The sequence below is a fragment of the Schistocerca nitens genome, chromosome 3 (assembly GCF_023898315.1).
Source record: "Schistocerca nitens isolate TAMUIC-IGC-003100 chromosome 3, iqSchNite1.1, whole genome shotgun sequence".
Classification (NCBI taxonomy): domain Eukaryota; kingdom Metazoa; phylum Arthropoda; class Insecta; order Orthoptera; family Acrididae; genus Schistocerca; species Schistocerca nitens.
This window is the reverse complement of record NC_064616.1, coordinates 723,902,112-724,032,460: the sequence shown is the minus strand read 5'-3', so window position 1 is coordinate 724,032,460 and position 130,349 is coordinate 723,902,112. Positions and strand designations below refer to the sequence as shown.

General features: G+C 40.7%; 1 protein-coding gene across 1 annotated transcript; it reads right to left on the bottom strand.

Annotated features, from left to right (window-relative positions):
- Positions 1-34,975: 34,975 nt before the first annotated feature.
- On the bottom strand, positions 34,976-124,737 carry LOC126248691 (thioredoxin reductase 1, cytoplasmic-like). Its single transcript, XM_049949973.1, has 12 exons — positions 124,511-124,737; positions 118,449-118,512; positions 107,597-107,811; positions 98,434-98,626; positions 62,064-62,206; positions 54,055-54,288; positions 53,697-53,843; positions 53,184-53,314; positions 52,861-52,990; positions 49,153-49,383; positions 44,546-44,680; positions 34,976-35,609 (listed from the first exon to the last, which is right to left on the bottom strand). Exons 1-12 carry the CDS (start codon positions 124,646-124,648, stop codon positions 35,547-35,549), a joined length of 1,824 nt encoding a protein of 607 aa, XP_049805930.1. The 5' UTR covers positions 124,649-124,737; the 3' UTR covers positions 34,976-35,546.
- Positions 124,738-130,349: the final 5,612 nt, after the last annotated feature.

The following is a 130,349-nucleotide window of genomic DNA, read 5'->3' as shown; positions in this document are numbered from 1 at the left end:
CTCTATAATAGTGGTCAATGAAAATAATAAGTTATACCTGAAAAACAAATGTATGACAATAGTATGCACTATAAATAATTAATTATTGTTTGTTTAATTATTCTCTACTATACACTGCACGAGATATATATATTTATATATGTTTTACCACCGTAGGCCTATGTTATTAATTTACTGTTTAATTACAAACTCATATAATGTAACACGACAACTCCCATATCATTGTATATGATAAAATGAATGCTCAATAAATAACAAATCTGTGACATTCGTGCTGCCCTACTTTGTGTATGCATGAGTCACACGAGTGTTTCGTAAGAAATATCTTTTTAGACTTATAGTATTTCCCCAGCTTTATACTTGTAAACTGATGAGTCATCTGCTTCACCTATGACTGACATTAAGTGATCGTTCCATTTCACTCAGGAATTTGTATGAGTTTACCGATTCCAGTTGCGACTCGTTGATACTTTAATCACTGGATATTGCGGTTTTTTTTTTTTTTTTTCGTGGAGTGCACAGTTTTACACTGATGAACATTTAAAGCGAGTTATCGGTCTATGCACCCGTATGAAGTCTTATCAACATCCGACTGAATATTTGTGCAACTTTTTTCAAACAGTGTTTCATTACAGGTCACAAACTTTTTAAAGCCTAGTGCAGATCTGGGTCAGGTAACAGAGGATGTAGGTGCTTTATGCAAGGATTTCACAAAGGAGGATGCCGTGGTTATAGTGGGTGGTCCGGGAAATAGCATTGACAGAGACTCTGAATATTCCATAGAGAGTGACCTGGTGAAGATAGCATCAGCAACGAAGCATACGAGTGTGGGATTTGTGTCTGTGTTGAGACGCCATGATCGGCCTCATTTGCACTCTTCCGTAGGGAGGGTGAACTTGGAGTTGGAGTGGCTGCTTAGGACGGATATAGGGTCCCATATTGGTTTGATTCCTGTGGATGCTATCGATAGATGGGATTACACTAGGCATGGCCTTCACCTCAATAGGAAAGGGAAGGGAAAACTGTCTGGGTTGATTGCAGAAAACTTAAGGGAGGACACTGGCACAAGTGGTAAAATACCAGTGGTCACAGGTGTCAGAGGGATGCCTTTTTTAGGATAGGGAAGGGGGAAAGAAAACGAGTTTTAAGAGAGATTGGCAGACACACTCAGTTTGAGAAAACAGATGAACAGTAGTCAGATTTTATCATACAGCCTCCATTTAAACAGTGTTTAACAGAAAGTAATCAGAAACTGCCAGTTCATCTTCGCCAAAGCAGTTACAATCCCATTAGTATGCAGTATCAGTTATCTTTATTACACCAGAACATTCCGGGACTTAGAAATAAAGTTGATGAACTACTCATTTGTATCGATGAAATGAATTCATCTAACCAAATAGACATAATCAGCCTCTCTGAACATCAAGTGACCACTGATATAGATATGTTAGACATTTCAGGATTTAAGCTAGCTTCCTACTTCTGCAGAGTAGATATGGATGGAGGAAGAGTTGCCACATTTATCAAAAACTGCCATAAATTCAAGAACATTGACATTAATAAATTCTGTTTAGAGCAGCATCTAGAAGCATGTGCCACAGAGGTAGAGTTCCATGACAGATCCTATATAATAATAACTATTTACCGAGCACCTGCAGGAAATTATAAACTATTCATAAATCATCTAGAAGCTCTTTTTGGTTATTTAACAGGAAGAAACAAAGAACTTTTGATTGCTGGTGACTTTAATACAGATTTTCTAATGCAATCTTCCAGTAAACATTCACTGCAGTTAGTAATGTTGTCTTTCAATCTAGCTCACACTGTAAACTTTCCAACTAGGATCACTAAATCCTCAAGGACAGCCACTGATAACATTTTTATAGACAAATCAAATGAACAAAATCATATCATAAAACCTGTTATAAGTGGACTATCAGATCATGATATGCAGCTCCTTGTTTTAGATGTAAATTCTAAGCAGATTATCGAGACTGCTAAATCTGAGTACAGGAGAGTAGTCAATCAACCAAAAATTGAGTGTTTTAGAAAACTGCTCAAAGATATGAACTGGAAAGATGTTTATAGTGCTCATGACATGAATGAAAAATATAACACATTCATGAACAATGTCAGTACCATGTTTGAAAACTGTTTTCCTCTAAAAGTTACTCAAATTAAACAGAAGTCTATAATAAAACCATGGATTACACAAGGAATAAAGAATTCCTGTAAGACAAAAAGAAAAATGTATCTGTCGACCAAGAATAGCTCCAATGCTGATGATTTAGCTAAATACAAGGAATACTGTAAAACATTAAAAAAAGTAATTCAGACGTCTAAACAAATGCACTACGAGAAGAAGATGGCAATGTCAGTGAACAAAATAAAAACAATATGGGATATAGTGAAAGAGCAGACTGGTAGAACCAGAAAGGAACAGGAGCAAATAGCACTAAGGGTAGATGACACATTAGTAACTGATGGGCATAGTGTGGCAAATCTATTTAACAAGTACTTTATATCCGTTACTGATAGAATGGGACTTTCAGGATCAGTAAATAATGCCCTTGAATATCTGAAACTAGCCTTCACAAATAGCTTCAAGCACATGAATATATCACTCACTTCACCAAAAGAAATAACTTCCATATTAAAATCTTTAAAAACAAAGCATTCTAGTGGATCAAAATGGCTCTGAGCACTATGGGACTCAACATCTTAGGTGCATTCTAGTGGGTACAATGAAATATCAACAAAGTTAATTAAGGCATGTTCTTGTGAGTTTAGTACAATTCTAAGTTACTTGTGTAACCAGTCAATTATAACTGGGACATTTCCTGACTGGCTAAAATATGCAGATATTAAGCCTCTATTCAAGAAAGGGGATAAAGAGATACCATCAAACTACAGACCGATTTCACTTTTGCCAGCATTCTCAAAAATTTTAGAAAAAGTGATGTACAGGCAGCTGCTCAACCATCTGACCACAAATAACATATTATCAAGAACACAGTTTGGATTTCTGAAGGGTTCTGATATCGAGAAGGCTATTTACACCTACAGTGAAAATGTATTTAATTCATTAAATAACAAATTACAAGCAGCAGGTATTTTCTGTGATTTGTCAAAGGCATTTGATTGTGTGAACCACAACATCCTTTTAAGTAAATTAGAATTCTATGGTGTCATGGGCAGTGCTGCAAAATGGTTCAAGTCATAGCTCACTAACAGGAAACAAAGGGTGTCAGTGCAAGGGACTAGTGAATTAAGTGATCAGTCATCATCAGAATGGGACGAAATTACATGTGGTGTCCCACAGGGATCCATCTTAGGGCTATTGCTTTTTCTTGTGTACATTAATGATCTCTCATCAGTTACACTGCCAGAAGCAGAGTTCGTTTTGTTTGCAGATGACACAAGTATTGCAATAAATAGTATGTCAAGTGTAGTTCCAGAAAGATCTGCTAATGATATTTTCATGGATATTAATAAATGGTTTAAAGCCAACTCACTGACATAAAACTTCGAAAAGACTCAATATATGCAATTCAGAACCTGTAAGAAGTTTCCACCCAGCATATGCATAAAATATGAAGAAGAGCAGATAGAAGAGGTTGACAGTCTTAAATTCCTGGGATTACAACTTGATAATAAATTCAATTGGGAAGAGCACGCCACAGAACTGCAGAAAGTTCTTAACAAATCTGTATTTGCAATTCGAGTGTTAGCAGACATAGGCGACATAAAAATGAAAAAGCTTGCATACTTTGCCTACTTTCATTCCATAATGTCATATGGTATAATATTTTGGGGTAACTCTTCAAGTCAAACAAAAGTTTTCAGAGTCCAAAAGCGTGTAATACGTATTATTTGTGGAGTAAATTCACGGACGTCCTGTAGAAACCTCTTCAAAGAACTGGGTATACTAACTACTGCCTCTCAGTATATTTACTCATTAATGAAATTTGTCTTAAATAATATATCTCTTTTTCCAACAAACAGCTCAGTTCATACATACAATACCAGGAATAAAAATGATCTGCACAAGGACTTAAAAGCACTTACTTTAGTTCAAAATGGGGTCCACTACTCAGGAACACACATCTTCAATAATTTGCCAGTAAACATAAAAAATTTAGTTACAAATAAAGATCAGTTTAAAAGGAGCCTGAAAGACTTACTAGTGACCAACTCCTTCTACTCCATTGACGAATTCTTTAATAGAAACAAATGATGTATTGTATATATTCATACTATTAGTATTGTTATTTCAGCTTAAAAAAATAAATTGACATGTTCCACATCCACGAGGATATCCTCAGCACGGATCTATAGAACGAAAAACTAATCTAATCTAATCTAATCTACAGATAACCGCATCATCTGCAAAAAGTATGAGGTCACGAGTCATACTTCCCAGGGGAACCCGAGTCTCACTCAGGCATGCACTGGCTCATAGACATAGACGTCTTTTCTCCTGAACTATGTATCGTACGCTGATATAGCTTTGCAAGTACATTCAGTGGTATATGTGAACACTGTCTGCAAAATTTGGTGCGAATAGCATAATCAGTAAGGGAAAGATAAATAAAATCGTCATACTTGTTTGACTCTGCTCCATTTCGTAAATGTTAATATTGTCTACAAGGTCTTTAATACACGGCCATCACTGGCACAGAGGCAGAACCAGCTTTCATCAGAAAACGCAACAGACCTCCACCCTACCCTCTATTGAGTTCTGATGCTACTGAAGCAAATGGCGGAGGTTTGGGGTTAGCGGAATACACGCTAAAGGGCGTCTGGCTCGGAGCTGTCCTTGAAGTAACCGATTTGCAGCAGTTCGTTCTGTCACTGTGATGCCAACCGCTGCTCAGACTGCTGCTGCAGAAGCACTGCAATGCGCCAGAGCGACACGATGGTCGTCCCTCTTCGTAATATCACATGGCCGTCCGGAGCCAGCTCACGTTCCCGTGACCACCGCTGCCAGTAGTCATGTGGCTACATTCCTGCCAAGTCTTCCCGAAATATCACAAAAGGAACATCCAGCTTCATGTAGCCCTATTAAATGGCCTCGTTCAAGCTCAGTGAAATGCTGATAATGACTCAAAGTCATTCTTGACTAACATCAACTCACGATCTCCAATCTCAAAGGTAACTAATGCTCATGATCATTATAACGCATGTTTAAAGCAAACCTGTTTCGCTTCCTCTTAGTGGCCCTACTAGCGCTACTCTTATGGGACTGGCGCGAAATTGGAAGTGACATCATGAACAGCAAGGATCCTAATACATTTCTCCAGAGGTACACCTGAAGTTTGTTCTACATCTATTGACTACTCTCCATCCCGGTACCTCATACAATCGTACTTTTGATAATAAGTGTAGATGTCAGACAGAGTCATATGCGCAAGATAGACTGTGGTGAAATGCCTTTTTGAAATCGAGAACTCGTTGCTTCTCCTGGACTGCCTTGATCCATGTGATTCAGCATGACATGTGAGAAAAGTGCATGTTATATCTCACATGCTGGATGGCATGGATGCTGTCATTCTGTTCAAGATACCTCATTGAGTTTGAGCTTAGAATATATTCTAAATATTACAACAAATGGATGCCAAGGGCGCTGGATGGTAGTTTTGTGGTTCATTCATGCTACCCTACTTGTAGACTGATGTCGTCTGTCTTTCTTTCAACTACTGGGTACAGTTTTTGTTCGAGTAATCTAAAGTAGATTATGGTTGAAAGAGGGGCTGACTACAGCTGGAAATTCAGTATATAATAATAGAGAAATTCATCACGTCCTGGAGCTTTGTTCAATTTTAACGATTTCAGTTGTTTCTTCAACACCACTAACACCAAAATTGTCCATCATGTTAGAATTAAGTTATGTTAGTATCCTGGATTTTTCATTTTAAAGGAACATTTGTAAATGAAGTTCAGCATTTTTTCTTTGTAACCTCAATTTCAATTACTGTCTCATCCATGAATCACTGGACACTGGTACCATTAACAGCCATTATATATGACAGGAATATCTTTGGATTTTCTGAGAGATCCTTTGACGATATTCTGATACAGTAGTCGAAGGCTTCAGCCAATGCTTTCTTGACAGCCAAATGTGTTTCATGCAGCATGAAAACACACTTGACCTCTTAGCAACAAATAATCCTGAGTTAATAATGAGCATCAAAACGGATACAGGGATTAGTGAACACAGGGTTGTCGCAGCGAGATTGAATATTGTAACCCCCAAATCCTCCAAAGTGAACGAAAAATATACCTATTCAAAAAAAGCAGATAAAAATTCACTTGACGCCTTCCTGAGAGGCACTCCTTCCAAATTAATCTAGACCAGATGTGGCTTGAATTCAGAGAAATAGTATCGGCAGCAATTTAGAGAGTTATACCAAATAAATTACCAAACGACGGAGCTGACCCTCCTTGGTACACAAAACAGGTCAGAACACTGTTTCAGAAACAAGGAAAGAAACAGACGTCAAATCCATAAGATTAGCGATCTTTTACAGAAGCTTGAAATTTAGCGTGGACTTCAATGGGAGATGCTTATAACAGTTTCCACAACGAAACTTTGTCTCGAAACCTGGCAGAAAATCCAAAGAGATTCTGGTCGTATGGGAAGTATGTTAGCGGCAAGAAACAATCAATGCCTTCTCTGCACGATAGCAATGGAGATACTATCGAAGACAGTGGTGCCAAAGCAGAGTTACTAAACACAGCCTTACGAAGTGCCTTCACTACAGAATACGGAGTAAATATTTCAGAATTCGAACCAAGAACAGCTGCCAACATGAGTAACGTAGAACTAAATATCCTCGGAGTAGTGAAGCAACTTAAATCATTAAATAAAGCAACTTTTCTGGTCCAGACTGTATACCAGTTAGGTTCCTTTCAGAGTATGCTGATACATTAACTCCATACTTGACAATCATATACAACAGTTCGCTCGACGGAAGATCCGCACCCAAGGACTGGAAAGTTTCACAGGTCACACCAATATTCAAGAAAGGTAGTAGAAGTAATCCACATCATTACAGGCTCATACCATTAACGTCGATATGCAGCAGGATTCTGGAACATATATTGTGTTCGAACAGTATGAATTACCTCGAAGAAAACATCGTTCTTGTGAAACACAACTAACTCTTTATTCGCATGAAGTGTTGAGAGCTATTGACAAGGGATTTCAAATCGACTCCATATTTCTGGATTTCCGGAAGTTTTTTGACACTGTACCGCATAAGCGGCTTATAGTGAAATTGCGTGCTTATGGAATATCGTCTCAGTTATGTGACTAGATTTGTGACTTCCTGTCAGAGAGGTCACAGTTTGCAGTAACTGACAGGAAGTCACTGAGTAAAACAGAAGTGATTTCTGGCGTTAGCCAAGGTAGTGTTATGGGCAGTTTGCTGTTCCTTATCTATATAAACTATTTGGGACACAATCTGAGTAGCCGTCTTATGTTGTTTGCAGATTACGCTGTCATTTATCGACTAATAAAGTCATTAGAAGATCAAAATAAATTGCAAAACGAATTAGAAAAGATGTCTGTATGGTGCGAAAATTGGCAGTTGACCCTAAATAACGAAAAGTTAGAGGTCATCCACATGAGTGCTAAAAGGAATCCGTTAAACTTCGGTTACACGATAAATCAGTCAAACATAAAGGCCGTAAATTCAACTAAATACCTAGGAATTACAATTACGAACAACTTAAATTGGAAGGAACATATAGAAAATGCTGTGGAGAAGGCTAACCAAAGACTGCGTTTTATTGGCAGTTACTTCGAAAATGTAACAGATCTACTAAGGAGACTGCCTACACTACGCTTGACCGTCGTCTTTTAGAATACTGCTGCGCGGTGTGGGATCCTTGCCAGATAGGACTGATGGAGTACATCGAAAAAGTTCAAAGAAGGACTGCACGTTTTGTATTATCGCGTAATATGGGAGGGAGTGACACTGAAATTATACAGGATGTGGTCTGGACATTATTAAAAGAAAGGCGTTTTTCGTTCGACAGAATCTTCTCACGAAATTCCAATCACCAACTTTCTCCTCCGAATGCGAAAATATTTTGTTGACACCGACCTATATAGGGAGAAACGATCATCGCGATAAAATATGGGAAATCAGAATTTGTACGGAAAGATATAGGTGTTCGTTCTTTCCACGCGCTATACGAGATTGGAATAATAGGGAATTGTGAAGGTGGTTCCATTGATTTGCAGAATATCCGTGTAGATGTAGATCTCCTTATCTGTAGCCTCATGCTTTGTTTTACACCTATTATGTAGTAGTCTCTGCGTAGAAATTTATTTTTGCAGTGACTGTATACTATGGAGGGTCCTTTCCAGCATGAACTGTTCTACTAGGGATGCCTACACCTCTAGCCAGTGCATGGTAAGCTATTCTTCTAAACCTGAGCCACAGTTCTACATGCTCCTCTCCCAAAATAAACGTTTCAAGCTCCTTACTGAGATACAACACTACTTACACCTCTTCATCCAGTTTACTTAAGTTATACATCTTTCTATTTGTTTTAGTTACCCTTTGTACTTTGGTAATAATTGTTGCTACAGCTACCTCATTGTCATAGATGCCCTCAAAGCAGTCATGTCTATTTGTTGATATTAGTTCCAGTAACAAATTAAACCAGTAAACTGAATGGTTATAAGAAGAACACTATTTTCAGTTTTAACATATTTTCGTTGGGGTTCTCTTCGTATCATCACCCATTCTACGTCGACAGTGGATTAGTGCATCCTCCATACTTCTCCTTGAATTACAGCCTTCAGGTATATGCATTCACTATTTTTAAATCCGTAACTGTTATTACATGTAGCTGACTTTGGAAAACAAATACAAATGTGGTGTTTCAATTAGAAATAAGATTATAGATCAAATTGACTAGCATAAATTTTAGAAAATTGTATAGAAATTATTATGTTGTGAACTTATGCAGTTATGTAGCAAGAAGGCAGTACTAATCAGGAAGTACTACATTTCAGATTTCACCTTGATAAATTTTCTGTGATTATTCTAAACTCATTGGATGTTGCTGGAATGATTTCTTGGACAAAGTTTCTCCTGATTACTGCTCCCAAGCTTAGCTGAACTGAGAAAATGTATCATCTTAGAAATGTCATTTCCATTTGAATTTATAAAGAATAAAAATATATCAAAGACAAAATGCTTCAACATGAAAGGAAGCTGGAGGGGCGTGTAAAAACAGGAAAAGTTTAGTTAATAATCAAAAATCTAGATGGCAACAAACATATAAATCACTAAGAAAGGCTAAGGAATCGACGAATTTATACGAAATAGAAGATGGGGAAGTAAAGGGAAAGAATGGGTGGGAAACTCATGACTTCCAGCCACATGGGTATTGTGGTAATACAATGACTGAAGTTGAAACTTTGTGCTGGACTGGGACACAAATCCGGTTGCTCCAGTTCTCTAGAACGATTGCCTTAACTGTCCTGGCCATCTGGACACATTTTCTGTCTGACCAAAATCCTTAACATAATCACATGTTGCAACATATTGTCCCTCTTCTGTTAACCTCCTACTTGCAGGTTACTGTTTCCTGTAGAAGTTTAGACGATATTAGTGCATCCCCATGAAACAAAAGTCAAGGAAAGGTCACGCTCTTGCAGAAATGTATACATCTGAGTGATGTCTGACCCGTCAGACATGCCTGACAGAACATACACCACTTAGGTATATAAGGAATGGATGAAATTTTACGCATTGTTCCATATACAATTTAACTGTAAAAGCTCTCCCCAGAGTGTCTGCTCGGTTGTACAATGTGTCGTTATGCCCAAAGATTCCACTACAGTACCTGAAGAGGAGCCAAATGCATTGACTGACATGACAAGGACACCTAGGTGCTACTGTACCTCTTGGTAATACTGTAGTCTGTGTTCCAATATGAGCAGCAAGATGCCATCTTTGACAGAAGTATGGAACCAGCTGCAGTTAATCTATGTAATGCTGCATCCAGGACTGATTAAAGAAGACATCTGGCAGAATTCAAAGGCTACAAAAAGGTATCAATCTACATCATTTCACTTTCCTATGGAACCACCAAGACAATGGAATCAACAAATACAACTGCAGTTTACAAAGTGTTTGTAGGTCCACAACAACGACCACACTTGGTGTTTGCATGGTTTTTCTGGAAGACATGACCTAGTTAGAGCCCAGTTAGAGGCTAGTTAGAGGCTTCATCAACTTGTTGAATTTCTTTCCCAAAAGGCCTGCAATACATCATGGTCATACCAGTTTACCAGTGATGAGTTGCTTCCTCTACAGAAAGGGTATCTAATTCACAAACTGTGGGCTGCATTGGCCCTTAAAGATTATTTATGTGACCCATCGTGCCAGTATAATGGTATGTTAATATTGCATCACCTTACACACATGCATACAAACCCCAATTAGCAGTGAATATTATGACAAGCGACTACCACAAAAGCGACCCAAAGAATAAAAAATGACAGATGTTAGGTTTTTCTGGTGAGTCAACTGTTTGTGCTATTGTTGGGAATATAGCCAGATGCACTCATTATTGTAACACAATATGTCGACATCGTACCTCGCCAGATGGTATCTGTAGAAAGAGCACCTTTGCTACCATCTCCTTTATACTCTTATCGCCAACCACCCCTTCCTCTATTGCTGGCCACACACTGCGCTGGGCGGAGTGCTGAGGGGGACAACCCCACTGAAGGCCGCCTGTGAAATCTGGTCTCTTAGTTCTCCTATGGCCTGTGTCAGGTGCGGAAGTCACTCTCGGCCAATGCTGTGATTCTATTGGCTGAGTGGTGGGTTCCAAGCTTTGCTGAAAGTGAACTCCATGCCTCTGTTGATCAGCCCATCAGCGCTCGTATTTCAATTGCCTCCTTCAGAACTCAGTTCCAAAATGGCGAGGTCTGTCTTAGCGCTTCTGTTTCTTCATACTGCATGGAGTCCCATGCAGCCATGCAGTGTTCTGCAACCACAGAGTTTGATGGCTGCTCAAGTTTGGTGTGTCTCCTGTGTTCCTTGCATCTTTCTTTGATTGTCCATACAGTCCCCCTGACATAAGCCTTACTGCATTTACATGGAATATGGACGGTAATTGCTTGATTTATGGAGCCTCAAGTCATTTTTCACCATACATAATAGGACATGCATTTTCGGAGATGCATGGAAAACACATTTAATCCCATGTTGAGCCAGGGTTCTGCCGATTTTTTTTAATATTTTGCCACCGTACAGGCGATCGCCATTGTATTTTCCTCCTCATCATTATTTGTCTGCTGGGCTTGTACTTTCTGCCTGATAGCACGTTGGCTTTGTCTCTCGTTGCATCCATTCTTCTTGAAAACGTACGTAAGGTGGTTAAGTTCCCTTAGTAGGCTATCTTCATCCACTATTGTGCGGGCCCTGTGTACCAGTGTAAGTAGCACATCCTCAAACTGTGAAGGATGATGGTAGCTGGCAGATTGGAGATACAAATCAGGGTCGCTTTTCTGTACACACTTCGTCCTATAGTGCCATTTGTTCTCGATTGACTAAGACGTCCAAAAAGAGGAGTCAGCCATTCTCTTCTACCCCCATGGTGAATTTGATACTAGGCTGCAGAGAGTTCAAATGTTGGAGATACTCCTGAATGCTATCACTCCCATGTCGCCACACCACAAACGTGCCATCAACATATTTAAAAAGCATGTATGTGGCAGTGAAGCTGCTTCCAGAACATTCTCTTCTAATTCTTCTATAAACAAGTTTGCCACAATCGGTGACAGACGGTACGCCATGGCATCCCCATTCGTTTGTTCATAACAGTTGCAACTGAAGGGAAAGAATCTTGATGTGAGGACAAATTTGAAGAGATTAGACATCGTTGAGTTGATATTATGCTCCGTCACCTTGAGGGAATCAGTAAGTGGCACCCTGGTGAAGAGGGATACCACATCAAAACTCACTATAAGGTCCTGGTCACAGAGGCGTAGTTCTTGCACCTGTTGAATGACATGTTCAGAATTTCTGATGTGGTGCCGACATTTACCAATGGAGGGGGCTTTATACTGCCATTACATGTTTAGCCAGCCAGTACACAGGTGTGTCTGTGTTGCTTCAACAGGATGTAGGAGAACATCTCATTTGTAAACCTTTGGTATGTCATAGAGCATTGGTATGCAGCAGCTCGTAACCGAAGCTTCTTGATGATTTCCTTCGGCAGGACTGGCACAGAAGCTCCAGTAGTCTTCTTCACTCTGTTGGTTGTGTCTCCCTTCAATTTTCTGTATGCTGCATTCTTGAGAAAGTCATACATTTTCCGACTGTACTCTGAAAGTGGCAGTAGTACAGCGTCATTTCCTTTGTCCGCAGGTAGAATGACTATTTCGGGATCGTTCCACAGTTCTCGAATGGCAACTATTTCCACTTTCGTGACTATCGTCTTTGGTGGGACGACTATAGCACAGTCTAATATATACAGTCGCGACACGCACTGCTGTGAAAGTTGTTACCATTTGACAGTTCAAATGACACTAGCGCCCCTAGCGGCCAGAAAGCCAGCCTTCCTCTGTTGGCAGATGCGACGTATAAATAATGTTTGTTTTTAATTCGTTTTGTACGCAATTTACAAAACAGTATATTTTTGCATCACAAGTGTTAGGAGAACAATGGGAGACATAAATGAGCGTGAAATATAAGTAAACAGAGCACAAACTATTGAATGAAGTGACATAAGCTGCAACATTTTTTTAAAAGAAATAATTAAGAAGTAGCATACAATCGCACTTATTCCACTGAATGTAAGAGAATACACACTGTATATCCTACATATGAAGTATATAGATGCTCTTCCTTGTGTAAAAATGAAGCGACGTATCACATTCTTCATTACATTCTGTTTTGCAGGACGCCTGCTTCCAAAAATACAATTTCCATCTTATTCTTTGTGGTATCAGGTTTCCTCAATAAAAAGCATGCCTGTTTTAAAACTTTATTATATCCCATTGATACATTTACCGAAAATAAAATTAAATGAATGAGTCAGTCCTAACACTTTAGCAACCCAAATGAGCCAGCTTCCTCACTTACTTATTTCTTCTCTTGCTCCTACAGACTAAGTCTTGATTCCTGAATTTAATAAAATAAAAGAGCCTTACTTTCACAAACAGTCTTATCAACAGCAGCTTGGTTTCAGCACAGCACCCAGGTGGAAAATTGGGGATCTCCATCAACATGTTCACAAAGAAAGCACCACAATTACTTATGTCAGCATATTCATCAAAGGTAGAAGACATCTTAGTCTCACAATGAGTTAAAAATTCTTTGACATCTTCTGTACAAATAAATAGGCTTCCAAAGTTGCCTTCATAACTTTTAAAATGACAATAAACTTTGTCATTTGCGTCTAAGTCTTGACTGCCATCTACAAGCACTGTCCTACATTTATAACAGTCCTGTATTGTAAGCAGTTTCTTTAATACATAACCAAACACGTATTTCATGCTGTTTGCCTCTCCGAGGCCTGTGTGGACTTCCACATTTGGTAGTCTGATCACTGAACTCGTGTCACTGATGTCCAACAATGGTGATACAAGTAATTTGGGCGCTGCTTTCGTATCCACTATTGTCTGACCCCAGTTGATCCCCTTACAATTGGAGGTAGCTACACTGTGTGTGTTCATTAATTTGCTTAAAGCACAATTATTGAATGCAGCACAAAACTGTCATGGTGATGGGTTGCTACAAAAACCACCTTTATGCCTTATCACTGAGAAAACGTTTTCCAGTGGATCTTGATTAATTTTGTGTGTTAATAAATATAACTTGGTTCCGTCCAAAACATCATCAGCAAACATGTTCATAGCGTTTATGTTACCCAGAAGTCCTTTAACACACTTAATCCTAGAGGAAAAATCTTACCCATCAATATCTACAAATCTCCATGACTGTATCCATGGGTTCAGTGTCTTTAATATTTCCAAATGTCTTGAGGCACTTGTAATGCAGTTCCTTAAGGATACAGGCCCTTTATCACTATATGCATTAAATATGTCAAAAATATCGTTTACTTTTTGGCAAAAATCTGCAGTAGTAGTAGCAGATGATGATATGGTGCCACAAGTAACAAGTATCTCAAAGCCTGTTGCTACTGTATGACAACACACGAACTGCAGTGCTTACCTTCATTTTTGAAAATGCTGGCAGTTGGACAGCTCTTTTAGTGAGCTTGGGGGTCATCTTATACTTCCTTTCACAATCACTTGAGTACAACTGACAAATGTTCTTCCATGAAGCAGTGCCAATCCATCCTTCATCTGTTGTGTGGATAATGTTATACCTGAATAAATTATTACATATGCTTTTTATCAAGTGTGGGGTGTCACAAAAAAGTAGATCCTACTCCCTTCGTGTACTAAGCATGGCTTAACTGGTGTGATACCCAGTCTGTGCCTCCACTCCAGAAAATTCGAGCCTTGGTCAGTCACACATGTTTTTACAACCAAACCAATCTCTCTGAGTTTTTTGACAACTTCAAAAAATATGCACGTCAGATGGGTGGCTCCTACTGGTCCTTTGGAGAAATAATATACTAATGGCTGTTTAAAATTTGAGAATATGCCGTTAATCATTATAACTAATGCAGTATTGGCAACCACAGATGTACATATGAAACCCATGTCTTCAAATACAATAACACGATCCCTAGAGCTGTCATATTGCAAATTTTCCATTAGTGACATCTCATCCATAGACAAATTAACAATTATATCAGTTTCTGGTAACTGCTGCACTTTCTGCTTTAAAAGATGAAATATGTTATTATTTATCCCACAATTTAATTGTATATCTTCCACATACCTTTGCAAGGTACGTACTGATGGAAGGCTAAAACAGTGTGATAAAGAACTGTATGCATGAGTACTATAATACAACAAATTAAGTGCAAATAATTTAGTTTCATCTTTCCATCTCCCACCACGTTTTCCATTCAGTGGTATACTGATTTGGATTATCAATAAATAAAGAGCATATTTTTTCAAGTACATTGGAACCAATACTTTTTAAAATGAGCTTGTCCTTTTGTACTTGTGTCCTGTGACGTTGTGGTTGCAGTTTATTCTTACGATGGGCACTTTCCTTGTCACGTAGTTATTTTGTACAAAGTCTAATGATTTGCACGTTTTTACATTTCACACGATTTTCCAGTACGCGAATGATTACACGTAATCTAAGCATTTCATCTTCAAAAAATGTCTGTGTTGCAGATTCCGTTGTTGGTGATTTTTATGTGTCTCTCGTGTAGAGACACCCGTGGTAGCTGTTTCTTTTGTGTCAGGAGACAGTTTTATTGTTTTTGCAGTAACACTTTCACGTTTGTATGGCAACTTTCTCTTCATCGTCACTAGTTGTGGCTTATTTGGCACGTCAAATAGCGCAGGAACTGCATTCCATACCAATGTCTTCTTTTCCGCGATCATGAACTGGTTTGACTCGAAATGTAATGCACAAAACTTCACTTTATTGTGCAAATAAAGGACATCTTTTTGCAGCAGGTCCTGTCTTCTACTATTTATTAACCATTTCTTGCTCCTAAAAAAGAAAAACAAATTCAGTAATTCAATACAGTTTAGAAAAAAATCGTAAACAAAGAGCGCTCTAATGTGATGTTTCATACCTCTCAGGGTCCTTAGGAAACCTGAAGAAGGACAAATGTGGTGTCTTCTTCCTATTATTACTGCAACTGATTGCACTACATACGCTGCCTTTCGTAAAAACCATGTTAAAAATTAATATAAACGATACTGTTTACATTTACTGAATACCGTATTCAGCAGCGTAGCTTCTCCAACGCTTGGGGCGCTGTTGTCGCGGTGTAAAGCAAAAATCAGCGAGAGTGTCACGACTATATATATTAGACTGTGACTCTAGTGAGCGCGCGGAACGTTTTCCGACTTATCTCTTTCACATTGTCTCTAGGGAGTGTGGAAATTACTTGTTCTATACCATTGATGAAATCTGAAACATGTATACCAGTCGGTATTAGTGTGTAGTTGAGTCATTTTTTCAGAACTGATTTTGCCGCATCATCAATGTATTTCCCCATGAGGTTGATTATGTTTCATAATTGTTGCTCATCTTGCGGCTGTTGTTTTCTTGCTGCCAGATGTCAGACTTGGAGACTTGTTTGGTAGCAGTACTGCATCGAGATTCGTCCACATATCTCAAAGTGTGCTCCCTGCCGCCGTTGGATAAGCAGCTGCAGCAGCAAGTCGTATACTCCTAGCTCACGCATTTCTTACATAGTTTAATTCTTAATTTCTTTGCGTGTTTTTGGTACTTGCATTGTTTGATACATAAATTTCGGGCGTATTATAGTATTTGAGAGTTGTAGCATCGCGTTTTAGTACCTGAACAGTGTAAATTCGCGTAGTCGTTTGTCTACTGTTTTTGTTTTGAACGGCCAGTGTTGGTTGGTCACAGTCAGTGTGCTCCCTGCCGCTGTTGGATAAGCAGCTGCAGCAGCAAGTCGTATACTCCTAGCTCACTCATTTCTTACATAGTTTAATTCTTAATTTCTTTGCGTGTTTTTGGTACTTGCATTGTTTAATTCATAAATTTCGGGCGTATTATAGTATTTGAGAGTTGTAGCATCGCGTTTTAGTACCTGAATAGTGTAAAATCGCGTAGTCTCCTTCCGCTGTCGAGCAGTGTGTCAGCAGTGCGCAAGTAGCAGCATTACTGCATTTACTAGGCAATCTTGTATTTTAATAACCGTTTAAATTTTGTCGATTTGTTTGCGCTCTCTGTAGATTAGTTCAGACGTTCTTTGCAAAACAGTTTTTAGCATGGTTAGGGACTGCAACTGCTGTGTTCGGATGCAGGCTGAGTTGGCATCCCTTCGCTCCCAGCTTCAGGCAGTGTTGGCTTCGGTCACACAGCTTGAGGCTGTTGCCAATGGGCATCACTGTGGGGGTCTGGATGGGGGTTTGTCGGGGACGGCCAGCTCGTCCCACGCATCCCCCGGTCGGACTACGACTGTGGTTGCCCGGGATACTGCCCGCATTGAGGCTGATCCCTCACCTGTGGTAGAGTGGGAGGTCGTCTCAAGGTGTGGCAGGGGGCGAAAGACATTCCGGAGGGCTGAACGGAAGGCCTCTCCAGTTTGTCTGATGAACTGGTTTCAGGCTCTGTCTCAGGCTGATACTGATCTTCAGCCTGACATGGCTGATTGTCCTGTTCCAGAGGTTGCCCCTCAGTCTGCAAGAATCGGGCGGTCGCAGAGGGTGGGCTTACTGGTAGTTGGGAGCTCCAACGTCAGGCGTGTAATGGGGCCCCTTAGGGAAATGGCAGCAAGAGAGGGGAAGAAAACCAATGTGCACTCCGTGTGCATACCGGGGGGGAGTCATTCCAGATGTGGAAAGGGTCCTTCCGGATGCCATGAAGGGTACAGGGTGCACCCATCTGCAGGTGGTCGCTCATGTCGGCACCAATGATGTGTGTCGCTATGGATCGGAGGAAATCCTCTCTGGTTTCCGGTGGCTATCTGATTTGGTGAAGACTGCCAGTCTCGCTAGCGGGATGAAAGCAGAGCTCACCATCTGCAGCATCGTCGACAGGACTGACTGCAGACCTTTGGTACAGAGCCGAGTGGAGGGTCTGAATCAGAGGCTGAGACGGTTCTGCGACCATGTGGGCTGCAGATTCCTCGACTTGCGCCATAGGGTGGTGGGGTTTTGGGTTCCGCTGGATAGGTCAGGAGTCCACTACACGCAACAAGCGGCTACACGGGTAGCAGGGGTTGTGTGGCGTGAGCTGGGCGGTTTTTTAGGTTAGATGGCCTTGGGCAAGTACAGAAAGGGCAACAGCCTCAACGGGTGCGGGGCAAAGTCAGGACATGCGGGGACCAAGCAGCAATCGGTATTGTAATTCTCAACTGTCGAAGCTGCGTTGGTAAAGTACCGGAACTTCAAGCGCTGATAGAAAGCACCGAAGCTGAAATCGTTATAGGTACAGAAAGCTGGCTTAAGCCAGAGATAAATTCTGCCGAAATTTTTACAAAGGTACAGACTGTGTTTAGGAAGGATAGATTGCATGCAACCGGTGGTGGAGTGTTCGTCGCTGTTGGTAGTAGTTTATCCTGTAGTGAAGTAGAAGTGGATAGTTCCTGTGAATTATTATGGGTGGAGGTTACACTCAACAACCGAGCTAGGTTAATAATTGGCTCCTTTTACCGACCTCCCGACTCAGCAGCGTTAGTGGCAGAACAACTGAGAGAAAATTTGGAGTACATTTCACATAAATTTCCTCAGCATGTTATAGTCTTAGGTGGAGATTTCAATTTACCAGATATAGACTGGGACACTCAGATGTTTAGGACGGGTGGTAGGGACAGAGCATCGAGTGACATTATACTGAGTGCACTATCCGAAAATTACCTCGAGCAATTAAACAGAGAACCGACTCGTGGAGATAACATCTTGGACCTACTGATAACAGACCCAAACTTTTCGATTCTGTAAGTGCAGAACAGGGAATCAGTGATCATAAGGCCGTTGCAGCATCCCTGAATATGGAAGTTAATAGGAATATAAAAAAAGGGAGGAAGGTTTATCTGTTTAGCAAGAGTAATAGAAGGCAGATTTCAGACTACCTAACAGATCAAAACGAAAATTTCTGTTCCGACACTGACAATGTTGAGTGTTTATGGAAAAAGTTCAAGGCAATCGTAAAATGCGTTTTAGACAGGCACGTGCCGAGTAAAACTGTGAGGGACGGGAAAAACCCACCGTGGTACAACAACAAAGTTAGGAAACTACTGCGAAAGCAAAGAGAGCTTCACTCCAAGTTTAAACGCAGCCAAAACCTCTCAGACAAACAGAAGCTAAGCGATGTCAAAGTTAGCGTAAGGAGGGCTATGCGAGAAGCGTTCAGTGAATTCGAAAGTAAAATTCTATGTACCGACTTGACAGAAAATCCTAGGAAGTTCTGGTCTTACGTTAAATCAGTAAGTGGCTCGAAACAGCATATCCCGTCACTCTGGGATGATGATGGCATTGAAACAGAGGATGACACGCGTAAAGCTGAAATACTAAACACCTTTTTCCAAAGCTGTTTCACAGAGGAAGACCGCACTGCAGTTCCTTCTCTAAATCCTCGCACAAACGAAAAAATGGCTGGCATCGAAATAAGTGTCCAAGGAATAGAAAAGCAACTGGAATCACTCAACAGAGGAAAGTCCACTGGACCTGACGGGATACCAATTCGATTCTACACAGAGTACGCGAAAGAACTTGCCCCCCTTCTAACAGCCGTGTACCACAAGTCTCTAGAGGAACGGAGGGTTCCAAATGATTGGAAAAGAGCACAGGTAGTCCCAGTCTTCAAGAAGGGTCGTCGAGCAGATGCGCAAAACTATAGACCTATATCTCTGACGTCCATCTGTTGTAGAGTTTTAGAACATGTTTTTTGCTCGAGTATCATGTCGTTTTTGGAAACCCAGAATCTACTATGTAGGAATCAACATGGATTCCGAAAACAGCGATCGTGTGAGACCCAACTCGCGTTATTTGTTCATGAGACCCAGAAAATATTAGATACAGGCTCCCAGGTAGATGCTATTTTTCTTGACTTCCGGAAGGCGTTCGATACAGTTCCGCACTGTCGCCTGATAAACAAAGTAAGAGCCTACGGAATATCAGACCAGCTGTGTGGCTGGATTGAAGAGTTTTTAGCAAACAGAACACAGCATGTTGTTATCAATGGAGAGACTCTACAGACGTTAAAGTAATCTCTGGCGTGCCACAGGGGAGTGTTATGGGACCATTGCTTTTCACAATATATATAAATGACCTAGTAGATAGTGTCGGAAGTTCCATGCGGCTTTTCGCGGATGATGCTGTAGTATACAGAGAAGTTGCAGCATTAGAAAATTGTAGCGAAATGCAGGAAGATCTGCAGCGGATAGGCACTTGGTGCAGGGAGTGGCAACTGTCCCTTAACATAGACAAATGTAATGTATTGCGAATACATAGAAAGAAGGATCCTTTATTGTATGATTATATGATAGCGGAACAAACACTGGTAGCAGTTACTTCTGTAAAATATCTGGGAGTATGCGTGCGGAACGATTTGAAGTGGAATGATCATATAAAATTAATTGTTGGTAAGGCGGGTACCAGGTTGAGATTCCTTGGGAGAGTGCTTAGAAAATGTAGTCCATCAACAAAGGAGGTGGCTTACAAAACACTCGTTTGACCTATACTTGAGTATTGCTCATCAGTGTGGGATCCGTACCAGATCGGGTTGACGGAGGAGATAGAGAAGATCCAAAGAAGAGTGGCGCGTTTCATCACAGGGTTATTTGGTAACCGTGATAGCGTTACGGAGATGTTTTATAAACTCAAGTGGCAGACTCTGCAAGAGAGGCGCTCTGCATCGCGATGTAGCTTGCTCGCCAGGTTTCGAGAGGGTGCGTTTCTGGATGAGGTATCGAATATATTGCTTCCCCCTACTTATACCTCCCGAGGAGATCACGAATGTAAAATTAGAGAGATTCGAGCGCGCACGGAGGCTTTCAGACAGTCGTTCTTCCCGCGAACCATACGCGACTGGAACAGGAAAGGGAGGTAATGACAGTGGCACGTAAAGTGCCCTCCGGCACACACCGTTGGGGGGCTTGTGGAGTATAAATGTAGATGTAGATGTAGAAAGTGAGTAGACGCTCTCTCCTGTCACGAAGTTTATCCATCTTCTTTAGTCTCTGATGCATTTCCTCCCCATAGAAATGGCTCAAATGGCTCTGAGCACTATGGGACTCAACTTCTGAGGTAATTAGTCCCCTAGAACTTAGAACTAGTTAAACCTAACTAACCTAAGGACATCACACACATCCATGCCCGAGGCAGGATTCGAACCTGCGACCGTATAGCGGTCTCGCGGTTCCAGACTGCAGCGCCTAGAACCGCACGGCCACTTCGGCCGGCTCCTCCCCATAGAGGAATCTGATGTTTGATCTTAGGCTTTTCTCGTGAATCAACTGTTTGTACTGTTGTCGGGTGTCCAGCAGTGTGTAGTCGTTTTGGTAATGTGATATTACAGTGTGAGGGTGAGCTACATACACTGGTACACAGGGCCAGTACAATATCAGATGAAGAAAGCCTACCACCTTAAGCACGTTTTCAAGAAGAATGGATGCAACGAGAGACAAAGCTGACGTGCTTTCAGTCAGAAAGTACGAGTCCAGCAGACAGGTAACGACGAGGAGAACACAGTGGCGTATCTGCTGTACGCTGGCAAGTATCGAACAAAATTGGCAGAATCCTGGCTCGTCGTAACATTAAATGCATTTTCCGTCCATCTTCAAAAGTGTGTACCCTATTATGTACAGTGAAAGATGACTTGGGACTCCATAAATCAGGCGTTTATCGTCTGCATTCCATGTAAATGTGGTAAGGCTTGTATCAGTGAGACTGTATGAACAATCAAAGAAAGATGCAAGGAACACAGGAGACAAACCAGACTCGAGCAACCAACAAAATCTGCGGTTGCAGAAGACTGCATGGCTGCAGGGAACTCCATGAAGCATGAAGAATCGGAAATGATAAGACAGACCTCGTCATTTTGGAACTGTGTTCCAAAGGAGGCAATTGAAATATGAGTCGCTAATGGGCTGATCAACAGAGACACCGAGCTCACTCTCAGCAAATCTTTGGATCCAGCACTCAGCCAATTCAAATCACAGTGTCGGCTGAGAGGGACTTCAGCTCCCTGATGCAGGCCACAGGAGTACTGAGAGATCAGAGGTTCAGGCCTAGCTGCCGGAGGCGTCTCCCCCCCTTCCCCCTCCCCCCCATTCCACCCATCACGGCGTGTGGCTGGCAATAGTGGAAGGGGTGGCGGGCAATAAGAGTATAAAGGAGGTAGGATGTAGCAAAGACGCTCATTCTACAGGTACCACCTGAAAATAATGAATAGGTATGCTGCCAAAATATCGTTTTATGAATAACAACTGCACACGGCAGTAAACCCGACAACAGTTGATTCGCCTGGAAAGCCTAAGGTCACACACAGATGCATCAGAGACTTAAAAAGAAAGATAAACTTCGTGTCTACCCAGTTTCTCTCACCTTGCCGATGAGCTGTGGTGGTCACAGCATAATACCAACATTCACAAGGATTGCCCACTATATAAAAACCGCGACCACCCACAGGACCACAAGAAGAGCTAGTCTGGCATTTGTAAAGGAAAGGATCCGGTACACATGTTGCTTCCTGGGAGTGGGCTGACGCTGTTTCTTGGGCTCATTTGGACTGATCTCGACACAGTGCCACTACCAATCAAGTCTCCAAGTTTGAACATGTGGCACCAAGAGAACAACAGCTGCCAGCTGAACTACAATGACAAACAGTAATCAACATCATGCGGAAAGACATTGACCCTGCAGCAAAATCAGTTCTGGAAAAGGGACTTAACTTTGCACCAACACTGCTTGCTATACCTGTGGCAGATTTCATCAGTCGTATAGAACAAGTAATTTCCACCTTCCCTAGCGACAATGTGAAAGAGATATGTTGGGAAATGCTCCATGCAATCACTAGAACCATCCCACTGAAGACGAACATCACAAAAGTGGAAAGAGCTGTCATTCAAGAACTATAGAACGATACTGAAACAGTCAGTCTACCTGAGAACAGAGGAAATGCCACTGTACTACTACCACTGTCAGAGTACAACTGCAAAATGTATGACCTTCTCGAGGATTCGCTATACAGAAAATTGAAGGGAGATCCGACCAACAGAGTGAAGAAGAAGACTATTGAGCTCCTGTGTCAGTCCCTGCTGAAGGAAATTGTCAAGAAGCTTTGGCCACGAGCTGCTGCACCACGAAGGCTAGAGCCTAGAGCATACCAAAGGTTCACAAATGGGATGTTCGTCTATGTCCTACTGTGAACAACACAGGCACATGAATGTACCAACTGGCTAAACATCTAACAGCAGTATTAAGCCCCAACGTCAGTAAATGACAGCATCACATTAGGAACTCTGTACATTTCATTCAACAGGTGCAAGAACTATGCCTGCATGATCAGGACCTTATAGTGACTTTTGATGTGGTATCCCTCTTCACCATAGTGCCACTTGTTGATTCCCTCAATTTGATCAAGAAGAATTTCAACCCAACAATAACTGAGCTCTTTCCCTTTGTCCTCATATCAACATTATTTCTCTTCAGTGGGTGTCTATTAATGACAAATGGATGCCATCAACATGGGGTATCATCTGGTATCAGTTGTGGCAAATTTGTTTATGGAAGGCTTTGAAGAGAAATCTCTGGAAACAGCTTCACTGTCATGTACATGCTTTTTTCCGATATGTTGATGACGTATTTGTTATATGGCCACATAGGAGTGAAAGATTTGAGGAGTTCCTCAATATCTGAACTCCCTGCAGTCCAGTATCAAATTCACCAAGGAAGTGGAAGAGTATGGCGAACTCTCCTTTCGACGTCTTAGTAAAGAGGAGAATGAATGACACTATAGGACACAGTGTGTACAGGAAAGCCACCCATACTGATTAGTATCTCCACACTGCCATCTGCCACCATCCTTCACAGGTGAGGGTGTGCTATGTACACAGGTACAAAGGGCCCGTCCAATATCAGAGGAAGAAAGTTTACCAAGGAAGCTTAACCACCTTAAGCACATTTTCAAGAAGAATGGATAAGACAAGAGACAAATCCGACATGCTTTCAGGCAGACAGGAAACAAGGAGAAAAAGAAAAAGGTGTATCTGCCATACACTGGCAGCGTATCAAACAAAATCAGCAGAATCCTGGCTCGATGGTTAGGTACAGTGAAAGATTACTTGGGGCGCCATAAACCAGGTGTTTACTGTCCGTATTCCATGTAAATGTGGTAAGGCATATATCGGGAAGGCTGTATGAACAATTGAAGAAAGATGCACGAACACAGAAGATGCACTGAATTCGAGAAACCAACAAAATCTGCAGTTGCAGAACACTGCAAGGCTACAGGGGACTCCATAAAGATGCGTAAGTGCTAAGACAGACTTAGGTCGTTCTTGGACGGTGTTCTGAATGAAGCAATTGAGATATGAGTGGCTGACAGGCTGATCAAATGGACATTGCATTCATTCTCAACAAAGCTTGGGTCCCAGCACACAGCCAACTAAAATCACAGTGTCAGCAAGAGAGACTTTCTGCGCCCAACACAGGCAGGAGTACTAAGAGTGCAGAGTTCACACCCAGCTTCCGGTGGCGGCGTGGCCCCCACTTCTCCACCCGTTGGGGCGTGAGGTTGGCGATGGAGGAAGGGGTGAAGACCGATAAGACCATAAAGGAGGCAATATGTAGCAAAGATGCTCATTCTTCATATATCACCTGAAGATGATGCCGAGGTACTCTGTTGATATATTGGTATTGAAATGAATGCATCCACTGGGCACCTGACAACACTACAAATATAAAAGAAGATCCCACTCAGGTGTTCTGCAGACTCCTTGCTTCAGAACACACTGCAGTCAGACTGTGGAGCAACAGTGTTTGTTCTGGAAAACTGAAAAAAACCTGCTGTGGGTTCAGGCACAAACAATAGTTCAGTATTGACCAAAATCTTTGTCATTGTAGCTGTGTCAGTTTACTTCCTATGTCTGCTTGATACATATTGATACAAGTCAGTAGTCTTTGTGACTATGACATCATGATGTTTTCCATTGATGCCAGCAGCAGTGTTCAAACAGTTAAGCTATTGTAGCTGCTTGGTGAATGGGTAAACAATATTAATTAATAAGGCAATTAGTGATGAACCTATTCCTGACCCACTGGGGTTATATTAATTACTTGTGTTTTGTACTATATTTTTCTAATTAAATTTACATTGCTATTAAGACCAAATTTGAAGCTGTTTATATGGCCCATGGTAGCTTTTGAGTTTGACACCCTCACTTTACAAGCACTATGGAAGCCCATCGCTGATGAAGAAGACACAGCTGCCTTTCAACTAAGGTCTCCCGCACTAGGCCCAAATAGGCTAAAAGCATCTTGGCTGTGCTACCTACCCAAGGTTGTCCTTCTGAAGCCACTGAGTGTCTTCCTGATTCTTCACAAGCTCCCAAATAATCACACAAAAGTGGGAACCATGCTGGTCCTCATGACAGCAGATCTGGCACATCCCACAGGCTTTCACTCAGACATAGTCTACTTAGTCCGAGTCTACACCTGTTACTAGGTGTTTTTGGGATGCTCAATGTGACTCAGTGATTTGGACAAGCATCAGTGAGTTCTGATCTCCTAGGAGAGGATGCTGGAAAACAGCATCCTCCTTGATCTTGCAATTACCCATGTGAGACAGTTCTACCAGTCATTGGATCAACAAAATTACCTGACTTGATGGAAAACGAGGAACTAGGAATGGCCTTTTCTCTACTGGTTTTGAGAAGGAGCATCTTCTATTTCTTGTCCTCTTTATGATATCAATAAATGTGGTGATAGCTAGTCTCTCTTTTCACACAAGTGTATGTATCATCACAAGTTAGATATATGGCTGAAATACCTCTGCACTTAGGTTGTACCTTCAAGTATCTCGGCCTATAGTTCTCAAAATTGTGCATGTGACCATTCGAGCCTAGATGTAACTGAAGATCATTGTCCATATCTATCAAACCACAGCAGGAACTATGTACCTTCAAAGATTTATTTTCTCTTGTCTTTACAGCAGCTTTGATATGTTGTACTTCTGTATGGGTGCACTCGAGCTACTGGATACAGTGGAGTGGTCCCTAGTCTTTAATGTCTTTGACCTTCCTGTTGTACTTTGATGTACCAATATTCAAGGGGAGTGAGACTGGAGATTGGTGGTCCCTCTGCTCAGTGGCCTAGTCCAATATCCTGCAGCTAAGCTCATTCAAGTGTCTGATTTCCTTCAAAACAGTGAACGGTAGCGTCTATCAGAAGGTTATGACATACGTGGAACGGAGTAGCACTTGACAACAATTTCTCAATGTTCAGTAGCAGCTGCTGAGGCAACAGAGTGAGGCACAACGACAGCACAACTGTGGTGCAGAATGTGGCACAACGACAATACAGTTGTGCTCATGGGTAGTTGCTCACTTCATCTGGTTGAACATCAGGTCAACACAAGTAAGTAACTGATACTGGTGGAATATGACGGCATCAACCCTCTCCGAAAGAGAGCAAGGTTGTGCCATGAACTGAATATAGGCAGTAGAGTCTGAGATGGCTGTTGACAGTAGAGACTGTCAGTCACACTATCCAACACTGTATTCAGATCCACAGGATCAAGATAAAAGAGCATGTTGCAATAATCAACTATCAATTTCATGGCTGCTCTCTGCATCCATACATAATATAAGTATAAAAATATAGGTATGCTCCAAATCTCCTTCTAAACCATTGGACAATTTCAACCAAACTTGGTGCACATATCACTTAATGTCTAGGAAGAATCATTGTGGGGTTCAGAACCATCAACCTATTAAAGGGATGGGATAGAGAAAACAGTATAGCCTATGACACACTGATGCCCATACTTTAAGTCACCCATTATTGAGAATAAGAGTACTTACTGTTGCAACAAATTTTACACATAATTTCAAACCTTAATGAAATTTTTTCTCAATAACAAATCTCACACAATGATGAAAGTAAAAAAGTTTATTGCTTACTACATTTTCGCTGTTCATGCAATAAAACTCTCACATGAAGCATGACATTTTAATTTATTATTTCTGTACTTGTAATGATGATGTGGTCTCATACTGTGAGGAGAGTAGGGGACGATGTGGGAGACCCGCACCGCTGTACTAGGCAAGGTCCTAGTGGAGGTGGTTTGCCATTGCCTTCCTCCGACCATAATGGGAATGAATGATGAGGATGAAGACGACACAACAACACCCAGTCATCTAGAGGCAGAAAAAAGTCCCTGACCCCACCAGGAATCGAGCCCAGGACCCCGTGCGCGGGCAGCGCGAATGCAACCGCAAGACTATGAGCTGTGAACTCTGTACTTGTAAATGTATTCCCAACATATTTTGCAGACGGTATTCACGTATAGCACTGACTGTACCAGCAAAACTGTATCTTTGTATGACACATAGTTCCAGAGTTATAACATCATATACATGAAGCTAAATAACAATGACACTACAGGGTGAAATTTGCAGGAGATACAGGTGAAACATGCATACAAATATGTGGGAAACAAGTTAAATATATATGAAATATATTTGATATGTTCGTACATGGCAAAGATAAGGGTAAGAAGCTCATCCTAAGGCCCCTGGACTGATTCCAACCAAATTTGGTGCACATGTTTGTTACAGTCTAGAAAGACACACTGTGGGGGTAATTACCACCATCCTCCTACTGGGGTGGGCTGATAATGTGGAGAGTGAGGGGAGGTGGAGGAGATGGACAGACAGTGAGGTGGGAGGAGGACATGGATACAAGTACGGAAAACAAGGAGATGGGCAGAGAAAGGGAAGAGGACAAATGGGCACAAAAAGAGAAGAGGAGAAGATGGTCAGAGAAAGGGGAGAGGAGGAGATGGACAGCGAGAAGGGGGTGGAGGAGGTGGACAGAGAGAGGGGAGTGGAGGAGATGGACAAAGAGAGGGGGAGGGGAAGGAGATTGATAGGGGAGAAGGAGCATATGGACAGGGGTTCGAGGATATGGACAGAGAAAGGGGAAAAAAGAGGAGATGGAGTAATAGAAGAATGGAATAAATACATACACAGGTAATGCTGGGTACTGAGCTAGTGTATTTATAAAACAGTGGGAGCCCCATCTTCAGATATCAAAAGGGTTTCAAAAACTAGATATTGTGGTAGTCTAAGTCAAAATGGCTGATGCATCAACACACAGGTTACTGGTTCTCATGTGAATACATCACCTACTATTATGGAGTTCCCATTCAGTAAACCATAAGCCTGTGTACTCATATTAGCAACATAACCTATATTGATTACCTGGAGCAACATGATGTGGTAAGTGTATGAACACTTCTGAGGTCTTGGCTACTTCAGAGATCTGATATCAGGGATAATACTAATTATTTTATTACTAGATCTGTGTCATTTACCAGTTGTGACTAGACAGACCATGTGAGAATTTCATTCTTTATCATATTACATATAAAGAAGTCATTTATAACAATTTTTATCACATAACATAAAAGAAATTATTTATACCAAGAATATACAAAACACTAAAAACAATATTACTTTGTCCAGTCACTTCAGTCACTACTGCAGAATTCCCCAACAGTGTATAATGGGTGTTGTTTCAAATCCTGTGAAACTTTCCTTCTGAATATTCCTGGTGGCAGACATTGCACTCAAAAGGCAATTTGTTGAAAATTTTTAGGGCAGCTTTGGAAACTTTCTTGTGTTCCAGACAGTTGACAGCTTGGTACTTCTACATGTGTTTTGTTGTGGGTGTCATGTATTTATTGTCTCATGCTGAAAGACCCTTGACTTTCTTTCGCCCAGATGATGCATAAAAACACATACTGACTAAAAATGGCCATCATTCCTAAACCCCCATAACTGATGTGACTAAAATAGCACACAATAAATTGTTATAAGGAACTGGCCAGTTACTTTACACTTTAGTATCTTCAGAACAGAGGAGAGCTCTGAGTGCACATACATAGTGTGCTCATTCATTGACAGTCAGCTGCTAATCACGAAGCACAGCTCAGCAGTCTCACAGCCTCTATATTATCCTGGCACTCACTGTTGCCGAGGCCTCTAATCAGATGATGTGTTTTTCTTCGTTCACTGTTTCCCTCACATAGACTGTGGGTCTGCACAGATTTATTATTTTTTTTCTTTACTCAAATTCTTATGTCATTTACAAATTGCAACATCTTCTAAACATTTCACAATAATTAAGCCCATAGAAGCATGGTCTTTTCTGAATGTACTTCTGACTAAAAAGCAATGCTGGTAACTGGAGCCAGAGGTTTTCATTAACCATGCTTTTTGCGTTCTTGCGAAGATGTTTCCACTGCAACTTTCATCCCTGAACACATACTTCTTTACATATAACCAAGAACCGAAATACCAGTTTCCATAGAATTAGTTTTAAAATTTTTTTAATATAATTAAATATTTTCTTAAAAATTTTCGTCCTATAGTTCGTCTCCTTAGGGGTTGAATTTCTAAAAAACTCTTTATAACTGAGAAGTCAAATACCAATTTTCATAGATGTAGCTTTAACAATACTTTAGTAATTCTTCAATAATGATTTATTAAAAAAAAAATTCCAAAAATGCTGAGACATGTTTTTCTTTACTTCTGCCCAAGAAACCAAATGACAATTTTTGTAGGCCGAGATTCAAAATTACGTTAATGGCAACATATTTGCAAAAAAACCTTTCATCCCTTATTTCACTGCCTTAGGGGCAGAATTTCGAAAAATCCCCTTTTAAATGACACCTACAGTATTCAATCAATACCCTCTCCAAATATCAAATTTCCATTATTAGATGTTTGGGCTGGGCAACGATGAGTCAGTCAGGACATTGCCTTATACATATAGACACACACACACACCACTGTTCCAAAAAATTTCGGGAGAACTGTCAGATGTTTGTAACTTCCCGCCACAATATTTTGGTGGACAGTCTTCTGGCTAACTTCGGGTGATTCTGGCGAAAACGCACTGAGCTCTGGTATTTAAGGTCCCGCCAGCACATGAGTGGTGGATTCACTTGGTATTGTGCGTGTGCTACTTGAGTGCGTTCGATTCTGCTGCGTCGCACACCCTCCGTGGTCAAAACGCACCACGATATCAATTTGATTGTCTTCCTGCGGCTCCCTCATAGAACTACGCCGGCTATAGAGGACACGAAGTTTTTCAGTGACTGGATTCCATACTGAATTCAACTGGAAACCGCCATCTTGATTAATAAGAGACTGACTGTCAGACAGTTGTACTTCCACGGATTCATAATATAACTACAAAAGTTAGACATACGGGCCGTAATTTTTGTCTCACTGTAATTCATTACATGACCAGTGGAAATACAGTTTTCGGCAATGGCAGAATTACAAAGCTGAGGGAGGCAAGTATGCTGCTGATGTTCTACAATGAGATCCTGCACAGTATGCGTCGTTTGGCCTAAATAAGACCTGGTGCATTCACACTGAATCCTGTAAACACTAAAGAACTACGCCGGCTACAGAGGACAAGAAGTTTTTCAATGGCTGGATTCCATGCTGAAATCAATTGAAAACCACCGTCTCGATTAATAAGAGACTCACTGTCAGACAGTCATGTTTCCATGGATTCATAATATAACTACAAAAGTTAAACGTATGGGCCACACTTTTTGTGTCACTGTAATTCATTACATGGCCAGTGGAAATACAGAGTTCGTTAATGGCAGACTCACAAGGCTGAAGGAGGCAAGTATGCTGCTGATGTTCTATAATGTGATTCTGCACAATACGCATCATTTCCCCTAAATAAGATTTGCCGCATTCCAATGGAATCCTGTAAACACCTGCCTTGCACGGTTCTAGTCATCTTTGACATATCCAAACAATGACGAAATTTTTGCAGGAGGGTGTAAGATTGCTTTCAGTTTACATTTTCTTAGTATTTTGACTATTTGCACTGAAATATTGCCAATGTATGGTAAATAGGCATTCGTTATAAGGCCTCTTCTTCTTCTTTGCTTTGTCGTTTACAAATCTGAAGTGCTCTCTCCACTTGCTGGTACAAATACCCATTCTACAGAAATACAGTCTGCAGGTGCTCCAGTTCCATTTGCAAACTATCGGTGTCAGAGATGAAGTATGCTCGGTGAATCAAAGTCTTCAAAACACTCATTTTTTGCGCCTGATGGTGGCAACTAGAGGTTTGCAAATGGTTCAAATGGCTCTGAGCACTATGCGACTTAACTTCTGAGGTCATCAGTTGCCTAGAACTTAGAACTAAACCTAACTAACCTACGGGCATCACACACATCCATGCCCGAGGCAGGATTCGAACCTGCGACCGTAGCGGTCGCCCAGTTCCAGACTGTAGCGCCTAGAACCGCACGGCCACTCCGGTCGGCAGCGGTTTGCAGGTAAAGGTCTGAGTGAGTGTGTCATCACTGTTGTGTCACACTAAAGCATCTAAGAATGGCAGGCGACCCTCCTTCTCTGACTCCATAGTAAATTTTATGTTTTTATGTGTGGGGTTCAGATGTAGGAACTCTCGCAGGCGATCCAAACCATGAGGCCAAACTACGAAAGTGTCGTCAACATATCACCAAAATATTGTGGGTTTAAAAGTGGCTGAGGTGAGTGCTCATTCCTCAAACTCTTCCATAAAAAGATTGTCCACCAGATGAGACAAAGGACTCCCCATGGCGACACTGTCTGATTGCTCATAAAACTCATTGTTAAATAAAAAATATGTAGAGGAGAGGGTGTGCTCAAACAGTGCTGTAATGTCACCTCTAAACCTATTGCCAATGAGAATCAGTGAGTTCAAAAGAGGTGCATATGTAAAATGTGAAACCACATCAAAAATGACCAAGTCATTTCTTTGCAGCTGCAATAACTTAAGTCTGCTGATAAAATGATTAGAATTCTTTATGTAATGTGGACATTTTCCTACCATTGTTTGAGCAAAAACACCAAGTACTTTGCTAAGTCGTAGGTGGCTGCTCCAATACTTCTCATAATTGGACATAATGGCATGTTATCCTTGTGGATCTTAGGCAATTCATACAGCCTATGTGGAACTGAACTATTTGGTGTCAGTTTCTTATTTACCTCCTTTGGTAAGGAACTGTTAGTCAGAAGTTCTGCTGTTTTCTGTGCCACTAGGGCAGTAGGATCCTTATCGATTTTGTGACATGTTGAGTTGCTTAATAAAACATTGATCTTTTTAATATAGTCCTCCCATAGTATTAAAGCAACAGCATTACCTTTGTCCGATTTAAGTACCACTGTATCCGGGTCTGCTCGCAAGTTCCAGAGGGCTGCCCTCTCCATGGGCGAGATGTTGCTCTTCGGCAGTGTAGCTCTTGTCAACACACAAGTCTCCCGGCGCACTTCCTCAGCTTCATGTATAGCAAGATGGTGCACAGCTTCTTCGATGGAACTGACAAAGTCCACTACCGGTGGTGAAACGGCGTAGGAGCAAAATTGAGACCTCTTGATAATGCAGACATGGTTGTGTCATCTATAGGTTTCCCCGTCAAGTTAATAACGGATCGTTGAGTAGGAACTTGGTCCAGCATCTGAGGCGAAAGTCGGTCGAACTTGGGCATTTGCCTCGTCGTAGCCTTGACATGGCTCCAGTTTGCTTTGGCCAACGTCACACCATCCACCCAGTCCCAAGACAACCTAGACAGTCTTGCTGCCAATTCTAAATGAAGATAATACATGTTCTTCGACACACCCACTGAAACGAATCCTTTCTCTCACATTTTAGATGTCTTGATGTGACCTAAGTGTGATGACACACTTGGTCATTCAGTATACAGAAAGCCCATGCTCACAGACCTTTACTGGCAAGCCGCTAGTTGCCACCATCCAGCACAAACGATGGGTGTTTTTAAGACCTTGAATCACCGAGCCCGCTTCATCTCTGACACCGATACTTTGCAAACAGAACTGGAGTACCTGCAGACTGTATTTCTGAAGAATAGGTACTTGTCCCAGAAAGTGGAGAGAGCACTGAAGACCTGTAAACGACAGGGCAAGGAAGAGGTAGAGGCCTCATAATGACTGCCTATTTACGATATATTGGTAATATTTCAGCACCAACATGCAGAATACTATGAAAATATAAAGTGAAAGCAATCTTTCGCCCTCCTGCAAAAATTTCGTCGCTGTTGGGATCTGTCAAAGATGACCTAGAGCTGTGCAAGGCAGGTATTTACAGGATTCCATGCGAATGCAGCAAATCTTATATAGGGCAAACAAAGCATACTGTGCAGGATCACATTGTAGAACACCAGCAAAATACTCACCTCCTTCAGTCTGCCCTCACCAAACACTGTATTTCTACTGGTCATAATGAATTTTACAGTGAGACAAAAATTGTGGCCCATACATCAAACTTTTGGAGTTCTATTATTAATGAATCCTTGGAAATACGACTGACAGTGAATCTCTTATTAATCAAGACGGCAGTTTTCTATTGAATTCAGCATGGAATCCAGTCATTGAAAAACTTCATGTCCTCCGTAGCCAGCATAGTTCTGTGATGGAATGGTGGGAAGACAATCGAATTGATATTGATGTGGTGAGTTTTCACTACAGAGGGCACGCGGTCCTTGCAGTCTACAAACCTTTTCGCCAAAGGAAAAACTGCTGCACAAGCTCTACTAGCAATAGAGGGGTTTTTTTGCACGTGTGTGTGTGTGTGTGATATATATAACACACACACACACACACACACACACACACACACACACACACACACACGAGCGCGCGAAAAAACCCCTCTATTGCTAGTAGAGCTTGTGCAGCAGTTTTTCCTTTGGCGAAAAGGTTTGCAGACTGCAAGCTGTGATTATTACAACTTCTATCATTGACATATACCTATCAGGAACAGGAGAGGTTGTACGACAGATTCTTGGGGTAAACCATGCTCTAATTTTCGTTCCTGGGAGAGTGATCCATTAACTGACACTACCTGCCTGTGGTTTTCAAGATAAGATTGAAAAGTTGCCAGAAACCACCTTCAATACCATGACAATTTAGTATACTAGACACTATTTTGTACAAGATGCAGTCAAATGCTTTGCTGATGTCACAGAACGTCTTTGCCACACTTTCTTTTTCCTTCAAACCACTGCCTTATCTTTGCAATTAATTCCAGTCCTGCTGTAACTGTTGCCTTTCCTTTGGGAAACAAATGCAGTGTATCCTGGATGAGATTATTGTCTTCAAAGTAACTTAATCTCTACTGTTCCATTACAGACTCCATAACTTAAGCTAAAATGGTGTTTATTGAAATTTGTCTAAAACTGGATACTTCACACGGGTCACCTTTTTTATAGACCAATACTGTCCATGGCAGTTTCAGGCATTCTGGGAAGACACTGAAGGATAAACATTTGTTGATTACTGTGGCAGAATAATTTTCTTTAGGATTGTGGAGGACATGCCATAGACATGTGTATTCTGATCACTTATATGAATTCACTATTTTCACAATGTCCTTAGTGTGTACTTACTTCCCATTTTTAATGGTGCAACAGCTTACATTTTTTATATGAGCAGTAAGATCTAAGCCCGAGTCTGGAATTTCACTAACAGTATTTTTCACCATCCTAACAAAGTACTGATTGAAGACATCAAGATACACCCAGAGTTTGATAGTAGGTTCAAGTCCGCAATTTCTTCCTGTTCGTATGTTTAGTGTCTACAGTGCTACGGTGCCCAGGGACACCAGCTGCAACACACGGACAGCTATAATAGCGAGTCGCAGAGAGCAGTGCTCACGCGGTCAGTAGCAGCCATGTGGGATTTTAAAGTATGTAGTGTTGAGATGTGTAAGGCCCTTCAAATGGGTAAGGTGTGAACTACACATCAGAGGCTGCTATCCCGGTTGCAGACTGTGTGGTGTGTATACAAGGGTATTATAGATCATGCGACTATCCATCCAGCCCAGATAAAGATTTATTCTAGATACTAGGTGTCTTTCTTTCATTTTTGTGTGTCCCTGTTGACGACTCAACACTTCTTTTTGCTGAGTGGTCCCCTTTACTGCTGAAGTATGTATAATCACAAGTATTGTTTGATACTCCATACAACTGTACTTTTGTGACTAAGCACAGTTGTGGTACCGAGTCAAAGAAGAATTTTGTCTGTAGTTTATCTTTCTGCATGTAACATGTCCATACCCATTGGAAAGTCACCATATATATAAAAATGATGATGTCATCAATTATAGTCTCAGAACTTTTTATTTCATCTGAACATATGAAAGTGTAACAATGTTAAAGTAAAGTATTCAATCTAACACATCAAAATTAAAGTAGTCACAGCAAAATGAGAAATTACATTAGGTAACAATCTTTAAAGTGCCTATTCTAATCTATACCTATGATTTAAATGGAAGTTCCACAAATTTTGCATCAGTTTGTGTTAATCCTATTATTTTCACAGCCATGAGGTCTCTGCATTTCATACTTCCTATTTTTACTGTCTTTTACAGAAAGTGCAAAAAATGTCAAGGCACAATTTAATAAACTTTTTTAACAAGTAATTTCAAGAAATTATACAAGCTTTCATTATGACCACTGAACCATATTTAATACTTTATTATATTGTCTTCTAGAAGAACATCCTGTGGGTTCCCTTAATGATATTCATCAAGCAATGTCCACCAGTGAGGTTTATGACAATGCCATCATTCTCATCATTTAGCCCATGGGAAATTTCTCAGAGAAAATGCTGCCACAAGGTTAAGTGACTGTATTTAACAGTCACATTACTATGTGGCAGCAGCTTTAACTTCAGCATGACGTCTTGTCGACACTCTTCCCAGATGATTTGGTGATTGACAGTGTTGTAGCAACCTGGGAGAAAGAAAGTAACAGAAAAATTAAAAAAGTGACAATACTGCACAAATTATTAAAAAAGAGTGACATATAGTAATTTAGTGGTAAAGGCTTCACAATCATAACAATTCAAAAATTCTGCCAATATTGTCATATTTCAGTCACAAACCTATATTATCATTTATACCTGAACATATCATTTTAATTTTTTCAAGGAAACTAGTGGAGAGGAAAAATTATAGTCAACTTATGTTTTTATCAGGCTTTAAAAATGAAAACTAAGTAAATTTACAATAACATTCAACTAATTATTAAAAATCCAACAATTATTTCTTTTTCATTCTTTTAGTAATAAGAATGCACAAATGCACTTTTCAATTGCGTAATGCAGTAAACACCACCTCCAGACGGTCTTGCAACAAACTATTAAAAAAACTGTCAACTATCCCCTAAATTTAAATGAAAAACAACAATTTTATCAAACTCATCTTGTCAATCCATCCTCTCATCCCAGCTGATTTTACAGGCTCAGTATAAACCAATTTTTTGCTTTATAAATATCACCCTGCTACTGCATTTGCTCATTTTCTTATGCAAATTTTAATACTGTCTTAAAGAACCACTTAGTTTTAGAACAATTTTAAACCATTCTTTATCAATATATTTCATGACATTGAGACTGTCATTGATTTAGGTTCCATACCAAGGTTTTATGAAAACACATTTTATTGTATTTCTGGGTAATGAAATGGACAGTCCATGTACCTGAAAGCTAGAAACTCATTATTGAAACCACAATAAAATAATCTTCAGATCTCTAGTGTATGCAGGTCACTATAAAGTCAGAAATATTTTCTGATAATCCACTATTTCTGGGCCCAGAAAACATAGTCAATGTAAGCCTACTGCTAATTGTACACATATCATCATTTGTTTTATACTCTGTGGATAGTTTCCAAGAGTTCTTCACACAATTGTCCTTTCACATTTACCTATCACTGGCTTAGGTAATGTTTGCTCACAGTTGGCATCGAATGACTGGTAAACAATTGGACTCTGCACTGTCTCTCCTGTCATGGCATTTATCTCCACTTGATTTCATCAGCATCACGCATTTTTAATATTATTTTTCCACCTCATGTTTCAATTGGGGGGGGGGGGGGTGTCCATTTTTCATATTTATACTTATACTACTGCCATCATACTGAGCAGGAACTATAGATTGTAGAGACTAACTTTGGTTTTTAATTAAACAAGGTGGACGTAATAAAATAATCAAAAGATTATGCAAGATAGCTTAGTTTTCCATCAGTTCAAAATATTTACTAAAAATAGGACAGCAAGGCATAAAAATAAGAACTACACACATTGTTGAAAAAAGTAGTCTGTAATACAAATTCAAATTAAATGACCCATAGAATTGAAACAGAATCAAATAGAACAAAAAAGTATCGTAAGTGTTGGAGGATGAAGAAACTTAAGATTTTAATACGAGAAATGATATATTTACTCATTTAGTGGAAATCACTGAAGGGACTGCAGGAATCTAGAGGATGAAATACAGTAAATTTTCACACAAAACAGATTAAAGAAGATAATGATGCTGATGGAATTTGCTGAACAATCAAAACCATGTAAACACTCAAAGTATGAAAAGGGAATAGGTGGATAGGGGGGTCTATTTATTGGTTGCAGCTACCAAGTGGTTCCATCTCCAATTTTCCAGCCCCCCCCCCCCCCCCGTCTCTCACACACACACACACACACACACACACACACACACACACACACACACACACACACACACACACACAGTAAGGAGGTGTGTGAAGTTCTGAAAGCTGTTACTTTATTTTCAATGTTGTGTTTCTACCTGCAGTATTATGAAATGTATAAAATCATGAAAGAATCACTCACCAGGACTGACTTTCATGGGACGTAGTATCAGCACTGCTGACAGGCACATACAAAAATAAGAGACACTATCCTAGCTTTCAGAACTAATAGTTTGTTCTTCTCCTCTCTGAAGAACAAACTATTAGTTCTGAAAGCTAGGATAGTGTGTCTTATTTTTGTATGTGCCTGTCGGCAGTGCTGATACTACGTCTCATGAAAGTCAGTCCTGGTGAGTGATTCTTTCATGATTTTATACATTTCATAATACTGCAGGTAGAAACACAATGTGACCTGTGTAGACCTTTTCATATAATGAGATTTTCACTCTGCAGCAGAGTGTGTGCTTATCTGAAACTTCCTGGCAGATTAAAACTGTGTGCCGGACCGGGACTCGAACTCTGGACCTATGCCTTTCACGAGAAAGTGCTCTACCATCTGAGCTACCCAATCACGACTCGTGCCCAGTCTTCACTGCTCCATTTCTGCCAGTACCTCATCTCCTACCTTCCAAACTTTACAGAAGCTCTCCTGCAAACCTGCAGAACTTTTCATATCTTAGTAATTTTAACAATTTTTCCAATCAAATTTTCCATTTTATACGCAAAAGAATTTGTACTACATAGGAGTTGCATCTTGCACAATCAGAACACCATTATGAGCAACAGAAAGATCACATTCATGGCCTTCAAATCCTTATCACTGTTTGTATAACAAAATATAAAGGACCGTACTATACTGCAAGAATAAATACATTCATCAAATATTGCCAAAAGTAGTAGGTAAAGCATCCAACACTTGCATAAGCACCATTTGAAAATGACAGAAAACATTTCTTTTTAATAGGGAGAGATGTGCTCGTTGCGTAGCTTCCGCAATTATCTACAAAATGACCTCATTAGGGAACCAGCTGGATTTAAAATTGGGTACTGCAACAAGAACCACATGTAAGCTGCAGAATAAGCTACAAAATGATGAAATCAGTTCAAAGTTACTAGCTAGATTTACGTACATTGTGACAGTTACTGACTCCTTTTCATGAATTTGTCATGAAGTACACTGTAGAAACAAAAAATTATAACTACATTTATGCATTCTTGAGGAATATCTAAGACTACAGCTTGAATTACAGTTGTGTCCAAAAGTTAAGCATGGTTAGGAATGAGGATTTAGTTCCTGACCAAGATGGTGTAAAAGTTACAGAACAAAGTAAAGCTTAATCGAAAGACTAGAGGTTGAAAATACTACTTCAGTTGTAAACTTGTTTTATTATCACGACTGGTTTCGGGCTCTCATAAGCCCATCCTCAGATGTTGCAACTGCTGTGGACCCGAGCGCCGCAGTGGATTTATCTTTTATTTTATTTATCTACAAATTCCATAGATCCTGTTATGCGTATGACGCTAGGATGTAGAACGACTTGAGTAATATATGTTCACAGACCATGGTATCAATTGTTTACAAGAGCAGAACTAGACATAAATTACATAAGACTTGGTAAAATAATAATGAACTAAAATAAAGTGTAGGAATAATACATTATGCAAAGTTTATCACATTGCAAAAGCCTATTTGTCACAGTAAGTATATGGTTACAAATAGGAACAAAAAGAACAAACAAACAACAGTACATATAAATACATACAAAGACTACTTTTCTCTGTTGAAGTATTCATCAAGCGAGTAAAACGTTTTCTCGATTAAATATGTCTTTAGATTGTTTTTGAATGATGCACTGTTACTACGTAGACTTTTTATATAGCTCGGTAATAAGTTAAATATTTTGACACTGGAGTAATGCACTCCTTTCTGTACCAGAGTTAAACTTTTTAGTTCAAAGTGGAGGTCAGCCTTCTTTCTTGTATTGTGATAATGGAAGCTTTCATTGGTTTCATAGTGGGCAGGATTGTCAACCAAGAAACTCATTATGGAAAAAATATACTGGCAGGTTGTGGAAAGTAGTCTAAGTTTTTTAAAGAGCGTATGGCAGGAGGTTCTCTGGAGTACTCTGGACATTATACGGACTACTTTTTTCTGCATGAGGAAGATTTTTTTAGATGAGGGTGAATTGCCCCAGAAGATGATGCCATAACACATAATGGAGTAGAAGTATGCAAAGTATGTGGACTTCGAGACATTTATGTCTCGAAATTGTGAGATTGTCTTAATGGCAAAAATTGCTGAGGACAGCCTTTTTACAGTCTCGAGGACATGGTGGTCCCAGTTGAGCCTACTGTCTATGTGGAGGCCTAAGAATTTGGTGCAGTGTACCCTTTCTATCTGATTATTGTTATTTAAAACAGTAATCTCCTGGGGGAGTTTGTGGTCTAGGCTGAAATGGATATAATTTGTTTTGCTCAGGTTTACTGTGAGCGAGTTCACTTGGAACCAGGTTAATAGTACTGTAAGTAATTTGTTGGTATCAACCTCTGTATCAGTGAGCTGTTTGTTACTAATCAAAATGCTGGTTTCGTCAGCAAACATGGTGAACTTGCATGTATTGCATGAAAAAGGTAGGTCATTTACGTATATCAGAAACAGCAACAGACCAAGGACAGATCCCTGGGGTACTCCATGGAGTACAGTGCTCCAGTCTGACTCTACTACCTCTCCCTCTTTATTGCTCCCATTGAGAAATACCTTCTGCTTCCTGTTTTGGAGGTAGGATTTTAGCCAGCTTCCCAGTGCCCCAGTGAACCCATAGTGGCGTGCTTTGTTGAGGAGTATTTTGTGGTCCACACAGTCGAAGGCTTTGGACAGATCACAAAATATTCCAACTGCCTTCATTTTATTATTTAGGGATTCCAGTATATCATTTGTGAAAGAAAATATGGCCTTAGTTGTGGACATGCTTTTCCGGAAACCGAACTGTCTATCACTTATGATGCCAAAGTTTTCTAGGTGCCTTACAATTCTGGAGTGCAGTAGTTTCTCAAGGACTTTGGCGAAAGTGGACATGAGGGAGATTGGACGATAGTTTGAGACGTGCGTTGTGTCTCCCTTTTTGTGGAGAGGCTTCACTATAGCAAGTTTCATGCCCTCTGGGAAAACACCCTGGTACATAGAGGCATTAAATATATGGGCGAATACTTTGCTTAATTGGTCAGAGCAGGTTTTTAGCAGCTTACTGGAGATAATATCTACACCAGATGATCCCTTACATTTTAATGAGGCAATGGTTTTTTAAATCTCATATCTGGTTATGGGGGATGTCCTTATCTCGCTCACTGGAATGGGAAAACTGTGCTTCAGTAGATCCATGGCACTTTCTACGGATCCATTGCAACCTATTTGCTCTGCAGCACTTATGAAGAAGTAATTGAATGCATTCGCAATAGTCTCTTGGTTGCTTACAGTATTGTCATCAATGTTTAGTACAATGTCTACTGGTTTACTGGCACTGTTGTACCAGTCTCGCTCCTTATTATGTCCCAGATTTCTTTAATTTTATTACTGGATTCGTTGATTTTGGATCTAAAATATATGCTTTTTGAAAGTTTGATTACCTTACTCATAGTTTTACAATACTTTTTATAATGCTTTATTTGACTGGGGTTTCCTGATTCTTTTGCTGTTATGTACAAAATTCTTTTTTGCTTGCAAGATGTCCTAATCCCATTTGTTATCCATAGTTTTTGTGTGTTTTCTTATGGTACATTCCTATAAACTTTTTTTGGGAAGGTGGTTTCAAATATTGATGCAATTTCTTTACTAAACAGGTTATACTTGGAATTTACATCTGTTTCGGAATATATGTGACTCCAATTTACATTATGGAGGCACGATTTGAATGTTTTGATTGTTAGTGCATTTATGGGCCTGAATACCTTCCACGTTGGCTCAGTTTTATTCTGACAAACATTTATATTTTTGATGGTAAGTCTTTGACCATCATGGTCAGAAAGACCATTTATTATTTTATTAATGCTGATACTGCCCAATTTCTCTTGGTCTACAAAAATGTTGTCAAGTAGTGTGCTTGAATATGAAGTTACTCTGGTGGGAAAATTGACCACTGGCAGAAGGTTGTAGGTGTACATCAGATTTTCTAGGTCTGTCTTCCCACTACTGTGTGTAAGAAAGTTGATGTTGAAATCTCCAAGTAGTACAACATCTCCCTTATAGTTGAATAAGTGCAGTAAAAGCAAATCGAGCTGCTTCAAAAAGAAGTCAAGATTTCCTGAAGGTGCTCTATAAATTGCCACAATTAATAGGGTGGAATTACTTACAGAAATTTCGATGGCACACGATTCAAAATGTTGCTCTAAACAAAAATTTTGAACATACATTTCTTTGCAATTGATACTGTTCTTAACAAAAATTGCAACACCACCACCTTTTCTTTGGTTTCTGCAGTATGAAGACTTCAGGTTGTAGTCAGGTATTACCAGCCTTTCCATCCCTGAGCAGGCGTGATGCTCAGTGAAGCATAGTACAGGGGCGTGATCTATGCTTCCATTTTCTTGCACATTGACTGAGAGTTTGTTTAGCTTATTAAACAGGCCTCTAATATTTTGGTGGAAGATTGCAAGTTGATCTGTTACAGAGGCTGTTACAGGGTTTTGCCTAAAAAATTATTCTTAACTGTCGAGTTCACGAATGCACTCTTGTCTTGTTTTTTTGAAAACCATTTGTCTAATGTAGTTTGTTTATATGAAGTGCATCTCATAGAGTTGAGTTGTTCTGTCATTGCTGCTTTTAGGAGAATACCTATTACTCTCTTTCCTGCCCGGTTTAGGTGCATACCATGTTTTGTAAACAACTCTCTTCTAAAACTGCTTACATCTACAACACAACTGTTATTAAAGCGATTGCAAGTCTTTGTCAATTTATAGTTTGTTTGCGAGATAGCTTCGTTGACACACGACTGTGGTTCCAAGTGTACCAGGCGTGGTTTGCTACCTATGAGCGCATACACTAGTGTCCAAAACATATACTCAGGGAAGTTTTGTGAACAAAGTCACAAATTTTAAACAATTAACAAAACTGGATAATTCTTCTGAAAAAATGGGGTATATGGTTACTGTTAGCTGCCACACATGCTTGGCAATGATTTTGCACATACTATTTTATGTTGTTGTTGAACTGATGACAATCAACTCCACTCGTATGAAAGAATTATGTGAAGGTCAGAAAGATTTTGTGCTGGCACCTGACTTACTGCAATTTGTTTCTTCCTCAGTGGACAGGAATTATTGGTCACAAAATGTTAAATATGGACTAGTAGCACTTCTCCATATAGCTGTGGCTGTTACAGAATGCTTGCAACCAAGGATGAAGATGTGGTGCTCCATACACCTATAAAACTTAATGCCACCCCATTTCAGGACCACTCTGTTACAAGACTGGTCTCTTTCCATAAATTTCTTAAAACTGTATTGAATACCACCTTCTCTTCCAGATGAATGTTTGAAGAAAATTATTGTGCAGACTGAAGCAACATTATACAGTTAAGAGCACAGCAATCAATTTATTCAAGGCCAAATTTCTAAGGTGCTTATCCCATAAAAATAGATCCGCCATCTCTGAACTTCTGTGAACAGGGACACATTGTTGACTGTCTTGCATACACATCAACAGCACTGGACTTTTGATACACAGTTTATGAGGAAACTATAAGTACTAATGCAGTTGTAAGCTCTGCAGACAAATATCTTGCAGACACCACTGAACATCATGCAGATAAGGCATGATGTTAGTTCTGCTGTGAAGTGGTTATTCTTGGATGAACTTTTTAGTGGCTGATGATAGTAGGATTTAGTTGCTTGACAATATGCTCTTGGCAAGAAATGGTATTTTAACCTCCATTTGTACCTGCCTGCATCTATTGACAGTTCACAAAGTTATGAAATTCCACACTGTGAAACATGCTATGCTGCTGAGAATGTGCTTCAAGGTATTGGAGGATTCTACAATGTGATACAGGATAAAAATGCTATTGGTGGCATTATATTTCATAGAAATAAAAGTGCAAACATGACAAGCATAACACTTCTAATCCACTGATTTATCATCATCTTTAAATAATGTGCCCAACTGAAGAAGAACTATTTCTTTCTTATAAATAAAACAGAATTTCTATTTGCAAGCAAACTGTTGGTGTCACAGCATTTTTCGATCCTTTCTGCTTTCGCCACTATTCTAACTTTTGTATAGAAGTTTAGATTATGCCAAGGGCATAGATATTTTAGTATTGGGGTGGGGGTGGGGGTGGGGGTATGAGGAGGAGTGCAACTAGTTGACTCCATCACACTGAGGCTATTTCCTGCGGCCTTAGAAGCAGTTCTTAAATCACTTAACTGAAACATATAAAGACATGTACATATCTTATATGAACAATCTTCAGTTTGTGGGTGGTAATGATTTGTCTGTTTAAGAGCAGAAAAAAATTCATGAAAAAAAATCCAAGCAATAGAGCAAATGTGTTAGTAGCGCAGAAAATTACACGATTTTGGTACTGCTGTAATCAATCAGTTTACAGAAAGGACAGCAAAAGCTTGGCAAAAATGGTTTTTAGCCTGTTGCTGAATTTGTGAACTTTGAGCAATTGACAACTATGAGTAGAACAGGAGGTGGAAGGCACTGACAGCAGTATGATTTCTTTACATTTTCATTCAACTGGGTATTTAATTTCAGATGTTGCTTTACTAGTATTCCCTCTCACACTTTGCACTGTGTAGTACATTAGTCACCCCTCTACTATAGCTTTCACTTATTTTCTCTCTTCATACATCTCCCACAATTTAACAGATCATAGTCATTGCTTACTTTAACTGTAGAACCTCAGTCATGTGATGCACCTTTATTAGTGGAAGTCTACAGGTAAACGTTTGTCAGCTTTTCTTCATTCTACTATTTCATTTTAATATTCATTATTTACATTTGGCTTTCTTTTTGTGTACCATCAAGCAAACACAATATCGAGCAATGCTGTCGTAGCACACATATGTGTGAACTACTGCATACCATTTAAGAGCCATGAAACTCTTTCAGCTGCTATCCAACACTACACAACTATATCTGAATTGCAAAGTTAATGAAAAGTAAAAATAAAAATTTACTTCAGCACAGGTTGGATGAATTCCCACAAGATTATGCAAATCTTTCAGCTTTGCACCAAGTTTTAAACCAAGTCCAAAGCCCTGAGTAATTTCACCAGCATTTGGTCCCAATATGTGGAAGCCAATAATTCGATTCTGCAAATACAAACAAAAATACATTAAAAAAATATTCCATTACAAGCAGGTATAACCAAGAATAATAATTTCGAAATACATCGGTCATTCAATATAAACATTTTCTCTGGTGTATTATTGATTGGTAATATCAAATGAGTAATATGTTAGTTTCCTAATTAGTTTTCTCAAAATAAAAAGTAAACACAGATATGCACAATTGTTTATTGATGTGGCCTACTATTCTTTAATTGTTTCCCATCCAGAACAGCCTTTAGTGTGCCGATCACATAAAGGTCATTGATGGATAAGTAAGAACAGTGAGAAGGTGTTAGAAAAGGTCATCAAGTTTGCTACATGTTAAGGGTACTGTATACGACTAGGGCGCTGATACAGCGAAGCACACTGTCACAAGAGGGTTGCCAGAATCATTTGCCACAATAAATTTTCAAGTTTGTCAACAGTCTGCAGTAATGTTTCAGTCATTTTCATACTGTCATAAACATAGAAATATATTACGTTCCACAGACATTATCTTTTTTCAGCTACTACTTTTGTCTTCTGGCCATCCAACTATGAACCCTTGGCTCATCCTACCTCTGCCAATTCCCAAAAACTCTCCTTTGCCCTAACAACTCCAGGCACACACCCTCTTTCTGAAAGCTTGTATGGCAAACAGTATTCTGCCTAATGGGCTTACAATTAAAACTGGCATCTCAAAGCTGTCACCCGTCCTACTGCAAGAACCTTCATGTTTCCCAATTCCATCAGTCCCCCATCCTCACCATTCTGGTTCTTCATAATTACACAAGCCAATCTCAAACCATTCTTGGCAGCATCTATTCCTTTCACAAAATCCTTTTACTCTATGACCACAATTACCTTAATTCTTTTATAGCAAGAGACTTGTGCCCTTTAACAGTTAGAACAGCGTTCCCAGCACCACCTGATAAGGATGCCCCAGCTACGCCTGTCCTATGGCCAAACGGAATTGCCTGTAACCAAGAAAGGGCCTACCACTCTGATCCAATCCCCCCCCTGCCAACACCTAAAATTCCTTGCTGACTTACTTCATCTTTCATATCACAAAAAAATTTCCTCCATCCATCAGACAACACCTTAACACACATCCTGTAACACTGTTGTCAATCTTTCTGCCAAAACTCTGACCCTCTAGAAGTCTCAGTACTTTCTAAAGGACTCATCTTTAGCCAAAAACTTGAATTTACCCATGCTGGACTTGTAAAAGAACTTCTTTCCTTTATCCCTTCTCTGCAGTGGAAACATTTCTTCGTCACACATCCCACTGACAACAGCCAATCAAAACTGTTTAAAAAATGTTCCAACCTCCCTGCAACCATGATCCTCCTCCTTTTCACCCAGTCATTCCCTCATCTTTCAAGAATTCCTCACTACTAACCTTGTCTCACCTTTCTTTTCTACATCCCTTCTCAGTGAGTTCAACATCACTCATGTGGAAGACACAGCTATCCACAAGCTGAAAACCAACCCAGACCTTATCATACTTCCTACAGAGAAAGTCACTACAATTAGTGACCACAGTGCTGGAGCCTATGTGGCAGAGGGTCTTTGTCAGCTTTCTGAAACCTTTGCATACACACCTTACAACCGTGATACCATCCCAGAAGTCCAAAAAGATCTCCAACAGCTCTACAAAGCTGTAAGTCCATCCCACAACCCGGCACCTGAATCCATCTCCCTCCTCACACCAACAACCCCCCGCACTCGTACCTTTTACCTACTCCCCAAACTCCTCAAATCCAACAACACAAGTCTTCCCACTGGTTGTCCCATTGGAGCTGGGTGCAATGCTCCCAATGAATGAACCTCTGCCTTTGTTGACCAACACCTACAAGCCACTCGCTTTAACTTCCCAGTCAACATTCAAGATACTCTTCACTTCTTTCACCACATTTCCGTAGTTTCTGCCCCGTTATCATCAGAGTCCTTGTTGGTGACTTCGGATGCGATGTTCTTATACACCAACATTCCTGAATGCCCACTGTCTTGCTGCCCTGGAACACTATCTTTCCCCAAGTCCTCCTGTTGCCAAACCCACAACATCTTTCCTAATACTCCTAGACAACTACATCCTGGCCCACAATTATTTCACTTTCGAAGTCAAATCTGTAAACAAATCTGTGGTGCTGCCAGGGGCACTCAGACGACTCCATCCTACGCCAACTTATTTATGGGCCACCTGGAGGAAACCTTCCTTTCCAGTCAACATCTAAAAACTATTGTCTGGTTCAGATTCAATGATTAAATTTTTGTGATATGGACTTGTGGCAAGGACAACCTTTGCTCCTTCCTCCATAACCTTAACACTGACTTCCACATCCGCTTCACCTCGTCCTTCTCAAATCAACGAGCCACCTTCCTATATGTTTATCTCCACCTCTCTGATGGTTCTATAAATACGTCTATTCATAACAAGTGCACCAACCATCAACAGTACCCTGATAGCTGTCACCTGTTCCCAGCAGAAAGTCTCTTCCAAACAGCCTAACCACAGATGGATGCTGCATCTGCAGTGGAAAGCAGAAGTTGTCAAAATATGCTGATAACGTTACCAGAGCCTGTATTGGCAGACAATATCCTATCCTGCTCATCCATAAACAGATCTCCTATGCCATCTTCTCATATGGCACCAGTAATCCTGTTAACCAGCCACCAACTCGCACCCCTCTAATCACCCATTATCACCCTGGCCATGGAAAGCTCAACCACATCCTTCATCAGGGCTTTGATGACTCGTCGTGACCCGAGATGAGGGGAATCTTACCCACATAACCCAAAGTGCTGTTCTGTCACCCATCCAACCTACAGAGTGTCTTTGTTCTTCCCTACTAAAATCCTGCTCCTAATTCTGGACCCCCAAGAGTCACTTCCTCATGATCATACCAAATGCAAGACCTGTCCCACACATCCATCCACCACCTCCTACCACAGTCCAGTCACAGACATCTCCTACTCAATAAAAGGCAAGGCCATGTGGGAAAGCAGCCATGTTATATACCAGTTATGCTGCAATTACTGTATAGCATTCTAAGTGGGCGCAACAACTTTTCACTCCTATGAAATGAATGGGCACCATCAAACTGTGTCAAACTGCAAACTTGACCATCCAGTTGTCAAACATGCTGCACAGCACTTGTCAAACATGCTGCACAGCACAAAACCAAGGTATAACTACAACAGCCGCTTCACTAGACAGGCCATTTGGGTACTCCCATCCACCAAAAGTTTCTCTGAACTATGCAGGTGGGACTTGTCTCCCCAGCATTTCCTGCACCATCTCAGTTCCCTTGGCCTAAATCTCCACAACTTTTTCCCCATTGCCTCAACTTATCTTATCCTTCTCTCTTTTGTCCACATCACTCCTTCCCCATCCAGATCACATATTGCCTCTGTCTCTCCCCCCCCCCCCCCCCCTCCCCAACACACCCAACCCTCCCTGACTCTCTCATCACCATCGCCATTCCCATCCTTTCCTACATCCCCCCTCCCCCTTTCCCTTATTTGCTCTACCCTCTGAACTCCTTTTGCCTTGTGCAGCCACTGAGTCATCTGGCTATAAACCTGACTCATGCTACCCTGCTAATACCTACTTGCTCGTGCATCCTTCCCTACTCCCTCCCCACACCATCAATCAAGGCACCTGCTTTTGATAAGCAACAGTAATAATCAGTCTTGCTGCTACTGCGAGCATGTAAGTGTTTGGAGCTGTATACGTGTGTACTCTTACTAGAAAAAGAGCAAAAGCTTGATAGCTAGTGTTAACTGTTTCCCATTATATGTTTCTGTGCACTATGCACCAGGTAAGTGGTTGCCTTTCATTATTTTATGTAAATCTTAGTAGAAGTATTAAATATATTAGATATAGATTGTAAACAATGAACGCATCTGCTTAGGTACTTTGTACTACGGAAAACTGTCCAGTATGTATTTGAATGACCCCTTCAACTTTTTAAGATATTTTTTTTTTAACATTTTATTCTAGATAGGTATCCTTGCATCAAATCACAGACTTTTGTGACTAAATAAACATGGTGAGATATTCACATTAATTACTATGAATGTACTAGTAACTTTAAAATTTACAAAGAGAGAGAATGGTTGACCATTACTTTGCTCCAGTAGGCATAAATTCAGTTCAGTACTTTTGATAGACATATTTAACAAAGAAAAAAATATTCCTTTCTTCCAGAAGTATCAAATCTTTCCTTGAGAAGAATGATAAGGAAGTAGGAACAGGTCACTACGGTTCCTTTTATCCTGAGGTGAAAGTGACCTGGCTATTCTTTCTAACCCAATACAATATATCCTCCTCTTCTCCATGAGGACGAAGTTAATAGTGTCAAAGGCTAGGAACAGTTTTTCACTTTTAAATGTGTGTGTCTGTTTCTCAAATGAATTTCCTTGCATTGGAACTAAAAATTTTAAATCCAGAAACTAAACTGTAAAATTACCTCATCACTCTTCAAGCATATTATTTTAATGTATGGTTTGCCTTCATCCCTATTTGATAGGGCATTTTCTACTGCATTGAAGTGAGTGTGATACACTTCAATATTTTCTTTGTCATATTCATCAATAGCATGTTCTTCTGAGAAACCCACACAACCATATTCCAGTGGAGTAAATACTGTTGTTGGGACAAATGTGTAGTCCATCTTTGTCATTTCTCCACTGAACAGTCTCTGAAAAAGACAAAACAATGTTTGTTTATTAGATTCTCAGTTTTCTCTGAAGAAATAACAAGGCAGTATGATGCTGAAGAAGGACCTGCTGTTTTTTTTGGCACAATTACCACTAGTACAGTATGTCAAGAAACTCACCAATGATAAGAAAAAAAGGTAGTGATGATACTGGTTCTTATTACTATATTCATACCAGCTTTTCTGGTTACTTGTCTCATGGCAGGCCCTTCCACAAACCCAACCATGCATAAAAATTAATGTGTGTGTGTGTGTGTGTGTGTGTGTGTGTGTGTGTCATCTTAGTTGGGATGCTGAAATTAACCTCAATATTGTCAATATCTGGAAGAAACAGGCCATTAATGTGCAAGATTTATTCATGTGTTTGAGTGAAGAGATTTCTGGGAATAGAGAGAAACCTGATTCAGAGCTCTGACGGATATTTTTTAACCTCACTGACAGTGATCTCCTCAAAAAACCTGGACACTGTCACAATACAGCAACTTGCATGCCTCCTAGATAGAAATAGCTGTAGAGTAGCTGCAAAATCCATTGCACAAATATCTACAAGTGGCAGACTAACATCGTTTCTAAATACAGCAGCAGCCTTCTTAGTAGCTGCAGTGGGTATAGCCTCATTGATTGAATAATCTGGCCTTTTCACACAAGCTGATGTGGACGTGCTATGTTCGTACTGTGAACACCTGAAAGCAAGGGAAAACTAGAGCAATTATATATCCTGAAGGCATGCAGAGCTCTACTGTACGGCTTAATGGTGATGGCATTTCCATGGGTAAAACATTCCACATTTAGAACAGTCCCTTCATTTGGTTATCCTGGCATGGACTACTCGAAGTTGTTGTCATCAGGAAAAACAAGTTTGGTGTTCTACATTAATAAAATACAAAATTTACAGAATTAAAAAAGAAAAAAGTATATTAACGTGGGAATTAGTGAAGTAAGGTGGCATGAAGAAAAGGGTTTCTGGACAGGTTAATACTGGGTTACCGAAACAAAATCAGAGGGGGGTAGTGCAGGAGTATGTCTTATAATAAATAAGAAAGTAATAAGTAAGCTCTTATGAACACTACAATGAACATTATTGTAGCCCATATAGAAATGAATCAATCATCACAGCAGTGCAGGTTTATATGCCTGCTATGATGAGATTGAAATAATTTACTATGAGATAAAAGAAATTATTCAGATAGTTAAGGGAAGTGAAAATTTAGTTGTGATGGGTGATTGGAAGTTAATAGTAGTGAAAGGAAAAGAAAGAAAATTGCAACATAGGCTGGGGGGGGGGGGGGGGGGCCATCAAAGGGTAAGCCGCCTGGCAGAATTTTGCACAGAGCATAATTTACCCCTCTGGATTCAGAATCATGAAAGATCATATATGTGGAGGAAACTGAGTACTGGAAGGTTTCAGATGAATTATGTAATGATAGGACAGATTTATAAACCACATTTTAAACAACAAAAGCCGGCTGAAGTGCGGTTAAAGGCGCTGCAGTCTGGAACCGCAAGACCGCTACGGTCGCAGGTTCGAATCCTGCCTCGGGCATGGATGTTTGTGATGTCCTTAGGTTGGTTAGGTTTAACTAGTTCTAAGTTTTAGGGGACTAATGACCTCAGCAGTTGAGTCCCATAGTGCTCAGAGCCATTTGCCAAACAACAAAACATTTCTAGGGGCAGATGTGGACTTTGGCCATAATTTAGTAGTAATTAACTGTGGATTAAAATTACAAAAATTCCATGAAGGTGGGAAACAGAGAACAAAGGATAAACATAAATTAAATGAACCACAGGTTATTTAGAGGCTCAAAGAGAGCTTTATGTAATTAATAACTGAAATGGGGGGATACGAGTACAACAGAAGACAAATGGATGGCCCTGAGAGATGAAATTGTGGAGGCAACAGATGATCAAACAGACAAAAAGGAAATGCGTATTAGAAATCACTGGATAACAAAAGGAGAAAATATATTAAAAGAACAAAGTGAGTAAAGCAGGTAAAAGGGAACACAGATGTGTAAATAATTAGATTGACAGAAACTGTAAAATGACAAAGCAGGAATGGTTGGAGGAGAAATGCAAATAATGTACAAACATGGATGACTATGGGAAGGTGCCAAGCAAATACTAAGCAAAGAAAGGAAGCCCGATTGATAGAAGGAATAGATAGAATGGTTACACAAATGAAATGAACTTTAAGCCAATATTATGGAAAGGGAAGAGGGCGGAGATGGGAGATATAATACTGGAAGAAGAATTTGACAGACCACTGGAAGACTGAAGTTGAAACAAGGTACCTGGAGTAGACTACATTCCCTCAAATTTATTTAGATCCTTGAGGGAACATACCGCGACAAAACTTTTTTTAAATGATTTCATATACACCACTGTTTATTACATTACCCAGTATTGCAATTTCAACCTTAGATTATTTTCAAGCAATTACAGATGCCAAAAAAGCAGCAACAGTCAGCATAACAAGTGTGTGGTCAAGGCTGATACGAGCCATGTTCTCACACTTTTATTAATAATAATTACAGCTGTGTTTTCAGCACATGTAACCACTTTAAAATGGCCTAAGGTCAAAATGGCAATTATGGATATTGTAATAAACAATACAGTCAATGGCAAATATAATAATTCAACAAATAAAGTTGTATGACAAAACTGTTCCACCTGGTATGGTGGAATATGAGACAGGAAAAATACCATCATGAGTTCAACAAGAATATTGTACTGATGAAAAGCTCTCTGGTTTAAAGCCAGTTGTCATTGTTGAAGTACTCATCTTCTTGCGAAGTGTCGTGATAGTGCAGACGCCAACCAGGCAGCAAAATAATCAATGACAGACAGAACAAGGAGGACATCAAAAGCAGACTAACATGGGCAAAAAGGACATTGCTGGCCAAGAGAAGTCTACTAACATCAAACATAGGCCTTGACTTAAGGAAGAAATTTCTGAGAATGTATATTTGGAGAACAGCATTGTATGGATATGAAACATGGACTGTGGGAAAACCAGAATAAAAGAGAAAGTGTTTGAGAGGTGGTGCTACAGATGAATGATGAAAATCAGGTGGACTGATAAGGTAAGGAATGAGGAGAGTTTCTGCAGAGTTGGGGAGGAAAGGAATATGTGGGAAACACTGACAAGGAGAAGGGATAGGATGATAGGACACATGTTAAGACATCAGGGAATAACTTCCATGGTACTAGAAGGAGCTGTAGATGGGGGCGGGGACTGTAAAGGAAGACAGAGATTGGAATGTATCCAGCAAGTAATTGAGGACATTGCAGCTTCCAAGTGCTACTCTGAGATGAAGAGGTTGGCACAGGAGAGAAATTTGTGGCAGGCCGCATCAAACCAGGCAGAAGACTGACGACTTAAAAAAAGTACTCTACACCATAATGACCTATAATTAAACTGTTTGTTCGCTCCTGAGCTGTCAAGTACAACAAACATACCCGACTCAATAACTTCCCAGCTTGAATGGCTACTGGTGTTAACTCTGGTTTTCCATCAATTACGTCTCCAATTGCAAATATATTGTTGACTGATGTGCGTTCATACTCATCAACTACAATTTTTCCATTCCTGCAAAATATACACAAAACATGTTATGCCAGAATACAAAATAATGTAAACAGCTTTACAATCATTAATTATACTTCAAAAATCTTGTCAAAATCAAAGCTCAGACAACAGGAGGAAACTCGGCACATCTTCTCTAGCTATTACTGCTGAAAGTTTGGTATTATCTGTTATGGAAACTGCTATAAATACTCACGACTTATTCAGTGCTATTCCAATCTTATCTAAGCCCATGTTGCTAGTGCATGCATTCCGTCCAGTTGCAAAGAGAACGGTATTACACACTATCTCAACTAATTCTCGTTTTTCACCTTTTACTGCATGAACCTGTAAAGAATAATGATTTGTACATGGAGAAGCACAAATGTGTGGTGAAATAAATATCATCTTCCATATACCAGACAATAAGTTACAGTGCAGCTAGTGAACAGAGAGAAATTAATTCTTTGGAAGTAGTACATTCCAATTAGGCATTGCTGATCCAAAGATGGAAATAATTTTGGAATGTGATGACATTAATGAAAAGCAGACAAAAATGGAATCTCTGCACTTTCACATCATAACAATTATGTGATTCTTTTATCTGTTTCCACTCCCTTGTACAAATACCTATCTTCCTATTTACTTACCACTTACAAAGTCAATAAAATGCTATTTCCTGATGACACTACCTTATAAAAGATCAAACAAATGTGGGACACTGTGATACCTTTAAAACTGGTGGAGCACCGTCTTCAATCTTTTCAATGCCAGTAGGGACACACCCTCTGATAAATTTCACTCCTTGGGATTCCATGTGGCTCCCAATCATTTCAGCCATTTGTTGATCAAAGCCTCTCAGCAGTATGGATCGTACCTGTGTGTGAAAATGAGCTGTTTTGGATATTTCTGAAACAATGCTGAAGTTAACCCTTAATTTACTTTTTCGTCACTCAAATACCTGCATATAAAACAAGCTCACACTACAGAAAATATACTTTGAAATTTTAAGTTTTTACATAGTTAAAAGTAACTTACTAGTTGTTACTAAATGGGTTTCTAGTAGAAAAGGAATTATGTATTCTCACCAGAACAGTTGCATCCAGCCCAAATCCGGCTAAAAAGCCAGCACATTCAAGTGCGATGTAAGAGGCCCCAACTATTACTGTCTTCCCAGGATTGTACTTCAAAGAGAAAATATCATCAGATGTTATAGCATACTCCTTCGCACCAGGAATATTAGGATAATGTGGACGGCCACCGACAGCTATTACAAAATTTTGAGCCGTGAGAGTTGAGACTTCGTTTTTAATATTTCGCATCTGAAATCAAATTTACCACCACTTTGTTTTAAAGATCCTGAGAAAGCCTAGGTGTAATACAAAACAGTGGAATGAATATTGGCAACTATTACTGCATAGTAGATGTTTAGCAGTAAAGAGGCAAATAAACAATAAATGGAACATGATAACACTGCTTATGAACTTTCACTCTTCTTCCTTTTACTCTGCATGCACACATCCCATGTTGTCTTGGTACCTTGTGTGCTGAATAATATATCCACTTCATGATGAGCAGATATATTTATTCATTCCACTGTTTATAAAATAAAGCTGTTTTGATTATAACAATTTTTACACAAATAGGTGTCCATTAATATCACTTTTCAGAACCAGCAATATTAATTCCAATGCTTCTTTATACCACAAATGATAACTATCAAATTAAATCATTACTTAATTTTCTAGTAACATCTTAGTATAGTAGAAAACTAGACACAATTAATTAATAACAATACTTTCAATTACTTCCTGGCAGATTAAAATTGTGGATGGATCAGGACTCAAACCCAAAACCTTGTATTTTCATGGGCTACATACTTACCAGCTGTGTACATAGTCACAACTCAAGACCTGTCTTTACAGCTTCACCTCTAACACTCTTCCTAATTGCTTCTCAAAAGTGCGGAAAGCAGGAGATAGGTACTAGCAGAACTAGCAGCAGTAAAGTTCTGGGGATAAGTCATGAGCCATGCCTCGATAGCTCAGTAAGAGAATTGTCCTCGAAAGGTGAGATACTGGGTTTGAATCCCAGTCTGACAAACAGTTTTAATCTAGTACGATGTTTTAAAACAGAGTAAAAGATTCATCAAGAAGTACTTTCAGTATTCCAATCCCAATTACATAACTAAAACCACTGATACATGAAAGAGTAAGAACTTATATGGTACAAATTTTGAATGTACACTTTTTAGTGAGAAATTATTAGTCTTTTATACCATCAGCAAGAAATAATTTATACATTTCTTTCTCAATCTCGTTGCAGACACAGGATGGCTACAATTATGAAAAGTACAAAATCAAGAAGCAATTGACAAACCAATGTAAACAAACGTCCCTTCAGTATCAAAATTATGTGACAAGACATTACTGATAAATGTTACAAATGTGACTGATAGTTTATCGGCAAAGTTTTGCAGTCCAACACTGGTGATTGGTTGTCAATGCACATGCAGATCATCAGTAAAAGTAAATTAAAACTGTACAGACATGTGTTCGACACATTGAACAGATTGAGACTGTGTGAAGTAAATGTATACACTATCATTAATTTTTATGGTGGTACTGACCATAAAGTTCAAAATCAATCATTCATGTTTCCCATCATGAATATTTTTAAAAAAGCAGCAGATAAAAGGTACACATTTTAATATCCCTGGAAGTGGACGTTATCAATGGAGTGGAGGCACTACAGTTAGACCCAGTCAGGTGCCATCAGAGGCGCGACCATCAGGTCACATGGTCTTGGCCAATAGCAGCTCGGTTCCATGTGAGTGGCCACAGCCCAGTCTAGTGTAGTGTAGTGTAGTGTAGTGTAGGACACAGCATGAGCTGGGTTAAATCTCACCCAGCTGCTATTCGGATTTTGACCTTGCTTTGGATGTGGATTCCTGGTTTACATTCTTCTTGTTTATACAGTGCTATGCTCAAAACAACCTTGGCTTTGTTCACGGGTTCACAAGTTTGTATTACACGTGGACACTTTAATGGCAACAAATTCTTAGCCTATTGTGTCTATGGCAATGTGTTCACTTCCAGCTCGTGTTATGGATCTCGAGTTTATAAATCTTTTGCAGCAACAGCTGTCACTCCAACAGCAACAGCTGTGCCTCAAGAGCAACAGCACAAAGAACAGCAGGTCGTTCTCCTGCAGCTTGTTTGTCAGCTACAACTCCCACATTAATCGATAGGCCATAACTAGATCACCACCACTGTTCGCAGCGTTATGCAAGTCTGCAGAGAGCTGGGACGTCTACCTCCACCATTCTGAACTGTATTAATTTGCTTATAGCATTTCTAGTAGCTAGCACAGTGCTTTGCTTTCGTCTTTCTGTATTTGTTTATACGTAATTATTTAGAAACTGCAACCACTCTCAGAGCCTAGTGAACTGTCTTCCAGTGACCTCTCTGCTCTGTTATCCAAATCAGATGTGCCTTGCTGCTAGGTTCCAGTTTAATCAGTGTGACAAACAACACAGAAAGTCTTACGCAGCTTGGGCTGCTGAGTTGCAGGGCCTCCCATCCAAGTGCAATTTCAGATGCCAGAATGTAAAGCTTTGTACATGGAATCATTGATTTGAGATCCCTGACAGGGAGGTCACAGCTAAAGCTTTGGCCAAGTCCAATCCTAGTATTGGTAAAGTGCTTAAAATTGCTACATCTTTTGGGGTCGCTGCAGCAGCTCAGCAGACTTACGAATGAAATTCAGGTTTCCCAAATTGTTAGTCACATTGCAAACAGTGTCATTTGATGATTCTGTCTCATCTTCTTCTAATTCTGCCTCTAAGTCTCACCTAAGTTTGAGGGCACCCAGATTAACGGCATCTCGAGAGACGTAAGTACATCGATTCTTGTACTCCCTCCACAACGTCGGTTGACCTTTTTTGTAATCTTAACTGGGGAGATTTGCCCGCCCTTCTTGAGACATATGTATATTGCACAAGTCAAAGAAGTTTCAGTCCGGTCCTGGCTGCAGTAACAGGCATACATGAAGTTGATGCCTGGATCGTGTGACGGACTGCTGGGGCTGCAGCAGAAGTGGTCACCTGGCTGTCCTGTGTCAACGAGTGGCACACTGGCTGCATGCTCAGCTGTGGCACGAGGACAATGGCTGCGGAGCCATCAGTTTCAATGCTGCCACGAAAGATCACATTGGACATAACACTAATTTGTCAGTCCATCGAATTCCAGCTGGACACCAGCACTGCCGTGTTTTTAATCGAGGACACACACAGCCGGCTCAGTTTGCCTCCACACTGCAATCGGCTCAGTGCTGCATACTCTCTTACTGCCACAGGACCACTGAATAACTGTCACTGGTGGCTAACTACAAAAACACTGAACATATACTAATCTACTTAGTGGTGCATTACTAACATTTTCGGCTTATATGCCTTTACCAGTTTTGGGCCAACAGTAAAGGAGCAACATTAACCTAGTGTCAACCACGGTCCCTTTTTCTGATCTTTATGCACTGTGTATGATGTATAGGGAGATTTTTTAATCATCACTTGGGTGTGCATGTACTTCAATGGCTCACATATCTCTGAAGCCTTCTGCAAAGCCTAAATATTGCCAAGGTCATCCATTTCCTTTTGCAGTTCATAAGGCTGTTCAGGCAGAAATCACATGGCTCCAGGACCAAGACACATTACTCTGGTTTTCACCAGTGAGAGAGCAATGTCTATGGTGGTCATTAAAAACCGAACTGGTCATAATGTATTTATGGTGATTTTAAGTCTATTATTAAGTCCATCCCTGCCTCACACAGAAGAGTTACTGCCTAAATTGGCAAGCAGTCAGTATTATTTGAAGATAGATTTAAAGGATAAGTATCTTCAACTGCCTCTTGCTTATGCTTCCCGTCAGTTGCTAGTTTTAAATATGGCAGTTATGACATTAGCTCCACCAATGACTGTGTCCAAGTACGGTACTGCAGTGGTTGTCGCCCAGCTGCATTTACCTCTAAATGTTAAATGCTATCAGCTAACCTACTACCAAACTGAGGAGGCGGCTTTAGAGATCATTTATGGAGACAAGAGGTTTTATGTATATTTGTACGGCAGGAAATATGACCTGTTGAATGACCACCCTTGGGCATTGGCCTAAGCTCCTGGATAAGTGTGCACAATCTGCAGTGCTGGGCATTGTTTTCAAGGAGGTATCATTAGGAAACGCATTGCTGCTCTACTGTCCAACATGCCAATGCAGACGCCATGTACTGCCTTCCTCTTGGCCACAAAACGGAATTCAACTGCCAGAAAACAGTTTGTTTTGCATTGTACCAACTGCTGCAACAACCTTGGATGAATTCTCATTGATGATGCAAAAGTTAAGCATAGTGTCATCTTATGACCCAGTCCTGCACAAGGGTTTGTCAGTGGTCCAGAACTGAATGCTGGGTTGTCATTCCACCACCGGAGCGCCCCTGCATCCTCCCCAGCTCCTTCATGCATCACACTGGGGGATGACATGCATGACGGTGGGGGGAAGGGGGGGGGGAGGTTGTTGAGGTGGGGCACATCCAACATTTACTAGCCCAGCATTGAAGCCGATATTAAATAAGCATTCACTCCCACCATGCCTGCTCCCTCAATCAAGCATCCCAACCTGAACATTTTTCACTGTGGTTCTACCCTTACCACCTTTGGGAGAGAGTCTATGTCTATTTAGTGAGGCCATTTCAGGGCACTATGTGGTTGATAGTGGTGGACACACTCCGTAACTTCCCATTTGTGGTGTGCATGCCTTTCACCAACACCACTGTACAATCATGCCCTTGAGAGGATTTTTGCTATTGAGTGGGCATCTAGTGCCTGGTGCCTGACAAAGGGTCCCAATCTACATCAATTCAGTTCAAGGCCTTTTGTAAACGCAACAGTGTCAACCATTTGATCACCGCCTCTATCACTCCACCTCAAAGGCATAGACTGAGTGGACAGTCTGTACCCTCATAACACAGATGCAGAAGGCCTTGCAAATGTCGTCGACATAGGATGACTTGCACAGTTTCCTCGTGACATGTAGGTCCACCACTTAACAGGGTCAATCCAGCTAAATCCTGCATGGACACAGACATCGCATGCCGTTACACTTCCTGTGCCCCTTGCAGTGTGCCCCACATAGGCATGAGGCTCTTGTGCCTGGTTTTATACACTACTGGCCATTAAAATTGCTACACCATGAAGATGACAATGCTACAGACGTGAAATTTAACCGACAGGAAGAAGATGCTGTTATATGCATATGATTAGCTTTTCAGAGCATTCACACAAGGCTGGCACCGGTGGTGACACCTACAACGTGCTGACATGAGGAAAGTTTCCAACCGATTTCTCATACACAAACAGCAGTTGACCAGCGTTGCCTGGTGAAACGTTGTTGTGATGCCTCGTGTAAGGAGGAGAAATGCATACCATCACGTTTCCGACTTTGATAAAGGTTGGATTGTAGCCTACCACGAATGTGGTTTATCGTACTGCGACATTGCTGCTCGCTTTGGTCGAGATCCAATGACTGTTAGCAGAATATGGAATCTGTGGGTTCAGGAGGGTAATACGGAACGCCGTGCCAGATCCCAACAGCCTCGTGTCACTAGCAGTTGAGATGAAAGGCATCTTATCCGCATGGCTGTAACTGATCGTGCAGCCACGTCTCGATCCCTGAGTCATCAGATGGGGACGTTTGCAAGACAACAACCATCTGCATGAACAGTTCGACGACGTTTACAGCAGCATGAACTATCAGCTCTGAGACCATGGCTGCCATTACCCTTGACGCTGCATCACAGACAGGAGCGGCTGCGATGGTGTACTCAACGATGAACCTGGGTGCACGAATGGCAAAACGTAATTTTTTGGATGAATCCAGGCTCTGTTTACAGCATCATGATAGTCGCATCCGTGTTTGGCGACATTGCGGTGAACGCACATTGGAAGCGTGTATTCGTCATCGCCATACTGGCGTATCACCCGGCGTGATGGTATGGAGTGCCATTGGTTACATGTCTCTGTCACCCCTTGTTCGCATTGACGGCACTTTGAACAGTGGATGTTACATTTCAGATGTGTTACGACCCGCGGCTCTACCCTTCATTCGATCCCTGCGAAACCCTACATTTCAGCAGGATAATGCACGACCGCATGTTGCAGGTCCTGTACGGGTCTTTCTGGATACAGAAAATGTTCGGCCGCTGCCCTGGCCAGCACATTCGCCAGATCTCTCACCAACTGAAAATGTCTGGTCAATGGTGGCCGAGCAACTGCCTCGTCACAATACGCCAGTCACTACTCTTGATGAACTGTGGTATCGTGTTGAAGCTGCATGGGCAGCTGTACCTGTACACACCATCCAAGCTCTGTTTGACTCAATGCCCAGGCGTATAAAGGCCTTTATTACGGCCAGAGGTGGTTGTTCTGGGTACCGATTTCTCAGGATCTATGCACCCAAATTGCGTGAAAATGTAACCACATGTTAGTTATAGTTTAATATATTTGTCCAATGAATACCTGTTTATCATCTGCATTTCTTCTTGGTGTAGCAACTTTAATGACCAGTAGTGCACATTCAGCCAGTGTCCAGGGTGGACTGAAGATGTAATCGTGTGCCACAGAGACTGCAAGCTGTTTGACATCGAGGGCCATGCACATTTGTCTGACCCAACACCGCAATCAGCTTTGACTACAGCCAGTTGCAGTCGGCACCTGTGCCCTTGCCTCTGGCTCAGACCCCCAGACCAAACAACAAAGTTGCCTCCAAAAAGAACTCTCAGCTTCTCCCTGCGCCTCCTGCAATGAGGAATTACCTGCACGTCTGCATCCTTACTCACACACAAGTGGGTGAAGGTTTATAGTTCAGAATTCAAGGTGATGGAAATGCTCCCTGTTGGCAAAGGAACACTATCATGCTGTGGACATCTTGACACCTCCACTGCCCCCACAGCCCTTTACCGGGCCTTTTGCCAGGATAAGCCTTTAGTCAATAGTCTCAAATCCACTTATAGACAGTGCTATCTCTCGGCTTTCCTGACTCACCGACCCTATGTTCCTATTTCAGAGGGAGGGGTTTAATATCCCCACCAGTGGTCAAGAATGATAGTGGAGGCATTACAGTTAGAGACAGTCAGGTGCCACCAGACATGTGACTACCGGGTCTCTGCTAGCAAAGCTTGGTTCTAAGTGAACGGTCACACCCAGTACGGTATATCACAAGAGCTCAGTTAAATCTCACCTAGCTGCTTTGGGCACTAACTTTCTGGCTTATGTTCTTGATGTTTATACAGTGCTCCACTTGCGACAACGCTGGCTTTGTTCACAGATAACACACTCATGTCAGGCATCGGCACTTAACATACCTTCAAAAACCATTAAGAAAGTGCACATCCATGAGGTTTAAGTCTGTATGAGTGTAGATGGCCCTTTTTTCATTTAAGTCTTTAAGGAAGAGAGTGATTCTTGTTGATATTTTGAAGTTGGTCTGTAGAAATTCTTCAAATATGTTAAGGAGAAACTTCCAAAATCAGGTATGCACGAGATTCTTCTCCACCATGACAGCACACTAGTGCACCACATGCTGTAAATGAAGTTCCTGTTTGAGGAGCCTCAGGTCAAGACACTTCTTCTAACATTCCAAACACATTATTTGGGTGCATGCAATTCCTTCCTGCCTCAACAGTGAAAGAACCCATCTCTGGCTGTCACTGAGTGTTCAAGAACAACGTTATTTGTTTATGATGTCTACTAAAAGGGTCTCCCAAAAGGAGCCAACCACAAAGCCTACATCAATTGGTTTTAATGGATGGAATAGCAATTAGAACACCAGGGTGAGGTTTTTTTCACATACGGTTTCTAAAGATGAACAGTCATACAACAGTTTCTCAACTTTCAGAGTGAACCTTATACAAAACATATGAAGATACTAAGCTATATGGATCAGTGATTTATATAAAATTCTGGATACATACAAAGTTTCACAACAATATTAAGGTAGATTCATGAAGTACAGGAGATAAGATGCAAAGTGAAAATAAGCAATTTTACCTTGATACGATGAGCATCCTCAAATTCAGCAAATGCATTATGGTATGTGATTTTATTAGTTCTTAATTCTTTTCGATAGTTAAAATTCAGAGACTTGATGTAGTTCTGGACTTCTTCCACGAGTTTTGCCCAATCGTGGGTTACTGCAAAAACAACACATACCACTGAAGTCACAAAATTTTAAAAGTAATTAGAGACTCTAACGATATATTTCTTCTACTAATTAATGAAAATAGTTCTTACTCAAAGGAAATGTGATTAACAGCTGTTTTGATGAGATAAAACATGTTTCCATATTCTGGGCCACACTTAATAACCAATAAACCTCACATTTGTAAAATTACAGAGTTCAACAACATTGTAAATGAATGCACTTATTCCTGTTTTAAATGATTTCCATTAGAGACTAATGTGTTTTAACATTGGGTGTTAAGAACCTTAATACACTATAGCCACAATTAAAACTTATACAATGCAGGCTTTTATAGCTGTAATTATTTTCATGCTATTCCCACTTTCAGATTAGACCCTGGTTTATGGCATCATTTTCTGATTAATGAATGCTTCATCTCTTTTAGTGGGATGTATCATCACAGGCTAGTGGGTTGAATATTCAATCTGATGTTTACTGCTTTACAAAAATTTGCAGTTAAAAATGAAACAAATAGCTGAAATGTACATTTGTTTAAACACAACAGTTCAAATATTCTCCATGGTCCAAATTTCCATTTTTCAGGCCCATCTACATCAGAGTAAATACCTGCCTTCATAAATTCTGACAATGTCTCCTGTCATTGATGGTTAACACTATACTGAAGAACAGCAGAACTGGCAGCTGGAGGGGCAAGTATAGAAGTAACCCTCTCTACCTTTTTTTCAGACTTCCCCCACTAGTGTTCTCATTTCACACTTCAGTTGTCACATGCTGGAAGCCCTTGGACCGTGCTCATCGAGTTGACCCTGGCAAACTATTGCCCAGCCATGCTGTCAGCAGCTTGAACCCAGCACAGTGTTACCACATTAACACTTAACAATAGGGGTTCATTTGGTAGTCTTTACTTTCTACAATGACTCTTGGATGGCATTTGTTGTGGAAATGGGACTGACAACAGTGTGCACTTATCACAAACCAAGCCACACTACAACAAAGGCTTCACTTTGGCACTTGGAACAAAGGGAAGATGAGTGGTAGGAGAACTAATCTGATTCTTCTAGCCACAAGTTATTGCTGCTCTGCAGTATAGTCAGAAAATTATGACAAAATCTAGATATAATTAAGAACATAAACATAAGTCAAGTTGCTTAATTGCTCCATTTCCTTAGAAACCTTATACTTAATACATTTTATTGCAAAACATTTTTACAAGGTGGAAAAAAACCACAGATGTTTAAAACCATTTTAAAACAGAAACCTCACAGGTCTACAGACTTGTGGCGCAACTGGTATAAAATTTTCAGACAGCTGGAATTGTGTTGTTGTTTTTTTTTTTTCTTCCCCATACTACATTCGTGACCATCAACAGCACAATATTCTGGTATAGCCTCCAGCATGTTCAATTTTATGGATTAAGACAGGGACATGAGTGGGGGAGGCGGAGGGAACAGATTACTGAACAGCATAATTGTTAAAGCATAGCCAGATAATTTTCAGTCACCACCACCACCACTATTAGGTTACTTACATTGCTGTCACAAGACACTCAGTGCAATTGTGAGGAACTTCAAAAAGTAATTTACACATTATTATGACAGGCCAAGTAACTTTTACTGAATGCTGCACTTCACTTCAAAGTGACACAGATACACGACACTATTTTTCAACCTATTCACCAAATCTCCATAAAAAAATGCTTAGAACATTCTACCAATCATTCATTTCCTCCACAATAGAAGCCCACTTCTTTTTCACTAAGCCACTCGAGAGCGGTTGTCTCATTGTTCCCATCATTGGAAAATTTCTTTCCATCTAAACGTTCTTTCAGTTTGCCAGAAAGATGGAAATCACCAGAAATATGGAAATCACATGGTGCAAGTTTAGACCTTCTGATCAACATTACCCACATCTCTGCTGTCATGAACAAATTGTTGACACCCTTTCACCACTACTGTACTTGACATTGCATATGGTTCATACATTGCCAGAATTTTTCAGTGAATCAGCATGCAATTTAGATGTTTTGCCCACAAGAATTTTACTGTTCCACATACTTTGGAGCACATTTCCATTTGCAATGCTATTTCACTCGCACACTGAGATGCACCAGTTTATCTGTACCACAGCAGAACTGTCTGCAGGAAATCTGGAACATGTACTCTCTTCTGGCAACGTGCCACTCTTCTTGTGCAATTGCCTTGGTGTGAGACGATATAGGTAACTTACTTTCTCAAGTCCCTACACATAAAGACCATGCTAGGACACATACTACTGGACAAAAGAAATAGCAACATAACTACACAACTTTGATTTCAGCCTAAAACAACTACAACAAACATCCAATCATATTTTGCGAAGCTGATGTTAATTTAGGCACAACAGACTGTAAATCAGGAAATCCAGTAAAGAGATGCTTGTACAATTTATGAGGCATTGCTGACCACAATAAGTTTATGACAACACCAATCCTATACCATAACTATTTACTTCGTGCCACCAGGCAAACAGATGAGTCTAGGAAAGGTCACTTCTTATCTGGATACAAAAGGAGGCCTAAATCATCATTAGGTTTAGCACTGACCTTTTGAACTACAGTGCCCATAAGATGATAAAATATTGTATTATTGGCATGCTGCTTGATCCAGTCAACTTTGTTAAATATTGATATGAAACATCGTGAAACAAGAAACAGAAGAACCATATAAATTTAGTTGTCGGGGATCTGTTTCTTCCATCGCTTCTATGCAGTCGCTGTGGTTATCCAATATGTAATCTTCTTGTTTAGTATGTTTTCCCTTGACTATGCTATTTTTCTTACATTTGTCTGTTCCAAAAGCCATATTTATATCATTGCTGAATACTTCTGTTATCTTTAGTAATCGGTTGTGTTGTTGATTTGTTGCTGCCAGTAGTTTTAGATCATCCATGTATAGCAAATGTGTGATTTTGTGTTGGTATGTTCCAGTAATATTGTATCCATAATTTGCATTATTTAGCAAGTTGGATAGTGGGTTCAGAGCAAGGCAGAACCAGAAAGGACTTAATGAGTCTCCTTGGTATATTCCACGCTTAATCTGTATTGGCCGTGATGTGATGATATTTGAATTTGTTTGGATATTAAGTGTGGTTTTCCAATTTTTCATTGCTATGTTTAGGAACTGTATCAATTTAGGATCTACTTTGTATATTTCCAATATTTGTAGTAACCATGAGTGGGGTACACTACCAAAAGCTTTTTGGTAATAAATGTATGCGTAGTGTAGCGACCTTTGTTTAGTTTTAGCTTGATATGTCACCTCTGCATCTATTATCAGTTGCTCTTTACATCCTCGTGCTCCTTTGCAACAGCCTTTTTGTTCTTCCATTTATAATTTTGTATATTGTTGGTAGGCATGTTATGGGGCGATATTTTGCTGGGTTTGCTGTGTCTGCTTGATCTTTAGGTTTTGCTATTTTATCTTTTCCCAGGGCTTTCCAATTGTGCATAGAATTAATTGCTCAGGTGACTTCATGTTGCAAAATTATCACTTCAGGCATTTGTGGTATCATCTTGAATGTGTCCGTTTCTGCTTGTATCCACTGCGCATGCCTGGTATGTTGTACCGGGTTTGACCATATGTTGCTCCAGAAGTGTTCCATGTCTTATGTTTGGTGGGTTGTCTATTTTAATGTGTGCGTTATCTATTGTCTGGTAAAATTTCTTTTGATTTGTATTGAATGTTTGGTTTTGTTTCCTTCTATTTTCACTTTTATTGTATCTTCTAAGTCGTTTGGCCAATGCTTGCAATTTCTGCTTCTTTTCATCTAATTGCTCTATCACTTCTTGTTGTGAGATTTTACCTAACCTTTTTCGTTTTTTTGTCTGGTATTTCATTTCTTATAAATTGTGTTAGCTGTCCGATGTCTTTTCTCAGTTTTTCTATTCTGATCTGTAGCCTGTGGTGCCATGCTGGTTTTGTGGGTTTCTTCTGCGTGTTGGTTTGTTCTGATCTCCGCCTAGTGTGTATATTTAGTGTAGTGAGTGCTCCTATATAAACCAGTAGTTGTAACTCTTCCATAGTCTTATTTTCATTTATTTTCTTGTGTATAATTGTGTTGATAGTTGTTATTGTTGTTTCGACTTGTGGGTTATTTGGTGGTCTATGCAAGAATGGTCTAATGTCTGTATTTGTGTCTTTGTATTCTATATATGTTAGCTGAAATTTTTCTTCTATATCTAACATGTGTGTCACTTCATGTTCTATTTGTGCTTGTTCTGGTGGCTGTCTTCAGATTTCGTTTTCCTCTGATTGTTTAATTGATGCGTGGTGTTCTTTGTTTGTTTGCTCTGGGATGTTTGAGTCCATTACTGTATTTGCTTCTTCTTCTTCTTCTTCCTCTTCTTCTTCTTCTTCTGATTGCACATTATTTTGTTCCAGTATTTGTTGTACTTCTTGTTTGATGTTTTCTAATTCTGACTGGGGTATCCTGTTATTTTTTATTATTACACGGATCAGATCAGCTAGTCATCATTCTGTTAAAAATTTTAATTCTGGGTATCTGGTGATAAATTTTGTGTATACTTGTGATCTGTATCCAGTTGTGTTGGTTCCTAAGTTTGTTGCTTGGTAATAACAGAACATGAGGTGTCTGTTAACTTCACCTGACCATCTCATCCTCTGTCTTTGTTTTCCTTCTAGAGTGGTTGCAGGAAGCATATCCTGCAAAACACCTCTATTTGGATTTAAATCATTTTCCGTGTGGCTAGCAGTGTCGTTACCATTGTGGACGGGCATAGGGTTCAAGCATTGTCCCCGATCATGACAGCGGTTGTCCGAGGCTTCATTAGTTCTGTCCTGAACCAACTAATCACACTAAAAGCGGGGGGGGGGGGGGGGGGGGTTTCGCCCTATTAGTGGTTTGTTCTTTTCGTCGCCTTTTACGACTGGCAGAACATACCGAAGGCCTTTTCTTTTCCCGGGCCTCCACGGGGTTTATTATTATTATTATTATTATTATTATTTCTTTACTTTCTCAGACGTTAAGTCTGGTTAAAAATGGAAAGTGACGCGGACCTTGACCAAGCGTGACTTCCTTTTAACTGTACGGTATATGTTATATTGCATTTAGGAACTTTCGGGTAATTGAACATGTATCAATAATTACAGATTTCTGTAGTTGTATATATAAGTTTGGACGTAGCTGTATTGCATTGATGTACTGGTGGATATTGTGTGGTATGACTCCTGTAGTTGATAGTATAATTGGTATAATGTCAACTTTATCCTGATGCCACATGTCCTTGACTTCCTCAGCCAGTTGGATGTATTTTTCAATTTTTTCTCCTGTTTTCTTTTGTATATTTGTTGTATTGGGTATGGATATTTCGATTAGTTGTGTTAATTTCTTCTTTTTATTGGTGAGTATGATGTCAGGTTTGTTATGTGGCGTTGTTTTATCTGTTATAATGGTTCTGTTCCAGTATAATTTGTATTCATCATTCTCCTGTACATTTTGTGGTGCATACTTGTATGTAGGAACGTGTTGTTTTATAAGTTTATGTTGTAAGGCAAGCTGTTGATGAATTATTTTTGCAACATTGTCATGTCTTCTGGGGTATTCTATATTTGCTAGTATTGTACATCCGCTTGTGATGTGATCTACTGTTTCTATTTGTTGTTTGCAAAGTCTGCATTTATCTGTTGTGGTATTGGGATCTTTAATAATATGCTTGCTGTAATACCTGGTGTTTATTGTTTGATCCTGTATTGCAATCATGAATCCTTCTGTCTCACTATATATATTGCCTTTTCTTAGCCATGTGTTGGATGCGTCTTGATCGATGTGTGGCTGTGTTAGATGATACGGGTGTTTGAAATGTAGTGTTTTCTTTTTCCAATTTACTTTCTTCGTATCTGTTGATTTTATGTGATCTAAAGGGTTGTAGAAGTGGTTATGAAATTGCAGTGGTGTAGCAGATGTATTTATATGAGTGATTGCTTTGTGTATTTTGCTGATTTCTGCTCGTTCTATAAAGAATTTTCTTAAATTGTCTACCTGTCCATAATGTAGGTTTTTTATGTCGATAAATCCCCTTCCTCCTTCCTTTCTGCTTAATGTGAATCTTTCTGTTGCTGAATGTATGTGATGTATTCTATATTTGTAGCATTGTGATCGTGTAAGTGTATTGAGTGCTTCTAGGTCTGTGTTACTCCATTTCACTACTCCAAATGAGTAGGTCAATATTGGTATAGCATAGGTATTTATAGCTTTTGTCTTGTTTCTTGCTGTCAATTCTGCTTTCAGTATTTTTGTTAGTCATTGTCTATATTTTTCTTTTAGTTCTTCTTTAATATTTGTATTATCTATTCCTATTTTTTGTCTGTATCCTAGATATTTATAGGCATCTGTTTTTTCCATCGCTTCTATGCAGTCACTGTGGTTATCCAATATGTAATCTTCTTGTTTATTGTGTTTTCCCTTGACTATGCTATTTTTCTGACATTTGTCTGTTCCAAAAGCCATATTTATATCATTGCTGAATACTTCTGTTATCTTTAGTAATTGGTTGAGTTGTTGATTTGTTGCTGCCAGTAGTTTTAGATCATCCATGTATAGCAAATGTGTGATTTTGTGTGGGTATGTTTAAGTGATATTGTATCCATAATTTGTATTATTTAGCATGTTGGATAGTGGGTTCAGAGCAAGGCAGAACCAGAAAGGACTTAATGAATCTCCTTGGTATATTCCACGCTTAATCTGTATTGGCCGTGATGTGATATTATTTGAATTTGTTTGGATATTAAGTGTGGTTTTCCAATTTTTCATTACTATATTTAGGAACTGTATCAATTTAGGATCTACTTTGTATATTTCCAATATCTGTAGTAACCATGAGTGGGGTACACTATCAAAAGCTTTTTGGTAATCAATGTATGCGTAGTGTAGCGACCTTTGTTTGGTTTTAGCTTGATATGTCACCTCTGCATCTATTATCAGTTGCTCTTTACATCCTCAGTTGCTCTTTACATCCTCGTGCTCCTTTGCAACAGCCTTTTTGTTCTTCATTTATAATTTTGTTCTGTGCTGTATGTGTCATTAATTTCTGTGTAATGACTGAAGTTAATATTTTGTATATTGTTGGTAGGCATGTTATGGGGCGATATTTAGCTGGGTTTGGTGTGTCTGCTTGATATTTAGGTTTCAGATAAGTTATTCCATGTGTAAGTGTATCAGGGAATGTGTATGGGTCTGCAATGTAACTGTTAAATAATTTAGTTAGATGTGAATGTGTTGAGGTGAGCTTCTTTAGCCAGAAATTTGCTATTTTATCTTTTCCAGGGGCTTTCCAATTGTGAGTAGAATTAATAGCTTGGGTGACTTCATGTTGCAAAATTATCACTTCAGGCATTTGTGGTATCATCTTGTATGTGTCTGTTTCTGCTTGTATCCACGGTGCATGCCTGTTATGTTGTACCGGGTTTGACCATATGTTGCTCCAGAAGTGTTCCATGTCTGTTATGTTTGGTGGATTGTCTATTTTAATGTGTGTGTTATCTATTGTCTGGTAAAATTTCTTTTGGTTTGCGTTGAATGTTTGGTTTTGTTTCCTTCTATTTTCACTTTTTTTGTATCTCCTAAGTCGTTTGGCCAATGCTTGTAATTTCTGCTTCTTCTCATCTAATTGCTCTATCGCTTTTTGTTGTGAGATTTTACCTAACGTTTTTCGTTTTTTTTCTGACATTTCATTTCTTATAAATTGTGTTAGCTGTCCGATGTCCTTTCTCAGTTTTTCTATTCTGATCTGTAGCCTGTGTTGGCATGCTGGTTTTGTGGGTTTCTTCTGTGTGTTGGTTGGTTCTGATCTCTGCCTAGTGTGTATATTTAGTGTAGTGAGTGCTCCTATATAAACAAGTAGTTGTAACTCTTCCATAGTTGTATATTCATTTATTTTGTTGTGTATGATTGTGTTGATAGTTTTTGTTGTTGTTTCGACTTGTGGGTTACTTGGCAGTATATGCAAGAATGGTCTAATGTCTGTATTTGTGTCTTTGTATTCTATGTATGTCAGCTGAAATTTTTCTTCTATATCTAACATGTGTGTCACTTCGTGTTCTATTTGTGCTTGTTCTGGTGGCTGTCGCAAGATTTCGTTTTCCTCTGATTGTTTAATTGATGCGTGTTGTTCTTTGTTTGTTTGCTCTGGGATGTTTGAGTCCATTACTCTATTTTCTTCTTCTTCTTCTTCTTCTGTTTGCACATTATTTTGTTCCAGTATTTGTTGTACTTGTTGTTTGATGTTTTCTCATTCTGACTGGGGTATCCTGTTATTTTTTATTATTACACGGATCTGATCAGCTAGTCGTCGTTCTGTTAAAAATTTTAATTCTGGGTATCTGGTGATAAATTTTGTGTATGCTTGTGATCTGTATCCAGTTGTGTTTGTTCCTAAGTTTGTTGCTTGGTAATAACAGAACATGAGGTGTCGATTAACTTCATCTGACCATCTCATCCTCTGACTTTGTTTTCCTTCTAGGGTGGTTGTAGGAAGCATATCCTGCAAAACATCTCTATTTGGATTTAAATCATTTTCCAGTTGGCTAGCAGTGTCGTTACCATTGTGGGCAGGCATAGGGTTCAAGCGTCGTCCCCGACCATGACGGCGCTTGTCCGAGGCTTCTTTAGTTCTGTCCTGAACCAACTCATCACACTAAAAGGGGGGTTAGCCCTATTAGTGGTTTGTTCTTTTCGTCGCCTTTTACGACTGGCAGAACATATTATTATTATTATTATTATTATTATTATTTCGAGACTGTGTGGCAAAGTCAATGCTAATAAGGATGCAGAGGGCAGTAACTTTGGGCCAGAGCTGCATGGAAAATAGCCCCACTACGACTCCCTTCCTGCTGGAGTCAAAGATGTTTGAGTCATTCCACAGCATTCCCATCCCCTGTTGGGAAGCCAACAGTGAGGAAGAAAAGATGCTACGAGTAATGATAGGCAATCCTTTACAAAAGGGAAAGATTAATATGCAATAACAAAATTCTGACATTGGTGTATGTGGATAGTCCCTAGCAAAAAAATTTAATTGACCAACCTATTTATGCTAGTAAAATGAAAATTGTCCAGTCTTTTGGGGAGGTGTAAACTGTACTACACTTAAAATATTCGCCTCATTGTTACCAAAATAGGCGAGTAGTTGGATACATAATTATTGAACATAACAACTGGATTACTAAAGCCCATCTCTCCTCTGTTTCATAAAAAAACAGTCTTGACATAAAATTACACTTAATGAAACAAGCATTAGCTTCATGAATGTATTACAATTTTTTTTACACAGCTAGATGTGGTGGACGGTGAGTAATAAAATAAATAAATAAATAAATAATAGCAAAAAGCCAGATAATTCTAAAGCACATTAAAAATCTCAGTCTTAATCTTAAGATTATATGGAAGCCTAAGCCTGATGCTTCCCAAAATTTTAAAATAGGTGCTACACTTGTCCATTTATCATCTAAAATACAGGGCAAACCCAGAAACAGAGGGTTCCCTCTCGTAATCAGACAAAACACATAGTTGAAGTATGTTGCACAGAACATGATACTTCACAACTTTCACACAAGATACGATCATTTCAGTGGAGAAAACTGTGTGTCCGTGGGCACTGTCCTATCCTTGACCTAGGATCCACTTCCTTCCAGCAGTGTAGCTGGCAAGAGCTTCAACACGGTCACATTGTCAATTTAACTTCCAGCAGCTTCTTTTTTCTTTTTTAAATGATACATAATCCTCCTACTCACCAGCCAGGTTACAGCATGCTCGGGAATGTTACAGTGTGTGGTCTTACTTCTTCACAGAAGTATCCTTGGCCTAGTCATTGACTGTGTTGCTCCCCTGTATCCTGGTACCCAGTAGAGTAACACCACTTTGCCTTGGTTTTTTATCTGTTGAATAGTGTCTTGGATGTTCTGAGTAACTTTTTTCTGTTGGATACCTTTATTGTACCGTTGTTATGGCACAGAGTGGGTGGCGCTTATGGCACATTTCTGTCCAGTTTTGTCATACATCATACGAAGGCTCACATTGCTATAAGTTAGTGAGCATGCAAGAATAGTCTACCCCGTCATCAATAATAGATGATCTGGTAGCATGAAATCGAAGACAGGTCATGTCGGAGCAGTAATTCACATACTAGGCTTGGTTCCAAGGCACAGAACTCTGATTATCTGCACTGAATGTTTAATAAATGTTTTACAAGGTTTTTTTTACAATACTGAGAACATTATCCACATTCACAGCTTTCTAATAATTTAAGTGACTCTAAATTCATATGGAAAGCTTAATTAGAGATTCTATTGAATGTTATAAATGACTGGTGAAATAGATTTACAAACCACAGGAGTACCCTGAGCATGGAGGTGCAAAATAGTTGGCACAAATGGTTCAAATGGCTCTGAGCACTATGGGACTCAACTGCTGTGGTCATCAGTCCCCTAGAACTTAGACCTACTTAAACCTATCTGACCTAAGGACACCACACACATCCATGCCCAAGGCAGGATTCGAACCTGCGACCATAGCAGTCGCGTGGTTCCGGACTGCGCGCCTAGAACCGCGAGACCACCGCGGCCGGCTAGTTGGCACAGCTCATGAGACAGTCTACAGCTAGTCTTGACACGAGCAGCATGTTCATGCTACGAGTGATTACTTCAGATTGTAAAAAGGTGAACTGAAGTACAAACCTGCCTTCGGAAACATTTGTAAAAAGACAGTTCATGAATAGCTTCCATGCAAACATCATGTACGGACAACAAATGGATATTTTCTATTATACAAATCAACTGAAACTTTAATTCAGCCTTTGGAAATTGTTGGACCTAGTCTTCGTCTAGTATCCTGACAGGCAACACTTGTGTTCTGTGTATAGCCCTTAAGTTCATGTAAAATTGAATTAATGTTTTAACTTGCCGCAGAAAATATTTATGTACTACGTAAGTCCTTTTCTATAGCCAACTGGTCAGTGCAGATGACTGTCATTCAAAGGACCTGGATTCAATTCAAGGTAATGTAAGGAGTTTTTCCTCAGTGGGAAGACTCCATCGGGGTCCACCCAGTCTCATGATGCCAAATGAGGAGCTACTTAAATGAGAAGCAGCTCAAGGGTCTGTAACACCAACAACAACCATGAGAGTGGTGTGTGGACCACCCTGCCCCCCTACCACATCCAAATGACACCATTGGCCAAGGCAGTTGGTCTGTTTGAATGGCCCGTCTGTGGGCAGAGCGGCGGAGCTAATTAATAGCTAACACAATCACCACGTAACGGTCTTCCTAAGCAGAGCTATTTACATCCATTACCACAGGCTTGGGATACTAGAAGGTATCAGATAGATTATATAATGGTAAGACAGATTTAGGAACCAGGTTTTAAATGGTAAGACATTTCCAGGGGCAGACGTGGACTCTGACCACAATCTATTGGTTATGAACTGTAGATTAAAACTGAAGAAACTTCAAAAAGGTGGGAATTTAAGGAGATTGGACCTGGATAAACTGAAAGAACCAGAGGTTGTACAGAGTTTCAGGGAGAGCATAAGGGAACAATTGACAGGAATGGGGGAAAGAAATACAGTAGAAGAAGAATGGGTAGCTCTGAGGGATGAAGTAGTGAAGGCAGCAGATGATCAAGTAGGTTAAAAGACGAGGGCTTGTAGAAATCCTTGGGTAACAGAAGAAATATTGAATTTAATTGATGAAAGGAGAAAATATAAAAACGCAGTAAATGAAGAAGGCAAAAAGGAATACAAACGTCTCAAAAATGAGATTGACAGGAAGTGCAAAATGGCTAAGCAGGGATGGCTAGAGGACAAATGTAAGGATGTAGAGGCTTATCTCACTAGGGGTAAGATAGATACTGCCTACAGGAAAATTAAAGAGACCTTTGGAGAAAAGAGAGCCACTTGTATGAATATCAAGAGCTCAGATGGAAACCCAGTTCCAAGCAAAGAAGGGAAAGCAGAAAGATGGAAGGAGTATACAGAGGGTCCATACAAGGGCGATGTACTTGAGGACAATATTACGGAAATGGAAGAGGATGTAGATGAAGATGAAATGGGAGATACAATACTGCGTGACGAGTTTGACAGAGCACTGAAAGACCTGAGTCAAAACAAGGCCTAGGGGGTAGACAACATTCCATTAGAACTACTGACGGCCTTGGGAGAGCCAGTCCTGACAAAACTCTACCATCTGGTCAGCAAGATGTATGAGACAGGCAAAATACCCTCAGACTTCAAGAAGAATATAATAATTCCAATCCCAAAGAAAGCAGGTGTTGACAGATGTGAAAATTACTGAACAATCAGTTTAATAAGTCACAGCTGCAAAATATTAACGCGAATTCTTTACAGGCGAATGGAAAAACTGGTAGAAGCCGACCTCGGCGAAGAGCAGTTTGGATTTCGCAGAAATGTTGGAACACGTGAGGCAATACTGACCCTACGACTTATCTTAGAAAATAAATTAAGGAAAGGCAAACCTACATTTCTAGCACTTGTGGACTTAGAGAAAGCTTTTGACAATGTTGACTGGAATACTCTCTTTCAAGTTCTGAAGGTGGCAGGGATAAAATACAGTGAGTGAAAGTCTATTTACAATTTGTACAGAAACCAGATGGCAGTTATAAGAGTCGAGGGGCATGAAAGGGAAGCAGCGGTTGGGAAGGGAGTGGGACAGGGTTGTAGCCTCTCCCCGATGTTTTTCAATCTGTATATTGAGCAAGCAGTAAAGGAAACAAAAGAAAAATTCGGAGTAGGTATTAAAGTCCATGGAGAAGAAATACAAACATTGAGGTTCGCCGATGACATTGTAATTCTGTCAGACAGCGAAGGTCTTGGAAGAGCAGTTGAACGGAATGGACAGTGTCTTGAAAGGAGGATATAAGAGGAACATCAACAAAAGCAAAACGAGGATAATGGAATGTAGTCGAATTAAGTCGGGTGATGCTGAGGGAATTAGGTTAGGAAATGACACACTTAAAGTAGTAAAGGAGTTTTGCTATTTGGGGAGCAAAATAACTGCTGATGGTCGAAGTAGAGAGGATATAAAATGTAGACTGGCAATGGCAAGGAAAGCGTTTCTGAAGAAGAGAAATTTGTTAACATCGAGTATAGATTTAAGTGTCAGGAAGTCATTTCTGAAAGTATTTGTATGGAGTGTAGCCATGTATGGAAGTGAAACATGGACGATAAATAGTTTTGACAAGAAGAGAATAGGAGCTTTTGAAATGTGGTGCTACAGAAGAATGCTGAAAATTAGACGGGTAGATCACATAACTAATGAGGAGGTATTGAATAGAATTGGGGAGAAGAGGAGTTTGTGGCACAACTTGATAAGAAGAAGGGACCGGTTGGTAGAACATGTTTTGAGGCATCAAGGGATCACCAATTTAGCATTGGAGGGCAGCGTGGAGGGTAAAAATCGTAGAGGGAGACAAAGAGATGAATATACTAAGCAGATTCAGAAGGATGTAGGTTGCAGTAAGTGCTGGGAGATGAAGCTTGCACAGGATAGAGTAGCATGGAGAGCTGCATCAAACCAGTCTCAGGACTGAAGACAACAACAACCACAGACTTTCTGATTCTCTGGTATGCACGTTGAGCTCCATTTAAGAATTATCCCCGTCCAATGCAAGAAATCTCTCTTTATTGTTTTTGAGTCTTGTTTGCCCAGTGCACGATTTTCTCTACCTACAAGGATTTCTTGTATCTGAGAAGGAGGTATGGACTGAGATGGACACTGGACACGCTGTTGTTATTTGATGTGATTCTGCACCAGATGATCTCTCTTCACATGATGTTAGCCAGTTGATGTGGCCGAGTGGTTCTAGGCGCTTCAGTCTGGAACCGCACGACCTCTATGGTCGCAGGTTCGAATCCTGCCTCAGGCATGGATGTGTGTGATGTCCTTAGGTTAGTTAGGTTTAAGTAGTTCTAAGTTCTAGGGGACTGATGACCTCAAAAAGTCCCATAGCGCTCAGAGCCATTTGAACCATTTCACATGATGTTACTATTTGCTTCATTAGGGAAGGTCTCCTAAATACCTCACTGGCAACTGTGGGCATTGTTTTGAAGGTAGATGTGTAGGCACAAGTAACATTTGTGGAAATTTTACCTTTGTAACAGTCAACTTCAAGATAAAAACAATATGGTAAACACTGGGGACTACACTGCTTTACATGAGCAAATTTCCCTTGCCCGAGTCCCATGAAGTCAAACGCTTTATGGGTGTGCAAATCAAGATACTGTTAGTGCAATGACTGCTTGCTATGAGTGCTGCTACTGGCTTAATTGTGTACTGAATGTGAATTGTGACTGCACGGCTGTCGAGTCGCAAATGCGGTTTCCTGCATGCTCAAAACAGCAGCAGTTCTGTGCAGTTGATACATGGCTTTAAATGGCAGCAATTTTACTAGCTCTATCAGAATATCTGCTGAAACTTAATATGGAAACAGTTTATTCACAGAAAATAATGATATAGAAGAAAATCCTACTTGGACGACATTGAGAGGCAAGCACATTTTACTGGTTTCCATCCACAATGGATGGTAATGAGAGTAACTGTGGTAAAATGGGAGGGGATGTGTACGACATCTGCAGCTCATCCATATTTTTCATGGGTTGCTTTGCCTTCAAATTCAATTGTGTGAATGGGGCTCAGGATGTAGAGTCTATCTTAAGACATATAAATCACCCTTTAATGTATAACAGACTTGTGAAAAGTAAGACCACCACCTGCTGTTTTTCAATTCTCAATTTTTTTCCATTTTCATGACTATGTTTACATGTGATACTCATTTTCATTCTCACTCCCCCTCCAATTCTGATGTTGGGACATACACAAAATCTTTTTCATGTTACAACACCTATGCTAAAATTGAAATATTCCCTTTGTACGTTATTTTTAAGGCAGGTGATAGCCCACTGAGACATCGTTATTCTATTTCATTGCCTTCAGATAAATTCCCAGTAGGCCCCCTCAAAACTTCTCTAGATCTAAAATTGGGACATTTTTCCAAATGATTCATTATCTATCTTTCAGGGCATTTCAGACCATTAGTATCCTGTTATGGTTCTCAAGACCTTTCAAAAAGTTTGCTCTTGATAACAATCCTGTCTTGCTGTAGTAAATGAGTCTGTGGTCCACATAGATAATATTGTGGGGAAGGCGAGCCAAAGGTTGCATTTCATTGGCAGGACACTTAGAAGATGCAAGAAGTCAACTAAAGAGACAGTTTACACTACACTCGTTCATCCTCTGTTAGAATATTGCTGCGCGACGTGGGATCCTTACCAGGTGGGATTGACGGAGCACATCGAAAGAGTGCAAAAAAGGGCAGCTCGTTTTGTATTATCACGTAATAGGAGAGAGAGTGTGGCAGATATGATACGCGAGTTGGGATGGAAGTCATTAAAGCAAAGACGTTTTTTGTCGCGGCGAGATCTATTTACGAAATTTCAGTCACCAACTTTCTCTTCCGAATGCGAAAATATTTTGTTGAGCCCAACCTACATAGGTAGGAATGATCATCAAAATAAAATAAGAGAAATCAGAGCTCGAACAGAAAGGTTTAGGTGTTCGTTTTTCCCGCGCGCTGTTCGGGAGTGGAATGGTAGATGTATTTAATTTTGATTTTACATATCACGGTCTCCGAGTAGAAAAAGTCAAATACATGCACACTCAGGCAGAGTTCTGTATACCTTGTCAAGTCTACAACAACAGGTACAACTGGTGCAACACATGTCCCACAGGTCCCCTCCCTCCCCTTTAGAATCACACACCTCAAGCTCACCTTGATGGATGGATGGATGGATGGTTTGTTTGGGGTGTAAAGGGATCAGACTTCAGTGTCATCACTCCCTTTTTCCTGACCCAAACAAGGCTGAAGGTAAAACAACACCCAAATTACATGTGGGAAAGCAAAAGAGGAAGAAGAAATGGGGAACCACACCTAAAAAGAAAACGACTGGAATGAACAAAAAAAGGGGGAAAACATACACCACAAGGAAAAGTAGAAAAAGGTATATTAAAACCATAGAGCAGATGGTCTTGACTGGCTGATCACAAGAATAAAAGAGGACGAGTCAGCCACTCTCCAACACACTAAAATGTCCACCCCAAAGAGACAAGGCGAGATGAATACATGTAGGGAAAAGATTAACACCAGGACAAACAAATGCAAAGAAAGGGTGGAGGCCTTGGAGACGCGGCCAAACGCACACCCTTAGATGATATAAAAAAAAAAAAACCCTCTCATGAATAAAACTTAAAACTAAATCTGCTGTTGAGGCGGCGTCTCCCAACACTGAAGGTAGGGTGCTGAGAAGGCTGAAAGTCTGCCAGAGTGTGGCTAAAATTGGCCAGTCCACCAAGATGTGGATGACAGTCATGTGGGAGCCACAGCGACACCGAGGTGGGTCCTCGTGACGGAGGAGGTAGCCATGTGTTAGCCATGTATGGCCAATGCGGAACTGGCAAAGGACAACAGATTCCCTGTGAGTGGCTCGCATGGATGACCGCCACACATTCATTGTCTCCTTGATAGCACGAAGTTTATCTGGTGTACTCAGGGTGCGCCATTCAGTATCCCGCATCGCGAAAACTTTGCGGCAGAAGACCGATCGCAAGTCAGTCTCTGGCAGGCTAATCTCCACAGATGGTTTACTGGTGGCCTGTTTGGCCAGGCAGTCAGCAAGTTCATTGCTCAGTAACCTGACATGTCCTGGGGTCCAAATGAAGGTCACTGAGCATACACTGTTGCAGAGGGCATAGACTTTTTTGATTAACAGTACTAAAGGATGTAGAGGGAAGCACTGGTCAAGAGATTGTAGGCTGCTTAAGGAATCACTACAAATGATGAAGGACTCAATGGAGCAGGAGCGGATACGATCAAAAGCGCGATAGATGGCAACCAACTCTGCAGTGGAAACGCTGCAGCCATCCGGCAAGGAGCGCTGTTCAGTATGACCAACGCGAGTGTAAGCAAAGCCAACAAGACTGTGTACCACTGATCCATCTGTGTAGATTATTTATGAGCCCTCAAACTTGCCGTGAAGAGAGAGGAATTGCCGGCGGATGGCCTCAGGTGGAACTGAACCTTTGGGGCCTTGCAATAGGTCTAGCAGAAGCTGTGGCCAAGGTATAGACCATGGAGGTGTATGGAAGTGGGCCTGCAGGAAAGGTGGTAAGGGGAAAAATGTCGAATTCATTAAGAAGTGATCAGACACAGATGGCGAAGGGATTCCCAATTCTGGGACCCCATTGTGGGAGATCGATTGCCATGTTCAGGAAAAGGAGATGGCAATTTGGATAGCGAGGTGAACTTGTATGTGGGCGGTATAATTTGTGAGCTATAGTTGCCACTGGAGCCATACTGGAGTAACACCAGCTTGCACAAGGAGGCTGTTCATGGGGCTCGATTGGAAGGCTCCCATCATGAGGCGAACTCCACAGTGGTGGATAGGGTCCAGCAGACCCAGTGCGGAGGGCGACGCTGAACCATACACCATGCTTCCATAATCAATACTGGACTGTACGAGTACTTCGTACAACTTCAATAGTGTAGGACAATCAGCACTCCAGTCGGTGTGGCTCAGGCATCAAATAAGATTAAGGTGCCACCAACACTTATCCTTAAGCTGACGAAGATGGGGAAACCAAGTTAAGTGGGTGCCTAAGACCAGTCCCAAAAAGCAGTAAGTCTCCACTATATCTAGTAGTTGGTCATCAAGATAAAGTTGTGGATGGGGGTGGATGGTATTGCACTTTCCTATGGCCGGCGTTCAGATGCAACAGTAGAAGAGGAGCAAAACAAAACACAAAAATTGTCAGTGTATAGGAGGGGAGAGACTGACTATCCTACTGCTAATGCAAGACCATTGACGACAATTAAAAAGAGTGGGATACTCAGGACAGAGCCCTGCGGGACCCCACTCTCTTGTATATCGGGTGCACTGTGGGAAGCACCGAGGCGAAATCTGAAAGTGCGGTGCAACAAAATGTTCTGTATAAAAATCTGGAGTGGACCCTGGAGAGTCCACTCATGCAGAGTAGCGAGGATGTGGTGTCCCCAAGTGGTGTCATAGGCCTTTGTAAGGTCGAAAAAGATGGCAATAAGGTGTTGCCGGCAGGAAAAGTCTGACTGAACGGCAGACTCCAGGTACACCAAGTTGTCGACTGTGAAGTGTCCTTGTCAAAAACCGCTGTGGGACAGAGCCAGAATGTCCAGCGACTCAAGGTGCCAACACAACCACCGGCTCACCATACGTTCAAGAAGCTGGCACAGAACATTGGTGAGGCTGATGAGACAATAGCTGTCAACATCTAGTGGGTTCTTCCTGGGCTTTAGCACTGGAACGATGATAGCTTCTCACCATTGTGATGGGAATTCGCCCTAACTCCAAATTCGGTTCAAGACAGCAAGGAGGTGACATTGGGAATCCGCTGACTAATGTTGCAGCATTTGCGAAAGGAAGCGATCTGGGTCGGGATGTGTCAGGACAGTTGTCACAGACACTGAGAAATTCCCACTTACTGAAGGGAGCATTATAAGGCTCAGGGTGGCGTGGAGTGAAAGCAAGGTGTTTGTCACTCCACCCTCTGTTTGAGGAGATGAAAGGTGGGGTGGTAATTCGCAGAGATGCGAGCATAATGTTCAGCAAGATGCTCTGGAATTACGTCTGGATCGGCACATACAGCTCCATTTTTGGAAATTCCAGGTACACCTGCCGAGTTCTGACAGCTGTCAAGTCAGTGGAGCTTAGTCCAAACCTGGGAGAAGTAGTTCGTGTTCCAATGGTGGAGACGTAGTGTTCCCAACACTCCTACTTCCTTCATTTGATTAGGAGGTGAACCTGGGCACAGAGCTGTTTGAAGGCAATAAGGTTCTCCAGGGAGGGGTGGTGCTTATGATGTAGGAGGGCCCACCTACGGTCTAATTGCTGCAGTGATTTCTGGCGACCACCAAGGCACTGCCTCCAGGGCAAACTGGAGGAACAAGGGATTGCCGATTCAGCTGCGGCAACAATGGTATTAGTGATGAGACGGATCACTTCATCGATGGTGGCACTCAGCGGATACTCAATGTTGGTAGTGGATCTGATGGTGTCCCAGTCAGCCTTGGGAAGAACCCACCTGGGCAAGTGTCGAGATGAGGGACACTGGGGTAGGGACAGGAAGAGTGGAAAGTGGTCACTACCACACAAGTCATCATATGCTCTCCAGCGGATAGATGGGAGAAGGCCAGGACTGCAAACTGAGAGATCAATGGCCGAATATGCGTCAAGTGCCACACTGAAATGCGTGGGGCCACCTGTATTTACGAGGTAAAGGTCGGGGTGAGTCAGCAGGTCCTCAACATCTTTGCCACGGCCAGGAACCTTGGCTCCACCCCACAAAGGGTTATGAGCATTAAAATCACCCAAAAGGAGAAAAGGTGGGGGGAGTTGCAAAATGAGTGCAAGCGAAACATGGGGCTGTGCGTCACCATCTGGAGGGAGGTAGATGTTACAGATGGTAATTTCCTGCTTTGTCCTCACCCTGACTGCCACAACTTCTAAAGGTGTTTGACGGGGCACAGGTTCACTACAGACAGAGGTAAGGCTGAAGATGCATACTCAACCTGACAGCCTGTCACAGTCAGGATGGTTTTTGTAGTACCCCCGACAGTGATGAAGGGCGGGGGTTCCACATAGCAGGAAACCAGGTCACCTGAAGGACAATACAGGAAGCAAGTGTACTGCTTAAAAGTTGACATAACTCAGCCAGATTGGGGGAGGGGGGAATTGCCACAGTCCACTGGGGAGGCATGGAGTGACCAAGGAGGCAAATTAGGCCTCAGCATCACTTGTCGCCACTTGTTAAGTGTTGGCATCTAGTAACATTGCATCCGAGGTGTCAGTGAGATCTACGTCCACAGGGGACACCATAATTTCCACCTCATCCTTGGACACAAAGCCATGGGGAGTGCTGCTGCGGAGGACACAGGATGCTTTATTTTCTTATAGGACTACTTCTTTGAAATTTTTCCCTCTTGCCACTCCTTAGGGCAGGGCTTCACAACATACGTGCTCGCAGAGCAAGCTGTGAGCAGCAAGGCGCGAGCACGGAGCAGCGCGAGCACGCTACCCCCACTACCGGACCAGAGCGGAGAGTGGGGAGAGTCACGTGGGGTACACAACAGCTGCCGCCAGTCAATGTAAATCCGCGGCCACCTGCAGGGATATCACTCACGAATTATTACTGCGACAAATGAAACAAATAAAGGAGAATGTACACGTGCCACATAATTTTATTAGCTTAGTGTATGCCTCTACCATCTGTAGACACTGAAACTAAAGAATTCCACGACAATCCTATATTTTCAACACTTTCCTCAACACTACTTAAAATATCACCTTCGGTTGTAGTGTTCTTCATGGCTACTACATCGAGGAGCTCCTCCCTCACCCGCTACAGTCTGGAACCGCGCGACCACAACGGTCGCAGGTTCGAATCCTGCCTTGGGCATGGATGTGTGTGATGTCCTTAGGTTAGTTAGGTTTAAGTAGTTCTAAGTTCTAGGGGACTGATGACCTCAGAAGTTAAGTCCCATAGTGCTCAGAGCCATTTGAACCATCCTCCCTCACCTGAAGATCTGTATTAACACCTCTAATAAATATGGCAAGCTGCGCTGTTCCAGTGATATCAACACTTTCGTCCAGAGCTAGAGAATACGCCATAAAATCTTTACAGATATTTGCAAGCTGGTTCTGGACGTCGTCTGCCATGTCCTGTATGCGACGCATAATGGTCATGTTAGATAATGGCACAATCCGAAACTGTTCAACTTGAGATGGACACAAATGTTCCGCTGCAACTACCAAACATTCCTTTATTAAATCGCCATCAGTTAAGGGGCGCAGGGATTTTGCTAAAAGCAAAGCAATTTTGTAACCCACTCTGAGAGCTGCCTCAGTTGATTTTTCTTCGTCGTCCAGATCTTCTTCGGATAGCTTCCTTTTAAGTTTAATAACTTCCTGTGCACGATCTGGTCAATCACATTTTCCACGTCCGTAGTCTTTCGCGTGGTACGACATATAATGTCGCTGCAAATTAAATTTCGTAAAAGAATTCAGCATTTTGTGACATACTAAACATTTTGCAACACCATCTTTTTCTGTAAACAGATACAATTCCCCCCAATGGGGGCTGAACTGCGAAAGCATGGTTGGGGTTACACAACGGCGACTTCACATGATTCTTAACCAGCGAAGTGACTGTCAAGAGCTGATCGTAGTACTTTAAACGTTACACAGTCGGCGCGAATTCAATAGGCACGCTGCGGCCCTATTCAAACGTGCGTGCGCATTTCCCCTCCCTCCCTACTCCATGACCTTGCAGCTGCTCGCGAGCAAGTGCCTGAGCAGACGCGAGTACTCGCGCTCAAAACCGGCCAGTTGTTAAGCCCTGCCTTAGGGGCTTGCTGGGAGGGGTGACAGAGGAAGACCTTGAAGCCCTTCGACCAGCAGCCGGTGGCTCTTACAGCCACTTGCTGGTGTCCGATGGACCAGTGGGGGAGAGGAGGGTGGGGAGACCATGGAAAGTAGAGTCCCAAGGGACCCCTTCTGCTTCAGAGTATTATTTTTTTTGGGGGGGGGGGGGGGGGAAGCAACAGAAAAAGACGTGCCCCCAGCCAACCGGAGTGGGGAGGAAGGTGGCCAGCCCTGGGGGCCCACTGGAGTAACCTTAGATGACGAGCGTAATGGCATCATCGATGGCGACGCTGTTGTGGCGGCAGCATAAGAAGATAGCATGGGAACAGTGTTTAGTCTTTCATATTTGAGTTTAGCCTCACGGTAAGCAGCCGTTCCAAGGTCTTGTACTCCATAATTTTCCGCTCCTTTTGGAGTATGGGGCAATCCAGCAAGCAGAGGAGTGATGCTTTCCACAGTTCACACACGTGGGAGGAGGCGCACATTGAGTATTCGGATGCAGTGAACATCTGCAGTCTCTACATGTGGTGCAGGAATTGCACCGGGATGACATGTGCCCGAATTTCCAGCACTTAAACAGCACTGCATTGGGGGAGGGACATAGGGTTTGACGTCACATCGGTACACCATCACCTTGACCTTTTCAGGTAATCACCCTCAAAGGCCAAGATGAAGGCACTGGTAGCAACCTTATTGTCTTTGGGTCCCCTGTAAATGTGCTGGATGAAACTGTTCTAAATTGGCACGAAGCTCATCATCTGACTGCAGCAGGAGGTCGCGATGAAAACTAATTCCCTGGACCACATTGAGGCTTTTATGGGGAGTGAACGAAACAGGAATATCACCCAGCCTGTCACAGGCGTGCAACGCCCGGGATTGGTTTGGGGATGCCGCCTGAATCAAAACCATCCCACTGCGCATTTTGGACAGCGCTGTCACGTCTCCAAACTTATCCTCGAGGTGCTCAACAAAAAACAGAGGCTTTGTTTGCAGAAAGGAGTACCCATCAGTTCTGCTGCCCAATAAGTAATGTGGCGAATATGGATCCTGTCATTGTGAAGCCCTACATTCCTCCCAAGATGTTCCCAGGGAGGGCAACGATTTAGGGTCATATCTGTCCGAATTTCTTAGAGACTGATGGGGCCATTCAGTCCCCAGCAACCAGCCCACCTAGAGGTTCGAGATTTTTTTAAAGAGATTTATATCTTCCTTGTGAACTGGACAATTAAGCCAAGATGCCCACTTCCTGTGACACACAGTGTTCCACCACCATTGCTAATAATGGTTGCTGAAGAGTACCCAGATTCTGTGGTTCCCGTGCACTGGTAATGTTTATCTGTTCTCTGCTCAGAGTTCCCAGATTCACCACGTCTGTACCCAGTCATTTCTGGCTGGGGCAATATACACAACATCAAGAGATTAAATTTGCACTATGAAAAGGGAAACAGTACAGCTAAAGACAAGAGTCTAGCATTCAACAATCACATGCTCACAGCAGAGTTGTGAGCTCATGGGAGCAAGGGTTCTGTTGGTGTCTACAACTTTACTGAAGTAATGATCAACCTGGAAATATCGAGTTCCTAACAGTTGCACATGTAAATGATAATTTGTGGGCAACACATCACTAACGAGGTACTATGGGTTTGTGCTCAGCACAATGCTACAAAATTCATACTGGAGACAAAATTCAATCGTTCCTGCTTGGGATGCACGTGATATTTCAAAAGTCACTGGCACATGGGTCAGTTACTTATTTTAACTAGAAACATTACTTATTTTAGTTTGCAATGATTGTCAGATACAGATTAAGTGGTTCCCTACATGTTGGGATTTCATACTGGTTCAAATGACTAAATATAGCCATAATAGTGACCTGACCCGGCTTTGTATGGGTAGCCCTAAGTATGTACGGCCAGACGAGTTGTGTGGTATAGCATATTTTGTCTGCATAGCATATTTTGTCTGCATGCCATTATGCAGAGTTACAAATAAATTTGAGTGAATATCATCATCACTTTCATATAACTTACACGATGTAAGCGGCACATGGCAGTAAAGTTGTTTGGAGGTATAAATGTTACGAGTTCCATATTGAATTTGCATTTGGAATGACATCTCACGACAATGATGGGAGCATATCATAATGTAAGTAATATGCTTACAACCAATGTATATACTGAATGTGAATCGTGGGCGTATGTGGGTGTGAGTGATTCAATATGTATTAGGAGGCTGGCCAAGATGTCACCAATAAATGAAAAAATAAGAAAAACCATGCAAGATGTACATGTTTAGCTCATGTTACAGCGCTCCTTTTGTGATGCTTAGTACGCACTTTGATGCATTGTTGAGACTCATTGTCTTAATTCTTTATTATGAAGTCTTAATGGCAGACTTCTTCACCGTCCCACACAAGGAATTATGTCCACTTCCAGGTTCAGTTCAAGGGAGGAAGAAAGCCGAGTCATATTCTGCACTGCTGAAAGAATGTACTGTGTGTAAATGAAGCAAAGTTGCTGAAGTAGTTTATTGGAAAACATTTTACATGAAGTATAAAAAAATAGAACACTACATTTTTGTCTAATTATGCAAAGGAAACTATTGTTTAAACATATTTGATTATTTCAAATTGTAAGTCTCACATCACAGATACTTCAAAGTTCCGTAACACAGTGCCTGTTGTTCGAAGAATTTGCAGTAAATTAAGTGTGTGAATTGCGACTGCTAATCTGAGGGACTGGAAATTGGTAGCTTGAAATTGTCATTGTATTTTATCCCCACATCACTGAGAGATGAATGCTAAGTTAAACGGCAAAGTGAAAAAAAGTGATATACGTGGGATTTGATCCCAGAGAGAGAGAGAGAGAGAGAGAGAGAGAGAGAGGGGGGGGGGGCTATTAAAATGGCAGCCATTCCAGCTATTTAAATAGCAACCATTCCCAATAGTAATTCCTGCACCTGAGAAATTACGATAGACGCCAGCATACTTCTGTGCATACTTGTACACTATTAGATCAAAATTAACTGGACACCCCTACGTAACACGGAATTGACCATTACATGTCACAAGAGGTGGACCCACCACTATAAAAAGAGGTGAGGAGTATTTTGTCATCAGTAGATAAGCCGCAACAGCAGAATAGGTGAGGTCAGGACAGCTTAAAGAGTATGGACATTAACTAGTCACTGGATGTCACCTGAGCAACGAATCCATCAAGGACATTTGAAACATTCTAAAACTGCCCATGCTGACTGTTCATGGTGTGATTGTGAAGTGAAAATGTGATGAAACAACCAAATCTAAACCAAGACCAGCAGACTTCATTTACTGACAGACTTGGACCGTTTATCATTGTGGAAAGTGGTTGTAAAAATTGCATGAAATCAGCAAAAGGAATCACTCTTTAATTCCAAAGAGATACCAGAAGGCCAGATAGCACAAGGACTGAGTTATGAGTTAAAAAGAATGGGGTACAATGGTTGATCAGCTCCTCAAAGGCCACACATTTCTATAGTCAATGCTAAGCAATACCACTGGATAGTGTACAACTGGAAATGAGTGATTTGAGGTGATGGATTATGCTATATTCTGTGGAAATCTGATGGAAGGGTTTTGGTTTGGTGAGTGCCTAGAGAATGTTACCTGCTATCATGTGTGTTACCAACAGTGAAGTATGAAGGAGGAAGTGTTATGGCATGGGATGTTTTCCCAGGTTAGGGTATGGTCCCCTTACTGTGCTTGAGCAAATGCTAAATGCGGAAAGCTATGAATATATTTTACAACATTGTGTACCATGCACAGCAGAGGAACAGCTCAGGGCAATGGCTGCATCAGCATGACGATGCACCCTGCCTTAGCGAAGCAATGGTTTGGGGACAATAACTTTTCTGAAATGAACTGGCATGCCCAGAGCTATGATATGAACCCAATGAATCAACATCATCACTACTTTTTCTTGTTTCTCTGGAGGAAAAGTCAGCTGCCATTCTTACTGAAAATGTCTCTAGCAGAGTTGATGCCATCAAAGGTAAAGGGTGGACACACTCCATAGTGATGTCCACTAACAGGTGCCCAAATACTTTTGATCACATATTGAATGTTGGCTTTAATTTTTATCACATGTTGCCTGGAATATTGAAGACTTCCCCAAAGCATATAATTTATTGCTTTTTCCCTGGTCTGATTGTTGACCATTAGAAATGCATGTAGGACAGATATTCAGTAGGTGGAATGTCATTGCCCTCTAAAATTAAATACCACTGAACTGCCGATATATTTAAACAGTGGAAGCACATACTTAAGAAATATTAACTGTTTCTCTATTTGACACTTCACTATACAAGTATTTTATCAGAGCTTTGAGTAGCAGAACAAAATGCACTTTCCTTCAGCAATGTTGGAGTAATGTGAACCCCAACTCTTTATTTGTACCGCTGCTTGTCATTAAGTACAAATTTTCCACTTATCTAATGATGCATCCTTTATGCTACTGTACTCTTCCTCATTACAGTTTGACTCCTATTCAAATAATAAAAGAAAATTTCAAAAGATATGTCAGATTTCAGAACCATGCATTCCTTCATCTGATATACGGATGAAAAGTTTGGAAAAACGGGCATAGCAGTGATTAGGTATAGTCACTCAGTACTGTGTTTATTTTTTTGCAAAGCTCACATTTCAAACTGAGGAAACAGCAAACTAATCGAATAATTACTCAATTCTTTGGCATGAATGAAACTGGTACTGAAAAACTCTCTCTCAAATTACCCACTCACATGTAAGCACCAAGCTCAACATCAGTTCGTTTGTCCTTTGAGCAGGGAACACTAAAATTTTCGACTATTAATTTGAAAAACAATTTTGTCCAAATTAAACTGCTGAAGGGCAAGTTTTGTCTGTATGCATACAACTATTCATAGAAGTAGTAGGCAGAACAGAAAAGCAGCTGCAACAGAAAAAAATAGAATTTAATTTGGGAAAATAACTATTTATGTTCCAATTTGATACAGTTTTTAATTTACTCAAATTATACTACCATTACTGAAAGCAATTTTGAATACAGAGAAAGGGTACGTATTATGGGAGAGTTCACTAATGTGAGATAGCTAGATTCTGATTAAAGTAGGTGTTCAGATTTGCTGGGAAATATCAGAATAATTCTCACAGCACCTGAGGCGTAGAACAGTGACAGTAATACCATTACTGAGCTGCACACTGTCAAGAGACCTTTATTTTAAAACTGTTGAATTTCATGTTTTTGAACAAATGTGCCTATAGGGATTTAATATCTGAAGTTGAGTAGCTGTTGCAACACTGTCCTTGTGATTATATTCTTCACAAAGTACTCTTTCAGTTGCTATAATGACTTGTCCTCGAGCAGCGTAACTACGGGGCTATGTTTGTAAAGCAAGATGGCTTATTTGTAATAAGCGATACCATGGGTGTCCTAATACATGATGGTATTGCATATTATGACACACTATTACATATCAGGGTATTCAGCTTGAAACTCTAGTAAGTGGATTATTCAGAGTCATGGTTTTACTAACAAGTAAATCAACCCAAGGGATACACTGCGATTTTGATCAACTTTGACATGTTCGAGTCCTCCCTTTTGTGTGTGTGTGTGTGTGTGTGTGTGTGTGTGTGTGTGTGTGTTGTCCATAGCGTAAGTTAGTTTAATTACATTAAGTAATGTGTAGGCTTAGGCACCAATGATCTCTGCAATTTGGTCCCATAAGACCTTACCACATATTTCCAAAAAGTAATTTTTTTTTTTCCAAAATCTCACCCTCCACCCACTACTTTGTTTTCATTTCAACGTTTCTCAAATAGCAAGACGTATAGCACCATTAATCCCAAGTGCAATCATAAATGATGAAGTGGTATTCCAAAGATGCACTTCACACAAATAAATGACATAATTAAATCTGAAAAGGCTGCAACATGAAAATATATATTACACTGCATGCAAAAGAAAACAACACAAGATTTTTATATTTCATAAAATTAGAAGAAAATATGTATATAGAACAATATATGCATAATATGCATTTAGAATCTATTCACATGGGAGTGACTTATTAAACAACATTAAATGACAACTGGCACTGAAGCACACTCATCACATGTGCATATAGTGATACAGAGATTTTTAGCTTATTTCTGACAAATTCATCTTTGAAATACTTCGTCATATATGACTGATTTTGGTATTAATCATGCTATATGTTTTGCTACTAGTCAAATGTCAAAACAAGAAACGAAATAGGGAAAGGGAGAGGATTTTGGGGGAAAAAGGAGGGAAGACTTTTATGGCAACTTTGGGTGCACCACTGTAACAAACATTAAAAACAACAGAACTTTTATTTGAATTTTTTTAAAATACCTGTTACTGGTTCAACAACATCCATTCAGAAATATTAAACTCAACTTTTTTTAAGGTGGTGTTTCACCCCATAAACGTCTGAATGGGTATATATAAAGTAACGAGTCTTAGTTTGCTCTACACTACACAAGAATTCCCCCACCTCCAGAAATGTCTCTGTTTAGCTGGCGAGTCCTTTGGTGGTGGTGGTGGTGGTGGTGGTGGTTGTGTGGGGGGGAGGGGGAGGGGGGTTGGGTTGTTTGTGGGAGGAGACCAGACAGCAAGGTCATCGGTCTCATCGGATTAGGGAAGGACGGGGAACAAAGTCTGCCGTGCCCTTTCAAAGAAACCATCCCGGCATTTGCCTGGAGCGATTTAGGGAAATCACGGAAAACCTAAATATGGATGGCCAGACACGGGATTGAACCATCGTCCTCCCGAATGCGAGTCCAGTGTGCTAACCACTGCGCCACCTCGCTCGGTCCTTAGGTGGTGGTATAAGTGGCATATCTGGCCATGCTTTCCCACCCGAGTTTTGTGATAATTAAGGCAGTCCATCCTTGAATTGACTTAGTGAGCCGCTGCATACGAATTCTTCCCAACAGTTATATGGAGATATTCTCTTAGTTTTATGTTCCCTTGCAGAGCCATTGTAGTACTGTCGTATTCTGAAAGTGCAATAATACTGTCTATGTTTTACGTAATGAACTGGAATGAAGTTTCGTTTTTTGGGTGGAGCAAATAATTTGTACATGGGATGCCATTATGATGCATGTATTCAAGAAACATGGTAAAATTAACTTTTTCACACTGGTTATAAGCTAACTACACTCCTGGAAATGGAAAAAAGAACACATTGACACCGGTGTGTCAGACCCACCATACTTGCTCCGGACACTGCGAGAGTGCTGTACAAGCAATGATCACACGCACGGCACAGCGGACACACCAGGAACCGCGGTGTTGGCCGTACTCGGCGCTAGCTGCGCAGCATTTGTGCACCGCCGCCGTCAGTGTCAGCCAGTTTGCCGTGGCATACGGAGCTCCATCGCAGTCTTTAACACTGGTAGCATGCCGCGACAGCGTGGACGTGAACCGTATGTGCAGTTGACGGACTTTGAGCGAGGGCGTATAGTGGGCATGCGGGAGGCCGGGTGGACGTACCGCCGAATTGCTCAACACGTGGGGCGTGAGGTCTCCACAGTACATCGATGTTGTCGCCAGTGGTCGGCGGAAGGTGCACGTGCCCGTCGACCTGGGACCGGACCGCAGCGACGCACGGATGCACGCCAAGACCGTAGGATCCTACGCAGCGCCGTAGGGGACCGCACCGCCACTTCCCAGCAAATTAGGGACACTGTTGCTCCTGGGGTATCGGCGAGGACCATTCGCAACCGTCTCCATGAAGCTGGGCTACGGTCCCGCACACCGTTAGGCCGTCTTCCGCTCACGCCCCAACATCGTGCAGCCCGCCTCCAGTGGTGTCGCGACAGGCGTGAATGGAGGGACGAATGGAGACGTGTCGTCTTCAGCGATGAAAGTCGCTTCTGCCTTGGTGCCAATGATGGTCGTATGCGTGTTTGGCGCCGTGCAGGTGAGCGCCACAATCAGGACTGCATACGACCGAGGCACACAGGGCCAACACCCGGCATCATGGTGTGGGGAGCGATCTCTTACACTGGCCGTACACCACTGGTGATCGTCGAGGGGACACTGAATAGTGCACGGTACATCCAAACCGTCATCGAACCCATCGTTCTACCATTCCTAGACCGGCAAGGGAACTTGCTGTTCCAACAGGATAATGCACGTCCGCATGTATCCCGTGCCACCCAACGTGCTCTAGAAGGTGTAAGTCAACTACCCTGGCCAGCAAGATCTCCGGATCTGTCCCCCATTGAGCATGTTTGGGACTGGATGAAGCGTCGTCTCACGCGGTCTGCACGTCCAGCACGAACGCTGGTCCAACTGAGGCGCCAGGTGGAAATGGCATGGCAAGCCGTTCCACAGGACTACATCCAGCATCTCTATGATCGTCTCCATGGGAGAATAGCAGCCTGCATTGCTGCGAAAGGTGGATATACACTGTACTAGTGCCGACATTGTGCATGCTCTGTTGCCTGTGTCTATGTGCCTGTGGTTCTGTCAGTGTGATCATGTGATGTATCTGACCCCAGGAATGTGTCAATAAAGTTTCCCCTTCCTGGGACAATGAATTCACGGTGTTCTTATTTCAATTTCCAGGAGTGTATTAACAGTACGACAGCATGGTCTACTGCATAACTAGATTGAAAGGCATCCTACTGCGTACAGTCTGTAACTTGAGGGTACAGTCAGTATAGTTTGTATAAGATCGTACATCTTTGGCTATACCAAAGTTATTCATTTATTTATTAATATCAATGTTTCCTGGCACGTAAAATTACTGAAATACGGCATTTATGACCCTTAGACCCCTCCTAATGTCTAAGTAGTAAAGACAAGTTTTGTCAACAAATATTCATTAATAACTACTTGATTTGTGCCAGAATAAAGGTACTTTCCCTATAAATCTCTTTGCTGATATGATGAGCAGGTTTTGCATCAGCACCTCATCCACTGGCTCTGAAAGTGCCAGATTGCCAATTGCCTCTGCTAGCCAGTGTGGGAACCTACCACTCGCTCCTTACTCTGTGTGCACTGATACATTCACTTGACTTATGTGGAATAACAAAACTGGAAATAAAGTAAAATGCACTCTTACCTTCAAATAAGAGGTACCTTACAACTAAAACATATTCAAAAGTGATCAAAATCACAGTGTATCTCTTGGGTAGGTTTACTTGTAAGTAGTTTAAAATTTCTATGGGGTTTGTGAAGCCACCTGGTGGTGATACTGTTGTGCTAATAGCTGATGGGCATAATATCGACCTGTGTCTTAAGACGCAACAAGAGAAAACTGTGTCCACATCATGTGTTTATCACACCACTTCACACATAAAATGCAGCCTCTTGCGTGGAACACATGGGACTGTTTAAAATGCACTATCCCCAAGAAATAGGAAGTTGGTCGGCAAATAACCCAGGTCAAATAGTAGCCTCTTCATTGATTACAGCCTACTTGAAAGCAACAACAATGGAAAATGCTGCTATGAACAGCCTCTGGTAAATGGGACTCTTACCATGTAACAGGCATATACTTAGAGAGAATGCCTTTGTAATACACCAAGAGTTTGACATACAAGACTGAAACAACAGAGTAAATGTGAGTCCAAATGGTATCCAGCCATACAATCCACATCAGGAGCCACCTGATATAGTAAAATCAGCATGTTCTGAATCACTTAAGTCGCTAACATCGTCTCCATGCAGGGAACATTTGAAACAATTCAAAGAAATGGAACAAGACAAACACAGAAAACAATCTTTCAGTCATTCACAGTCTGATACATGTTCAGTTGAGGCCAATGCTTCAAATGTGCAGTCTGAAGGAGGATATACTGCATGCCTATTCTGAAGATTAACAGAGAGAAATGGGAACAGTGATTGGAATGCTATCCTTGGACTACAGAAGAATGTTAACTTGAAAGAGCTTTTGTATGCCCTGCTGGCACTTATTTTACATAAGAAACGCAGAAAATGTTGCAGATGCAGAAAGGAAGAGAATATTATTATTTTAGAGTTTACCTGTTTTTATATTAGTTGATATTAAGTGTTTTCTCCGACTTTCTTATATAGGACGTAATTTCTATTTTGATTCCAAATGACTTGCTTGCACTGTGTGTAAAATTTACAATCAGTAAGTGTTGAGCAGCAGTAAATCAATGAATAAAATATAAAAGGCAATGACTTAATGTGGATTTCCAGTTAACAAATGTACAATTATATCAAATGTGTAATACGAAGTGGAGTAATGTGAGACAAGGGAAGTTTCACATCGGGGATGAGGTCCACCCACCATTGGCATCCATTATCTACCTCATCCAATGAGGCACAGAGGTGGCCAGCCTCTGGAAATACGTCATATCATCCACAAGACTCTCCCATGTATCCAACACTAGGTCCCACAGTTGGTCAGGTGTGCATGTGGCCACTCTTTAAGTTCTCGTGGTGCTTCATTTGTGCCAACAAATTTTCAATTGGAGTTAAGTCCAGTGCTCTAAAACGCCAGCCAATCGGGTCGATGGCAGCCTGACATGAAAATCATTGCCGAATGATTCGACTTGTGTGAACCAGTGAGTAGTTCTTCTGGAACTGGATTATTCCACTGGGATGGAGGATCCTCACACTTGGCACCATAATATTTTCAGTATCTGCACATACTGATCTGTACTGAGATGACCATAAATTAAGTATCTTGTCCCATCTGATATCATTCACTTCACTTTAGCAAAGGCAAGCCTATACAGTCTGTGATCATAAGAGAGGGCCTCTGTAACAGCATCCACAGAAATTGGTCATTCTTGAGGTGGACGGTGTTCAAAAATCGATGTTTCACACAGGTTTCACCTAACACAGGCTGTTTTGCTGAGGTGTTGACACCTTTCCTGAGCACAACCCTTAAAGCCAGCCATTTACCCCTGTAGTATGCCACCGCTTGTGCCACTTTTGGGTACAGTGAGCTGAACATTGCACCTGGCTGCCCCTTCATGTGCACTGAAAGCAACATGCTCTCATTAACAGCATATGCTGAAACATCTTGGCAGTAAATGACTGTTTGTCATAAATCTGTCAGTGGCGAAGTGTTTTATGTTAAGCATACCTTTGCTATTTCATGTTATGCTTGCAACACATCAACAAACAATAAAACATAAAAAATGGTGCTGTGGGGACACAAACCCTACTTATTTCAGAGGAATTTAAGAGCCTCAAATGCTGCTACGGGGCTACCACATAACTACAAAGATTTGTTCTTATTTGTTTATTCAAGTGAGAAGCACCCTGGAATTCGAAACGGTAACAAGTAAGTGTTGTAATGAATAGAGGGTGGTCACAAACAGTAAAAGCTTGTAAGGGTGTTAAAGGGTAGGTTGTGCTGAGGAATAATTGTTAAGAAAAAAATTCTATACTTTGCACCATTTCAGAGTTAATTAGCACTTAAGTTAAGCTGTCACACTGTTACATACAAAAATTCAAGTGGCCCACCATAAATGATGTTGCCAAACTTGTTCTTTCTTTGGTTTCCTAAAAAACAAACAAGAGAGTGATTCAAAAATTGGACATCAGATGGTAGTAAGGATCAAATCTGAGCTGAAGGCTGAGCTTTCTCGTGCACTGACATCTACACTGTGAGACCAACTGACACTAGCTGTACCTGGCAAGCCACTTTAATGTGCATATGCAACAGCCTGATTCACTACCTTCAATGCTAATTGAGTTCAATAACAGCGCAACATACGAAATTTTTACCTTAACAATTATTTCTCAGCACAAACTACCCTGCAACACACTTACAACCTTTTTCAGACTGTTTCCAATCACATGTATATAAAACAATATGCAATAATTTCACACAGTCACATAAAATAAAAAAGATCTATAAGTAAAACTGTTACAATAAGAAGAGAACAAATACACAATTAGAAGTGTGTTACGTGTGTGGTGCTGCAGAGAGAGAGAGAGAGAGAGAGAGAGAGAGAGAGAGAGAGTGTGTGTTATCACTGGTGCGAGCCATACACAACCAAAGGTACCCGAGCTTATCAAAAGAAATGCAAAGAGTTTTGTAAACGGGCAGATATTCTTTGTGTGTAATAGTATGGAAAATGTGGGGTCTACAATGAAAGGCCCTCTTTTCTAGGGACAGAGGACAGAGTGATTACTGTGAATAGGTAAGACAAAGATATCTTCCACAAGAGATCTTTGCAACACACTACATTCTCCATCAACAGAATTTATATGAAATGAGTGTCAGTGTGGGAGAAGCAAGGAGTCAGTAGCTCCTGAAACAAAATTTATTTGTAGATATGGACTGAAATGTTTCCAGAAAAAGCCTTTCAGAAATGCCTGCAAAGCTGTTATGAAGATTTACCATATTACTGTTAAATACACTGTCCTAGCCAAGGAATGATCTGAAAGGTATCTCTGAATTTTAAAGAGAAAGATTTATCAATGGACATTAATGGTAACAGAACTGAAAAATCAATGGCTTTCATATGTGGCCTGTATCACTGATACTATGGAACACCTGATATTTTGAATCTGGTGTCACAGTTAAAAATATTTCAATTTCGAACAACAGTGATCTCCTTTTGTGGAGTAGACCAGTTTTAAATAAAAACATTTTCTTAAAATTTGTGAGACAAGTTGAAACTGTATGTCAAATGGAAATCAGATTTGGAAGTCTTAAATTTTTGTGGATGCTCTTCAACACATTATTTTAACTTGCTACAAAGATGTTATTCTTAGTGTATATTCTAAACAGCAAAATGGGCTTATGTCCAGAGCATTATTTGCTCCCAGTCATCATCTTTAACAATATGAGTAGATCTATGTTATGAAAGGTACAGAAACATTAAAACAATCTAGTCATATTTCAAGATGCCATTTCCAGGGCTTCCATAAAATACATGTAATGTTAAATATATATTCACTTCCCTTTGCCGTTGGCATGGAAACAACTGCAGTTAGAACTAAGACCTATACAGAAACAAGCAGTTTCACGATACGTGTAACAACATTATTACAGGTTCCAATAATGATTTTCCTTGGCCCAAATTTCATTGACTTCACAAAGCTGCATCCACAATTATGTTTATGTTAGGGTCAGTTTAACTGTTGGAACTTTTTTCCCAGAATGAAGGACATTAATTCCACATTGATAAGCTTACACAGTTCAATCCAAAGGTAAGTCTTTGAATTATTAGTACTCAGTACCAGATAGTGTAACTTCTTTTAAATGGAAAAAGTACTATCATGAATGAACTAGTTTCTTGTGTATAATATGTAAATAATTTAAACACGAAATACAAATTAAATATAGTGGGAACTTCATTTGAAAGCACTATTTGCCTACTCTAATCGTCTATAGAAAATTATATGCAAGGTACATGTATTTGGATGCTTACTTTCATTGCAGTTTTTCCATCAATAAAGGATTCTTTGTAAATTAAAAAAAAATTGGTGAGAGCCAACAAGATGCATAAACATCCACATAATTTGACTTTGTGAGAGCCGATTACCATCAGTAGCTTTAGTCCTTTCTCTCTAAAAGGGATTACTAGCACACAACTAGCTAGCCACACACTCACACTGTGGTATGAGGATGAGCCAGCTCTTACTGGCACTTCTCTGATTACAGAGTCTGCGGAACAAGTTTCCATATGAGCTGACAATGCACCAAGATGAAATCTTGCTTCTTTGACATGTGACAAACAAGGCAGAGATAATTAAACAGGAGCTTCTGAGACAATGCAGTTTACTGATAAGCAGATTGTGTATGTAGTGACAGAACAATTTTTACAGCAAGTTTTCTATGGGAGGCAGCACAGAACTTTGTTGATACACTATGGGCCAAAATACATTTCTGTGACAAAACTTTTTACACCTTCTGCAATTAACCAGAAGTTCTGGAGGTGTCTTAGAAAGCACAGGAAATATGCTTGTGAAACATGATGCTTGGATAATTTCAGTGGCAAAGCTGGCTGTGCGCTGAACTGACTAAGCACTCAGGCATGTTTATCACAAATGACAAGTTTGCTGGAGAGGAAGTTTTTTTCAGAATAAGTATGGCTACTAACAGGGAGTACTATTGTTCCTTCATAGAATTAACATATACTTAAGCATGAATCTGACCACTGGTGAGCTGAAGGAACACATTGAGAAAGATTGTATGTGGTTTTGGGGTAAAATGTGTAATCTGTGAAAATGTATCAATTGATTTTGTGAACTAAATGCTTCAGTTTCAACAGGTGTTGCACTGTGAAATTATCAGCACACTGAAATGTGAAGCAATGCTTGGCTCAATGCTTTATGCACCTTATCAAACATTTTCTTTACAATCTAATACACATTTTTTGTGATGCTGACACCTCCCCTTTCCCCACTGGCACAAAAAAATGTCTGCTTCACACCTCTACCATTACCTCCTCTCGCTATCACCATTAAACTCCCCTTTATTACAGAGAGAATCAACAGCATGACACTAGTTATGTAGCAATTAATAGACAACAGTTCAGATCTCAATTTCCTTACTACAATTAAATAAAAATAAAAAATCACCCACCACCACCACCACCACCACCACCACCACCACCACCACCACCCACTTGATATCCATTACAGGATAATGGCCACCTACAGAATGCTCCATGAAACATGGATTTCAAATGAAGAAAAATCGTATAAAATAACCAACTCACTGTCTGTAGACACTCTCCAACCAAATGCTGGGCCTTCTTTTATGTCATGTCCAAGAAGAGCTGCTCTATGCATAAGTTTTTTGGGGATACAACCCACATTAACACATGTACCTCCAAGACCCCATGTTGTTCCCATGGGTGAAGGTTTGACAAAATCACATACTGCTACTTTCCGTCCAAGCGCTGCAGCCTCCTGTTGACACAAAACATTCTAAAATTGTGGTACATAATATGGAGCAATGAAATCACTTATCACAGATATAAAATTTCAATCAGTGGGAATGTATCAAGCCAAAGAATAGGTCATTCACAATCAAGAGTCAGAGGAGCTCTTACTATGAACAAATATTTTAAGCAAATATCAACTTTCATACAAACATTTCACTGAGTCATCTCCTCATTACTCTCTCATCCATGTCTTCCTAAACATTCTGTCTGTCTTCACTATGTAACCTTTAAAAAAGCAAGGTTCACATTCTCTTTCAAGATACTGCAGGGGTGTAGAGGTGTTTTTTCGTGTTTTTTGTGATATACATAGGACAGATAGTATGTGTGTGAAGAAAACTGTCATTTTATTTTGCAACTAAACACGTGGAATCACAGGTTGTCTAGTAGTAAAATTTTTGTGACAAAAACAGTTTGTAGATGAAATTACTCTGAATTTGAGTGTATTATCACTTTTTTTAGTAAAGGATATGCAGTTAATATACTTAACTCACAAATGGTTAAACTAGACAAGTTTCAATTTTTTTTGAAGGATGGAGAATTAGGGTTGAACAATCTTGGGGTCGTTAGAGACTGAACACAAAGACAGATTAAGGAAGGATAGGGAAGAAAACTGTGTCCTTTTGTAAAAGGGACCATCCCTGCATTTGCCTAAAGTGATTTAGGAAACCCACTGTGTCTTACCACTGCACCACAATGCTCTGAAGTTTTGTGTGATTTAGAAATGCACAAGAGTTGCCTATTTTCACTGACCTAGGATGTACTGTATTTTATTATTTCAACAACCATTCTTCTGGTAGCCACTGGATAGTCATCTGCACAGTTTGATTACATTAACATCAAATCACAACCAGTAACAAGACAACTTTTCAGTCTTTCTGATTTTATTTGTTTCTAAATATAAGTGGATTAAGTTATTTCATTCCATACAACTACTTTTACCTAAGAGATGAAGATTGTAAAACACACTACCAATAATATTTTTACAATTTATAATATTCTGTACCCACTACCTACCAGATAAATTGCACATAATGGCTTTCCATTCAAGAACCTTCAACATTGCAGCGCGTCAGCAATCATTGGTTAATATATTAAAAAACAAAAAACCAGCCTCGATTGCGAAAAACCTAGTGTTACGTGTTAACCCAGCTTTCCATTCATGATTTACCTGTTGAGCTGGCATCATTGTAGGGACATAACTATCACAAATGGTGCGCGCGCGCGCACACACACACACACACACACACACACACACACACACACTCTAGCAACTGCCGCCACCACCGCCGTCACACCCTCTCTGTGAAGTTTAATACTAACAAGCAGACCACACAACAATTGAATTTTTGTAATTTTGTATGCAGTAAGACTGCAATAATTCAGCATTTGATAATGCAGCATACCCGATAGTCTGGCACACATCTTAAATTTTCCTGTAATTTTAGCTCAGTGTTCTTGGTAGTACAGTCAGACACCTTCAACAAACATTGGAACTATTCGGAGTGGTGCCTGGTCTGTAAAAAGTTTCTGCCTCACTGAGCAATTACATTCATACCAAGTTGCATCGTTAGGCCAGGTGAAAACTATGGCATAATTGGTCGAAACAGCCGAGATGGAAAACGATGTAAATAACAAATTGACAAGCAATCGCTCTGAAATTGTACGAGGGCTGAATTCAGCATCCACTAATGAAGTGAGTGCAGTTTCAGCAGAAGTTGGCAAGTGAATCAAAATTGAAAGATTTAGCTATCAAAGAAGAGCTGACTGATGATGAGGTATTACAAAGTGTTTTCAACCCACAAATGGCACCAGAAACTGGAGTGACAAAGTACCAACACCCACAGTTCCCATCTCTTGGGCCGAGGCTTCAGAAGCCTAAAGCACTTTTGTGTAATTCGCTGAGAGTGACCAACAATACAACGCTTCCGTAGTTATGAATCTGCACATCACAAAAAATAATTTTAGTCAGAAAATAGCTCAATCTAAGAAACAAGTTAGCATTCTGCAAGGTTCCAGAGGGCTCGGAACAAAATTTCTGGTAAATCATCAGTCTTAGCTACCAACCCGATGAATTTCATGCCCTTAACAATGTCAGATGTGTGTGCTACTCCTAGAGACACTGATTCCAATTACACTGCACCAAATTCTTGGTAATAGTTTTTATTAATAAGCTTCTCATTGATCTTTTCAAATCAATGATTCTTATTTTATTTTGTAGCTGGGCTACATAAATCATTTACTTACACTGAACTTTTCTAAAACTATGAGCACTAAACTGATTTAATAGTGCAGTCCAGTATTCGACTTAATTAAATTTTGCTCTTACAGAGAAGTAATAATTTCTGCATTGTAATCTCTCCCGTTGTGTTCCATAAATAACAGTTACTTGTTTTTGTATGTTAAAACAATTTTTCTTAAACCAGGTTTTTAAAAATGGCCTTGATGATCCAGAAAATTTCATAATCCAGCATTGACAGATCCCCAAGCCTCCTTGATTATCAAGGTCCTACTGTATTTATGGAAAGTGAAGTTCAGAACCCAAACACCAATCCCCCAAAGCAGTTCAATGCAATTAAAAAAAAAAAAAAAAAAGAGAAAATTGACTTTTAAGTATTTCGAGTGCCTTTAATTCATTAAAGGCAGATTGATTTATTGATGGGCCACATGGCACTGTGGTAGAATACTTGCCTGACACATGAGCTACTTTGATTCCGTTCCTAGCCAATGCAAATTATTAATCAAAGGTGCATGTTCTATGACCATTTCTGTGAAATGTAAAAAAAAAAAAACCTGAGCACATGAGACCAGTAATCACTGGATCACCATTTTGAGACTTGTTTCTGTCTCCCCCCCCCCCCCCCCCCCTTCAGTTAAGTTCGAGTACCTACATGATTTAAGTAAAAGATTCTTCAAATATATGCTAATTGCCATACACCTAATTGTCATGTTTTATAACAAATGCATGTATTCTTCTTTCTAATCACATACCGTTCACAATATTCCAATTTTCATTGCAAATATAAAACCTTAATTAATGATCATTTATAAAAGAATACGAATAAAGATTTTGTAAATAAAAAAAATTAATAATTAATTTTTGTCATCTTCACATATTTTACGCTTCATGGAAATGCTCATAGAACATGTACTTTTGTTTAAAACTTTCCATTGGTTGAGAATTGAAGCGGGGCCACTCACATGCCAGGATAACACTCTACCAGAACCATGTGGCCCATCAAAAAATCTGTTCTGTATTTAGTTAAGTTAAATGCACTCAGAAAACATCAAGATAATTTTCTGAATAATTTCTGCGAGTCATATAAAACTTTTCTGGAAGACTGATATTTGAGTTATGAACTTCATAAGTAATAACATCACAAAAATCTGATTCACATGTGGTCTCCTTGAAAAATTAAATAGTTCTGAAGCTTCTCCAGTACCTTCTGTGTAAGAAACAGACAGATTTCTCCTGCTCCTGTGTGAGATAATTTCATTTGATACCCAGCCTTTTTGTAAGGACTTCATATTTTGAGAAACCTTTGATTCTGAACGATAGATAAGTTTTTAAATACATATGTTATTAACTGAACACTTGTGACTGCTCACATCTATATACAAAAAAACAATAACCTATCAATCAACAAATCAAACCCCTAGTTCACATAAGCTTAACCCACCTGAGAACAAAAATATACAGACAGTGAGATATTAAATGTCTTCTTTTGATTTACAGAATAGCAATAATTTGCACTAAGGGAGTCCTACAAAATCTACACATACAATTCATGCAAAGAATGACAGCAAATATTTGTTGAAAGAATCAGTCTTATTTGCTTCGACTGTATTTCAAGCAGTCACAAAAGATAAGTGTTATCAGTACTGCCCCTTTGTGCAGTATCATTGATTATAAATTTTGTTTCGATACCCAGAACCATTTAAAATTACTTAGGGTATCCAATGTGTTTCATCTTTATATTAGTGTGGCTAAAATGGTAATATCACACTTTCTTTTAGTACAACTTACACTACTTTCATTCCTGACTATGTCTCCTTATTCAGGACAAAGTACAGAGTTGTGCAGCTAATATGTCTTTAGCCCAAATCACATGACGTTAATTACTTCAGTATCTCCTAAAGGTAAAGAGCAAGCTGTGTCTTGCACAACATGTGGCATAAAACAATAGGGGCCAGTTTCAATAAATGAGTTATTGTACAAGCTGTATAGCTTAATTGCTGTCTTTAGCAACTGTAATAAAAGTCTTATAATGACCAGACACATTTTGTTTTATTTTAAACCATCTTCAGTGGTCACTGTAACAATACTTTTTTTTAAATACAGTTTTGATTATTGTAAATTAAAAAGATATCATGTGGGTCCACACAACCATTTTTAAATTCTACAATAAATTAATGGATATTATGTAGGCTTGTAGAATTCAGCACTGGCACTCTTGACACTTATTAAATATTTGAAATACCTGTGCTCCTTTCAAATTAAATCACAGATCTTACTGCACCAGATTTTATGGTAAATTGTGTTATTAAAAATGGTTTACTGTCTAGCAAGACTACATACAATTTAAAATGTGAATTACTGGTTTTGGCATCTGTGGATCTGTTTGTGCATGCAGCATCCTCAACACACTGTTACTGAACTAAACTACTGGGTAACAGATGACATGTTGTCAAGAGAAATGTTGCAACTATATATTTTTTAAATTAAGGACTCCCAAGAATTCTGCACTTGTGCTGTGCTTTTGCACACTTGTGGAGCTCAGTTACATGGCTGCACACTAGCTCCACTACCATTCAACACACACTGACCAGGGGAGGGGGAGGGGGAGGGGAAGGGGGAGGGGGAGGGGGGAAGTGGAGGGGGGGAGGGGGAACTGCGAATGTGCTACATTTAGATGAAAGTGCACTTATGTAAGGAACACTTAATGGCTTGCAAGCAGCTTTGTTTCATGTTTCCTATTTCACATTTCTCAGCAACATACATCACAAGAAAAACAAATTTTCTGTATTAATTAATTATTTTTGGCATGCTGAAGACTTAATAAAATTTTTTTTATCTAGTACCAACTGTTGGCAGATGCAGACAATTTCACAGACTCTTTATCACTCAGGTTGCCTCATAATCGTGAGTTATTTAGTTTCATAATCGGAAAAAGCTTTTTACACACATATGTTGATCAAAACATTGATATCATATTTGTAACCTCATTATCAGGACAAGGAAACTCTTCCTGAGTAAGAAAAAAAACCACATAGAACTCGTGGACAGTTTTAGCGCACAGGGACACTTTCAGCTGAAATGGCAAATGGTCTCATAATCAGCTCAAAAACAGATGCAAGATTAGCAGTGTCCTCAAAAAGTAAAAAAAGAAATCTTTAATTCCTATCTTTTTTAGGGAATGATTGGATTGTTCGTGAGAAATGTGCAAAGTGAGGCGGAGCTCCATCATGTTAGAACCTTACATATACGTGCATCACACCAGTTGCAAGGCACTAGCAGAATTTCCTGTTCTCACCCATCATTATGTACATCTATATGTTGGTAGGATTTGCCAATACTATGATAAATAAATAGATATACATACTCCTTGTTCCTTATATCCAAAGAATGTATGAATTACCTGTGGCAGTGATATGGTTTTGTGTACTTGCATATAAGAAGAGTAGGAGATGGTACATGTGAACTCTCTCAATATGTTTTGTGTTGTTATCTTTGCCGCATTATAGAAGTTCTCAGGCTTGAGGGTTTAAGTTATCTAATATCACTGTGTGTTCTACTTTCATTTATAAAAGTAACTTCTGTATGTACCAGAATTACATGCAATTATTCATGTGGAAATTACAAGGTGACATACTTGGTGATCCCACTTAAAAACGTTCATATCTTTCGGCATAGGTGGCAAGCAGTTCAATACACGTGCGGAAAATGGGCAAATCAGTAAGCTGTTTCATGAGATCACTGATGAAATTAACAAACTTCAGAATGACAAAGGCTGTGGAGCTTGCAATATCTCTTGTTAACACCCACACATCACAGTACACTGGATACTTTTGTCCAGACTTAACGAATCTGTAAGCTCAGATAAATCTTCCAATATGGCAGCCAAGTGTAACAAAGGATTCTCTAGTGGAGCCATTATGAGCACCTCCATTTAAGCCTTTCCAATGGCAAACATTATCTGTAGTAATGGAGAACATACTCCAGCAGCAAAAGGCGATTAATGACCATGAGTACTTCACCTTGATAATATGCAGTATGCACCAACAAACAACAACATTGCAGCCGCCAGTAGGCAGCTCTGTAGCGTGTGAAAATTTGTTGCTACATGTTTGTCAGCAACACTACCCAGACCTACCAGATGAAACTGACTGCTGCTGGCCAAAATCACCCGAGGCCACAACTCCACACTGCGTGGCAGTCATGCCACAACATCCATTGAGTATTTCTGACAAAATTTGAGATTTAGGAGCCACAGCGGAATTGCTGACAAAGCAGTTGCACACAAAGTAATGATGATAAGATGCCAATAGTCAAAACCACAATCAGTTCAATATAACGTCACCACTACGTGAACTGCAACAGCGAAAAGACACTCTAGAGGTATACCGATATCATAAGGGTTTCGGCTGATATTCTGCAAAGTGTAAGCACTGTGCAGTTACTCAGATGATCAGAGTATCTGGAACAAAAATGCAGTATCTATATATGAGGTTCATTCAAATGAAACCTGGTCAGTGTGTCTACCTTTGCCTTACACATAAGGTGGCACCACATACCTGCGGGTATGGTGGCACCATCTATTGGTAGAGAGATGGACATGTGCGCACCATTTGATGTTGCATAGCGCCAGTGTGGTTTCACGCTGAAGAAAAGGTGGTCACACAAGTATTCGTGCACTACCGAACATGCAGGAGAGTAAGCAGGAACAATGAGGAGTGATACGATTTTTGGTGTCAGAGGGAGTTGGAGGCCGTGAAACGTATTGACGGATGAAGGCTGTGTATGGTGAGTACAGACTGAGTCGTTTACGTGTTGTGGCATTATCCTCTTGCATGATAACCTCTTGCATGATAATTACCACCCACACATGGCCAATGTGGTGAAAACGACATTGCAGCAGTTTCAGTGGGAAACTGCTGGAACATCCACCGTACAGTCCTGACCTTTCACTGTGTGACTTTCATGTGTTTGGACCTCTAAAATAAGCTATTCGTGGACATCGATTCACAATGGACGACGAAGTGTGAGACTGGGTCCAGGCCTGGATCAGACAGTAGCCTACTAGCTTCTTCAAGGGTGAAATCGACCGGCTAGTGTCGCAATGGGATATATGTGCCTACAGTTTTGGAGACTTTTTTGAGTATGTCTACAGTGCATAACTGCATTTTTGAGTTAACAAAATCATTACCATTACTTCACACTAGTGACCAAGGATTCATTCGAATGCCTCTTATACTATCATCAAGAGCCACTGCCATACACACGTATTACCATGTCAAGAAGACTGCTTTAGTCAGGTGGCAGCCTGCATGGCAGTGATACATCTGTGTGTACTTGCGCACAAAAGTAGCATGTGAACACACAGACATATTTTGTGTTGTCATCTTTGTCATGTTACAGACATTCTCATTCATTAATGAATAAGTTTGCTTTTATCTAATGTCACTGAATCTTCTACTTTTGGAAATAAAAGCAATTTATTTACATAAATAATGTGTGGTTATTTAGGAGGAAATTATGAGATAGCATACCATAAAAACAAAACTAGATGCTACATATTTAAAAGGATGATAGGGTCACAAACTGCTTAGTACTTATTGGCTGCTCTAACTTTCGTATGAGATCAAAGTCATTGATCGAAAGGTTAGACTAGTACGGCTGGTGCTCCAATTCTTCTCATCCCCAGCATCGCAGTTGCCACCGTACACACTCTGCCTTATGTGGTTTTTTGTTGTCGTGCAATAGGAGTGCACTGACCACTATCCGGATGTTCCTCCTGAATGCCAAGTCATACTGTCACATCAGATAGTCCCTGAAGCAGTCAGTACTTACTGTTCTGCCGTGTAGAATGAATTGGCATACAATAACACCCCTGACATCAGACACAATGATCGCCATCAATTTCATAGGGTAGTATGATGACAGAATTTCTGCCACCTTAGTCATCCAGCATCTGGCCTTTCCACGGAATGGCATTTGAGTCCTGGTTCGTACACCTTGATCCAAAATTTACATATGGAAACTTTTTATGACAGGAAGTGGCTGCTATCCTATTACCGGCATACTAGGGGGTCAGAGCATATTGCATCCACCACTGAATGCCCATCAGTTCACGCAGTGCCCAAAGAGATGCGATTTTGTGCATTTGCAAGCTTTGCCTGCAATACCCTGTGGATGATTTGTTTCTCAATGCATCTTGCCCCTCGGTAGCATTCATCATATGCCTTTTTCCACGAGCTGTTCAATGACTGCACATGCCATGTCAGTCCGCACCCTCACAGGTCAACCCGAGCACTGCTGATCACCATTGCCACATATACTTGCTGAAACGTTCCTACCCACGATGCTACTGTATAGCACTGGAGGGCATTATTCCCAAGGGCTTCTACCAATTCACTGTGAAAAATCCTCTCATATTTCCCCCTTGGAGAATGGCTATTTTGATGTATGCATGCTGTTCAGCAATGACTTTTACTCCAACCCTTGAGGACGCATGGTGCGTGCGCATGCACACGCACACTGACACCGAGAGTGTGCAAGGTATTAGAGCTGGCGAAAAAATTTATTACACATTAATAAGATTTTCTTGCTATAACACAAAGATCAACACAAAAACTCTTTCAATTGTTTAATGTTGTATAAAAAGTCTGAAATAAATGTACTGATAAAATGCATTAAGATAAATGAGTTTTGACAAACCTTGGCTGCAGCGATGCCACCTGATCCACCTCCAATTACCACCAAGTCATACTCGCACTTTTCATAGGTGCCATCAAGCATATCCCTCAAAGCCCCAGTTCTGTATGCAGTTAGAACATCGCTGCACCCTCCAACATGCATTCCTCTTATAAATACATTTGGGACTGTTCTCTGCTGAGTTTTCTCAGCCAAAATATTCTGAAGGGCTGGTCCATCTGCAGAAAAATACATGTAGATAAAGTGAGACTTTTTTGTGAAGAATGTGTTCAATGATTTTAAGATTTCTAACCTAAGAACACATGCAAGAAATTCACAGCCATTTGTTGTTGATCAAGCACTGTCAGCTACTTACTAGGAATATGAGGTCACCAGATGTGGCAACTTAAAATTATGCCTCTTGTAGAGGCATCTCTGTCTTTTGGAAGCAATAAGAGGTAAGATAGAGCCAATGTGAGGTATAAAAAAATTAGCAGAATTGCTTTCTTAAATTACACATGTAGTATTTATGTTTCAGTATGTTGCCAGTAGGAACATTGTTATTGTGGAACAAAGTTTCATACTGGCTCACATTTCTAGTGGATTCATTTATGCTGCTGCCCTTCTTTTAAGTGACTGGTTCACTTACTGCAAAGAAATTGCATACCGTTTGTGCCCACAATCCTTGCTCTCATACATAATTAAATGTTCAAACTATGGTTCAGCAGAGAAGTCACTTAATCCACATCCAATTACTACCAGTCATTCTCGCTATTTTCACATGTGCTGCCAGAACATCACTGCACACTCCAAAATGCATTCCTCTGGCAACCTAATTTGGAACTATTCTCTGTCGTGTTTTCTCAGTCAAAATATTCTGGATGGATGCCTCTACAGACGAGTAAGCGAAGTCAAAAATTAAAAGTAACTGAGGCATCACAACTGGTGATTTTCAACACACACTTGAAAACACATACCTCAAAGCTTTTCTGTACACAAACAGCCTTTAAATCCGCCAAATGTATAAATCGACAAATAAGTTTATAAACCAAGAAGCTGTCAAATGAATCAGCTACAATTAATCATATTAAACAGAACAAAGCATGAATCAAAACATATTGATGTACAGCAAGAAATGAAAGAAATGACTTGGTGTGCTTCAATACAAGTTGAAGTCAAATTCTTTGTTCTATTTAGTGTAAGTATGGTAGCTGATGTATTTGGCACCTTCTTGGCATATAAAGTTGTTCATCAGTGTATATGTATGGCAATTTTAAAAACTCTTGTGTGCAGAATGGGTTTTGATGTACATGTATCACTAACCTACATTACGAGACGAAAAAATTTAATTTTTTGACAATGTTCTCAGTCCTGTCGAAACCATAATTATCTTAACCAGTTCATAACAGCTGTGGAATCTATCTTAAGGAAATTGGTTCTTGACTTACTTCTGGCAAAAACCAAGTGAAGTGGTTCAGCAGTTGACACTGCACTAGTGCTTGAGGAGCAAAGTTCTAAGCTCTGACCAATAATCAAGACTGATCTTTCCCATTGTTTCCCTAAATCCCTTTAGGCCCATGTTTATGTGGTTTTTCCAATAGGAAACATTTGTGCACAGAAAAAACTCCATCTCCATGACAATGCCATCGATGGGATTTTTTACTTTGAGTCATCTTTTCCTTTTGTTGTCGTCGTTAAAAATGTCATCATTGTCAGGTAAAATAAATTGCAAGACTGCTACCTTGTACATAGATTAAAGTGTTATCACTAAATTTCATTAGTAGTTACGTTTAATAACTATTCTGGCCTGTCAGGTTCAAAATTAAGAACCACATAAGAGTTTCAATGATTTTGACACTATTCCTAAATATGCTACAGCTCTCTTCAATTATTCTCTCAACATGAAATGCATTTTATTCATTAATGATCACTGTTAGAGATGATTAATTTTCATCCTCAAGAGAATTTATTGCTTTTCTGAATCTGTTTATCAAATACTGCAGATAAATAAGAATCTGCAAATCCAAAACAGTTGTTCGAGGTATTAATTTTCTCTGATGTACATATGAAAAATAAATCCTAAAGCTTGATCCTTTTTTTATTATGTATTACTTCTGACGATACATCAATTACTATGATTATGATCCAAAACAAATAATGATATTGCTTGCTAGTGGGCACTGAAATACATCAATGAGGAAAGTTGAAACTTGTGCTGGACTGGGACTCAAACCTGGATTTTTCAGTTTCTCCCAAATAGTCGCTTCGACCGCACCAGCCATTCGGACATAGTTCCTGACTCGCTCAAATTTCAAACTTATCCACACACTAAGCACATAGTGCCCGTGACCATTATCCTCAGACACCACATATATATAGTTAGTGTGAAACAGCCCAACAATCCCTTCAGTGCAGATGCGCAAGCAAGCTCTAACTCTTACAGGAATCAGCGCATCGCTGCGAATAATGAGAATAATGGACAGGGGCACCATGTCAGTGATGTGTGGATAAGTCGGAAATTTGATTTGGTCAGGGACAATGTCTGAATGACTGACGCAATCAAGGGCAACCGTTTGCAAGAAACAGAAAAATCCGGATTCGAGTTCCGGTCTGGCACAAGTTTTCAACTTTCCTCATTGATGTATTTCAATGCACACTAGCACCTAATGTCTCTATTTCCTTTGGATCATAATCATATAAGGCTGCAGGATCAAAGATGCTGTCTGTTCTTCCGGACATGAACGAAAGAACACACACCACGTACTCATGTAATTGATGCATCTTCAAGAGTAACACATACTAAAAAAAAAAAAAAAGGAGCACGCTTCACAATTTATTTTTCATATTTACTTTAGTTCTTTGACAGATTACAGATTTTAAAATAATGATAAGGGGAAGTACAATATTCCTCCCAAGAAAAAAGTCTGAGGCGAGTTATTTAGCAATTTCTTTCTCTTGAGCTTACAAAATTTCTTGTTCACACAGCAAACATGATGTATTTGTAGCAGAATTACAGCAAACTGTGAAATATAATGAAAACACACACAAAATTACTTCAATGTGATCATATTGGCTTAGTCATTTGCGACAGCAGCTGTTAAGAGATGCTAATGTTTCTTTTGAAATAATTCTACAAATTAAGAATCGAAGAACCAGTCAAGGGACAGCTAGCAAGATGTCCATACATTGTTCTCATATGAAACGAGTCCTGTTTTCGAGTGATAGGTGGCTTGTGTGTCGAGAAAATTGTGGCCCTACTTATACTTTGACAGTTTTTTTGTCCCAAAGTTGTGGCCCGAGCTATGGTCGGGCTTGGTCTCTGAAGTGTTAAAATGCAAGTTTTTACTATAAGCAGTAAAAACATGAAACTGATGAACAAGTATTCAAATAGAGCTATATTTATAAAAAAGATGGAATTTAATTAAAAAAAAAAAACATCTTTAAGTGAGAACAATGCCATCATAGTTTTGAAACCAATTCTGACATTCAGGGTGGACTTGCAATTAAGCAATGGGGAAATGGGCATAGCAGCCCAAGAACCCCTCAGCAATACTGAAGGTGCCCAAGGTCAGCAAGGGCACATTAGCAGCTGCAAATTATCAACAGATTATACAACACAACACACTACTTTACCTTCCCTTGTGTAACAAATTAAAAACTTATCATTTGAAGCAGAATCTCATCAAGTCTCTGAGAATTCCATGTAGTTTTCCTGACTTTTGCTTGGAAAAGCAATATCTGTGAGATTAACCCTGAACTTTTACAAAAGGGAAAGTTGTGACGGAGCACTCATAATGTTGAGACAGACAAGTGCTTCACAGCCTACAATTCATCACATATTACAACAAAGCTCTCAGACAACTTGCTTTTTGCCTGTGTCATTGTATACCCAAGAGCATCGATCACTTCAGTGTCAGATAGTGACTAATCCTAACGGAGGGATCAGAAGCAGATTCAGAATTGTCCATGCATATAAAAATCGACACAAAGTTAATGTAAAAAAAGCCACACAACTTTAATATACAAAATAGTAACAAATTCACATATCCATGTCCACAAATCCACCGGTTCTTCCTCAGTTCTTTCTGTTCTGAAACATTCTAAGAACCTTCTGACATTATACACACAATTTTTAAATATAACAGAGGATAAAATATATTACTAACTCTGAGAAAAATAAAAATCATGAAACATATGTGAACTATTCACATAACATTTACTTCTGTAGCACAGCTTACTCACTCCAAATCTGGAGCACAACTGATGTGCCACAGTGGCTTGCTACTACCGCTCCAGTTGAGCTCAGCACATGCGATTGCAACTTCATATGCTGCTGTATACTACAAACCTTATTATGTAAAGCTCCAAGGTTTGCACCCACTACATGTACTGTAGTTTTCTCCCCTCCAGAAAAGCATCATCAATAACCTTCTCTACAATACAGATTGTCTCCCCTTGACCTCACAACAGGTGGATCCATTTCCACCTAGGGTCTGAGTGGCCTGCCCCTGTGCCCTCCCATCCCTAAACAGCCCTCTTTTCCTCACTGAACAAGTAACATACACATTCCAAAACCTAGGATTAGTACTTTCTAATCAAGTCTGTGTATTGGTAGCATTAAATCAAACACTAGAAACTCTAAGTAGGAATATCAACAATAGAGGAAAAGACAGATTGCTACATACCGTAAAGAAGACACGTCAAGTTGCAGAGAGGCACAACTAAAAGACACTTACCTAAAGCTTTCAACCACAGCCTTCATCAGTAAAAGAGAGAGAGAGACACACTATTCACACACACAAGGACGAACACATGACTGACAGCTCCAGCAACTCTGCCTGGAATGCAACTATCCATGGTATTCAAGCAGAAATCTGGACGGGGTGGTGAAGGGTTGGTTGGTTGATTGGGGTTGAAGGGACCAAACGGGTGAGGAAGGCGAAGGGAGAGGGGGTTGGGGATGGGGAGAGGATGAAACCCATCTGGTGAAGTGTGCAGGGACTAGACTGCCAACAGGTGCAGTGTCGGGAGGTTGTGGGGCAGGGTGATGGGGAAAAAAGGAGCAAAAATGGAGAGGAGCGGGGAGAAACAGACAGATGCTCTGGCAAAGAGCTGCAACTAAACAGGGTGGAAGAGGAGAATGGGGAGGAGATGATAGGACAGAGAAGTTGGAAACTTGGGCGGATGGTGCGGGTACAGTATGTTACCATAGGTTGAGGCCGGGACAACTACAGGAGCGAAGAATATGTTGTACGGATAACTCCCTTCTGTGCAGCTCAAAAAAGATGGTGGTGGAGGGAAGGATCCAGATGGCTCAGGTAGTGACACAGCCATTGAAATCAAGTGTGTTACATTCAGCTGCATGTTGTGCCACAGGGTGGTTTACTTTGCTCTTGGCCACAGTTTGGCGGTGGCCATTCCTCCTGATGGACAGTTGGTTGGTAGTCATACCAATATAAAAAGCTGTGCAATGATTGCAGCAGAGCTGGTAAATGACATGGCTGCTTTCACAAGTGCTCTGGCCTCTGATGGGGTAGGATAAACTTGTGACAGGACTGGAACACGAAGTGCTGGGTGCGTGGATTGGGCAGTTTTTGCACCTGGATCTTCCACAGGGATATGATCCTTGTGGCAAGGGGTTGGGATCTGGAGTGGCCTAGGATGTTGTGGAGGTTGGGTGGGCAATAGAATACCACTTTAGGAGGGGTGGGAAGTATCTCAGGTAGGACGTCCCTCATGAGGTGTGGATGGAGCCATCAGAAAGGAGGTGGTCAACATCTAGAAGGGTGGCACACTGGGTTGAGGAGGACCACGTGATGCGGATGGAAGAGAGGGTGTTAAGATTGTGAACAAACGATGACAGGGTTGGGTGTTTTGGGAGGCTAGGAAGGTCTTCTCTAGATGGCACATAAAAAGGTTGGCATGGAAGGGTTGTTGGGTTGGGTTGTTTTGGGGAAGGAGACCAGACAGTGAGGTCATCGGTCTCATCGGATTAGGGAAGGATGGGGAAGGGAGTCGGCCGTGCCCTTTCAAAGCAACCATCCCGGCATTTGCCTGAAGCAATTTAGGGAAATCACGGAAAACCTAAATCAGGATGGCCGGACACGGGATTGAACTGTCGTCCTCCCGAATGTGAGTCCAGTGTCCAACCAATGCGCCACCTCGCTCGGTGGCATAGAAGGGTGCCATGTAAGTGCCGATGGCAGTACTGCAGATTTGTTTATATACCTCCCCTTCAAATGAGAAGTAGTTGTGGGTTAGGATAAAGTTAGTAAGGTGTATGAGGAATGAAGCAGTGGGTGTGGTGTCGGAAGGACATTGGGAAAGGTAATGTTCATCAGCGGTAAGACCATGGGCATGAGGGATGTTTGTGTATAGGGAGCTGGTGTCAACAGTGACAAGCAGGGATCCAGAAGGTAAAGGGCTGGAGATGGTGTAGAGTCTGAAGGAACTGGGTGGTGTCTTTGATGTCGGAGACTAGATTACAGGCAATTAGATGTGGATGTTGGTCAATGAGGGCTGAAATTCTTTCAGTGAAGGCACAAGGACTGGAGTTGGTGCTGGACTTCTGGAATGGGATCACTCTGGTAGAGATTATAGGTGGAGGAGCCATAACTGGTGAAGGGCTTCTCCCAGGTAGTCATGGCGATTGGTAGTATTACGAATTTCTCTTCGTAGTCAAGTACAGACCAGACAATCTGTCTCCTTGCAATTTGAAGAGACCCCTCCCCAACTGAACTGCATTTGGAGTGTCATGCTCATAAATATGCCTTCAATTTAGCAGCTTTAATGAAAGCTTGTGCTATTTGTGGACCAAAGAATACAGTATGTCATGTGGAGCAGCATGATGGTTCCCCTAAAGCATTCTTGTTTTCCAATCTAAAAGAAAATCAAAGGCCGCATAGGTGGCACAGAACACTTGTGTCACATATGGAGAGAATGACAGATCAAGCAAGGCAAAAATTTTAACATGACTGATTCATCACATTCAAGAAGCCCACTAGGCTTTCATACATACTTTACGAACACTATTATATGACTGTCAATAGTTGACTCCAGAATTAACAGATGTCACGTATAAGTTCAAAATTCCTGTGTAAGAGTTCAAAAAAACAAAACATAGCAGCAGTGATTACTTACCCCCCCCCTCCCGCCCCCCTTGCTCATCATGAGCAAAATTAAGAAAATGAACCGTACATAATTAAGAGTCACTGGTGATAAAAAAAAAAATGGTATTTGTTCTAACACAAAACATCAAGGAATCGTTTATCTCAGTTTCTGCCCATACATAGAAGGCTGATTGGTTGTAGCTTAAGAGACTAAAACAGTTTCGTCATCAGTTGCGTGGTCACGAGAGATTTCATCTTGAGTTAGTGGCATCAGCCAGAAATGTTATTATACTATAAAAGTACGAAGGAGTAGTAAAACTGAGGCCTTGGAAGCAATGATGATAACAGAGCTGAGAAATAACTAAACAAAGTAAAACTTTTCATTATCAGGGTATGTGGTGAGAGAACCTCCACCTGCAAATGACCCCACCACCCTGGTTAAGGATGAAAACAGAGATAAAGAATGCCTTCTATTTTGGAGATTCATAATACTAAAAGCAAGAAGGCTAAAAATGTAATGGACATCATGTTAACTGACAATAATAAAATAAGGTGAGAGAAATGATCACATCAGGAGGTGCATGGGGCCAGGCAAGTGTCCCCCCAGGGCTCTGCAAGCAACAGGGCTGTCCTCCTTCCCTCCCCCCCCCCCCCCGAAAAAAAAACACTATAATCAAAATGTTGAAAAACGGAGCACCACCCAATATTCATTGGAGTGCCACCCTTAAAACAGAAAATAATATGCTGGGAAAAAAAAGGGAGGTCAGTGCATCAGAAAGTAATGAAAACAGTGTAAAAGAAGATGACCAGGGCAGCTGGCAAATGAGGTCATGTCAAGGGCTCCCAGATCCAGCATGCGGTGGGAGACACCCCAACCCCAATCACACAGTTCCTGCCCCAAAAATAGTTTAAAATGTTCTATCTGAGAATTAAAACCACTTTCACAGAGAAAACAAAGAACCAGTTCAACTGTCCACGAACCATCTGCCAATATTATTGACAAATAATCCAGATCATATGCGATCTGAAGTTTTCCCGGCGTATTTCCAACTTTAACAGTTCTCGGGTATCCGACTGGGTAGCGTCGTAATTTCTGCACAATATTTCGGCAGACGTACACACTGCCATCTTCAGGTGGTTCCTGATTAATGCTGTGCCGTTCCTCTCGGTGCCATATATATATATATATATATATATATATATATATATATATATATATATATATACACACACTAGCTGTTACCCACTCCACCATTCCTCTCCTGGTGTCTTTGGTGCGGCGGCTACTGGAGGTGGTGGGGGAATTGGCGGACAGGGAGGGGGGAGAGAATTGTTGGATTACAGAGGTCATCTCAAGGACAGTGGCCTGCCTGGGGGTAAATAAATGGTACAAATGGTAATCAATGGGGTTGTTTGCACTCGCACTGTCTCTGCTTCCAACGAGTTATGGGGGAATCCGTTCACTGACAATATGTGTGCAAGCCATTGTACAGACTCTTCCAGATGCTCTCTCAGGGCCAGTTCAGTTCTGACAGAACATACAGCAATGTAGAAGAGTTGTGGCACATTCATCAGTGAATTGTGTTTCTTGGGCAGAAAAACAGACCATAGAACAAGAGGAAATTAGTAGTTGCAGATCTGGCAGGTGACAGTAGTATCCACCGCATTTCCAATAGATCATCATGTTGAGGACGAAAAACATCAACAAACAAGGGTTTGGAGTCTGATGGTGTGGTATGATCTGGCAACTGGCGTCACCAGAGTAGCCTTCTCCTCTTTCACTTCTTTTAGTGGCCAAAATTATTGTGAGAGCTTGTCTGCTGTGAGTGTAAGAATGGAAGAAGAGCGGCAGCCCTGAGACTCACTGCCCATGGATCCTTGAACCACTGGCTGGTGTCAGGTCTCTCTTTTGTGGATTTCCAGGAAGAGGGTTCCTGAGCAGGAGCCTTGTCACCAGTAAACATGAGGAAGTGGTTGCCAAAGACAGTGTAACAGCAACTGCTAGAGTGGAGGGCCTATATGCCACCGGGTCAAGTTTATTTGTCCAACTACCGGGCGTTGATAGTGAGGAAATAGTACAAGATGTACTGCTAATGACCTGTCCACATTAGTAATAGAAATAGATATCACTGAGACTTCCAAACAAGAAGAAATCTATGACCGTAAGCTCCTGGATTTTGCATTCATCGAGTGGGTTAGCACATTTCGGCGATCCGGGATGGTGACAGTGCACATAGCAAAGTTTTGTAAAGTGCCTGGCCACAGTCTCCATAAATTAGGGCGTATGTACAGCAAGAAGACATATGCCAGAAGCACTGGCATTCAAAGTGCCTCATTGAGAGAGGAGAAATTAGCACCACATTGCAGTGGCAACATACGAGGCATGTTTTTTAAGTAAGTACCGTAAAAAAAAAGACATGTTAAGATATCTCAATAATTTTATTTTTACATGAATGCCTGTACCTTAATCTACTTTGGTCTGATTCGCCACATGCGGACGGGCATCGTCTTGCAGCAAAACGATGCACTTGCTCAACTTCCATGGACTGTTACTTTGATACTGGTGTGACATAGGCCACCCATGTTTCATCGCCCATAACAGTTTGGCTTAATAAATCATCACCGTCATTGTGGTATTGCTCAAGGAAAGTCAATGCACTGTCTAAACGTTTGGTTTTGTGCACATCTGTCAACATTTTCGGATCCCAACGTGCGCACAATTTTCGGTAAGTCAAGTGCTCGGTCACAATGCCATACAAAACACTACGAGAAACATTAGGATAGTCATCCCGCAAGGAGGAAATCGTAAAGAGTCTGTTTTCTCTCACCTTATTGTCCACTTCCTGCACCAAACTTTCATTAACGACAGAAGGTCACCCACTCCATTGTTCATCATGCACATTTGTACGGCCGTCTTTAAATGCTCTCACCCACTTTCTTACCATGCCATTATTCATAATGTTTTCTCCGTAAACTGCACAGATCTCACAATGAATATCGATCGCTTTTGGGCCTTTAGCACTAAGAAATCTTCTAACAGCCCGTACTTCACAGTCGGTGGGATTCACGATTATCGGAGGCATCTTAAACACTCAGTACACAACGTAAACAAGGAAGAATCAGACTGTAATGGCATCAGTGCGTAGATTAAGGTACAGGCTTTCATGTAAAAATAAAATCGAGATATCTTAGCACGTCTTTTTTTAATTTCAAAATGGTACTTAAAAAATGCGCCTCGTAATTTTTTATCTTTCCTGGTAGCAATTCTTCCTCAAAACATGGCTGACTGCACTGGTGTCTACCTTGTTGTCAGTGGGGCCTTGACGTGTTGTACACAGTGGATCCCTTGCCTCTCAAAGTGCTCACACAGTGCTTTATCAGACTGCATTGTTAAGTCACAGTGAAAAATTAATCCCTGTATCGTGTTTTAGTTCTTACAAAGTGTTACAGTAACAGGTACATCACCAAGTTGTTTACAAGAAACAGGTACCTGATGAATTTTGAAGCTAGAAACAATGTTGATATTAAAAAGTGTAATAATAATAGCATTGTGCACTAACTTCAGATTAATGTAGAAAACAACAATTAAATGCACACAGCATAAAGTATTATTATTCAGTTGAAAGGCTGCACGTAAATAAATCCTTTCCAAAACAGTGTAAACAATTTTTAATGTTAACAACTACACACTCTAACACAACATCCAGTAATTTTAACAACAAAAGCAATGAAAATAAGGTCAGAAAATATCCATTCTTGAAACTCACCTTGGGTTTGATCCAGTTCAAATGCAAAATAAGGTTCACTTAAGGATTCCATCAATGATTTCACCTGTCATAAAAGATAATTTGTTAATTGCAGTACCATTACATAATGAACTTTGATTACATCTATAACATCTTCACCTTGCAATGTCATTGTTAAAAACAGTATTGCCAGTCTCATCAACAGAAGAAGCCCATGACGAGAAGATTTACTAGTGAAGTCACAACTGCTTTACTATAAAAATTGCTCATAGAACGAGTGTTAAAAATATAGCACACAACACTGTCCAAGAGAAGTACCAGCAGCAAAGGTGACCTCCAGGAACTCCTTTGGGATGGAAGTCCAAATTACCTCTGCAATAAACCAGCAATTGTATTTGTTTCATATATAAATTATGAACTATTGTCTAAAACTTGCTGCTGACACACACTGGTGAGCGAAAACATTATGAACATTGTCCTCTGTGGGATTGAATGGCTTCTGGTGGCATTGCAGCCAAATGATGTAGTAAGAAAAGTTTGTAAGCAGAATAAAGATGAAAAGGGAATCATTCTAGCAATGATACAGTCTGCAAATGGGGATATCTGCTGATATAAGTGACTTTGACAAATTGCAGATTTTTATGGGCTGGTGCCTAGGAATAAGCATCTCAGAAAGGAAAAGTTGCTCAGCTGTTCATATGCTACTATTTTATCTAGGGAAAGTGGTTGAAGGACAGTTACACTAGGAGTAGGAACCAGATGTTGGACATCTGTGCCTTGGCAGAGAAAGTGGCCAGAAGCTCCCTTGTTCTGTAAAGAAAGCTAAGAGGCAATATGTGGCAGATCTGATGAAATAGTACAATGGTGGTACAGGCATTAATGTTTCTGAGCACATCGTACAGCACATATTTTTGAACATGGGGCTCTGCAACAGACTACCACTTTGTAATTACATGCTGATTGAACAAAGCAGACAGTTCCGATTGCTGTGGTGCAGTAGACACTGGATCATCGAGGTCAGACTGTGAAGCAATGGAAATATGTCACCTGTCCAGATGAATCACATTTCTTATCACACTGTCAACAGTCATGTCCAGATATATTGTCATGGAAGAAAATGGCTGCTCGAAACCTGCACTAAGTCATGAACATAGGCTGGCTGGGGCAGTATTATGCTATGGAGGATGTTCAGTTGGGATTCCATATGACCTGTGGTAGAAATCAAAGGAATTATGACTGTTATAAATTGCATGAACATTACTACGGACCAACCGCATCAATTCATGCTCTTTGCCTTCCCTGACATACAGAAAAAAAGATGTTAAGTAAGGGAAGTGGAAGCTGGCTTATGAAGTTGATTCAGAATGAAGCAATGGGTATGAATTACCATTCTGACTAGGATTCACAGATACTGAGGAAGTTTTTGATTCAGTTTCAACACAACAGAACATGCAGTCCTTGACAAGCAAAGTACTGATTCAAAAATATTAGCACACTTAAAAAAAAAAAATGTATACATTACTGCTACAGCTTCTATCAGACATCATCAGGCTAGTGGGAAATTCAGAATTGGAATAATGGTCAGGCTAGTGAAGCCTGTACCACCAAATTTGTTTTCAGTGACCTCACAGGAAGTTTTCAGGCTCTTAAACTGGGAAAACACTGAATGAAACATATCTGACCACCTACAAATGGGCGATGACATTGTAGTTTTGCCACTACTGTGGATGAACATGAATCCCTAATGAATAAACTTGTCACGTAAGTTTGAATGTTGCCTTAAAAATGGATGAAAATAATGTTGTTTGAATTAAGAACAAAGGGCATAGAAGCAGTAGAGTTTTTCTTTTCAGGATACTGTAAGACAATAATTGGATGGACTCCAAAACAAACAGAAGAGTAAAAATGGACTGTATAGATTTTGGTAAACTAAATTTATGGTACATGAATGTCTCTAATGTGTTTGAAATTGGAACCTTAGGTTATTATAGTGTTTACTGCCAGTTTGGGCTGTGCAAGCAACTAAGAAATGGACGATTGCTCAATAATCAAAGGAGAGATAGGAAAACAAAATTAATAGATCAGGAAACAGACTGGAGTGGAGGACATAATTATGACCATAATGAAAATAAAATGGAGATGTGTGTGAGATGTAGACAGGCAATGGACAATAGATGGACCAAAAAAGTTATTCATTGGATTCATGAGATCAGAAAGACCAGGAAGATGATTAATGGAAATTGGTTAGAGGACATTAGAAAGCATGCAATAGCAAATTGAACGTGTATCACAAAATACTGTAATGGGTGGAAATGTCAAGAAGCAGCGTTAATCCAGCAGTATATTTCAACTGGATGATGATGATCCGTTCTCGAGTCATTAATACACAACATGATCAACAATGGCCCTATAAAACTTACTTGGGGTATATCTGTACATGTGGATAATTGTTCAATAATATGCTACATTCACCTTTCAAGGAGTTTTCAGTTCTAGTGAAAGTCTGTATGTCCCAACACAGTTCTGATAGATTCTGGGTGGTATCTAATAATCAGCTTTTCAACATTATTCAATCCACCTTGTAGGGTCTACTATGGACTCTTAGGGTATTCTCAGCATACACATGTATACTGTACAGTGCACGGTTGAAGGAAAATTACTGTATATGCACCACCACCTTTCAATATCTCATTTGTGAGCAAGTGTGGTGTTACATTAATAGCATCCTCCTGCCTGAATGAATTTTTAAATCCTGAATACAATATTTTGGCAGTTTACTGTTGTCAGTACAGAAGCGTCTGATCCCACCCGTCTGCTTTGACCTATGACGTCACAAATGACCATAAACCACGATTCCAATATGGCGCATATAAAGTCGGTAAGTACACATTATGAGGACGAAAATACATCGAAAAACAAACACACACACTTTCCACAAAAAGCCTAATGACACTAACGGGATAATTGCGGGAAATGGGGTGTTTTTGGGTGGGGCCAAACTAAATATAAACAAATTTAGACACCCACCACCATTCAAAACCACACAAAACGACGAAAAAACCGACTTCACAAAACTCCCCAAATACCACTAAACACAATATCATCTGGAATCGGACACTTCCCTTGATCTATATAGCTCAACAGCAGCTCCCGATCCCAAAAATTAGGATCAAACACTTCCCTTGGCCTAAATAGCTCTAAAACATCTCCCCATACCAATATCAACATACACAGCCACACATTGGGATCGAACACTTCCCTTGACCTGCACACTGTTAATTTTATCAGTCATATCCATTCCTGAACAAAAACAACAACCGATTAATTTTACTAAAATTACCACACGATGTACAGCGAACAACACTAAATTAACCTTCACACAAAATCGTTAACTCACTGAAACGAATTCCACTACAAACACAGCCGACACTAACAATTCTGGATAATGAGCAGAAGCAAACTGAGCCCATTATACCACATAAACGAAAACCCTGAACATACCACCAGAGAGCACAACAAACCACAACATGACGACATCTACAAACATGCCACACTCACAAACCGCGCCGTCATGACGTCACACACGACAACACCCTTACGTCACGGGTCAAAGCTGACGAGTGGGATCGGACGCTTCTGTTGACATGTAGTTTATTCATGAAAGATGAGGGAATGGATCACGTCACTGACTTTGCATCGTATAGAGCTATGAGTTTTTACTAGATCATTTGCTAGGCTCTGACAGACCTAAATGATGCACAACTTTCCACTAAGCTGTCTAAACCAGCTTCCCAATATTATCTTTTATAACATTAAAGTGGCAACATGGTTTTGCAACATTCTACAACATAAACAAGGGTGATTTTTAGCAACTGAATAACTGCTTTTGTACACATTCATCTGGAGTTTGTCATTTCGTACCAGACTACAACTCCTCCAATTTCGTAAAACTAAAACTTTGCAGTTTGTCATGAGTAGGATGTAACTTTCTATCAGTTCTAAAACATACACACACACTCCTATCCTTAATCAACAAACTTAGGTCAGCACTACAAATGTAGCTACACTTTGATCTCTATCATGACTTAAAATATCATGTTTCATTTCTAGCAAGCTGTTCCAAAATGTTTGTGTCATGTTGGTACTGTTCGGCTAGATAATTGTGTCCAAGGAGCATGGGTTCTCTATGGCTGCATTACCAATACTCTACCAATGAGTAGCTACTTCTGGATGGTCTGTGTTAGAACTGCATTAATCTACAATAATAAAACAGTAAAATGGACACTATAATAAAAAAAATGTTCAAAAGTGTGCGAAATCTTATGTAACTTAACTGCTAGGGTCATCAGTCACTAAGCTTACACACTACTTAACCTAAAGTATCCTAAGGACAAACACACACACCCATGCCTTAGGGAGGACTCGAACCTCCGCCGGGACCTGCCGCACAGTCCATGACTGCAGTGCCTTAGACCGCTTGGCTAATCCTGCATGCCAGATGCTATAATAAAATATCAGTCTTGTTGCTAGTATGATAGCACTCAGATGCCAGTCAGGTAGTCATTGCTTTACTACTACAAATGAGTATACTGGGTGTTCTTTTACATCACTCAATATTTTTGCTTTAAATAGATCCACTGGAGGGACTGAGCACTATTTTGTACTGCACTAAACATTTTCAATTTTTGAAGTCAACGTTGGGGAAGTATGAGAACTCATAGTTATTTCTAGACTTATAATGTGTGACAAATGCAAATGATTGATATAGAAGTAGCAATTGGTGGATCAATACTGTTCCCCCACCTGATCTTTTTATGGATGGCCTATCTTCTCCAATTACTGGAAACAAAAAATGGTTCGAGCAATCTGCAGTAAACAGTGGTTATGAATGGAGTTAATTACATTACAAATTCTGAATAGAACATGCCAAACCCTCCAAATGTGCTGTGGGATGGGCGCTGCTTAAGTTTTTGAAATTCCATATGCTTTTTCAACGCTATTAGTATTGACTGCTATATCAGCCACCTTTGCAATGGTACAGCAACTGAATAATGGCATTGTCTACATGAAAAAATATCAAAAGACAGATTTTTGCATTCCAAGTACCGTTTTCCGACTACTACTTTCAAGCACTGTTTCAGCTACAAGCATTTGGACACGAAAGTTTGTGCCAATACCTCACCAGAACATCTTGGAGGGTTTTTTAAAAGGGAGTGCAACAGTATTGTGCATTGTCTTTCTTGTGGACCAAGACATTCCATTTAACCTCTGCAGCACACACTGTATCATAAAAAAGTTTTATTACACTGTTTGTATACCAAGAAGGATTTCTAGCATCTTCAACTATTGTGTAGACTACATATTGTTCTAAGCTTGATCAACCATTCATTTGAATTTCCTCTACATGTCCATGGCCTAAATCGCAAAATTCTAATTATTGTTCATGAAACAAGGGCATTTCTATCTGTTCAGAAATCTTGAAAAAGTACTTTTTTTTTAGGTTTATTGCATTAGCAGTCTGTTGTACACTTGTGATTATGCACGATATACTGCAGACTCTACACCGAACGTAATCTCTACATGAATATCCTCAATCATATCTTGTACTTTTTCGTCGCTAGAATTTGGTATCCATACCCTGCATGATAAATATTGCTAGACTAAAATAAAAAACTTGTAAAGCTGCCACACGGAGATGCGAGGGGGGCAAAAAAAGCTACCTCTCAACTACAACAATATTTACGGCAAATTGTTTAGAAAAGGCAACACTTTTTTTACACCTCATTTTCTGTTACTCGTGTGCCGTAGAAGGAACAACCTGGTGCATGGTAGTTAAATTTCTTATATTTTTAACGTAATCTAACACATAACAAACTGACAACAACTTTGTAGAACGCAATCCACTTACAACGTTAATAAAAACGTTTCACTGACAGACAGCTCTTAATTTCTGGGTAAAAGGATGCATAGTTACTTGTTTTCAACGAATGGTCTCTCTCTATATTTTACAGAATAATTACAGGTCATACAATCTCATACATTCTACATGGAGAATAACAATGTTTAATTAATGTAGTACCCACCTGCTTGCAGAAAGGGCATGTTGTCTTGCTAAAAATTGTTACTTTATTACTATTAATAATGTAGTCTACCAAACTTTCACCAGATAATTTCTCCATAATGGTAGTTATCTGCTTGAATAATACACTAAATATTTTCATACTCCATAACCTTTACATTAAGAGCACCGCCGCGATATCGCGCACATGTAACTCACTTCCCCCCAAAAACAAAACTCTGCTGCAGATCAGCGATGTACCCAACTTATATATCCGCTGTCACCACAGATACTAAAAGTTGCAGCGTCACTTATCTTGCACGCAATGACTTGCACGTCATACAGACCCTGAAAGTCACTAGTTGACTACGTCACTTTGCCGGAGCATAACATCGCAACTATCTTTAACGTCCGTTTTCAATACTCATGGCTTGATATTTTAAAATGACAACTCTGCAATTTTCCCTTGGGCCTTCTACAAAGCGCCAATATAAGACATACGAATTTGTAAGGCGCAAATGGCCAATAGAGACAGTAAGAATGGATTGGGGCACAGGCAGGACAGTAATGCGTTATTATGACGAATGAAAACGCAGCTGAGATGAGAAGGACATGTAGCCAGGCGAATAGATTGAAAATGGATACAAAATACATGAAATGCCTAAAACGACCTCTCGGGAGGGGAGTGAACGACATTAGAAAACATACAAGAACAAAATGGATATGTATCACAGAAGATTGTACTTTATTTACACACAGAATAGTCTAACGGATGACTAATGGGTTCAAATGCGAAAAGGATACTTTTGTTAATTTTAAGGTGAGACAGCGCCGAAGGCCAAATAAAGATAAGAGAAACTTTCGTTTACTATGAAACAGAGACGCGTCTTCGGCCATTTAAGTTAAATCGAAGCAATAAAATTCTGGGGACAGTCAACAATGTTATATTCGTATGGTACATTTTTTATTCTCTAAAAAGGTAGCTAAAGTATCTGCTCTCTTCTGTATTTCCTTCCGGTTATTTCATGTTGCTGGGAAATACTGTACAGCAACGTTAATGTGACTACCGGCTATGTTCTACGTCAAAGTGCAATGACCACTCACCAACAGCAGGTGGCAGCAGTGGCAGTGGAGGATATATAAATCGTTCCGGGGGATTTGGGGGAGGCGGAAAAACATGCAGTCGTAGTCATCATGTGGAGACGGAGCGATTTATCTGACATACAGAAGGGCATGATTATTGGCTTTCAGGCCAAGGGTGGAAGCATTTCAGAAATTGCTACGTTTGTAAACCATTCGCTTGCAGCCATGGTTAAAGCATACCGCGCATGGTACAATGGCGCTATCCAAAACCAACGCCGAGGCAACTGTGGCGCACCACGGGCCATAGACGATAGGGATTGAACAACGGTTGCGGAGATGTGTACGGGCGAATAGACGTTCAACAATCGATCAACCGACCGCCTAGATGAGCCAAGGGGCGACCAATAGCACCTCAATGACTGCTGCTACGTATGGGGCCCCACAGCAGGAAGGAGCCTAGTTCACGCACTGCTGCTCATCCGCGACGAAGGCTGGTTCAAAATGGCTCAAATGGCTCTGAGCACTATAGGACTTAACATCTGAGGTCATCAGTCCCCTAGAACTTAGAACTACTTAAACCTAACTAACCTAAGGATATCACACACATTCATGCCCGAGGCAGGATTCGAACCTGCGACTGTAGCGGTCGCGCGGTTCCAGACTGAAGCGACTAGAACCGCTCGGCCACTCCGGTCGGCCACGAAGGCTGGAATTGCACCCAGTACCGCAACCGGACATCCACTGATTGGCGGCAGATGGCCTTTTCAGATGAATCGCGTTTTATGCCAAACACTCTGCAACAATCGTCGAAATGGTCCAGACCGGAGGTTCAAATGGCTCTGAGCACTATGGGACTTAACATCTGAGGTCATCAGTCCCCTAGAACTTAGAACTACTTAAACCTAACTAACCTAAGGACATCACACACATCCATGCCCGAGGCAGGATTCGAACCTGCGACCATAGCGGTCGCGCGGTTCCAGACTGAAGCGCCTAGAACCGCTCGGCCACTCCGGCCGGCCCAGACCGGAGGAGTGAGCGTTATGGTCTGGGGAATGTTTTCGTGGTTTACCCTGGGTGAACTCGTCATTTTGGATGGCACAATGGATCAACACAAGTAGGTATCTATGCTTGAGGTCCATGTTCACCGCTATGGGCAGTGCGTTTTTCCTCAGCACGATGGCATCTATCAGCAGGACAATGTTACACTCTCACAGCTTGCAGTGTATGCGCGTTGTTCGAAGAGCACCAGGATGATTTTAGTGTACAAAATGGTTCAAATGGCTCTGAGCACTATGGGACTCAACATCTGAGGTCATCAGTCCCCTAGAACTTAGAACTACTTAAACCTAACTAACCTAAGGACACCACACACATCCATGCCCGAGGCAGGATTCGAACCTGCGACCGTAGCAGTCACGCGGTTCCAGCCTGAAGCGCCTAGAACCGCACGGCCACCGCGGCCGGCTATTTTTTGGTGTACACTCCTGACCACCGAACACCCCGGATTAAAATTCAATCGAGAATCTGTGGGGACTACATTGATCGGGCTGTTCGTGCAATGGGTTCTCAACAGAGAAACCTAGTGGAGCTGGCCGAGTTGGAGCTGCTTTCGCTGGTATTCGTCTGAATACGGGTTGCTAGAGCGTAAAGCGAGTGCGCTCGAGCGGAAAAGTTGGTTGCAAAGTCTTGTGAAACGGCTCGAGTGTAGGACCCCGAGCTCACGCTTGCGACATCGTTACAAGCCAGTTTGCGGAAATACTTGATGCAAGCGCGTGACGTTCTGAGCTCGCTGTACCACTGCTAAGCTGACAAGTGCCGCTTTTTTACGTTAGAGTGACCCGACACGTAGTGAACGCCTTAACAAACCACTCAGGCCGGAAGGTAAGATTCAGCAGTTTGCCATCTACAGCGAGCAGAGACACATATTCGCTAAAGAAATTCCTCATAAGTAATCCATCACTATCACAAAAGTATAGTAATGTCCAGAGCAAACAAAAATAACATCCATTAAACATCACTAGAGTTGTCAGTGCCTTTGGCCAGTGTACAATTCGTAGTTACAAAAATTTTCACTTATATGGGGACCAGTATAAAATACATAAAATTTAGCAAAGTAAATTTTAAATCTAAACTGAAAACATTCTTTCTGGGCAACTCATTCTACTATATACACAAATTTTAAGTTAAAACTAGCATTTTTCTTTAGTGGTTTAATTGAAATATGTTTTACTTCTAACATGGGTAGTCTAAGAGACTAATGCGTTCATTTGTATTAAATTCAGTCTACTGTGCTATTTACTCTGCGCAACGCTATTAAAGGGTCACTTTATTGAGACCCCGTAAACGTCTCTCACTGTGACGAGTAAGTTTGAAATTTGGCTCAAAGCCTTTCTCTGTAATGGAGGAAAAGCATAGCGCCCTGCTCAGTGACAAAAGTGTGAAAAAAATGTCAGAGATTAGAAGTTTATGTGAGGTGTTAAGTGGGTTAATGATGTCACAGTGGTACCAAATTTCACCACAATTCCCCCCAACGCCACCTCGGACGTATCAGACGATGGGAAGGTCGTCACACTCCCTCTTACCCACATTTCACCCCTTCTTTAGACGCCTTTGTAACGAAGGCCAGAACGGCGCCGCCCAGCGTTGAAATCATGCGGTTTTCTTATGGGTGGCCGAGGAAAACGTTTCAGACACACCGTTGCCCCGAATCGACAGCCTCAGAGGGTTTAAAGGGCGTCAATGAAACCACCACTATCCTTGGAACGTTGCTTCGTGGTCAAACACGACAGTACGCTGTGTGATGAACTACAGGACGATGTTCTTGGCAATGCTCGACACTGCTGACACCCCCGGGACGGTTCAACCCTTCTCTAACGATATCGTGGGACTGTAGTCCCACCAAACGTGATCTACCTCTCTGGAGCGTAGCGCGACCGCAATTTTTGCTCTGATATTCAGGATGGAACCACTCCGGACCGTTCAAAATCATTAGACGAAATTTGGACGTGATCCGAAGTAGAAAAATATGTTTACGCTCATTCAGCCCTCCTGTTTCGTACCCTCTTGTAGTGTGATCACGGGGGCGGGGTGTGCAACATTGACACATGCGCGAATAAAACAGCGCAGGGTCACTCCAAGGCCCTCTAGTTCGGCAGCACAGTAGGTGCCACCAGCCCACCTTTATTGAGCACTTTAAAAGTGTACCAGTACAGAGATTTCGACACCAGTTCAACTGAGTGGCGTCCGCTTCTGCTCTAGCACCAGAGGACAGGTAACCCCTTCGATACATTCGATTCTGCATGCCTGCAGGCAGCTACTAAAGCAGCAGCAATGCACCATCCAACTGAATGGGTATCGAAATCTCAATCTTGGTACATTTTTAAAGTGCTCAGCAATGGTGAACGTGCGGCACCAAGGGTGTTATCGAAGTGGGAGTTTTAGAGATACCATTTGCCGTTTTATTCACATATGTCAATCTTGCAACCCTCCCCCTCCCCCCGCCCTTTGATCAAGCCACAGGGGGAAAGAAACAGGAGGGTTAAAATACCGTAAATACCCTTTATTGCTTCGGATCAAGCTCAAATTTCGTGTAACGATTTTTAACGATCCCACGTGATTCCACCCTGTATACCCGAACAATGACTGCGGTCGCACTGTACTCCAAAAGGGTCAGATAATACTCAGTAGGGCTCCAGCCTCACGAGGTACTCAAAGTCGGATTCAGTCGTCCTGGAGGGGGGCAAGGGCTGTCAACATAGACAAACGTTGTCAAGAATGTCATTCTATTGTTCATCTTACTGCGAGTTGTCGCTTTCGATTGCAGAATTTGTGGGAATCAACCACTCCAGGGGAAGAGATGGTTTCATTGAAGCCCTGTATGCCACCTCCTGAGGACTTTTGCTGTCGATTCTCAGCAGGCGTGTGTCTAGAATGTTTTCCTCGGTCAACCATAAGAAAACGGGGTGATTTCAGCGCCGGGTGTTGCAGTTTTGACCTCCGTCGCAGAGGCATCAAAAGAGGGGTGAAATGCAGAGCGCCACACTTTTGCACAGTTACAGATGCAGGTTGTAGGTAAAATTTCAGACTTTTGCTTCGCAATGGGAGATAATTACGGGGTTTAAAAAAAGCGACCCTTTTATTGTGTTGCACCGTGTAGTAATCTGCAAATGGCAAGCACGAGTAAGGGGAAATTGACAGAACGAGTCTAGCCTGTATTGTTGTCAAATTTCCTTCACACCATACTCCTCCCCACCCCTACATCTTCCCCTCTACCTACCCCTCTCGACAAACTGTCTTACATGTAAAATGGCAGGAAATTCAAAATCCAGGATGAGCAGTTGACCTATTGTTGGAGGATACAAGTGTAATATCCATGTTCGCCAGGTCACTGGACAGTATAAGATGGCGGAACCAGCTCACTTGCACATGGTGGTAAATCCAAGATGAGAGCCTCTATGACATCACAATCCAAGATGGTGGACCTGGGAGTATGCTTGCCAGATTTCACCGACAAGTTTAAAGACAAAGCATTGATTGTAACCTGGAGGAGTTCTTTAATTATGACCGTAGTTGTAGGGGAAATTTTCAGCGTTTTTATGTGATCATGCTGCTCTGCCAGGAGTAGTAGTAAGCTATGGTGTTATTTCTAAACTATTACAGCGCTTTTATTGTAAACATTTCAATCCACACTGTGCCCACCACCCAGAACCACATCTTATATAGACGAGCGTTAGGCGTGGTATAGTGGACATACTGTCTCTGCTAGACCATGCAGGCCA

Coding starts and splice junctions, on each gene's coding strand:
- LOC126248691 (XM_049949973.1), bottom strand. CDS start 124,648: ATGAAAATATTTAGTGTATTATTCAAGCAGATAACTACCATTATGGAG. Junction 107,812..118,448: donor TGAACTGGATCAAACCCAAG/GTGAGTTTCAAG, acceptor ATTTTTCTGCAG/ATGGACCAGCCCTTCAGAAT. Junction 54,289..62,063: donor AGGATGCTCATCGTATCAAG/GTAAAATTGCTT, acceptor ATTTGATTTCAG/ATGCGAAATATTAAAAACGA.